At 45.2% G+C, this 125106-nt stretch overlaps 1 protein-coding gene across 1 annotated transcript; it reads right to left on the bottom strand.

Annotated features, from left to right (window-relative positions):
- Window positions 1–953: 953 nt before the first annotated feature.
- LOC115399841 (rap1 GTPase-GDP dissociation stimulator 1) lies at window positions 954–64593 on the bottom strand. The gene is made up of 13 exons (XM_030107423.1): window positions 64434–64593; window positions 61157–61279; window positions 59853–59978; window positions 53797–53925; window positions 50074–50199; window positions 26747–26890; window positions 23590–23721; window positions 10564–10698; window positions 10238–10363; window positions 9833–9969; window positions 9599–9725; window positions 5135–5263; window positions 954–1081 (listed from the first exon to the last, which is right to left on the bottom strand). Exons 1-13 carry the CDS (start codon window positions 64591–64593, stop codon window positions 954–956), a joined length of 1722 nt encoding a protein of 573 aa, XP_029963283.1.
- Window positions 64594–125106: the final 60513 nt, after the last annotated feature.

Consider the following 125106-nt stretch of genomic DNA (forward strand, 5'->3'; position numbering starts at 1 on the left):
CCAGAACATGGAGTATGTCAATCGCATGGTAAATGTAGGTAGCTTTTCAGTTATAATGCAAATATTAAAATGCCACTGCATATAAAAGGGGAACATTCTCAAATACTGTTGTGAGATTCAATACAATTCATTGAGCCTGCTGAGGTAACATGTGAAATAGAAAAGGGGAACCTGAAGCGGTTACACATTTTATTTCTTATTTTTCTGAAGCAAACACTTTCATTTGAACATGCAATTGTTCACTTTATTTTCTCATATTCTGTTCATGGCATGACAGTATACATATTGGCAGTCCTACATTTTTGCTTATGTTCTGTAACTTATGATTGTAAATACAGTCAGGTATTTATTATTATATGGAGGTGTGTGTGTGTGTGTGTGTGTGTGTGTGTGTGTGTGTGTGTGTGTGTGTGTGTGTGTGTGTGTGTGTGTGTTCTCGTATTTCTATCCTTGTTGGGGCCAAATGTCCCCACAAGGATAGCAAAACGTGAAACGACGTGCCTTGTGGGGACCTTTTTCCGGTCCTAAGTAGGAGAAACAGTGTTTTCTTGACCATGTTGTTGTTACTGAAAAAAGTAAAAGTGCAAAAACATTTCTTTAGGGTTAGGCTTTGTTTTAGTGTGGGTTAGGGTTAGGGTAAGGGTCAGGGTTAGGGGCTAGACATGAATGGGAGTCAATGGACGGTCCCCACAAGGATAGAAATACAAGACTGTGTGTGTGTGTGTGTGTGTGTGTGTGTGTGTGTGTGTGTGTGTGTGTGTGTGTTTAAAATCTCTGCTTTAGCTAATACAAGAACAATGATAATCATCACTCAGCTTGACTAATTAGCTCTCCCTGGATGTGAGACTGTCTAATGTGAGGCTGAAAACACCAAAAACCTGTCACACCACTGAGAAGGACAGTGTTGGTTTAGCAGCATTAAATCCATAATGTGGTGTCTGCTGGTCCCCGGTTTAGCTGCTGTCACAGAGACTGGGCAGTAAAGAGCTTGCTTGTGAGGCCAGTTCACTGTTGCTGTGATTGGTCAGTTTATTGAGGCTTTCCTGTAAATCCACCAAGTCAAACTCGTGTTTCCCCACACCTAAAACAAGAAGAAAAAAAATTAAAAGGATTGATTTCATTCATGTAACAGTCTCCATCCATCCATCCATCCATTTTCAACCGCTTATCGGGGGCCGGGTCATAGAGGCAGCAGTCTAAGCAAGGATCTCCAGACTTCCTGTTCCTCCAGGCCTGAGAAGGAGTTCCAGGGATGTCCTACCGGGAGGAGACCCCGGGGAAGACCCAGGACATGCTGGAGAGACTATGTCTTTCGTCTGACCTGGGAATGCCTTGGGATTCTCCCAGAAGAGCTGGAGGAAGTTTCTGGGCACAGGGAACTCAACTCAACTCAACTCAACTCAACTCAGCTTTATTTATATAGCACTTTAAAAACAAATACTGCCAGCACAAAGTGCTATACAGAGTCATAAATACAAGTACAAGTGCAAGATAGAATGTAGTAAGAACAAAGAAAACATAAGCAAACTAGAAATTTGCACTCAGAGAGGCAGACCTCCGCCACAGGTCAAATCAGTCACCAACAACCAGAAGAACACCAGATATAATCACACAACATTGTGATCGGGGAGCGATCGGAGCCGAGCGCTGCAGCGTGCGGTGCCTCTCTCTCTCACCCTCTCTCCCTGTGTGTGAGTGTGTGTTTATCTGAAAAGGAAAACCGAAAAGCAACATTATTTATGTTATTTTACTTCATTTTAATTTGAAAATTGACCGGATTCTCTCGTATTTTCCGTTCCCGACTTCCTGTGTGGTGCGATCTGCTCTGTCCAGCTTTACAGCTGGCGGTCCACGGCGCGAGCCGCTACGCCTCCTGTATGAACCGTCAGAGAGGTTAACAGGGGCGCCGATCTGACAGTCGGTGCGCAGCGTGTCCTGTGTGAACCAGGCGTTTGTCCCCCCCGTCGGCGGGCCTGCCCAACCATGTGAAAGACTCCCTACCTGTCAGTGATAAAGAATCCTTTAAAAATTCCTGGATCCAGACAGTGATCCGGATCATCACCAAAATTTAATGGATTCTAAGTTAGCCCAAGACCCCCCTTTCCAGAAAGTTTCATTGCAATCCGTCCATTAATTTTTCCAGAATCTTGCTAACAGACGAACCAACCAACCAACAAACCAACAGGCGGACGTGATTCCATAACCTCCTGGCGGAGGTAACAATAGAAAAAGAGACATTTGAAAAAACATTAAAAAACCAGGGGAGTTAAAAGCTAGTGAATACAAATGTGTTTTCAGATCTTTCTTAAAAATGGACAGTGAAGGGGCCTGTCTGATGCACAGTGGCAGCTCATTCCACAGCTTAGGGGCTACAACAGAACAAGCTCTGTTCCCTCTGAGCTTATACTTACGTGAAGTCTAGGCGTCCCTACTTAGACTGCTGCCCCCGCGACCCGGACCCGGAGTCCCGGTAGAAATGAATGAATGGATGTATGTCTCAGAAAGTGAGCAGTGTAAGAGCCAGTAGAGCTGGGATTTCTGGCTCTTTGAAGGGAACCGGCTCGTGAGGAGCTGTTCATTTGAATGAGCCATTCAAAAGACTGGCTCTTTTTTTTTTTTTTTTTTGTAATTCAAATATTATTAAGTTCTCATTTTACAATAGCAACTAATCAGAACTAAGAAACAGAGGTTTTTGAAGGAAAAATTAGAAAAAGAAAAAGAACCAAAAGAAAATGTTCAGGTCAGCAGGCGATTAAACATATTTCTATATATGTCATCACACATACGAAATATGAAAGGCAGTCCATGATCCGGGTACAGCTCAGACATTGACATTTTTATCAAATCAGTATTGTCTTTATACATTCTAGCTTTCTGTCTCTAATATAAATCTGCCAAAACTTTCCCATTGTTTATTGATTACATCAGTTTGATTGTTCAGTCTCCCAGATGTTGCTGCTCCCATCATCTGAGTCTTCCATATATTCAATGTGGGGATTTGGGGATCTCTCCAACACTCCAGAATTGTCCTTGCACATAGGCCAGTTTTTAATATTCTGAAGATATATTTGTTTAAATGAGGTACTATAGTTTCGTCCCCCAACAGACAATCTTGGTGATCTGGGAAGTTCACAGTTCAGCCATTTATCAAAACAATCTAAAACAGTTTCCCAAAAGACTGGCTTCTTCATGAATGTCACGTGACTCTATTAGAGAGAGACATCAGAGACATCAGTCTCATTAGTATGGAGTAGTGCTGGGCAACGATGAAATTTCTTAATCGTGATTAATCGCATAATTTTTATGCGATTAATCGCATGATGCGCATAATACAATAATGAATTCAAAAGTACTCTGTAATGATCATCCTGCCCCAGCCAGGGACAGGGACTTTGGGTTTTTTTTTGGCAAGAATTTTGCAAAAAGCATAAATTTTCAATAATAATTTTACAATTCATCATATCTGATTTATAATAACTTAAAAACATAAAGGTATAATGGACGATTTTCTCAAAAAAGTCGAAGCCAAACGTCTCTTACTCGCTTTTGAAAACGTGCATGCGCCAGACCATCCTACCTGCTCTGCTGCTCCTACGAGCCGCTTGACGGCGTGACACAAGCATTTCTCCAGCGTGACTGACATGCCGGAGGACCAATAGTTGACACTCGCATCACGCCATTCATTGGCTAAAACATTGTCCATTATACCTTTAAAATACCAAGTCTTTACCAAGATTGCCACGCCTGACCCCCCAACACACACACACACACACACACACACACACACACACACACACACACACACACCAGCAAGAGCAGAGTAGATGAAAAACGAAGTTTGTTATGAGGCACACTTCCTCAAACTTCATTCTATCTCTGACCTTCAGACAGAGAAGACAGGATACATTCAGTGGCGCCGAATTGTGCCTCATTAAGCCAGATTGTGTGTTGAAGGGAAATTTACTTTATTTTTAGTGTTTTCAGCGCCTGAAGACTGCCCAGAGGGCCGAAAATCTGCACCGGCTAAAGACGCGATTTAAGTTTCACTTTCGTTTTTGTCATATCTGCGCTCCTCATTTCAGTTTGTGCCTCATACCAGCCTTTTCCTCCTGATTTTTCTGATAATTCGGCTGAGTTCATTATGGCAAATAATGAAGAATGGACCGAGTTTCACCGCAGAAAGCGCCGCAGCTGTGTGTGCTTTTTTGTACACACAGCCAGTACAGCCTGAATCCCGTTCTGCAAACTCTAAAATGACTAAATATACCAATTCTATGTAGCTGGGACCATGGTTATGCCTGCCACAAGAGCCGTGAAGTTAAATTGTTGGTGTATTGGCAAAATCGCCTTAAAACAGAGCACATGTGGTTCTATTTTTCTTAAAAACGACGCAGTTATTAATGTTATGCCGTAAAACGTGGTACCAACTGAAAGTTTATAAAATTTCCTTTCACATGACACCAACTAACTTCATGGCTCTTGTGGCAGGCATAACCATGGTCTCAGCAACATGTTATTGGTATATTTAGTAATTTCAGAGCTTGGAGAATGGGAATCAGGCTGTCCTGAATAAAAATCTGAGATGAGGATTTTTTTGAACAGGTCTACTGGAGCATGCTGCAGAAAACTAAAACTGGGAGATATGATCAGTCGCTCACACGAAGGCAGCGGTGACAGCTCGGACTCATCAGGTTCACAGAAGATACATGAAGGAAGCGTGGATAATCTGCACGTAGGAACAGCTCTCAGACAGCTGTGAAATGGCTCTCGTCCTTCATTTAAAAGAGCCATTAAAACGAACGACTTGTTCATTGAACGTCACAACTCTAGGAGTCTGAGATCAACCTGTAATCTCCTGGAACAACAGTGATGAATAGAGGTGTTCACATGACGACCCAGACCTGTTAGCAATTTCTGCTCATTGAGCTTTAGTTCTTTAAGCAGTGCCAATCTTTTAATAGAGCATTGATCATTTATAGGCTTGTTGATTGTGTTTGATCCCTCTATCAGAGAACCAACAATCAGAAAGGTAGTCTTCTTCTTATGCTTTCTCTAAATGGATGAACACCAACTGACACAATCAAATTTTTAACAAACCTTATGGATTTTTTGTGCTTAATTATTAGTTACTTACCAGAGTTAGCCAAGTTGCAGATGACACCTAATGCATTGACCTTAACCGCAACTGTGCTTTCAGGGTCCTCCAACAGCTTTTTAAGTATGGAAACCAACTCTGCCTCCTTAAACGGACCCTTCACAGACTCTGTAGCCAACACAAACACACACACACACACACACACACACACACACACACACACACAAAAAAAAGGATTAACATTAATGTAGGCCTCAGGGGATTGTGGGGCTGAACAAGAGTAATTGGTTGTTGTAGTAATATCAGGACTTTGGTTTTGAATATTTGCTCGCCACCCACCAAGTTCATTCACCTGGTTTCAGAAAATAATCTAACCAGCCACATATTGAAGTAACTTTAGGCGTAGTGTGGGACTGGTCACCGAGCTGTAACATATAATTTGTGTATAGATGTATCCACAAATGTCACTTCCATCAACATCTTCACCAACAACCCCTGTCCCCAAATACATGCAAAACATTTCAATACATTTGAGTAAATGTAAACAAGAGAGCTACCACACAATAAAACAGTGACGTATAGTTATGGACATTTCTGTAAAACAGCTGTAAGAATCTGTCTGCAGGACATCATGGTTTATGTCTTATCCTTTGTGGTTTGTCTCTGGTTTCAGTGTCTGTGGCTGCCTCTCCTCCAGTTTGATTGCTGCACTCTCCCTGCTTCAGCACATCTGATGTTGTCTTCTTCAAGCTTCTAAAAACATCTTTAATTAGAGTTAACAAGATGATGCCGTGCGAGGTGCCAGCCTGTTGCAGTTGCTCCTGTGTGTTCTCTTATTTTTATGTTTTTAATGATGCTGCTGTAACACAGGAATTTCCCAGGTTGTGATCGATAAAGTATCAATCTTTAGTCAGGTGTGCTGCAACTGGGAGAGACCTACAACATGCAGGATTGTGTCTCACAAGGACCAGGGTTACGTAGCCCTGGGAGATCTCTATACCTGCGTCTCTGCCCTCCGCTGGAGCAGATCTGTATTATTGGGCTTGGCTCCCATGGTGGGCTCCTCCTTTTGTTGATTTTTGGACATTAAAGTTAGTTTTACTTTTTGACTCTAGCGGTGCCTGGCTCTTTGGGCCCTCCTCTCCTCTCATTTACATATATGCTGTGTCTCAATGGCCACGTTTACATGGGCCCAAAAATCCTTCATATAGTCAGATTGTAAATGTATCATATAAACACCTTAGTGGATCCACTTCACTCGGAGCGGATTGTATTTCTGATCCGATTGTACGAAGTCGTCTACACCGATCAATAATCTGCTCTGTGTCTCATATGAACAGAGCCTGACAGTGGAGCAGATCAAATGGGGGATTATTGGTTCCGCGCATGCGTTTCCTTGTACGTAATGACAGGAAACAGGAAGTAGGAAAGTCAAAAACAAGCAGAAGAACTGGACGGTGGTTGAGAAACGCTTTTTAATAAAAACCCTGACAGAACAAACACTGGAGAGGAGAGATGGAGGCAGATCGCCCAGTAGCCAGTTGATGAAAGAGCTCGGTGGTAGACAACCAGTGGACCACCGCCCGGTGTTTTGGGTTAACTTTCCATGTTAACGAGTGACAGATTTCTGTAAACACATGCTGTAAACAGCAGATGTCAAAGTGAGACTCAGAAAACCGACGTTCACTAGATCGGCTACAAGTTTCAGTTGGTTTTCAATATCTGTTGGTCACAAGTTAACACGGACACCAGTCAATTCATAACATCGGCAGACGGAGCGGAGCGCCGGTGCTCAACACCGGGACGTGGCACTGGGTGGGGTGGGACTCCGGCCGGGGTAGCGCCCGCTCCTTGAGCAGCCTATCATGGAGATGTTGGAACATTATTTGATCAGATATCCAGCAGATGGAAACACTCTGCTTGGCGCTGAGGACTGCTGCTGTAGCGATAAAGGCCTGAAAAGTCCGTGAGAGACTTATGTCACAGTACACCGTATAACCCGCTTCACCCAGGCTTCTGGTGAACCAGGATTGATCATTGATAACTTTGTATGCCGTTCATGTATACAAATGCGTTGAACAAGATTGCTTTCAATCGGATTAAAAAAAAAAAAAAACACCCACGTAAACTGGGCCAAGGTCTCCCCGAACAAATTCTGACCCAGAGTTAGGACTCAGCCATATATGGCAAAATGTCCTATCATAAAAATTTTTTTTGCATTAGTTGATATTGATCTGCTTGTCTTTCATGACACTATCCACTATTTTTTTTGTCAATTTTAAATGTTCCCTGTCACTCCTAAGTGAGATTTGAAGATATGTGTTTTTTTTTCCTGCAAAATTGAACATGAATGACATGTGACGTTACACCTGGGTGCAAATTTATCCCATGCATGTCATATTACTGCCAGTAGATGGTGGAAGTTGACAAATAACAGATTGAACTGTTAAATCAGTTAAATCAAATTAGCAGTGGTAACACAGACTGGAACACAAAATTATTTTCCACCCAGTATCAGGTTTTCTGTCATTAAACAACCAACTTAGTAATTATTAGCATTAATAATTATCATTAAAGTTTGCAAGCAGCAACAAAATGAAACAGCAACAGAGCATTACCTCGTTTTTCCTAAAGTAACTGGAAATTTTACAAATGGATTCCAATACTGTCACGGCCCCCTCTCCTCCTCCCTGATCCTCCTGTCCCTGTCTCCCCTCTTCCCCCCTGCCTGTTGCACCTCAGGTTCTCTCTCAGTCTTGTTAACCTATCCCTTGCCAATGCCTCCTCCCCCTGTGTGTATTTACTGTATGTCAATCCTTCCTGTCCACCTGAGCCACATGGTTGAGCTTGCTTGCACGCAGACGTCCCACGATTCCTTGTCTTTCCCTTGTGTTTCCTGATTTTACTAGTATCAATTCTCAGCCTGTTCTTGGGATTACTTGCTCCCTGCTGGATTTTTTAACAAACTCTTTCAGCCCATTCCGCTCTGCTCCAGACTGCCTCGTACTTGTATGCAAAGCACAACACCTACTGCATACAGTCAGTATGCCACTGAGCCACTGAACCCAGAGGGGAGCATGAACAAGATGTTTGAGATCTCTCGATAGCGCTATGTTTTTATGACGTTCCAAGGTTCCAAAGGAGACTTTCTGTAGAACCAGGCCAGCCGGGTATTGTGCTCTTGGTTGGTGCTGGGGCATCGCTGGGCGGGGCGTGGTCTCAGCTTCCTGGACAGTGGAGGGCAGATTGGGGCGCTGTGGGTTCCAAGATGGGTGGTCACCCTTCTGCACAGCTGAAGCTGTACAAACATTAACATATGCTTTGAGTAACTGCTACTCTGCTGTGTGGTAACTTGGCACGGCTCCGTTCCAGCCATATGATTGGTTCAGCGCAGAGCGGTTCTCATCATCATTGGCTACGGGGGCGTCCCTAAATGAAACCGGAATTTGGTTGTAACTTTTAATTTCTTACATTTCAAAATAAAACACCACTGTCGCCTTCAAAATAATCTCCATTCACATTAATGCAATGCTCCAGCCGTGTCTCCCACTTCACAATTGCATCGAAAAACTCGCGCGTAATTATACCTTTAAAGGGCCGGATGCAATTTTTTTTTGCACCTTCTCTACGTTTGCAAACCACTGTCCCTTCAGCTGCTTCTTCAACTTGGGGAACAAGAAAAAGTCACATGGGGCCAGATCCAGCAAATAATTCGGATCGGGGAGGAGAGTCATCCCATTCTCCGTCAGAAACTGCGTGACGCGCAGGGCTGTGTGCACCATTTTGGCAGAGCCCCAAATCCTGGCTTATGATCCTCTGGCAGGGACCCCAGGAGACCCCCGTCAGATCAGCCACCTCTCCAATGCCCCGGCGTCGATCTGCCATCACAGCCGCTTCAATTTTCCCAACAATGTCGACTGTGCGGGAGGTGGAGGGTCGTCCTGATGTGGGCTGATCCTCAATGGACATCTGGCCCTTCTAAAACCGCCTGAACCACTCATGGACCTGAGTCTTCCCCAGAGCATCATCCTTGTAGGCTTACTGCAACAAGGTGAGTGTTTCTGCTGCTGTTTTTCCAAGCAAAAAGCAGAATTTAATTTTCGCCCGGCTCTGGCTTCCCAGTTAATGTTGCCATTGTGGAGAAATCACAGAGGGGGGCGGCACTCTGTTACTATAAATAGCAAGTGACAGGCGTCAGTGTCACTCTGGGATCTCAGATTTTTCACAGATATGCACGAGGCTTACCTATAACACATCTGACGGCCAAAAGTCGAAACTCATTATTATTAGTATTTTATGACCAAATTCCGGTTTCATTTGGGTCCACCCTCGTATTTGTATTATCTGTCTGTCTTATCTATCTATCATGGGTGAATGCAATCGAAAGCCCTCTCAAGTCTAGACCATGTTTCAAATGTTTATCAAGGAAAAGTGATATTGCTATTTTATCACCCAGCTCAACCTGGAGCTGAGCATTTGCATTTCTTGTGAATATTATTTTACCAATGTCAGCTGCAGATGTGATCGAAAGCGCAACCAGGGCCTCATTCTGCATAATGACATGCTGACTTGTTGCCATTGAGATAATGTGCCGAATCCCGTCTGCTTTGGCCACGGCACAGACTACTTCCTATAGCAAACAGAGAAGAAAATGGAATTAATGTGTAGTAAACTGAATCAGATATAAATTCAGTGCAAATACTGTAAAAGAAAACCTTAAGCTGAAAAGAAACTCACAGGATTGTGGCTGTTTGTGATGAAGGCAGCCAGGAGCCGAATGGCCTCTCCTTGAACTCCTGTATCTTTGGCTTGACACAAGTTCATGAGCTGAATGAGCAGCTCTTCGTCTGTACCGAGAACATATGCAGCTGGCTCTGACAGAGAGAACAGAGAGACAGGACAGCAAAGAAAAGTACAGTAATCAAAATTACCACATCCAAGAAATATATGCAATGGTGTGTAGAAAACATTTGCCAGACAACCTGAGAAGGGACTTCTAGCGTCTCATCCCTAACTCCTTCCCATTAGTTGATCTCTCTGAATTGCAATAAAACACTGAGCAACAGCATAGACCTCCACACACCTACAAAAGTCAAAACCATCAACTTCACTCGCTAAAATGTGGGGTAAAGTCCTTTGTACCTTGCCCATCCACAATCATGCGCAGTGTACCCAGAAGTTTGAACTGAAGTAGAGGCATGGTAGTCTGCAGCAGGCGTTTTACTCTTTCAGTCACTCCATCCCCAAACATCCGCACTTTGTTGACAGCTGAAAGACACACATCTTCATTAACACAATTCTAAGACCAATTTGGATTTAACTGCCATTGAATTCCGACAATCATATTGAAATAATTATTTATCTTGCACACTCAACCATATTTAGTATTTCTAGTATTCATTCAGATGTTAGATGCTCTCTAAAATTTTTAAAGGTCCAGATACAAAATGAATCATTTTGTAGATTACCGGGTATGGCGAGGTTTCTGAGTGCACTTAGTCCAGCATTTTGGACAGACAGGTCCCCTTCATCAACATGCTGTTCCAGCAAATTGAGGAGGTGAGGAACCACACCAAGGTCCAACATCTTCACACAATTAGTATCTGACAAAAACAAAGTATACAAACAAGGACATATAAGAGGCAGTTCTGACTTTTAACTGAAGCAGGATTGTCCAGCAGTGTCTATTTTTAGTTTCTTGTTGTTTTAACTGTCTTTCTTTAATCTTTTTTTTTTTTGACAGATTCTGTTCTACATAACTGTCAGCATATAATCAATTACATCACGTCCATGTGTTGCTTGCTTTGCAAGTCTTGTCTTCCAGTTTTCATTTGTTTTGCCCATTTTGTCCAGTTGTTGGGGAATTTATACTTTTGGAAATTAAGCATGAAAGTTATCCTTTCTGCTGCACAGTGGTGCAACGATTGGCACTCTTCCTTACAGCAAGAAGATTCTGGGTCCAAATACCAGCTGGGGTTTGGGGCATTTGTGTGTGGAGTTTGCATGTTCTTCTTGTATGTGTGAGTGGGTTCCCTCAAAGTACTCCGGCTTCCCCCCATTGTTGAAAAACATGCATGTCAGGTGTGCATGGTTGTTGGCGAAATGTCCAGGGTGGACTTTGCCCATAAGCAGCTGGGGTTGGTTCCAGCACCCGCAACCCTGAAAAGGACAAATTGGCTAAGGTAATTAATGAATGAGTTCTAGTACTTCTTGCAATGCTTAGCCCACCTACGGGCTTCGCTATTGGTACTCTCCCTGGCACCAGCCAGTCATTGAGACAGATCCGAAAACTGATGCGCCAATCCCGCACGCGTGCTGGCACACTGCCACACTGCCACTTCTTTCTCAGCCTTGAGACTGATCTGAAGCTCCTCAAGATTTCAAGACTTCAAGAAAAGAAGACATGTATAAGACAGCCTATGAAGAGTCACCATCCGGCGTTGGGCCATTCTCCTGCCGGGGCTGCGGCACGCCGCTTCACGAGCAAGAACGCCATGAGCGGAGCTTCACCTGCCTGGGCTGGCAGCATCAGCACCAGCGGGCTTCCTACCCTGCCTGCCTCGCCCTCCCGCTCGAAGAATCTGAGTGTTGAGTGGCGTTCATGGGTGCCGTTTCACTGGCTTCCGTTCCAGAAGAGACCGGCGAGGACCTCGCCGCCGTCCCTGCCCCTTTCACCGACTGGGCCGAGTCGGGCGGAGTTCTCCTAAGCTGTCGTGAATCCTCCGGCTCGGAGAAGTCTGCACGGCATGATGATTCCCTCTCCACGTTCTCCAGAGCCAGCCGTCTGAGTGCCCCCCGCGAGCCTGTGGAGCACCTCGCAGGGCTCTTCACCATCGCTGTGGACCGCACTGGCCTGGCACTCCCGCCGCAACCTCCGGAGCTGGTGCAGCGCGATTTCACACTCAGGCTGGCAACCCAATCGTGGGCTCGGTCCCGGCCTGCAGTGCTGTGTCCTGCCGTGCCATCATTCCAGGCCAACGTACAGAGGTGTACGCCGCTCACCGCCAAGGGCGCGGTGAAAGGCTACTGTGAGTACTGCTGTGGAAGGCTGGCCCCCTGTCTCCGGAGTCCTAGTGATAGAGGACTCCGTGAGGCTTTGCCTGTTACCCAACTCCACACCCTGGCGCAGTGGAAAGCCTTTGCTGCCGTCTGAAAGAGACAGGCACATGGCTGCCTCTCTGGACCGTGGTTATGCCAATGGCAATCAGGTGTTCACCTTAGCTAACAATATGACCTTTCTCTTAGGCTCCAATGATAAGCTCTGCCACGAACGGTCAGAGCTAGGGATGGGTACCTTTCACATCTGAATCGATACGATACCGATACTCGGTACCTGCGAATCGATACCGGTATTTTTCGGTACCTGTTTTCGATACTTTTTTTTGGGGGGGGGCGGGGGTATGCATTTGGTAATTAAAGTTATTTTGTATATTTAAAAAAATAGTCAAAACTTCAGAATTTTAAACATTTATGCTTCAATAACATCAACTGAAATAACTCCAACATAGAACTTGAGAAAAATGTGTGTGGGGATAAAGTAAATAGTTTAAATAAATAACAATAATAAATAACATAATAAGAATAGACTCAAAATAAATAGCTGTAAGAAATGTTTCACATTTGCACCTGCTGCCCATACAGTAACAAACAACTTTCAAAATAAATAACTGTATAAAATGTTTCACATTAGCAGCACCAGGCCCCTCTACAGTAAACAAACACTGAAAGGTATACCGGAGGATCAGAATTGTATGGTTCCAACTCGTGATTGGGCAGTCATAACGCCAATCAAAAGCCACGTGGGACCGCTTTTGCGTGATGACATATCATGTCGAGTCGCCGCCTCGATGCGCGCTCTTGTTTCGAGCCGCGCATGCGCAGAGCATTGTTTAGGAAGTGACATGCAGCGGGAGCGACCATCGCAGAAGCAGAAGCCGCAGAAGCGGCTTGTTCCTCCCGCGAACAACTCCGAACAGGGGCAGGGTGGCCCATATGTCTATGGGGTGGCCATCGGGAGGTTTCCCGAACGGCCGGTGTGTTCCAGGCCAGTGGGGTCTATTCCGGCCGGCAGCCACGAGCGTTCCCCCCCCCCCCCCCCCACCCCCCCGCTCTCACGGCCCGTGTGTGTGTCCGCTCTCCCAGTATGTTATATATTTGATCCCGGTCTGCGAGTCAAAATACTCCGAAGATTTTGGACCCACGTAACCATGTCACCGTGTCCTCCGCTCTTGCCGATGCATAATGTCAAGGTGCGTTCAGGGTCAAAAAAAAAAAGAAAAAGGTGCGTTCAGGTACCGAAATGTGGTACCGACGGATTTCACGTGAATCGATACTCGGTACTTAAGCGGGAATTCGGTCGGTACCAAAAAATTACCGAAATTCGGTACCCATCCCTAGTCAGAGCTATCACCGGAAGATGCCAAGGAGATCCAGAACATGGCCGAGGTCCTGATGCGGATGTGCTGCGCCACCGCCATCAACGGAGGTCGTGCCATGGCCAGCGCCCAGCTTGGTATGAGACATCTGTAACTTGGTCTCTCCTCCCTCGTGGAACGGGACTAGAGGGGTATCTTGGGGCTCCCCCTTTCTACCTCTTCCCTCTTCGGTCCAGACATTCAGGTGATCATCGAGCGCCTTGAGGCGGTGGCCCGAGGCTCACAGCAGCTCGCCCCCCACCTCCGGCCCCACCGCCTGCTGAATCTACTGCGCCGGCATCCTGTAGAGCGGAGGAGGTCTGCCCCCTGGGATCGCGCGGCACCTGGCCACAGTCACCCAGCTACCCGCTGTTCATCATCCTCCCGGGGCTCCAACCAGCCGAGACGGTCCCAGGCTACCAAGACACGGAGCACTCCGTCTACTCGCCCCTCTGCATCTGTTGTTAAAAGTGCTGTCATTAAAGCTCGTGTCCGGAGTTTCCGTTCGTCTCCAACGTATGTATCATTTTTCAACAGAGCTTAAATGTGTCAGTCTGGTTCGATACTATAATATAATATTAGCATAAAGAAATATAAAAATTTATTTATGAGCTCCGCCTTCGTCTCATAGACCCCCATGTTATCCGAAAAAGCGCCGGTCAGCGTCAGCCAATAGACTTCGAGCTTCCGCATTCTCATGTTGTCAATCAAAGTGTGGAGCAGCCAGAAAGCACGGCCGCTCGCCCAGCAGAGTTGAGTTAGCAACGCAGCAGCCGCCCCGCTTACCTCGGATATATCCATTATCTGCTGAACATCCACCGTAAACAGCTAAACATGTAGGATGCTGTAGGACTCAGAGGTTCTCATTTTCACCCGACAAATAATTCGCGTGCACAATTAAAGGGGCGTGGCTTGGTCGCTCATGAAAGCAGAGGGAGGGCGGAACCTCGAGACATTGGATTAAAAGAAAAACTCTCTCTTTCAAAACTCCGGACACGAGCTTTAAAGGCCGCCAGGCCTGTTGCATCATTAAGAGCATCAATCCTCCTTTTCTCACCGCGCTCGCATGACAGACACATGTCGAGCCCGGCAGAGTTTTCTCCCTCCCTCCCTCCCTCCCTCCACTGTCACATAAAGTGGAGTGTCAAGGTAAGTGATGGGCTGGCGGCAGCACCCTGAGATCCTGGCAAACAGCAGCCCCTCACCGCGGCCTCTTCTCCGCTGGCGCGCTCACTCCCGGCCGTTGCCGGACGCAGCGCTCCTGGGCCGCTCGTGCCGCTGTGACGGCAGTCAGGCCCCCCACTATGCCTAAAGAGCGTAAATGTTTGCTCAGCTCCTGCCTGCACGCCGCTTCCTCTCGAGAGGGCTGCGTTGCGCTCAGTGCCTGCGCCCCCACCCCCGCTTATATGCCGGCCCTCCCTCCTGCGGGGGCCCCTCGCCATGCGCCGCGGAGCATCAGGGCAGCCGGTGCAGCGGTGTTCGCAACCAGGCGCCCTGATGTTGACAATCTCCTGCGGGTTCAACGAGTTGTGCCCACGTCGCTGGGGCAAGCGGATCGCGGCAGCGAGCTGGGCCCACTCGCCCTCACGCTGGCCGGCCCTGTTTTGATGCACAAGAGGAGTGCCTCCGGTGATATGCCGTCGGCCCCTAAGCACCCCAGGCTGTCCTGCTGTGCAGGGCCTGATGTCTCTCTGCTCGCGCTGTCAGCCCACCACTCGGTGGGGAGCGCGAAACGTGCCCTTCCCATGCCCTCTTCTTCTTCTCCAGCCTCGCTTCCCGGAGGGAGTGCAGGGGCGCCGAGGTCATGCTGACTGGCGTCCCCCTCTGTCGAGCGCTCAGACGCCAGCACCATTGGCGGAGCTAGCGGCCTGAGGTGTCTCGGGACTGCGCTGACTTCGGCGGCAACAAAGTGCCGGTGCGCAGCCCCGAGGCGGCCCCCCCTCACCGCCCGATCCACAGCCCTTTCGTCAGGGGCCACCGGCCTCCCGGTGCCGGGAGGGAGGGCGGGCCTTCCTCAACCATGATCGTGGTACAGCCGCTGACGCTCCACTTCCAGACATGGTGTGTCATCACACTGGGTCCACTCTCACCCTGGCTGTCCAGGACGCTGAGATGTGGTTATGCTCTACAGTTCACGTGTCGCCCACCTCCTTTCAACGGGATCCTCTGCACGCGGCTCTCATGCCCCTCGGGGGCACCCGCTCTCGAGAAAGAGGTGTCCTCACTCCTACGCAAGGACGCGATAACGGAGTTGAGTGCGGAGGAGGCGCACTCGGGCTTCTACTGCCCTTATTTCTTGGTCCCCAAGAAGAAAGGTGGAATGAGACCCATTCTGGACCAGCGGGTCCTAAACGCTCATGTGGCCACCAGGAGGTTCCGCATGCTAATGGTCAGACACCTCCTGGAGAGCGTTCGCCCCGGGGACTGGATGACGTCAGTCGATTTCACTGATGCCTACTTTCACATCCCCATTCTGAGGAGGCACAGGAGCTTCCTCAGATTCGCCGTGGGAGATCGGTGTTTTCAAAACAACCGACTCCCCTTCGGCTACTCCCTCTCTCCACCTTCACCAAGTGTAACGAGGCGGCACTGGAGCCTCTCCGTCATCGTGGTCGGAGGGTCCTCACCTACATCAATGACTGGCTGATACTGGCGCCCTCTTACAAGGAGGCCGTGGAGCACACGGCCCTGGTCCTGCACCAAATAGAGCTTCTGGGGTTCGTGGTGAACTGGGACAAGAGCACACTCGTCCCAGCTCAACAGATGGCTTATCTAGGCTTGGAGCTGGACGCTCTCACCATGACGGCTTGCCTTTCCGAGGAGAGGCGAGCCTCTCTCCTGTCACTCCTGAGTTCCCTGATCGCGGTACCTGCGGTTCAGGTCCACCTGATCAGGACCGTCCTGGGGATGATGGCTGCAGCCCACCCTGTGGTTTGTTTGGGTCTTCTTCACATGCGTAGGCTCGAACGGTGGTTCAGTCGCCTCCGCCTTTCAGGGAAGCGGGACAGACTCAGGAAGGTCTTGGTCCCGCCCCAGGCATGAGAGGATCTCCTCTTCTGGCTGGATCCTGTTCTTCTCCAGAAAGGAGTTCCCATGTGCTGCGTGTTGCATCACGTTGAGCTGTTCACGGATGCGTCTCTCGAAGGATGGGGAGGCACCCTAGGTCTCGCGGTGGGCGGTGCCTGGGACTCCACGACCATTCACATCAATGTGCTGGAAATGAGCAGCGGATGCTGCTCCATTTCCAAGCCAGGCTGCGGGGCAGCCATGTGCTGGTCAGGTCAGACAACACCACGGTGGTGGCGTACCTGAACAAGCAGGGAGGGACGAGGTCTCCCTCCCTACATCACAAAGAGGCGAAGATCCTGTTGTGGGCGGAGTGGCACCTGTCCTCTCTGAGAGCTCGACACGTGCCCGGGGTTCTCAACGTCGGCGTGGACAGAATGTCCTGGGGAGGCCCACTCTGTGATGAGTGGAGCCTGTCGCCCCAAGTGGCAGCCCGACTCTGGCACAGGCCCCCCGCGGCAGACCTTTTCACCAGTGCAGAGAACGCACAGTGCCCACTTTGGTTCTTGCTCAGGTTGTCAGACGGACCCCCTCTCAGGGTAGATGCCTTCGCGCACAGGGTCTGGCCTTTGGGCCTCCTGTATGCATTTCCTCCGACCCGCTTCTTGACCCCTTTGATGGATGAGGGTGTAGGGCCTCCACGTGATAATGGTGGCCCCGGACACCCCGAGCGCCAGGTGGTTCCAGGACCTGGTTCAGTTGGCAGTCGGGGATCCTTGGCCGATCGCAAACGAGCCCAACTCCCTACTACAGGCAAGGGGCACCCTTCGGTCCCGCCCCCTCCTGGGCATGAGACTCTTGGCCTGGAGGCTGAGAGGGTGAGACTAGTTGGACTAGATATTCCCCCGGCTGTGGTGTCCACCATCCAAAGCGCCAGGGACCCCTCCACTGTCAAGGCTTACAGGTCTCGGTGGCACCTCTTCATGTTGTGGTGCTCGGAGAAGGGCTGAGACCTGGTCTCCTTCGCTATCGGCGGGGTGCTGGAATTTCTGCAGGCTTTGCTGGACAGCGGTCGTGCTACATCCACTGTCGCGGTGTTTGCATCGGCAATCTCGGCTTCGGCCATTTCTCGGCGGCTGGCTTTCGCACTACGGACCAGCTGTTTGTGCGGTTCGGGACCAGGGGGTGTAGAGCCTCGCTGTCCTCCCAGCGTCTCACCCACTGGGTTGGGGGCGCTATTGCGGCTGCCTATGAGGCACGGAACCGCCCACCGCCAGCGGTGATTCGCGCTCATTCTACACAGAGCTTTGCCGCTTCTGCGGCTCTGTGCAGATTTGTCACGGTGGGTGACATCTGCCAGGCTGCCTCTTGGGCCTCTGCGTCCACCTTTGTGCGATCATATCTGATGGATATGTGCACAGACTCTGTGGCCACGTCAGTTTTCAGCGAGAACAGGAGTTCTGTCGCTTAACTGCGTTGGTTCTTATCCAGACCGGCTACTGCTTCCCTGGGCGGATTCAGACCATGTGTGGTTCTGCTGCCTGCCGTAGTGACTCTGGTGTCCTGGCCGGTGTATGTGTGCCATTGTTACGGTGCTTATCGGACATGTCTGCGGTCGGCGCCTCAGTGCAAGGCTGCCTGCCGCCAGTGTCTTGGAGGTTTGGTGTGGCGGTACTGGGCATACAGCCTGCCTACTTCCTTTTCCGCACCAATCCTGTCAGCATTCCAGCTGGGAGTACATTTATCCCTACGGCCTCCGCCTTGGTTGTGCGCCAATAGCGAAGCCCGTAGGTGGGCTAAACATCACACGAAGTAGAATTAATAGTTACCTAACGTAACTTCAATTCTACGAGTGTATGCGTGCCCACCTACCTGCAAGCCCAGCTGTCCTGCTTCCGTTTCTCCTGGGCTGTTCAGAAGAAGGAAGTGGAGCGGGCGCACACTGATTATTTCCCCTTGGTGAGGGGCGTGGCAGTGTGCCAGTGCACGTGCGGGATTGGCGTGTCAGTTTTCAGATGTCTCAGTGATTGGCTGGCGCCAGGGAGTACCAATAGCGAAGCCTGTAGGTGGGCACGCGCACACACGTAGAACTGGAGTTATGTTAAGTAACCATTAATTATCATTTCCATCCTGCCCATGTCATTAGCAACATTCGTCAATGAATGAATGTATGGTTGAGTTCTCGGGAAGCAACCAACACCTCGTGACAGCCTTTTTAGATGCGCTCAAAAGGATACAAAATAAATAATTGTCTGATTTACTCATATCACAGGGGCTACAGATAGTGAGGATTTGTAGAGGCAAATCAATATTTAATACAATCTTGAGAGTCTTTTGAATTTTAATCCAGAGAGGCAGATGATGCAAAATGTGTTTTCAGCCTTGGTGTCATGAAAAAAATGCACTACACAAACATTTACAACCAAACAATCTCCTGATATTTGATTTTACAAAGGTCCAGGGAAAGTTACATGCTTCAGTCTGGTCTTCGCTTGACATTTTAATTTCCTTTTCCCACTTATTTTAAACATACTGCTCCTGATCATTAGCTGTTGGAAAGCAGGATGGTACCTGAGTGTGGACATGCCACTGCTCTTTCTACTGGCCATTGTAATTTTTATTATTAATTGTATGTTTTCTTGTGATAAACTTGTTTTTTCTGCTCATTTCTATAATTGGTACGCATCATTAAACATTAATGACAAGAGTAACTGTAAGAGAACTGGGACGGTTACTTGTCTTTCAGGACATGGTGAAGGACCCACTGCTGTCTTTCAGGCCATGGTGGAGGACTGGGTGCTGTGTTTCAGGACGTGGTGGACTGGTCGCTCTCTCTTCAGGACGTGATGGAGGACTAACTCCTGTGTGGAGAACTGGCTGGTGTCTCTAAAGATGTGGTGGAAGACAGCTGCTGTTCATAAAGACATGGTAGAGGAGTGGTTGCTGTCTCTCAAAACATGGTGAAGGACCCACTGCTGCTGTTTAAGCCATGGTGGAGGACTGCTGTTTTTCAGGATGTGGTGGAGGACTGACTCCTGTCTCTGATTATGTGTTGGAGGACTGCTGCTGTGTTTCAGGACGTGGTTCAGGACTGGCTGCTGTCTTTCAGGATGCGATGGAGGATAGACTTCTGTCTCTGAGGATGCGGTGCAGGACTGGCTGTTGTCTTCCAGGATGTGATGGAGGACTATCTCCTGTCTCTGAAGATGTGGTGGAGGACTGCTGCTGTGTTTCAGGATGTGATGGAGGACTGACTTCTGTCTCTGAGGATGCGGTGCAGGACTGGCTGCTGTCTTCCAGGATGTGATGGAGGACTATCTCCTGTCTCTGAAGATGTGGTGGAGGACTGCTGCTGTGTTTCAGGATGTGATGGAGGACAGACTGCTGCCCTTCAGGACAGAATCACATGCAGTCTGATGAACTTGCAGTCTTTTTCTTCTTTTGATATACAGATGATGATGTTTGATTATCCGAAATCAAGGAGACTGCTGACAAGAGCATAATGTCAACTCTTGTGGGGCCTGTGAATAAAATCCAGTTGTTCTAGATTTTGTAAAATGTATCCATTTGGAAAATGCTGGCAGGCCACTTTTCCCATCCTGAATATCTGCAGAATAATTTCAATCAAGTCATCTTGGGTAGGCTGAATTGGAGTTAATCATCTTCTTATAATTGATTTTCTTTCTTGCCAACAAAAGCATTTGCAGTAGTTTTATCTCTCCAAAAAAGGAGCATGACCCATGAACAAAAAAATCAAAGCTCAGGGGTATTTAAATGTTAAAAATTGTGCTCAATGAAGGCTGGATCCCCATTCAGAAAACTTACAACTTGGGACAGTCAAAGAAGATATGGTAATGGTTAGCAGTGGTCGAACCACATAGCCTTCAACATTGCATTGTTGCTAATTAACACTTTGCATGATATGGTGTCTTGAAGTAGTATCTAATAATATTCTTCCAGTGTGCTCTCTTCAGTCCATGGAGATGGATGTTGACCACTAGAACGACCATAGGCTGTTAGGTAATTTGGAATTACTTTAATTCAATTCTGAATTAGGTAATTCTGAATCAAACGGTTGTGTGAACGGTTCTGACTGGATAGCAGGCGGAAGTGGTGTATTTATATGGACCGGAAGTAAACAATCTCTGGTTCCTGCATTTTTTTTCCCTTTGTTTCTAGATTAACTTTAAAGTTACAGGTTTTAAAAGATCTGCATTTGTATGTTTCACTCCATTCATTCAATATCAGATTCAGATTCAGTTTCAGATTCAGAATATTTATTGTCATTGTCATAAAACAACGAAATTGCGTTTGGAGCATCCTTACCAAAGAAAAGAATTGGTGACATGCAAACTCCACAGTAATAAATATAAATGGCCCTGTGCAAAACCCCACAATAATAAAAATAAATAAATAAATACCATAAACAACCCAGTGCAAACAAAGACATAACCGCTGGGGACGGAGGTCACGGGAGAAGGAGTGGTGAACAGTGACATTCTGCAGCTATGCAACCAGTTCAGATTTATGAGTAAATGGTGGATGTGGTTATTGTCCGTAAGTGTGTGTGTGTGTGTGTGTGTGTGTGTGGGGGGGGGGGGGGGGGGGCAGAGAGGGGAGGGAGGCGGAGTTGAGCAGCCTCACAGCCTGTGGATACAGACTGTTGGCCAGTCTTGTGGTTCTGGCCTGTCTGGACCTGAACCTTCTCCCTGAGGGCAGCAGGTGGAGGAGGTGGTGAGCAGGATGGTGCTGGTCCACCATGATGTTGCTCGCTCTCCTCAAGCAGTGGGTGGAGTAGATGGTGCTGATCTCAGGGAGTGTGGTTCCAATGATTTTCTCTGCAGCATTCACCACCCACTGGAGAACATGTTGGTCGGCCTTAGTGCAGCTGGAAATCCACACCAAGAGCCCATCGGTCAGAACACTGTTGGTGGCACAGTTGTAAAAGTTCACCATCAAAGGTCTGGGGATACGAGTGCTCCTCAGCTTCCTCAGGTCATAGAGGCGTTGTTGTGCCTTGCCCACCACAGTGGCACCGTGGTCACTCCAGCACAGGTCCTCAGTCAGCGTCACTCCCAGGAATTTAAAACTTCTCACCCTCTCCACCACGTCGTTGCCTATGAAGAGCGGTTGGTGGTTGATACCTCTTTTCCTGCAGAAATCCACCACAATGTCCTTGGTCTTCTTGGTATTTAGAACCAGGTTATTGTTGAGACACCATGACTCCAGATGTTGCACCTCTCTCCTGTAGTTAGTCTCATCGTTGTTGGAAATAAGTCCGAGCACCGAGCATCATCGGCAAACTTGACGATGAGATTAGTCACTGAGGAGGCGGAGCAGTCGTGGGTGTATCGGGTGTAGAGCAGAGGGCTCAGAACACACCCTTGAGGGGCCCCGGTGTTAATGACAAGGGTGGAGGAGGAGTTTTTACCCATTCTGACCCTCTGTGTGTGGTTTGTTAGAAAGTCCACAATCCAGTTGCACAAAGTGGTATTTAGTCCCAGTTGGAGGAGTTTAGACCTAAGTTTGTACGGCTGGATGGTATTAAAGGCCGAACTGTAGTCTACAAAAAGGAGCCGTGCATAGGTGTTTTTATGCTCGAGGTGCTCCAGAAGTGCGTGCAGCACCGTGGCAATGGCGTCCTCTGTTGACCGGTTCTCTTTATATGCGAATTGGTGTGGGTCCAGTGATGGCGGCAAAGAGTTTTTAATGCGTTTGATAACCAGTCTCTCCAGGCATTTGGCAGGGATGGAGGTGAGAGCCACGGGTCTGTAGTCATTCAGACAGGTGACGTTGGACTATTTTGGGAGAGGGATGACTGTAGAGGACTTGAAACAGGCGGGAACCAATGAGCAGGACAGCGAGATGTTGAAGATGGAAGTGAAGATGTCGGCCAGCTCAGCAGCACAGTCTTTCAGCACCCGGCCCAGGACTCTGTCTGGACCGGCCGCCTTCCTGGTGTTGATATGGCGGAAGACACATCTCATCTCATACGTGCTCAGGACTGGAGTGGGGTCGGTCGAGGTGAGGAGGGGCGGGACAGGATCGGAGTTGTCCCTGTCAAAACGGGCATAGAAGAGGTTTAGGTCCTCAGTCAAAGCAGGACTGTCAACTGAGGGTGGTGGTGGTTTCCTTTTATAGTCCGTAATGGCCCCGATGCCCTCCCAGACCTGTCTCGGGCTCGTGGTGTTTTCGAACCTGGCCTCAATACGCCTCCGGTGGTGACGTTTGGCTGTATTGATGCCTCTCCTGAGATCAGCCCTGGCAGCCGTGTATGCCTCCTGGTCCCCAGAGTGGAATGCGACATCCCTAGCTCGAATAAGTTGTTTCACGTCGTGTGTCATCCAAGGTGGTGTATTTGGGAACACACGGAACTGACTCCAACGTGTAACATTATCCACACAGAAGCAGATGTAATCCAGAACAGTGGAGGTGTAACTGTCCAGTGCAACACGATTGTCGGTGCCCTGCCCTTTAAATGCATCCCAGTCTGTGTGGTGAAAACAGTCCTGGAGCATAGAGACAGCGTCCTCTGGCCATGTTCTCACTGTTTTCTCTGAGATCCCAGCGCTCTTGATCTTAGGTGTGTACCTTGGGTGTAGCAGAAGCGAGAGGTGGTCTGACAGACCCAGGTGGGGATAAACCTGGGTTCTGTATGCATCTGCTACATTAGTGTACACCTGGTCCAAAGTTCTATCTCCTCTGGTAGCACACTTCACATTTCGATGGAATTTGTGAAGCACTGATTTTAAGTCCGCGTGATTAAAGTCCCCTGCTGCAACAACAACACTGTCCGGATGAGCTGCCAGGCTGTTATTGATGCTGCTGCTCACTTGAGCTAACGCTAGCTTAGCATTAGAGTCCGGGGCGATGTATACAGCGCAGATGTAAACACAGGAGATTTCACGTGGAAGATAGAATGGACGACACTTTGACAGTAGCAGTTCTGATTTTTGATTCAGATTCAAAATGAAAATAAACCAGACACTATATTCGGAATTATAATACCGAATTGAGTTTTATTCGGAATAAAAGAAGAATTTAATTCTCATGAAAATGTGGCCAATGTCTCACCAGTTCTGGCGAAGGTGGCTATGGCGAGGGCTCCTGACAGCTGCAGCTGTGTGTTTGGGCTCTCCAACCAGGATAGGACGCCTTGATACACTACACCTGATCCTTCCCCAAAACAGCTCTGCATGGACTCATCTGATACACAAATACAAGTAGGAACATGCAATTGTAACATACATCACAGTAATTTGTCCTGTAAGCAGCGAGTGGAATTTTTCACATACAAGATTCTTTTCAGCTCCCATACTTTCCCGTTTGAATCTCTACCTCTTATCTGCTCAGTAAATGACACTAGTAAAAATTAGTAATCCAAGCCAGATATTTACCTAATGGAAAAATATAGCTCTGTTAATACTGTGAGGGATGATTTTCTGGTATTGGTTGATCTTATACCCCTTTCACACTGATGGACTGAGTCTGGCAAGGTCCATTGATTATTATCACGGTGGAAAGCAAAGTACAATGGCGTGAGATTTATGAACTCAGTTTGAAATGTCAGCCTGTGTGAAGACGTATGTACTTCGTACATATTTATACAAGATCACATGTAATACTACGTATTCATTGATGACGATCTGATGTGGCATTCAGGATGACTGTAACGACCACGGAGGACCCTACATGTTTCACCCAGCAGGGGTGATAAAATGTGTTCCTGTGCTGTCATTCTCATATGTAAAACTTGGGTCACTGTGGCTATTTTATCTGGGGCACGGGTTTGTGTTTGGAAACCATGACAGATGTAATTATCAGGACATTGGTACCGGGGCGGGGCAACTATTTAAGGTGAAGCAGCACACCTGCTAGAGGGGAATAACGTCACACGCCGTCCTGGAACTCACCTGCCGGAGGAGCGAGGCCGTGGGGCGTTTACCAGGGGGGATCGGCGCCACTGTGGAATATATAAGTTGGTGTTTTGGGATCTACTGGATTAAACCGTCATTTTTTCCAAGGAGCTACCGGGCTGGAGAGGAGGAGCTGTGGAGACCAGCGGACTGAGGTCTTGCCGGGGCGTGAGTAATTACCAGCAGCGGGCCACTCAGTCGGTCCCCACGAAAGGACGTGCGACCCGGATTTTGCGGGATGTTTGGGCTATAAAAGACAGGACTTTCTTGAGCCCTTTGTGTTTGTTTCTGGACTTTCCGCGTTGTGCGGCATTAGCTGTTGGGTTTATAGGAGGAGCGCTCGAGCTACGAGTACGAGTTTGCTTGTTTTCTGTTTGGGAGAGGTTTTTTTCTAGAATAAATGCTGCTTCATGTTACCAATCTTAAGTTTCTCTCCTGCCTGTTAATCACCCCTGCTGGTTGGTGTCTTCCGCCCGTGACCTCTTAATGCGTAGTGGCAAGATCGCCTTGGAAATAATCGGTGAATTGTTACATGACCTCTTTTTAGTTTTGCAGGAGGCAGCAACTCCAAAAACACACATCTTCTCCTGGGTACCTGCAGTCTGAGGGCAGCATGTAGTTGAGTTGTTAGCGCTCTTGCCTCAAAGCAATAAGGTCCGGGGTTCAATCCCCAGACCGTGCGGGCCTTTCAGTTTGCATCTCCCTCCCAGTGTCTGGATGGGTTTCCTCCATCAACTGATAACATGCACGATAGGTCAATCCTCCAGTCAGGTGTTTCTGACCATTAGCCTGGCTCTACATCTGGAGATGGGTCCCCGGGCGCTGCCCACTGCTCCTTACGGAATGCTTCAGCGGCATTGAAGGATGGGTTAAATGCAGAGAAAGAATTTTGTTTTACATTCACTGTATAATGACAAATAAAGTAACACTTCTTCTAAAACAGAAGTGCCCAGTCAGCGCAGTCTTTTTTCTTCTGGCAGAGCTTCCGCCTGCCAGCCGCACGTCAGTGAGACCACCCCATCTGCAAGGAACGACTCCTTTTGAGCACCAGCTGCCACTGTGCTTCTCTTCTCTCCTGCCACCTTCCCAAACCAGCTCCACAACCTCTACCCTGCATCTGAGCCTTAACCATGGCCCCCTACCACAGTCCGCCTGTTTGATTAAAAATTTATTGAAATAATTTCAGACAGTCTTGGAAAGCTTCAGTCTGTGGCCCATTGATTTCCCATCATTTTGCAATGCATTTCATGAAACCACGCACTAATCAATTTGCCTTTCGCAACAGTGTGTAGTCCATAGTGAAAGGGGGTACCACTGCACGTACAACCCCACAATATTGTGCAGATCAAGTGTAGTCAGAGGACCTTGGTGGATTCATTACTTTGGTGTGAGAGGCGTATTAGGTGATCCTAATTGGTGATCCTAATACTGAGTGAGACACTATGATCATTGTCTCACTGTGAAGACCACGATTACTCCCTGAATACTTTAATGAATGTTGACCTGCACTGTCAACTTAACTGATCTGAGCAACTGTTTTAAACTATATGTTGAAATGATTTTCCGGGATTATGGTCCGCACACATACATGCATACACAGATTCACAGACCGACAGACAGACAGACAGACACACAGACACACACACACACACGCACAGTCTCGTATTTCTATCCTCGTGGGGACCGTCCATTGACTCCCATTCATGTCTAGCCCCTAACCCTAACCCTAACCCACACCACAACAAAGCCTAACCCTAAAGAAATGTTTTTGCACTTTTACTTTTTTCAGTAACAACAACATGGTCAAGAAAACACTGTTTCTCCTACTGAGGACCGGAAAAAGGTCCCACAAGGCACGTCGTTCCACGTTTTGCTATCCTTGTGGGGACATTTGGCCCCGACAAGGATAGAAATACGAGAACACACACACACACACACACACACACACACACACACACACACACACACACACAGGTTGGGTATGGCTATTCTTGTGGGGACCTTCCATTGACTCCCATTCATGTCTAACTCCTGACCCTGACCCTAACCCAGACCAAAACACAGCCTAACCCCAAAGAAATGTTTTTGCACTTTTGCTTTTTTTCAGCAACAACAACATGGCCAAGAAAACACTGTTTCCCCTCATGGGGACCCAAGAAATGTCCCCACAAATGACATTGTGCCTGGTTTTCCTGTGGTTGTGGGGACATTTTGTCCCCACAACCATAGGAAAACCCGGACCACGCACACGCACACACACACACACACACACACACACACACACACACACACACACACACACATAGGTCACCTACCTCCTGAAAGCAGCGACACTATGAGGTTGGAGGCAATCTTGATGCTGCAGAGATCATGAGGATCACAGCTTTTATCCAGGTCTTGAATCATCTCTGACAAAGCCTTGGGGACTCGAGACTCTGAAATCTGCAGTTTCAGAGTTTCTGGTGATGAAGAAAAGTTAGTCCCATGTTATGTGCTCAATATTAATCCTTAAATATTTGCAGCTGTAAATTAATGTTTCCAGATAATTTCAGTTTGTATTTGTAAATCAAATTTTGACATCACACAAAAAATCTGTACAAAATATCCAAGATTGTGAATGCACTGCATATAAAATGATCTGTGTGGTTGTAAAAAAGATTTGCATTTGTGGAAAGAAAAAATTAATTTGCAAACATCCTCTTCACAGACATAAAGCGGACTCAAAACTCAAATGCAGGCTGCACCAGTGAGAGTAGAAACTCCTTTATGGAAAAAGCAGGACGCATGCAGAAGCAGGGCTTCAATGCACCAGGAAGGGGGAGGAGAAGAAAAATGATTGGGTAATGTGATGGTTGAATTATTGAAGGATTGAGGTTAGAGATCCAGGGACAAGGGCTGTTTCTCAATTCTTAGTATGCAAGTGTGTACCTGTGAACTTGGTGAGACCATACTTGTCAGTGATACTTCCGAGTACAGACTTGCTGCTAGACGAGAACGCATTGAGTTGTACACTTGGAACACTAGCATACTTGATGACGGCATTGCATACTTGATGACATTGTGTATTTACAACACCAATACATCTATTTGTTTTCATATAATCCAAATATTAATACAGAGCAACATCAGATAAGTGTGTATAGCGGGGCCAGTGATCAGGAAGTATTTGTGGAAGAGCGTAATTGTCTTGGAATGATTTCACATTACAAGTAACAAACATTTTCCAAAACCTTGAAAAAAGGTTTACATAACAATACAGGATGATCAAGACTGTAGAAAAATGTGGCAAAATTGCTTGTACCTGTTCTGTCGCATAAATGCCAGTTTTACTGTTACTTCTCGCTTGCCTGCCCTATACAGGCAGTCAGTGCTTAAAGCTGGTGTCCGGAGTTTCCGTTCGTTTCCAATGTATGTATAATTTTTTAACAGAGCTTAAATGTGTCAGTCTGGTTCGATACTACAATATAATATTAGCACAAAGCAATATAAAAATTTATTTTTGAGCCCCGCCTTCGTCTCATAGACCCCCATGTTATCCGAAAAAGCGCCGGTCAGCCAATAGAGTTCGAGCTTCCACTTTGTCATGCTGTCAATCAATGTGTGGAGCAGCCAGAGAGCACGGCCGCTCGCCCAGCAGAGGAGAGTTAGCTCTGCAGCAGCCGCCGCGCTCACCTCGGATATATCCACTGTCTGCTGAACATCCACCGTAAACAGCTCAACATGGAGGATGCTGGAGGACCAGAGGCTCTCATTTTCACCCTACGGATAACAGCGTGCACAATTAAAGGGGCGTGGCTTGGTCGCTCATGAAAGCAGAGGGAGGGCGGAACCTGAGATGTTGGATTAAAAAAACCTCTCTCTTTCAAAACTCCGGACACGAGCTTTAACTTTCTTAAGCCCTCCTAATTAATTTGGGGCTATTTGAAAAAAAAATTAAAAAAGATAGGCCGCACGGTGGGACAGTGATTCACGCTCTCGTAACAAGGTCCTGGGTTCAAGTCCCTGCCTGGGCTCAGGGACTTTCTGTGTAAAGTCTGCATGATGTTCTCCCCCTGTGTGAGTGTGTGTGTGTGTGTGTGTGTGTGTGTGTGTGTGGATTCCCTCTGGGCACTCCAGTTTAAATCCCATGGTCCAAAAAAACATGTATGCCAGGTCATTTTATATACATACATATATATATGTGTATATATATATATATATATATATATATATATATATATATATATATATATATATATATATATATATATGACCTAAATGTTCTCCCTCAGAACCCCATACTCTCAGACCATTTTTTAATTACTTTTCAGGTTTTGATTGAAGACTACTCTGCTCAAAATGATAAAATTCAGCTGATACGGACATTATCTGAAAAATCTGTGGCTCGGTACAAAGAATTGATCCAGCCTGCATTTGCTGCATTATCTTGTGAACTCAGAGAAATGAGCTTATTGACCAGTGGTGATAATAGTGATCAGTTTGTTGACAGTGCTATGCACTCACTAAAATCTGCCCTTGACGTAGTGGCTCCGTTGCAGCTGAAAACCAATCGACCCAGGCGCGTTGCTCCATGGTTTAATTCTGCAACCCGTGTTCTCAAACAAAAAACTCAGCAATTAAAAAGACTGTGGCGTAAATCTAAATCGGAACAATCTCTGAAGGCTTGGAAATGTAGCTTGCTAAGCTATAAACAAACTCTTTTTAAAGCCAAGACATTATATTACTCATGTTTAATAGAAATAAACAAAAATAACCCTCGGTTTCTGTTCAACACTGTAGCCAGACTGACAAACAGTCATACTGTAGTGGAACCAATAATCCCAGAATCTTTAAACTGCCATGACTTTCTTAAATTCTTTAAAGGAGCACAGCGCAGTTTGCTCGTTTTATGCGAAACACCGACCCCTGCAGGCCTTAGGCGTAACTGCAGCTTAGTGAAAAGCTCGTGTCTGTGGCTTGTGCCCATGTACGTGCACAGAAGAGGGAACTCCTTCCTCGCTCTTTTAGCAGCGCTCGAGTAAAATCTAAGTTTCTTCTGCCTGGTGGGTCTGTGTGGAGTTGTGGCAGTGCTAGAAGCCGGTCTGTTCTTACTTTCTGGAAGCTCCATCCTCAGTACTGCTCAGTTGTTGCTGCTAAGCGTCTGGCGGAGTAATGGCGGACAAATCGAAACTTAGGATTACCAGGCCAGCGGGAGGCGCATTACGTCAGGCTCAGAGCGATTCGTACCCGAATCACTCATATTGCTGTGCCTTCAGTGCCCTGCACAGGAAAATAGGAGCGACTGCGATCTTGCAAAAATAGCTCTTGCTGCCCATCAGGCAAAGGTGAAAACGTGTGTGGGTGTGAATAATTGATAATTTAATATTTAAAACTGCGCTGTGCCCCTTTAATGATAAAATCATAACCATCAAAGGTAAAATCAGTGAAGCGCTTTCCTCAGATCAAGCTCAGGGAATCCAGCCACTGCCTCTACCTGAAATACCTGAAATACTAGATAGTTTCTCATCAGTAGATGGGGCTGAGATTACTTCGATTGTAATGTCTTCTAAAACTTCGACCTGTCTCCTAGATCCAATTCCAACTAAGCTTTTCAAAGATATTCTTCCAGTTATTTTAAAGCAGAACTTTGCAACTTTTTTACCTCAATAAATGTGTTTCAGAATCCCTGTGGGGGTAAACAAAGACTTGTCACGGTGTTTCGCCGGTCCCTCCACTCCCCCCGGGGTCTGGGTCCTGAAAACAGCGCTTGCAACTTCAGAGGAGCGACCCGACTACATCTCGCGAGAACAAACCTGCTTTACGGCGCTCATACGGGATTACAAGTATAAAAGCTGTTGGAGTGCGATATCTGTCATTGTGTTGCAATAGACGATCTTTGCATGATGTGTTGATTGGTTCTAATTTCCGTTTGGTAACTGAAAAATAAAGAGGAGTGGCATCTCCTCTCATAGAAGTGCGCGCGAGTGAGTTCGCCACACTGAGCTGAAAGCATCTCCGAGTGTGTTTGTTTTCCAATAAGTTTGAGTGTGCGAGGCAGGCATGTCTGCGACAGAGGGAGCAACCGGAGGAGGCAGCGCGAGGAACTGCTGCTGCAGAAGATTTAACAAAAGTGCGTAAAACAAACATGAAACTCTCGCTAGTGTTAGCAACGCCACCCTGAGGTGCTCACGGATAGCAGAACCAAAAAGACAGAAAAAAACTTTTTCTAACAAGTGGAAAAAAAGGACACGGGAGTGGGACGCTCTCTGCACGGGGGGCGGGGGGGGGGGGGGGGGGGGGGGGGGGGGCTGGGGGGGGGGGGATGCTGAGGACGTTTACGGCAGTGAGCTTTCACAGGAGACCCGTAGGGGGAGCGCTAAAGCAAATCTTGCAAAGTTCTGCTTTAACTAATGCAGTTTCAGTGCTATGATAAGCTCTATATCCTGACTAAAATTTCTCAAATAAACTATTGTCCTGTAGGTGGCGGCAAAGCTGTTTAACCACGACTTTTTCCAGGACTTTTGATATAAAAGGCAGATTTGATATCGGTCTGTAGTTGGCTAGAATATCAGGATCAAGATTAGTTTTTTTCAGCAGTGGTTTGATTACTGCAAATTTAAATGACTGTGGCACATAGCCAATTTCTAGAGCTGTATTTATTATAGTTAAGATCGTATTTAAAGCAGCACTTTGCAAGATTTGCTGTAGCGCTCCCCCTACTGGTCTCCTGTGAAAGCTCACCGCCGTAAACGTCCTCCGCATCACCCCCCACCCCCCCTTCCCCCGTATGCAGAGAGCGTCCCACTCCCGTTTCATTTTTTCCCACTCCTTAGACAAAGTTTTTTCTGTCTTTTTGGTTCTGCCCTCCGTGAGCACCTCAGGGTGGCGTTGCTAACGCTAGCGAGAGTTTCATGTTTGTTTTACGCGCTTTTGTTAAATCTTCTGCAGCAGCAGTTCCTCGCGCTGCCTCCTCCGGTTGCTCCCTCTGTCGCAGACATGCCTGCCTCGCACACTCAAACTTATTGGAAAACAAACACACTTGGAGATATGCTGCTTTCCCTCAGTGCAGCGAACTCACTCACGCTCACTTCTACAAGAGGACGTGCCACTCCTCTTTATTTTTCAGTTACCAAACGGAAATTAGAACCAATCAACACATCATGCAAAGATCGTCTATTGCAACACAATGACAGATATCGCACTCCAACAACTTTTATACTTGTCCTCACGTCTGAGCGCCATAAAGCAGGTTTGTCCTCGCGAGATGTTGTCGGGTCGCTCCTCTGAAATTGCAAGCGCTGTTTTCAGGACACAGACCCCGGGGGGAGTGGAGGGACCGGCCAATCACCGTGACAAGTCTTTGTTTACCTCCACAGGGATCGTGAAACACATTTATTGAGGTAAAAAAGTTGCAAAGTTCTGCTTTAAAGTCACTAATGACTTGCTATTGGCGGCTGACGCAGGTCTAGTCTCAATCCTGGTTCTCCTAGACCTCAGTGCAGCTTTTGATACAATCGACCACAATATTCTCCTGCAGAGGTTAGAATGTGAGGTCGGCATCAGAGGAAAAGCCCTCTGCTGGTTCAAATCCTATTTATCTAACAGGTACCAATTTGTGCATGTTAACCAACAGTCCTCACCGTGCTCCCAGGTCAGTTATGGGGTTCCTCAAGGGTCCGTGCTCGGGCCAATTTTATTTCTGTTATATATGCTTCCTTTAGGGAACATAATTAGAAGTCACGATATCAATTTTCATTGCTATGCAGATGACACACAATTGTATTTATCTATGAAACCTGATCAAACTAATCAAATAGACAGACTCTGACTGTATCAGAGAAATTAAATCCTGGATGACTACGAACTATCTCTGTCTTAATCCTGGCAAAACAGAGGTCATTATACTAGGCCCCCATAAACTGAGAGAGTGTCTATCCAAACAGATTATCACCTTAGATAATGCCAGTGTATCCTCCTCCTCTACTTTCAGGAACCTCGGGGTCTTATTTGATCAGGATATCTCCTTTAAAGCACACATCAACCTGGCTTGTAAAACAGCATAGTATTTCCACTTGCGCAACATAGCTACAATAAGAAACATTCTACCGAGAAGCGATGCAGAAAAACTCATCCATGCATTTGTTTCTACTAGACTGGACTACTGCAACTCCCTTCTCGCAGCCTGCCCAAAAAGTGCGTTAAAAAACTTTCAGTTGGTTCAAAATGCAGCCACCAGATTATTAACCGGAACTAGAAGACGTGAACACATTACTCCCGTTCTAAAATCTCTTCACTGGCTTCCTGTCGAGTTTAGAGTTAGATTTAAAATCCTTCTCCTGACTTACAAAATCCTAAATGGGATGGCTCCGACCTGTCTCCAAGATGCTTTAACGCCTTATCAACCAATCAGAGCACTTCGCTCTCAAAATGCAGGGTTACTGGTGACTCCTAGAGTCTCTAAATGGACACTAGGTGGAAGAGCCTTTAGCTATCAGGCACCGTTTTTATGGAACCAGCTTCCAAGTGGTGTCAAAGAGGCAGACACAGTCTCCACATTTAAGGTTAGGCTCAAGACGTTTCTCTTTGATGCAGCCTATGATCAGGTCAGCTAGGGATTCTAAACTAAACTAAACTTAACTAAACTAAACTAAACTAAACTAAACTAAACTAAACTAAACTAAACCAAACTAAACTAAATTAAACTAAACCAAACTAAACCAAACTAAATTAAACTAAACTAAACTATCTGAACTATACTAACTAAATACTAGTTTAAATACTAAACTATTCACAAAGCTGCCCTAGGAGCTACAATGCTGTGGGAAGTACGGTGCACTGAGCCCTGTCCTCTAATGTCTGAATGTTATTCCCTTTAGTCCGTTCATTGCTTTTCACGTGCTGTCCCCCCCTTCGAGGGGGAGTCTTCTCCAGTTTCAGTTGCTGACTCCACTATATATGTATATATATATATATATATATATATATATCTGGATGCTGCGGCTTCATACTGAACCATTTCACTGTGAATCTGGACGACCCGCGGCGTCTGGAGATAAAAAGTAATATTCAATGTAACGCCGGTTTTGTGCCACATGCATCAATGCGCACAAAGACACACACCCTCCCCGACTGTACAGCATGAAGGCACCTGGAATTAATCAGTGAATTAAGGAGTCATCTGCAGCGCCGTCATTGATATCTGTAATATAATGCCAGCTGCATGAAGACGCACGGCTCTGTGGAGAGCTCCTCCAGCTGGGGCTTAAAAAAAAATAACCCATAGTATTAACCGGTCAAAGTTCCTGTTATCGGTTAACGGTTAAACGGTTAACCATGTGCATCCCTAGCGCTAACGTAGCCGCGCTGCGTCGACGTCATCACGTAAGTTACCACGTCGACTCGCGTCTGCCTTTCACACTCCCTTTCGCCCCTCCCACTAAAAAGCCGATAGTAGCGACCCGCTAAAAACACACGTCGATTGCAGGGTTGAAAAACCCGGGTCTAATGCCGAGTGAACACTTTCACACTGCCATGAGGACCCGGTTAATTAGCGGGTTGAAACGGGTTTTTTGGCCAGTGTGAAAGGGGTTTTACTCATACAGGTACAGGTTTACTCATTGTAGGAAATTCAAACGACAAGAAATTGCACAAATCAAAGCTCCATGACCGGAGCGGCTGTGTTGCCAGATTGGACGGGTTTCTGCACAATCAAGCTTCTCTTGAACCCGAGGTGGGTTGATGGAATGCTATATGTTTGTGATGTGTGTTTTTTTTAAATGCAAATCCGGTTTTTACGGTTTTAACATGCATTTTCTTCAGAGATGGAGGTTTGGACTGCTTTCTATTGTTGGATGGAATTAACATTATATTTGGGACAGATCTGGCAACCTCCATCAGCTGACAGCACACACACTGAGACTGTGTGAGTGACAGAGCTGCAGAGCTGGACCAGACAGGGGCATCCAGTGTGAGGCCGGTGTCATTTGTTTTGAGCTTTCCAACCTGGGGTCAGGAAGAAGCTCCAGAGTTTGGCTGGATTTCACACCAAAAGATGAAACTGGGGCGACTGCAGCTTGCATAGTTTTCATGACATGGACATGTTTTCTTCTGTTCAGGATGAAGATATTAAAGAGTTAATGCAATTGTTTCATATCTCAATCAATGAGAATCAATAAGAGAATTGATGAGGAATCGTACCCCCCCCCCCCCCCCGCTCAGACGATATGAGTAAGTGGGTAAAGGGGGGCCACCATGCTTTTGACTTCCATTTGGGGAGGCTCACTATTCCGCACTTTGAAAACCCCTGATCTAGACAAATCCTTGCATGGAGAAAAAAATAACATAAATGATGCCGATGTAAAGCATAGATCTGCCGGTAAGTAGTATTTGAAATGAAATGTGTTTACGGTGTGGTTTTTACAAGATTAGTCAGCATGCATGACTGTCTGCCGCTCGTTTAGGAACTAGTCCACGCCGGTGTTGTTGGCACCGTTGTCAACGAGGGACAATATATTATTGCGCCCACGAAAAGTCTCGTCTCAAAATGATACACCGGTTCAAGAGTAGGCTACAATATAAAGAAACAATTTACAATCATCTGGTCATCAGTTGGTCGGAAAAAACACCAACATGTTGCCAACATCTGAGATGCCCTCTACATTCAATTGAAGCAGTTGAAGCTGTTAGCTTAATAAGTTAGAAAACGGGTTCATTCCTTGAAAAGTTGTGTGAAGATGTTGCATTACACTTTATTCTGTGTTTTTGGATTATTTGGTGGATCATTGCTACATGTAAACCAAGCAGTTCCATTATTTGTTGTATGGAAGCAGCTGGACTGCAGATTTGATCAGTCACTGTTGTGTAAAGCGGAAGAGTTTGGATACAAGAAAATCATGTGATCGGTCATTCCTGGAAGCTCTTCCCTTCTCTCCCCACTTTTCTTCTCTCTGATGTCCTAACCATTCCTTTTTGTTATCCAGCAATCTTGGTGTCCAAAAACTGGGAGATATGTTTTATTGTCTAGAAGCAGCTTTTGAAGCCGATAGTTTCGTGAGTTAGAAAACATGTTCATTACTTCAAATGTGTGAATCTGTTGTTTTGCACTTCACTCTGTGGTTTTAATGATTGTATGGATTAAAAACATTGAGACGATGACCATCTGAATGTCTTTTTTGGGGGGTAAATCTTACCTTATCTGAATAAGTAATGGTTGCTAACTGATAGTAATGAGTTTTTATTAAAAATGATCAGGTATTACCTATTAACATTTAAGAGATAATTTTACCCAATTTTATTGAGTAAGTAGCTGTTGAAAATATGCATAAATGTGGGGTAATTTTAACCCAATAAACTTAAGTATTTCATAGCTTTTTATTTCAGTTATTTTTTACTCAATATATAGAATTAAATCTACCCGAAAAAAAAAGTAGATGCAAATTGTTACCTCAGATTTATTGGTTAAATTCTATAGGTTGCATTTTACAGTACACCATGCGTGGCAGTGTGCCGCACATCGGAACTCCAAAACTCCAAAATCAAGTAAACTATCCCAAACAGGCAACCTGCGCGGCGCTCTGAGGGGGAGGAACGTTATGAGGAATATTACTCATTAGACTCTGTGTAATCTCTCTGAGAGAGCCAAGAGTCAAACGGCATCACCCGATTCACCAATGACCTCCGTCCTGCTCAGTGATCAGAGAGCAGAGTGTTGCCAGGCAGGGCGTCACTGGGTTTACCAGACGGGGGGCTTAGAACCCAGGAGGTGCAAAGGATGGCAGAGAACGTATCGCATGAGCTTAAAAAACAGTGAACGCTGACTGCGACATTATTCATTACTACTTCAAGTTTTTTGTTTTTTTCATACAGTACAGCCAGAAAACTAGGTTTGCACAGTAACTGTGTATTTATAGCAGCAGTTCTCAAACTGGACCCCCATGGTGCTTGCTCGGCGGCGTGACATGCATCAGACACACCATCAAAAATCATTACAACCCAAGGGTTTTGTTTTTTGTATCCCTACTTATTCAATTTTTGCCTAAATCTGTGACACATGGTGATATGAGGCAATATATTTCATGAGTTGCATCATAACTCGCCCACAACCAGCCTCATTGACCATCGCCCTGTTGCCCTCACACCTGATATAATGAAGTCCGTCCGCCCCCCCCATGAGCCTGCATCAAGGACTTCTTCACCAACACACCCCAGACGGTGAGACTTGCCCCACCCACCTTTCCTCCACTCGCACTCTGAGCACGGGCACACCAAAGGGCTGTGTGCTGAGCCCCCTCCTATACCGTCTCTACACCTACAACTGCAGACCGGCCCACAGCAGTAATATCATCATCAAATGCGCCGACGACAACACAGTGGTCAGCCTGATCTCAAAAGAAGAGGACACCGCCTCGGTCAAGAAACTCAACACAATCTGCTGTGAAGAAGGCAATAACCTGTCAATGAAAACCTCAAAGACAAAAGAGATCACCAAAGGGCCTGCTCACACTGGACAGGAATGTGTATTTGGTGAAATGTGATCACAGCACCAATGCCTCTTCCCAGCTCCTAATGCGTCTGTACTCAGACCACTTCAGGAGGGGGTCTGGAATGCAATGGCTCCAATGCTTTGAGGTGTGAATGTGTTGAATGGGTGGCGGACGGCGGCGCAGCTGGAAAACACGTCCTCCCCGGTGGAGCAGGTGCTAGGTTCCTTAAGGCCTCAGTATGCTTCCCTGTCACTGCGACATCATTCCTACGTGGTCTACGCCGCGCCCTACGCCGGGGCTACGCTAGGGCTTGACCACATCTCCTGAAAATCGTGACTTCGCGCCGAGGCGTCGCATAGTGACGTGAACGTTGAGGGCTGTGATTGGTCCGCTTTTGCATTGTTTATAGAATGAAGTAGAACTCACCCCAAATGCTTTTCTGATCCGAGCAGTGCTTCGGGAGAAATTTAAATCCAAACTTGACCGGCGCACATCCGTATACTGTTAGCAGACGGGGCTATGTGTATAGCCGCTCCTAAAACGGCTTTAATCGTCCAAAAACTCATTAATTTCACCAATATTTCATCACGGTCCGCTCAGCCTCTCCTCCACCACAGCCCGGTGTCGCCAGATATGTCATATATCCAGATATATGTTCGGTAAGTGCAGCGTGTCTAGATATCTATGTCTATAGATCTATGTCTAGGTAAAGCTGGAGCTGCCGCATTGTTGTTGTGACTGCCGATTGCAAAACAAAGACACGCTGCCACGCCCCCTAGCAGCTTGGTGGTGAAATTGCAGAGGAGGGCGTTCCCTTGACGCAGAAGCAGGATATGTTCAGTGGCGGCGTAGGGCTGCCGGCGTAGGAACGGCGTCGCTGCGACGGGGAAGCATACTGACGCCATTAGGCTTCCTCATTCTTGAGTTTCAGTTCATATTCTCCGTGTTAGCTTAGAGTGAGTTGATAAACCAGACAGCGTTGGACGATATAAACTTCTCCCTGAGCAGCAGCCGTTAACCGGCGCTGGTTGGTTTAATTTCATGTGAGTCATTTGTTTTCTACTGTGATTGGTGGAATGGCTCCAACAGCCCGCCTCCCGGAGCAAGTTTTCCTGTGCTTCATGCTGTTTTTTCTGCGCTTTTATTGCTATTTATTCACAGAAAATGAAGTACATGCATTGTTACTTTACAGTCATGTAGTAGTACAGTTTATTTTACTTTTTTTTTTTCAGTTTCTGAGTGGTGTGGGTCGGGGGGGTGGAGCCAGGTGTCACTTCACTCACTGCTCAGCTGTGCAGCAGCAGGTAACGGAGAACGATCCGGTCTCAACCCACTGGTCCGGCACACATATCACTGCGATGTAAAGACGTGAAGAATATGAGGGTCCTCAGGAGAACCTGAGAGTCCCCAGGAAGAACCTGAGAGTCCCCAGGAAGAACCTGAGAGTCCTCAGGAGAACCTGAGAGTCCCCAGGAAGAACCTGAGAGTCCCCAGGAGAACCTGAGAGTCCCCAGGAAGAACATGAGAGTCCTCAGGAGAACCTGAGAGTCCTCAGAGTGGCGTTACAGATACATAAAAGCGAGAACAAACAGACTAAAAAACGGCTTTGTTCCAAGAGCTGGCACATCACCTGTTCCAGCTGTGACCTTCAGGAGGCGCTACGAGACACTAAAGTTAAACAGACTGGAGCACTTGGAGACACTTCAGGGCCAGGAAATACTACAGGTGTCATCCTTTTTCTTTTTTTTCACAACAGATCCTTTATTTTGTAAAGTATTTATTTTCATATACGAGTTATTGATTGACTCATCTTTTTCCTTCTCTTTTGTTTGCACTGAATAGGATAGCAGGACTGCAAGCAAACTGTGTTAGAAATTTTCTAAGATTATACTCCATGCTGTATTGTCTGTGAGTATGACTCTTAACTCCTCATCAGCAGGGGCGGCTGGTGGTGAAATTTGTTGGGTGGGCTTCAAATGCTTGCATAATACTGATTAAATAGTTAACAGAGCTGCAAAAATAACATCACCGGTACATCACCCATACACAGTTACATCAATTACAGGTACACTATACTTTTTTAGTGCGATCTCTCTCTCTCTCTCCCTCTCTCTCTCTCACGCACACACACACATATACATTTACGTACTACAAACGTGTTCTAATCCAACTTCAACGACAGCCCACAGATAGCCTGCTGCAGCTGTTTGGTGACATGTAGTGAAACACGCCGTTACTCAGCTAAAACAAGGCTCCTCAGTCCTTCAACAGGTCGACATGGGCCGACCTTATTAGAAAAGAAGCTCACATCGACGCCTTTCTGGGATGCAAACAGGTTAACCACCATGTCGTTGAAGTCGGGTAACTTTTGGATGAAGTCCGTCTCGATAGACAGCGTGGAAAGAGCATCAATCACAGCAAATAATCCACCTGGTTCATGCTGACGCCGCCATAGCTGAACTTTTTCTCCCTCCTTCCCAACCCTGGCACCAGTAGCAGCCCCGCTGCGTTAACTCGCTGCTGTTGGTCAGAAGTCAGCGGCTGTGGGCTAACTGAAGCAAGCCCCCTCAGCCAGATCATTACCAAGAGTGGCTTTGGATACTGGTTCAAGAGCGGAACAACTGTCAGCCACCTCCTCTACATGGATGACATCAAACTGTATGCCAAGAATGAGCGTGGCATCGACTCCCTGATTCACCTCACCAGGATATACAGCAATGACATCGGGATGTCGTTCGGACTGGATAAGTGTGGACGAACGGTATCTAGAAGAGGGAAGGTGATCACAACTGAAGCAGTTGAATTACCTGAAGGGAACACAACAGATGTGCAGAACAGCTACAAGTACGAGGGGGTACCGGAAAGTTCCCGGACTGTGTCATAAAATAATAATAATAATGAGTTTCGAATTCTGGCCGTCAGATGTGCTGTAGGTAAGCCTCGTGCATATCTGTGGAAAAGCTGAGCCTCCAGAGTTACGTTGACGCCTGTCAGGCGCTATTTATAGCAACAGAGTGCAGCTGCGTCTTCGATTTTTTCCAAAATGGCGACATTGACTGGGAAGCCAGAGCAGCGTGCAAACATTAAATTCTGCTTTTTGCTGGAAAAAAAACAGCAGCAGAAACACTCAGCTTGTTGCAGCAAGCCTACAAGGATGCTGCTCTGGGGAAGACTCAGGTCCATGAGTGGTCCGGGGGTTTGAGAAGGGCCAGATGTCGGCGCGTCAGGTCCGCTCAGCCGTGAAAACAATGCTGAGCTGCTTCTTGGCTGTCCAGGGTGTCGTCCACAGCGAGTCTGTCCCTCCAGGTCAGACTGTAAACCAGGACTACTACAGGAAGTCCTCAGACGCTCCGTGAGGATGTGAGGAGGAAGCAGAGCGTCGTGGCGGAGTGGAGCAAGTTGATCCACCACCACAGAGCGCCAGCGGACACGGCGCTGCGCCTCACGCAGTTTCTGGAGAAGAATGAGATGAATCTCCTCTCCCATCCGCCTGATTCTCCAGATGAAGCCTCCAGTGACTTTTTCTTGTTCCCCAAGTTGAAGAAGCAGCTGAAGGGACAGCGGTTTGCAGATGTGGAGGAGGTGACAGAAAAATCGCAGCCGGCAAAAAAATGGCACAATTACGCACGGGTCTGACGACGCATTGGTGAAGTGGGAGACACGGCTGGAGCGCTGCATTAATGCGGATGGAGATTATTTTGAAGGTGACGGTGATGTTTTATTTTGAAATGTCAGAAATAAAAAGTTACAATCAAAGTCCGGGAATTTTCCGGTACCCCCTCGTACCTGGGGATCCCACAGGTAAATGGTAACCATGAGGAGGCAGCTCGAAAGTCAGCCACAGCAAAATACCTACAGAGAGTTAGACAGGTCCTGAAGAGCCAGCTGAATGGCAAAAATAAGCTCCAGGCTATAAACACCTCCGCCCGACCAGTAATCAGATACCCTGCTGGCATAATTTCCTGGCCACTGGAAGAAATGCAAGCCACTGATATCAAGACCAGAAAGCTCCTTACAATGCACGGAGGGTTCCACCCTAAGTCCAGCATACTGAGGCTGTACACCAAGAGAAAGGAGGGAGGCCGAGGACTAGTGAGTGTCAGAGCCACTATCCAGGAGGAAACCAAGAGCCTCCATGAGTATACCAAGAAGATGGCCCCCAGTGATGATCTGCTGGGTGAATGCCTCAGACATCAAAAGCCCAGTAAGGAGGAGCCAGAGGAGCCATCATGGACAGACAAAGCCCTGCGTGGCATGGACCACCGACACATTGAAGAAGTGGCTGACAGTGGAAAAACATACCAGAGGCTGGAAAAGGCTGGACTGAAGGACAGCACAGAGGAACTAATCATGGCTGCACAAGAACAGGCCCTGAACACAAGATCAACAGAGGCCGGGATCTACCACACCAAACAAGACCCCAGGTGCAGACTGTGCAAAGAAGCCCCAGAGACAGTACAGACCATCACAGCAGGGGGTCAGATGCTGGCAGGCAAGGCATACATGGAACTGCACAACCAGGTAGCGGGCATCGTGTACAGGAACATATGTACCGAGTATGGACTGGAGGTCCCAGGGTCCAGATGGGAGACACCTCCAAAGGTGGTCCAGAACAATCGAGCCAAGATCCTGTGGGACTTCCAGATCCAGACTGACCAGCAGGTGATGGCCAATCAACCTGACATAGTGGTGGTGGATGAACAGCAGAAGACAGCTGTGGTGATAGATGTAGCAATCCCAAGTGATGGAACATCAGGAAAAAGGAGCAGAGAAGCTGGAGAAGTACCAAGGGCTGAGGGAAGAGACAGAGAGAGTGTGGGGCGTGAAGGCAACAGTGATACCAGTAGTGATCGGGACACTGGGAGCAGGAACCCCCAAGCTGGGAGGATGGCTCCAGCAGAGACCAGGAACAACATCTGAGAGCTCTGTTCAGAAGAGCGCAGTCCTAGGACCAGCTAAGATCCTGTGCAGCTAGCGGATTTGATTTTAAACACTGACTTGGGTTGTTTTCAGACAGTGATGTATGTTGTGATACATCTTGTGCATTTGTTCACTTCTATGTTTATCTGGTTTGTTTCAGTTTTACAGCCTTCAGGAGAAAGTAATAAAAGCTCAGACCAGCTGAAACCTGCTGCTTTCTTTCTGAAGAACTGTTCTCTACAGGCCAAACTGAACCCAACATTCAGGAGGGCTGAATTATTAATGTTCATGAAGCTGAATAGAACTTGAATTTGATGTTTATAAAGTTATTTACATCATTAATGCAGTTATTGAACCTTTGAGGCTCTTAATTGTTGCCTATGGTTGCATATTTTGAGAAAGAGAATATATTTTTTATTTAATACTGCAGTAATATTTGGTAACACTTTACTTGAAGCCCCCCTGTATAACACATTATAAGTACATTCATAAAGTATTATAATGCCATTATAACACGTGTAGCTATAGTTATAAACATTCATAGATGATCACAATGCCAGGACCTAACCCTAACCCTAACCCTAACCCTATGCTGTATAGTGCTGTATAGTGAGTTATAAAGCATTGTGATCATGTATGAGTGTTTATAACTACTTATAATGTGTTATACAGGGGGGCTCCAAGTAAAGTGTTACCTAATATTTTTTTTTTCATCTTAAATCAGGTAAAATGTATCTCTGTTGTGAGTTTTTGAATTTAAATAATTATACAATAAAAAGTTCTCTTATGAGCAGTGTTGGGAATAACAGCGTTAGAATAAACGGCGTTAGTAAAGGCGTTATTTTTTCAGTAACGAATAATCTAATTAGTTACTTTTCCCATCGTTGCAACACCGTTACCGTTGCTAAGAATATGAAGTGGCGCGTTACTACAATTAGATTGAATGAAGCGCGAGTGTCCCTTCTGCCGCACATCAGCTGCAGGAGAGAGCAGGGAGGAGGGGGGAGGGGGGAGGGGGGAGGGGGGAATGGGGGGGTGATGAAGACGCGATGATGATTGGCTGGTGGGCGGGCATGCCCTGCTCACGTGTCTCACTCGCTGCACGCTCTGACCAGTAAACACAACAAGACGGAGACAATGGCGTGAAGCTCGAGCCCAGGACATAGAAAGGTAGCGTTCTGAAACTGGAAGTCTCACTGGAGACTTTATCCACGTCTGCCACATGCTAGCATGACACCTGCTGCTGCTGCTGCTGCTGCTGCTGCTGCTGCTGCTAACCCCATGCTAACCCGACCCCGAGCCCAAACGCAGCAGGAGGGAGACGAGCCGCTCAGTTAAAACAAGCAGCCAGCAGGCGACCAGAGCCGAGCTGAACACTGACTGCAGGTCCTCTGGCACACAGCAGGCTGAATGTACAGTTACAGAGATTTCACTACTTAATGGCCTGAAGTTTACATTTGTGTTTTCTTAACAGGCTGCAGTTTAGTTCAAATAAATACTAAATGTTCTAAAATACTGTGTGAAGTGTTTTTATTCTTCAATCAGTTGATATAAACATCTGTGATGTTATAGATGTTATAGAATGTGGTGATGTGTAGAACATGAAAAATAACGTCAGTTACATTGCTGAGTAACTAATTACTTTTTCAATGAGGTAACTGAGTTACTAACTCAATTACTTTTTGGGAGAAGTAATTTGTAATTCTAACTAATTACTTTTTTAAAGTAACTTGCCCAACACTGCTTATGAGTAACCTTATTGTCTTCAACATATTTTTATTTTCACAAAATATTTGAAAAATAGAGGTCGTGTTATAATCATGTGGATTTACTGCGTTAAACATTTTAACGCAAGAAGTCTGTGACACAGCCATGGTTCTATCACGCTCCTGAAATGCATTCACCAAGAGATACAGTAGGTGGCGGTATGCAACTAAGTTGTTGGTTGCCGTCCGCCATTAGACTAAAGAAGAAGAATTCATACACACATAGCCGGGATGCGAGCATGAGCAGGGAAGCAGCTAATGGTGTGCTCGGTGGTAAATTTCTCTTCAAAAAACATCCGGATGGGACTCTCATTAAAGACAAGGTACAGTGCACATACTGCCACGAAGCGTTTTCCCTCTCTAGTTTTGATATTCATTAATCTAATTATTGTATGTTTTTGTGTGTATGTTCCAAAGGTACATCACAGAGCTCCTAGGAGGGGAAAAATATGTGTCCTGCTCGGTTGTACTTCCTGCACTCTGTCATCTCCTCCGTACCATGGATGTCTCAGATGTGGATCCAGCGTACATAGTCTGCTTCAAGAACGCATTTACCAAAGACATCAACAAAAGAAAAGAGAACTTGAATGTGGACTGGTTAAAGATGGCATCAGCTCTCGATCCACGGTTTAAGGACCTCAAGTGCCTGCCATCAGCAGACAGGGCAGAGGTATGGGAAAGGCTCAGTGAAATGCTAAAAGAAGCAGCACCTGAACCACAGAGGTCCATGAATGAAGAAGATGAACCACCACAGAAGAAGATCTCTCTTCTACTCATTGAGTCAGAGTCAGACTCAGAGGATGAGGGATCAGGCACAGACAATACACTAGAGAGGTACAAGACAGAGCCCAATGTGAGCGTGTCCATTAGAGTGGTGGTCAACTTACTGTGGTGCCTACAGTAAGCTTGCCCATTTTGCAAAAAAGTACCTGGGTGCACCTGCTTCCACAGTGCCATGTGAAAGGCTTTTTTTCTCTGGCAGCTCACATTGTGCAAAAGAAAAAAAAAAGATCCGCTCTGTCATCAGACAATGTCAATAAGCTTGTTTGCTTAAGCAACTGGTTGAAGGAAGAGTAACTTAAATGTGTTATGGCACATTCTAAGTGTTTGTTCTGTTGGCTTAAAAGTACATAATTACAATGTTTGCACTCAGTCAACATGTTTACAGTGCTTATCTATACTAAATGCAACAACACTGCAGTAGGGGTATAATCATTCTGCCATTATTGAATATGTCTGTTTAGCACTTATGCTTTAATGCGTGTTCACAGTGTTTATCTGCACTTTGTTACTGAAACGCAACAACATTGCAAAACTGTTTAAGGCGGGCGGTGTTGAAGAAACCAGTTTATTGAAAATAATCGTCTATCTGTCGTGTTTGGAATGCACCTGGAATGCGCGGGTGTGGAAACGAGCGCTCCCGCCAATGTGGAAGTGAACTAACCTAGCCCGCCACTGACGGTGTAGGCTGACGAAACAAGCGCCCCTCGCCACCGGCCGCCTCTGGATCATACCCCTCCGTTTGGAGTGTGCCTCGGGAGAATCTCCGTTTGGAGGGGTGATTGGCCCTCCCCCTTGGCCCTACCCCTCCATCATAATGACAATCGGGACACCCTACCCTCCACGTGAACGCGCAAGACGGAGGGGTGGGGCCAAGCGGGAGGGCTAAGAGGTGAATGGGATTCAGCCTTAGAAACTCACAGAGCTGAATAAAACTGGATCAGGGGGAGAACGTGGATGGATAGATGAAAGATGGATATAAGATAGTTTTTCATGAAAGTGAATATTGATCACTGCTGGTAGTTACAGCTAGTTAGCTCCAGCTAACAGCAGAAAGTCCCATGTTATTACTTAACCAAATTCTCTCTGTCTGACAAATAAAAACCTGGCTTTAACATTATCGACCAGGGTTTTTAAACTTTTGGGATCAAGGGTCCTCTTACAGGGGAGAACATTTTTCAAGGACTCCTCATAATCCTCCACAATTTCTATAATTTTAAGCACAGGTGAAGCTATAGTTTCACTTCACAGCACTCAGAATTTTAAATTTGCAGCTTTCACAGCTTTCAGAACATGAACAGTGTTGCAATTTGAATGTTATGTTCTCGTCAGGCAGGTCAAAGGTCAGCTCACTTGTTCCAGTTGCTGGAACAAGTGAGTAGTTATATGTAGTAACTAGTGTAACTTATCACACAGAACTCACTCACAGACATCATTAACAGGTTAAAGTAATTAGAAAGATGACCCTGGGCAGGTCGCCAGTCTGCCGCAGGGCTAACACACATAGACATACATATATTCACACCTGGGGGCAATTTAGGGTTACCAATTAACTTGACATGCATGTTTTTGGACCGTGCGAGGAAGACGGAGTACCCACAGTGAACCCACGCACACATGGGGAGAACATACAAATTCCACACATCCAGTACTTGAACCCAGGACATTCCTGCTGTGAGGCAAGAGCACTAACCACTGCGCCACTATGCGACTTTCTTGTAAATGTTATGTATATATATCTACGGGCATAGAATTATGGTTGTACTTTATTTACCAATTTGGATTAAATAAACACAGAGATACCCCAAGAGATTCTGTGAATCCCCGAGAGACCAAAACTCCAAAACTATTCCTCTCATCTGAAGCAGTGCAGACAATGGTGAGATAGAAAACAGAAGCAGCGTAAGAAGGCAAGACTAGGGGCAAAGCTAAAAGCTATCCCCTTCAAACCAGCCATCCCCGATCTCTTTGTGGCCAGCTCCTGGTTGAGAAACAATTAAACGGACAATTTCCAACTGCAGATTATTTCACCATAAACTGGATTATGCATGACAATCATCTCAGATGCTTGGTTGGACATAAACCCTCCAAATGCTTGCATCGAGCAAGCAGGACATGACGTTTTTTGTACGGGTAGGAAGGTGGAATCCAGTAAAGCCACGTTCAGACCGAATGCATTTTTGCGTCAAAAAACGCAAAAACGCAAGAAGTTCGTCAATTTTGAGGTCTGATGCTGAACAACGCCGGGCCCCCAAGGACAGCGCGTCGCGTCCGTGGTGGAAAAGTGGGGCGTCAGGCCTTATTTCTTGTTATTATTTCCTTATTTCCTAACCCTGTTGAGCGAGTGGCTTGGCTTTATTTGCTTAATAAAGCCAGACAACAGCGCCGTCGGTGGACAGTACGCCTTGCCTGGCTGCACGATGTTATCCAGAGACGGTCGGAGTTTGGTGAGTTTCACCATTTGCTTCAGGAGCTGCACCAGGATGAGTGTCGCTTTCACCGGTCCCCACCTTCTGCCCACCATAGAGATGCTCACTGATTGCTTTGCTGCAAAAACACCGCGTCAAAAGTTCAGATTTCCCAACTTTAGCGTCACCGCCACCGACACCAGAACGGACTAATGCGCCGAAAAAACGCATCTAACGCGCCGCCGGGATTATCGCCACCGGTGAATACTCGTTCCCCATTGTTTTTCAATTACATTTGGACATAAAAACGCGGAAATCATTCGGCGGTGTGAATGGGCATTAAGAGCAGAAGAGCCAGAGTTTGTGTTGACACTAACAACAGACGGTGCACAAACGTGACCACTAAAGACACCCACTGCTCCCGTGGACTGTTCTGTTTAAACAGGAAGTGTAGATTGGTGCTCATTATAACTGCTTACATGATTTTGCAGGCATTAGCAAATGTAGCAGAACAAGCTTTGTTTCCTCCTTCCTGCTCTGTCTCTTCTGCACAGCTGATTGGTTGGCGGTACCAGGGGAAGGCTGCACATATTTACATACCTGCAGATCTCTTCTTTGATACTGCTGCAGTGGCGTGGTTCAGTGTGGTGTGATGTGTGGTTTTGACATTTTGGGACCCACTGTGAGCTCTTGCACTGTGTAAAGAGGTGCGTCACATGTTTGACTGACGGTGGATGGTGCTGCTTGATCACTGCTGGGGCCCACTTGTTGCAGGGAGACAACGTCAGTGCAGCTGCAGCCATCCTTGTCACAAGATCAATCATTCATCTCACCTCCTGCTCAGAACCTGCCTGCCTGGATGCCTGTTAAAGCCGGCTGCCACCCCTGACAGACCTGCTGTGTGTACCTGCTGTTTTGACTGGTCGATTCTAATCCTGCTGTTGCATGCCGGTGGCTATGCTCCTCTCGTTTACACTTCTTTCTGCTCTCGCTCCTCAAGGAGGCAGTTGCATCTTTTCCTTCTCTCCTATCTTTCTCTCCCTCCGTCGTGTTTTACCTGATTGCTGCCTCGTTCATCGTCTCTCTTAGAGCTCTGCTCTGCTTCATCTTTGAAAACTCCAATTCAGAATGGAAACGATCAACTGGACTCTCATTCACTAAGTTTACATGCAGCCAATAACCCTTTTCAAACCCTTTTCAAACTCGAATATTGGCAATAACCCAGTAGCACGTGGCCATGTAAAGACCCGCAAAAACCCGAAAAAGCTCATATTCGAGATTTTAAAAACCCGAAAAAGATCGCTGGGTTACTCCTTTTCAAACTCCAAAGTGCCGCCATGTATACAGATATCGAGTAACGGTACATTGTTTTTGGTTCTGCGCATGCTCCATCTGCAATGAATCATGGTCTTTTGAGTCCAGCAACGAGTAGGTGCGAAACTCACTGGAAATATGCAGCTCAACCACACTTTTGTCCGTGTGAGGCTTCCGTAACACCCCATACGAACTGTTACTCTGAGCGCGCACACAGCACATGCTTACCTCTGAAAGTTGGCGATTTGTATGGCCTGCAGAAAAATCATGTACAACAGAACAACCGTTCTGTCTGCCTCTGCAGGCCAGTGGAGGAGGTTGCCAGATCTGTCGATCTAGCCCGTAAAAACATCTGAAACTCGTAGAAAGCAGCCCAAACATCCATCTCGGTTGAAAATGCACGTTAAAACCGTATTTGTATGACAAAAAACACGTCATAAACACATAATCATTTAATCAACCCATCCAACGTGTTCAAAAAAGAAACTTGCTTTGGCGGAAACCCCACCCAATCTGGACACATGAAAGCTATTCTGGTCAGAGCTGTTTTGTTTTGAGAACACGATGACATGCACCGTGGTTTGGAAAGGGATATCCTGATTGAATGCGCTGACTTGTAAATGGGGTAACTCTCTGTCTGTTAAAGCATGTAAACGGGGTGTTCCTAATGTTTCAGAAACCCAGATATTGACCTGAACCCGAATATTAGCTGCATGTAAACGTAGTGAATGCTATTGACAAGACAAACTCAACAAGGAGCAACAATGGGAGTGAACCTCGACATATTGGGATTTATGATGATGGGTCTGATGCTGATTGGATTGATTATTATTTCCATGCTTCTAAAAACTGAAGACCACAACCAATAATGTCGCCCTTCAGCTGGTGGCCTTGATCAACAAGTGGCTCAAAGGAGTGAATAACCACAAGACCCAAGTCAGTCGCAAGATGGAAAAGTTTGTTTGACTTTTTTGAATTACTGTTGAACTGAACCATAATGTGGATTTCATCTGAGAATTGGTCAATTCTCCTCAAATGTTTACGCAGATGTGCAAAGGCGAGCTCAGGGAGGACAGAAACCTCCCATAGAGCAGAAGGTCAAAAGGTCGCTTGATCTTGATTTTCACTACGAGTACAGACCGTGAAAGTGGGGCCTAACTATCCTTCTGACTTTTTGGGTTTTCAGCAGGAGGTGTCAGAAAAGTTGCCACAGGGAGAACTGGCTTGTGGCGGCCAAGCGTTCATAGCTACGTCACTTTTTGATCCTTCAATGTCAGCTCTTCCTATCATTGTGAAGCAGAATTCACCAAGCATTGGATAGTTCACCCAATAATAGAGAACGTGAGCTGGGTCGGTCACTGTAGGTTGTTCCCTTCTCTCAGCGGCTGGGCCATTTGGACTGCCAGGCGTTCATGGAGGGCAGTTAGCTTTTTCAGCTAGTACGTGTGAATCCTGTCAGGGCCTGGAACTGTCCAGTTCTTCATTATTGCCACTCTTTTCTGGATGTCTGCTGTTGTGATGACTACTGGTTCTTGTTCTTGGAGATTGCAGTGTTCTGCTTGCAGGTCTGCCAGCCACTGTGCATTACGGTTTGTTTCCACCGGACCCGATGCAAATTTTTCGTGCGATGAGATTACGTACAAAGTAAATGTAATTACGTGATTGTTGCTCAATCTAGACCGGCGAGCATTTCCAGCAAAAATTCACTGGCCGCTGGCCGCTTGCCACTTGCCGCTCGAGCTGAAATAATTGAACTCTTCAAGCAAATTTGCTTGTTGACGCGCCAGGACAGCCTATCAGCGTGGAGGTCCCCACAGACGTGCTGACGTAGGGCACGCAGAGCACTTTTTGAGAGAGCCCGAAGATGGAGGAGAGGCTGATTGTTGAAGTGACTGCTCACCCAGAGCTCTATGATGTAAAATTTGAACAATAGTAGTTGCACTTGAATAAACACTTTCAACTGTTCACAAGTGTTGAGAAGTGGTGGTCTTACCGTTCTCACCTACTGAGCCCAGTATTTCCAGGATGATGTGTCTGCGCTCAGCATTCGGAGCACGTTTCAGTTGAATGGTCAGAACTTCAGTGAAGTCTATCCCCACCAAGGCCTCCCTGGTAGAGTCTGCAAAACAGTGAACAATTGGGAGTGAGTGGGGAGTTTGTTCATACAGTCTTTTTCTATTAACTAAACGTTTATACTAGTTAAAAGTTAAAAGGAAAGTTCAGGCCTTTGTTCTGGATGTAATGCATCCTCTTAATCAGGAGTATTAGTAGTAGTAGTAGTAGTAGTAGTAGTAGTAGTAGCAGTTTTCAGTGGTGGGCGCAGTACGCTAATCAGCTAACCGCTAATTAGAGAAGCTAACATTTTCATTAGTGGATTATCTGTTCAGCTAACTTTGAAAAACATTAGCGGAATAATTAGCTTCCACTGAATTTACATATTAGCGGTAGCTCTGGGAACCAATGTAGGCTGACTACTTCAACATGAAACTGAAACTCTAGTTTCCGAGGGTACTTGAACGTCTCTCGTACGTGCTTCCGTTACTGTGCAAAGTAATGAAAAGTCTCTTCTCTGCGGTTAAAAAACGCCGAAAATTGTTTCGAAAAAACATGGATTTTGTAATGCATATAACTCCCGATCCGTTTGTCTGATTGAAACGATTCAAAAACTGTTAGAAAGCCCCTGAACTCAAAATTCCAGGGTTTTTCGAACAACTCGCGTACGTGTTTATGTCATGGCGCGACATCAACAAATGTCGCACATGCGCATTTGACGCGCCGGCTCGTAAATGGAGTCCTGAGTGCTAACTTGTCAGTTTACTATAGACAGAGTCTACAAGTCACTCATATAATAAAAGTTAGCGGTTCGCGGTTATTGTTAGCTTTCAGCTAAATCTTTTAGCAGTTTATCGGTTCGGCGTTATCGAAGCTAACTTTTCAGTTAGCGGAAGAACAGTTATCGAAGCTAACTTTTTGGTTAGCTGTACCCAGCTAACCAAAAGGTAGTTTCATTTGCGCAGTTTCTTATGTACAAACAGTATACATTGTAATCACAACAAGAGAATGTGCTCAAAAGGAGTAGGCTGAAGCAAAATGCTTGTTGCGCCCACCCCCATATAACGTGACATTCATAACAATGTTCTCATATCCGGTTTCTCAAGACAAGACCATATCAGTTAATATATACATATATAGAGGAGAGTGGGGTAAGTAGTGCCAAATTTACTTAAAGTGCCTTTTACACAAGGGGATAACAGGAATGCCTGCAACTAAAATATGTTCATACAGTTTAGGATGTTGTGCATCCCTGGGAGCAGTCACTTTGGATCTTAAATAAACTGTGTGAGAAATATAGCTCTGGAAAAAAAAGTGGTTTTGTGGCACAACTTACCCCAAGTGCGGGGTAAATTGTGCCATTAGTCAGAATACACTGGGGTAAATTGTGCCACTGACAACTGAAGTAAAAAAGATAATTTTAATATAAAAAATTTAGTGTTTTGTAATGTTTTTGGTATTTTTCATATGGACCAACTGTGTCTGAAATAAAGTTTATATAAAAATGATAATGCTAGATAAAAACAAGACAAATTAAATACAAAAGTACTTGTTTAATTATTATTTAAAGTTTTAACATAATCAAAGGCCAATTTGCTTCAACAAGGCCCAGTGCCACATGAACACATGCCAAGAACAAAATCAAAAATCAAAAAATGAGCACCTAACTGCATCTGCATTTGAATATCTTCACAGATTCGACCTACTGGACGTTCCACTTGTCAATGCTGCAGTGGAATATGAACTTGCGCTCCCTTCTGGCTCTATCACCACGCTTTTATGGTGTGGGAAATTTTTTAAGCACATCACCTCGAGGGATGACTCCTTCATCATTCTCTCTAAATGTGAAGATGGACTTTCCATCAACAGGCCTCATAACTTTGCTTCAGAAACTTTGAAAAGTTGGAGCCCTGTCTGTCTTCCTTTTGTATCTGCATGACATGATGGATTTTGATCTGAAATTAAGAATGACACATAGTTTTAGTGATCAAATGGAAGAATAAAATGTACAATAACAATAAATAAATATAATTAATATTATATTATAATAATTATATTAATATTATAGTATAATAAATGCAATATGGACCTGATTCTTCCCCAGAGCATCATCCTTGTAGACTTGCTGCAACAAGCTGAGTGTTTCTGCTGCTGTTTTTTCCCAGCAAAAAGCAGAATTTAATGTTTGCACGCTGCTCTGGCTTCCCAGTCAATGTCACCATTTTGTAAAAAATCGTAGACCGCTGCTGCACTCTGTTGCTATAAATAGCGCCTGACAGGCGTCAGTGTAACTCTCGGAGCTCAGATTTCTCACAGATGTGCATGAGGCTTACCTGTAGCACATCTGACGGCCAGAAGTCGGAACTCATTATTATTATTGTTTTCTGACCAAATTCCGGTTTCTTTTGGGTACCCCCTCGTATGCAAACATGAAGGACGCTTACACCTCCTCACCGCTGCCTCCTTTGGGGAAAGGAAATCACAACCGTTGGCCGCCCCCTCTCCCGAGCATGGCTCTGGCAGGGGTTTACGGCTCTGTGGTACAGCTTCCACCTTCGGTGGGTTTTGCCACCACTAAGGCAGAAGGACGCCACCGTGCTCTTCCTTCTGTTTGTAGCTGAGCTGCTCGCCAGTGTCTTTGCGGTGCAGGAGGCGTAACCTCTTCAAAATCAGCCTCTACATTTGTTTTATCTGATCTGTTTTGTGCACCTCCACTCCCGGTGTAACCTCTTTAAAATCAGCCTCTGCATTTGTTTTATCTGATCTGTTTCATGCACCTCCACTCCCGGTGCTGTTGAGCAGCCTTTTCCCTGTCATGGGCGTGTCCTTAGCTGAGCTTCTAGCGTCTGTGTTTGCTGTGCAGATGATGTGTGCATCACTGTTTTTTCTGATTGGCTGCATACTATGAAGCCATGACTGACGGGTAGCACTGTGGTGACGGCAGAAGAACCACCCTCTACCATCAGGTGTGCTGCCACTCAACCAGAGCGGTGACCATACCTTGGGCCACTCTAAGGGGAGTCCCCTGGACAACATTCATGCCACTGCCTCCTGGGCGACACCGGCACCTTTTTCTAGGTGGTACAGCATGAACGCCACTGTTCTCCATTGTGGGTGTGGTCTTTGGCTCTGCAGAGGTTTCTCAGTGAAATTGGTCTCTGGGATCCGTTGTGACTAAGTTGGTATGCATCATTCCAGTGCTTTCAGCACCATCTCTGGCGGTCAGTAGGGATGAAATGGAACGAAAGTTACGAATGCAACTATGGTTCTTTTGCCTGTATTCAGGCAATACAATAATGTATCCTCAGTTTTTTTGGGTTGTTTGGGCAATGATCATATCATAATGTATCTTCCAAATGATTTGAGTTTACCAGATCTGATTCTCACTGACCTAGGGTCAATTGAAAAGGAAATTCCAAAATATACATTTCGGCCAATACATTTGCATCAACTGCATGAAACAACATATGCCACTCAGAAACTTTCTTATTGTTTAATTTTTTCCTTTGCTTTGTTCCGTATTTTAATTTATATAAATTAAAATTAAAAAGGTTTGATATCCTACGGTTTGACAATGTAACTCTTTGCACCTCTTTTGGTATGTGGAAGTTTGGAAGCCATTGGCATGGGCATTTTTCAATGTGTGAATGTGAATTCCACTCACCCATGTCAGCCAAGTTACAGAGGGCCAGCAGGCAAACATTCACCAGTGGATCATTCTCTGGAAACTCCCTCATTATGGACACCAATCTGGGGATGACGCCGGCCTGGACAAGCTGGTCCTGTTGGTATACTAAGAATTCAGAGAGACAGGAAGAGTTCCATTTATAATCTATTAGTTTTGCCAAGAACACTGTTTTTTTTCTCATCTTCTATTTTTTCCATTTTTATTGCTTATTTGGAAGAGAAACAAACATACAACTTTTGTCTTTTGGGTGCTTCACTGTGTACACATCTCTAACATGAGTACCAGAATGTTCATTGCTAATCCAGTTTTTAGTCAAAAAACAAGAACAAAACTAGAACTGCAAGCAGTGCTGATAGGGGGCCAAGCCCCCGGCGCAACTCTGACCCCAGACTCAGCGGAGCCCACAGAAGCTTGCCACGAGGGACTCCGGGTTCAGGGGGACCGTCGGGACATGAGCTGACGTCTAACCCTTCCCAGCAAGGTCCACGTCACGCTCACCATGTGTAGTGCAACTCTGATCAACTTTCATGTCACTTCATATCTCTGTTTACTGCGCCCCCCTTTGGCCAATTTTGACCAAAGTTAACACACAGCCTCTGGTTGACTACAGACAGAAGTGAATTGAGTTCAATGTTGATAACTCTGTTGTTTTAACCATACCTAAACTAATATGAAAAGAGTAAAATATTTAGAGATCATGCTATTTCCCATCCCCCTTTCAGACACCAGGTTCCTACCATGAGTTGCTGCTTGGTTTTTAGTCATGTCAGGTCACTGAGCAGAGAAACACTGCTCCACAGATGATGCTCACAAGCAGTAACTCCATCGTGTGGCGACATTTGGGTACTACACCTAACATGAACTATGCCTGTTTATTCCCCTTGGGTGCAAGCGTGCAGCCTTCCTGGATCTCCTGCTCAAAAATAAACCTGTGCAAATATCTATCCTGTCTCCGTCTCTCTGCGTTTGGGTCTAATGGCACACCGCTCAAGACAGAACGATCCGACCAAACCCCAGACTCAGCAGAGAGGCGCCCCGCCTCAGCCATTGAATGCTTGGATGCAGTTGAGGGTTATCTGTATCAGCTGGGACAGCTGATGACCGAGTGAGCCAATTAGCGGGAGCGAAATCAGCCCAGGATGCGTCTGCTCCACCACCAGACCTCACACCCTCGGGGAAGGATTACTATTGCAACAACACATAATCAGTAGGGTAAAACTAACCTGTCTCTCAAAGGTCTCAACCCAGCTCACATTCCCTATTAGTGGGTGAACAATCTAATGCTTGGTGAATTCTGCTTCACAATGATAGGAAGAGCCGACATCGAAGGATCAAAAAGTGACGTTGCTATGAATGCTTGGCTGCCACAAGCCAGCACCACCTGGTCCGCATCCGTGAGGGGGTCTCACGTGAATCCGTGAGACGAGTCTCACAGATTCATGACACCTGATGGGATTCAATACTCCAGTGGCGCATTTTGAGTACCTGGTCATGCCCTTCGGCCTCACCAATGCCCCAGCAGTGTTCCAACATCTCGTCAATGATGTGCTGAGGAATTTCCTGAATAAATTTGTTTTTGTGTATATTGATGACGTTGTGGTGTTCTCTAAGTCCAAAGAGGAGCATGTCAACCATGTCCGGCATGTGCTACAGCGGCCCCTAGACAACCGATTGTATGTCAAGGCGGAGTAATGTGAATTCTTCTCTGTGTCCACATCATTCCTGGGGTTCGTCATCGCAGAGGGTTTGATCCAGGCAGATCCGGCTAAGGTCAAGGCGGTGTTGGACTGGCCCATTCCCCGCAACCGCAAACAAAGGCAACGCCTACTGGGTTTTTCTAATTTCTAGTTTTTCTACAGGTGCTTCATCAGAGGCTACAGTCAGGTGGCATGTCCCCTCAGCCTGCTCACATCCACCAAGTCGTGCTTTGCCTAGTCTGAGGAGGCTGGGAGGGTGTTCGCTCATCTCAAGGAGTGCTTCAGCAGCACCCCATCCTGAGGCAGGTGGACCCAGCCCAGCAGCTAATCGTGGAGGTGGATGCATCTGACTCTGGGGTCGGTGCTGTTCTCTCGAGACCTCTCCAGAGGTTGTCTGAGGATGGTAAGGTCCACCCCGTGCCACCTCCTCGAAACGCCTGTGTCCCGCAGTGAGGAATTACAGCATGGGGGACCGGGAGCTTCTGGTGGTCAAGTTGGCCCTGGAGGAATGGCGGCACTGGCTGAAGGGGGCCAGGCAGCCATTTGTGGTTTGGATTGACCACAACAACCTGAAGTACCTCAGATCAGCGAGGCGGTTGAACTCTCAGCAGGCCAGGTGGGCCTTGTTTTTTGACCGTTTGTCATTTTCCATCACTTACTGTCACGGCTGCCAGAATACCAACCCTGATGCCCTCTCTCAACAATTCACCGGTGAGGGAGAGGAGAGCAAGGAGGCGACCATCGTCCGGGGGGATTGTGTGGTGCGAGTGTTATCCTGGCCCATTATGGAGCAGGTGTGGGAGGCCTTGGTCACGGAGTCAGATCCTGGGGGGGGGGGGGGGGGGGGGGGGGGGGGGGGGGGGAGTATGTTCGTTCCATCCAAGGTCCGTGGTGAGGTGTTACACTGGCTACATTCTTCCAAACTCACCTGTCATCCCGGGATCAGACGAATGTTGTTCAACCTGCAATGTGGATTTTGTTGGCCTGGTATGTGGAGGGAGTGCTCCAGCCCCGGATTATTAGGTGGAACATTAGGTCATGCTGTCCACTCGCAATATCCCTATCAAATCTGATTCCAGGAAGCTGATGCCTCGGTTCATCGGTCAATTTTCCATCTCCTGGGTCATCATCAAGTCTGCGGTCAGACTGTCCCTGCCCCCATCGCTGCGGATTCATCCTACGTTTCACGTGTCCCAGGTGAAGCCCCATCACTCCAGTAACCTGTCCCTCTCCTGCTAAACCTCCTCCACGTTGGTGGATTGATGGAGGGCTCACCTACACGGTGCGCCGTATCCTAGATGCCCGACGTTGGGGTAGGGGCTTTCAGTACCTGACCAATTGGGAGTGTCACAGGCCAGACAGGCCAGAGGAACACCAGTGGGCTCCACATTCCCGCATCCGCAGGAGATGGTGGCTCAGTTCCATCGGGACCATCCTGAGAAGCCTGGTGGTCCACCAGGGGGCGTCCCTTGATGGAGGGGTACTGTCAGGATTCTGTTCTGGCAGGCAGCGGCCAGTCCCAGTCTCCCTGAGTCCTGGTCATTACTCATTGCATTCACCTGGGGACTGCCACTCAGCCTGCCTATTTAAACATCTCCCTGCCACCTGGTTTGTGCCGGATCGTTATCCTCACCAGACTGCTGTGCTACTGCAGAAGATTTTCCCTGCTCTGCCATTCTCTGTGAGGGATATCGCCATGACCTCGCCTCAAGCTAACTTGCGGCGCTGCTGTCAGGATGTAGCCTTCCTGGATCTCCTGCTCAAAAATAAACTTGTGCAAATGTCAATCCTGTGCTAATGTCAATCCTGTCTCCGTCTTTCTGCGTGGGTCTAACGGCACACCGCTCAAGACACTCTCTTAAAGTCTTTCATGCTTCAGACTTTGTGGGATTGTGGGAAGATGGCGGCGCCCTACAGACCGCCGGCAGCAGCGACAAACAATAACAGAAACTAACTTTTTGTTGATAACACAGTGAGTAAAATGAGTGAGGCGCAAGGCAAGAAAACTCGCGCAAACCCGATGATGGAAAAAGAAATCGAAGAGCTCCGTAAGTCGGTAGGCGCCCTGACAACTGATATGGCCAAGGTACTAAAACAACTGAAGATGCTAACTGATCTCGTTAGTGAAGTAAAACAACTCAAAGAAATTATCCAAGAAAAGGACAAAACTATCGTACAGCTTGAAAGAAGGCTACATGACCTGGAGCAATACTCAAGGATGGACGATGTTGTTATTTTGGGACTAAAAGTCCAACCTCGCTCTTATGCAAAAGCTGTGGAGAGAGGAGGGGAAGAAGCAGCAGACGCTCCAGCCGAAGACCTGAGGACGCTCGAGAAGCAAGTTTTGGATTTTTTTAAAAGTAAAAACATCGACCTCGATGCAACCAGCATCTCAGCTTGTCACACGCTACCGCGGAGGGACAGGAAGACCAACCCTGCCATCATTTTGCGATTTGTGAACCGAATGCACAAGACGGCTTTATTGATGCAGGGGAAGAAGCTGAAAGGAACCCAGGTATATGTTAATGAGCATCTAACGAAGAAGAACGCCGAAATTGCAATTGGCAAGATCAAATCAACATGGACCAGGAACTGCAAAGTGCTAATTCGGCTAAATGGATCTACGCCTGAGGAAGCCAAGACAGTAACGGTAAGAGAACTTAAAGACCTTGAAGTTAACAGATAATGTTACCGTTACGGTCCCCGCGAAGAGTGATGTGGCCTGGAGGGCTACAGATAAGCTGCAATGGAAAATAGCGGAATGGTTTATGTACTCTTTTTTTTTGATATTTCTTTCATTTTTAATTTTTGGTGCTCTCCTCTGCCCAAAATACAATGCATTTTGCATGTACGAGGGGGTACCCAAAAAAAAAACGGAATTTGGTCAGAAAACAATAATAATAATGAGTTCCGACTTCTGGCCGTGAGATGTGCTGCAGGTAAGCCTCATGCACATCTGTGAGAAATTTGAGCTCCGAGAGTTACACTGACGCCTGTCAGGAGCTATTTAAAGCAACAGAGTGCAGAGACTGCGATTTTTTCCAAAATGGCGACATTGACTGGGAAGCCAGAGCAGCACGCAAACATTAAATTCTGCTTTTTGCTGGGAAAAAAACAGCAGCAGAAACACTCACCTTGTTGCAGCAAGCCTACAAGGATGATGCTCTGGGGAAGAATCAGGTCCATGAGTGGTCCGGGTGGTTTAAAAAGGACCAGATGTCAGCGCGTCAGGTCCGCTCAGCCGTGAAAACAATGCTGAGCTGCTTCTTGGCTGTCCAGGGTCTCGTCCACAGCGAGTCTGTCCCTCCAGGTCAGACTGTAAATCAGGACTACTACATGGAAGTCCTCAGACGCTCCGTGAGGATGTGAGGAGGAAGCAGAGCGTAGTGGCGGAGTGGAGCCGGTTGATCCACCACCACAGAGCGCCAGCGGACACGGCGCTGCGCCTCACGCAGTTTCTGGAGAAGAATGAGATGAATCTCCTCTCCCATCCGCCTTATTCGCCAGATGTAGCCTCGAGTGACTTTTTCTTGTTCCCCAAGTTGAAGAAAGAGCTGAAGGAACAGCGGTTTGCAGATGTGGAGGAGGTGACAGAAAAATCGCAGCCGGCAAAAAACGGCACTTTTACGCGCGGGTCTGATGACGCATTGGTGAAGTGGGAGACACGGCTGGAACGCTACATTAATGCAGATGGGAATTATTTTGAAGGCGACGGTGGTGTTTTATTTTGAAATGTCATAAATAAAAAGTTATAATCAAATTCCGGTTTTTTGTGGGTACACCCGCGTATATCCCTTTTTTGTGTGGATGTGGACTTCTCCTTATTTCTATTTGCTACTATTTGCATGGATCAGTGTCGTGGGTCATATCCGGGAAGTCGTTTTGTTTGTTTTATTTATTATTATTATTTTTATTTTTTAAATTTTTTTCCAAGCAGATTATTGGACTTTTCAACAGCTGGTTGTTCAATTGGCCACAAAGTTTACAGAGGAGCTGGGGGATTTTGCAGGAAACTTGACCTTGCTTGCTATTCTGACTCCAAGACAGTTTGAGTCTGAGTTTACAGATGAGGCAGGAAAGAAGATGACGGATGGATGGATGGATGGATGGATGGACACATGGATGGCTGGATGTATAGATGGATTGATGCAACACCATGGAGCAGAAGAGTAGTGGAAAACCAACATTTGATGGAAACCATTGAACGACAACCTAAAACTTTTGTAGGCACTCACATTACAATGGAATTAAATTTTTTTTTTCATCTATTCCATTCCATATTGATAGTTTGTGTAATATTTATTCTCTGCATAATAGTAAATCAGTCTAACTCACAGTCATCGAAGCAGATGCGTCCAATGGCCCTGCCAGTATTCAGCAGCATGTCTTGATCATTGCTGTTCAGATGGGGAACCAGGACATTCACCAAACCTGCCTGGATGCACTGCTGTCTGACATCACCTACAGCACACAAGGACAGAACAAGATATTTGTGGGCAACATTAAGCACCTGAAGCTGCCATCATTTTACACTACAGGACAAGATGTGTTAAGTCAACCACAGTCATTTTTTTTCAGTAAAAGTTTCCAGTGAGGATCAGGCAGAAGTCCATACAAAGACATTTTATATGTGCTTTAGAGACAAATTTACGATTCACTCAATTGGTTGTACTCAATTTCTTATATAAGAAATATAAGACAATCCATTGATACTTTTTAAAGGATTTTTTTTCTTCTTTTCTGGAGAATTCAAAAAGGGTTTGCAGACTGAAACACAACTCTAAGACAATTTTAGCTTGCTGTTGAACAGTTTTTCCCTTCCACAATCTCCTATTGTTCATGTGGAATTGTTGGATTTTTCTCTGTAAAAGTGCCTTGAAATGACTATTGAATTTGGCACGATGAATAAAGCTGAATAGAATAAAAACAGTTAAATTCAACATTTTTAAACATCCATAATAGGCGATGGCACTCTTGGCACTCGAGGAGGGATGTTGGAGCTTGGAACTGAACCCTAGTGACACAGGGGAAAAGTTGGAGTTCAGCCTGGCTGGAGGCTGGATGTCAGCTATCTGACTTGTTGACTGCCCTGTGGCAGCTGAGTGTTGATTGTAAAATCAGTCCACCTTCAAAACAAGTGTGACATTTCAGTGGTGATTGCTATTCACACATTGAGTGATTGTATGTGTTTGAAATTGTGGTTCTCAATGGAATCCCCTGTGTGTGAATTCTAGATGAAACCCTTTGAGCATGAAAGAGTTCTGAGTTGAACCCTCAGTAAGCGTTATCAGTGAAATGACTACACCATTGCGACGTTCTTTTTAGGACCTCTCATAGGGGGTTCAGGGTGGAAGCTTTCAGAGATAGTTCTGCATACAACCCTCTGGAAGGGTTCCAGGCATATAAAGGGTTCTAAATGGCACCAACAAAGAATGCTTTTTGGTTCAAGTCAGTTCTTTTACTTGTAAGAGTGCATGTCTTTATAGTCATGAGAAACCTATTTAATCTTGACAGTGCTCATTTAATGAAATTCTATTCACAGGCAAGTGTCCATGTTCTATTAATCAAAAACAAACAAACAAACAACAACAACAACACCAACAACAAAAACAGCTATTGCAACTATAGCAGTATTGTACCTTCTCGAGCCATCTCTGCCACCACCAAAGCCACCTGGCAGCTCAGGACATTTTTACACCGCAAGGTCTCGGCCAGTGTTGGTAGGATCCCACTTCTGGCAATTTCAACTGCTGCATATTTCTCTGTGAAAAAAATTTAACCAGAACAAGTTGACCAACCTTCAACCAACTCTCGCTTCAATGTTTGATAAAACACAGAGTTTCAGGGAATTAACAGAACAACACATTCACTTAGTTTATTTGTCCATGTCCATGTGTCTAAAACCAAACACACGCACACACACACACACACACACACACACACACACACACACACACACACACACACACACACACACACACAGGCACATTCATACAAACACGACTTGTATAGCCAAAATTGTGTGTTTGGTTTTGCTTTATTATTAATAAACATAATTTTTGGAATCATTTGTGTCTTCAATGTTTCGTTAATGCTTGTTAATGTGTCATTAATGTTTCACAATTATGAATGAAATGTCAATCTCTTCTGTCCAAGAACTCCAGAATCCTTCAGGTTTTACTGTTAAAATTTGGTATTTGTTAATAATCTAATTATTAATCCAAATTACAAATTAATAGTTTAACCAAGTTTAAGAAAATGATTACAACAAATTGCCTATCTTTTCCTACCAAACGTAGGTGATGCCCTAAGGCAGTGCTCCTCAATTATTTTCTGTTACGCCCCCCTAGCAAGAGGAAAACAATTCGCGCCCCCCCCCACCCCCCCCACCCCACCCACTCTCCACCGCAACTATAAATAATAACATTTGTCTATAAAATTGTTCTACGTTCACCTCTGCATAACATCCTTGTTAACATTGAAGAAAACAAAAAAGAAAGAGATATAGTTCAACTTACAAGAGTGACTTTATTAACAGTGTTTATTAGTCTGTAAAAGAAAAGATTTTAAGTGCATCAATTTTCCTGAAATTCAAAAAATAATAATATCCTTGTTTAAAGGTGCATTAAGGAGTTTTTCAACTTTAAAAATACTTATTTTCCACCATAAATATGCTACACATTTTTAATGATGTGTACAATGTGCCCTGACATATTCATTACTAGTACCTCTAACAGCGCTAAATTGTCACTTGAAAGTTGCAATGCCGGTCTGGCACCAGAATTTTTTTTGGGGAGAATTTGAAAGGAATGACGTAATGCGCGCTCTGGCTGGCCTGATTTAGTTAAGTTTCGTTTTTTCCGCCATTACTCCGCCAGATGCTTAGTGAGCAACAACTGAGCAGGATCTTCCAGAAAGTAAGAACAGACTGGCTTCTAGCACTGCCACAGCTCCACACAGACTCCACCAGGTAAAAGAAACTTAAATTTTACTCGAGCGATACTAAAAGAGTGAGGAAGGAGTTCCCCTCTTCCGTGCGCGCGAGCCACAGGCACGAGTTTTTCACTAAGCTGCATTACGCCCAAGGCCTGCAGGGGGCGCTGTTTTGCATAAAAAGTGCAAACTCCTTAAGGGTTGTATAGAAGATCTTTATTACTTAAAAAAAATGAATTAAAGCTAAAAAATGGCGTTATTAAGCTGTAGCAGCCTTGTTTTTATCATGATCAAAAAAAAAATCATAAACATTAATCAACTCTGGACGTTGTAAAACCAACATTACTTTAGCCAATCAATAATAACGAAGTAGCCTCGCTATCTATTGGTTTTCTAACGTGTCAATCAACCTCTCTACATTTGTAGCGTAGCTGTCATGCTCCTACGCATTTTTCGTCCCCCCTCCCCCATGCGCTCCACCCATGCTAGGCTCTGCTGCCGCAATCAACACCTTTTCACCTGTAGACTTGAGACAATTTTTCTTAATCATAACTGCAACGTGCTGCCATTTGGCAAAAATGTATGTTTTTTTAATCTTAAAACAAGACTTGTATGAAAAAGTCCGGAGAGTGAGAGGTGGAGGGGGGGGTGTTTGTTTATGCCTGCAGGCTGCAGCCACACACAGATCAGCTGTGAGCTCCGAGCGTCTGCTCCAGTCCTGCAGCTCCACACAAACCTCCCTGTCCTCCTCCGATCCACCGAGACCAGGGACGGCTCAGGTACAGGATTTGGCGCAAGTGCAGGATTTTACTCATATTCACTGTGTTTTGTGTTGTTCAAAAGGACACGTTGATAGCTATGTGTTAGCGCTCTGATGCTAAGTTGCTACATGCTACTTTCTGTGTAAGGAGGAGGCGGTCCTCCGGAGAGAGCAGGGGAGGAGGGGTGTGGGTCACGCATGCGCAGCATTTCAAAAAGGACTAACAGTCACTGAATTTCTCTCTCCATGGAAAATCCTCTATACAACCTTTAATGCACCTTTAAACTGTGAACATTTTGACAGACTTATTGCACCATTTGCTGCTGGAAAATAAAATTAAACAAAATCAATAAATAATAACAAATTCAAATTCACTTCAGCAACATTAACTCAGGAGCACAATATATAAAACACTTTAACCTACAAAACAAAAACCAATAAAACAATTTGTGCTGATTTTTTTTCCTTTTTTTCATCAAAATGAGGAAGCCAGGATTAATGGCTACAACGAGCAGGTTCTGCAGTGCACAGCTTCTCAGAGGAGGTTTGAAGCATGATACTGCAGCTCTCAGCTCCTGCTCAATGTTCAGCTGGGACCTGGACCTGGTCTTCAGTGCAGCAGCAGCAGAGAAGCCAGACTCACAAAGGTCAGATGCTGCTAAAGGAAGCAGAATGCCCACAGCCCTCTGCCCTGAGAGTGCATCCTGCCTCTCTACACTCAGAATTCTCTTTTGACTCACTGTCTTCGTCTCTCTCCACCTTTCTTTTCATCCCTGTTAAAAATGTCTTCATGTTGTCTCAGGGTTTGTTTACTGTGCTTCACATCGCAGCTCATTGCAAAAAAACCTACACGTAGAGACTCTGACAGTGAGAGCGCCACTGCCAACTGCTGGAGTGGATATGCAATTACACTTTATTTTAGTACGGAGGAAAAAAAAAAGCATGTTCCCCGGCATCGCACTGCGCCCCCCCAGTTTGAGAAGCACTGCCCTAAGGTGACCAGATGAAAATCAGATCCCAAATTCTTTGATTAATAGTTATCTTTGGTAATTATTACTGATAGCCAAATTCATTAAGTTGAAATCACAACATTATTGGTGTGGCCGATGTGAGCCAGATGAGCATTAATGGTGTTAACCCCAGCAGGTAATAGGGCTAAAAAACTGCAATGATTAAACAGATCCATATGAGATTGGAAAGACAAAAGGAAGCTGATGACTTACGGTTTTCCAACAGTGCATTCAAAACTGTATCCAAATGTGGCTTGAGCTCCTCATCAACCAGTTCCGTACTCACAGTGATAGCCTTTAAAGCCTCGCTTAAAGAGTCTGCAAAAGAAACAATAATGTTGCTGTTGACCTCCTCACACCAAGTTCCAATCATACATGGTGGGAAAACCATTTAATGCGGTGTCTTCCTTTCTGTCTCTCTTTCATCCTTATGTCAAGGGTGACATTATTCTGAAAATCCACAAAGAGGATACCATACCCACACTGTTAGAAGTAAGGACTCTAATGCCTTGGTTCCACCTTCCCTACTCTACTCGGCTCAACTCCATCCCCCATACTCAACTCGACTTGACTCGGTTTGGTTGCATCCCTACTGCCTTGTTTGTCTCCATGGAAACCCGTCAGTGGGTGGGGAAATCAGACGGTAAACATTCAGCTGCTCCGCGGATGTCAACAAGCTAAACAACACAGAGGCTGCCATGTTTCTTTTTGCGGTTTTGTCGCTTTTTGTTGAAATAAGAGAGTCATAAAATGTTACAAACACCGAGAAATAAAGTGAAAGAAAAGTATTGAAGAGTCTGGGAGGCCCTGCAGCGGAATCAAACCAAAGTCCAGTCATTAAGACCTGTGAGGAGATGACGGCTCTGGGTGAGTTTCCAATCTGTAACTGCAGTTATTAAGAGAAGTTTGTGCTTTAAATTATATTTCTCCTTCAAGCAGTACAGTCAGTGATTAGCATTAGCTTCAGTAATTAAAGAGCATTTCTGTTGTCTGTTGTCAGCAGCTCAGAGGAGTTTTAAATGCCGAGATCAAATTTCAGATGCACGGTTGAATATCTATTTAGTGCACACAACAAATCCAGGAAAAGTAATAAAAATTGAACAAATTAATAGCCCATTTTCAATGATTAGCATTGCTGTTACATTAGAGGGATCCAGGTTCTCAATACCTTTCCCTGCATCAACTAGTCATTAAGCTATACGCAGGCCGGAACAAACAAAGATAACTATTGATATTTTACAAGAATGAGAAACACTAACCATTAGGGGACTGTTCATGTCTTGCCTGGTGACATTTTAAGGAGATTATCATTTTAAATGTCATTATTTTAGATATTTGTGGACGCTAGTTGTATTATCAATAGTACCAGTAGCAGTCCTGTTAACTCATATTAATATCTATTGAAAAGTCCTAATGGCATCTTTGTTTTTATGTAAATTCATTGCATATACTCTGTTTCTTTCAGAGGTTCTGTCCTATCAGGACCGGCTGGACCAGGCCTGTCGTCTGGACCCACATCTGAGCTGCAGTGGTGGATGAAACGGTTCCAGCTTCCCAGCTGAGCGGTGGAGGGATGTTCCTGGTTCAGCAGCGCCGGAGCCCACAGGTGGAGTGGTAAAGATGTAGAAGCAGGACATGAGGTCCAGGATGTTCTGATGCTTCATCTGATCAGTCACTATTAAGCACGACTGAGTTTTTAACAGATTGTCACTGTAATCAGTTAAACCAGAGTTGATCGATAGTTAAGATGTAAAAACTGTTTTGTACTGCAGCATTAAAGTATGTTGAAAATTGCTGATTTAAGTTTACTCAATATTGCCCTTTTTTTTCCAATCCGTCATTCAATAAATTTGTTGTGCTTCTGCAGATCTGTTGTTTCCATACATGATCCAAAATATTTCACGTAACAATTTTGTCATATTGTTTAAAACAGCAGAGAGTAAACAGAGCTTAAAAACTTTATTGATAATGAATATCAATTACAACTCCACAACAACAACAAATCCAGTTGTTTTATTAATGGTTCTCATGGTTCCCGGCCTCCTCCGTGTTAAGCAGGTTCTGTCAGAACCCAAAACAGCTGGATTGAAAGCAGCATGGCATCACTCTTCCCTCCTGCTCCCTGGATTCTCCAACATCGCTGAGAAGCAGTTCAGATGTTCGTCTCGCTGGATCCGGTTCTGCCTCTGCTGTTCAGGATCCTCAGAAAGGATTTGTGGCAGGACAGCAGAGACGTCTGGCTGGAACAGGGTCCTGGTTCTCTGGCCTAAACAAACAGAGTGATGGGAACTGATATTAAATGTTGTTCAATCCCACAACATCTTCTAGTTTTGATGGTTTTGTGTAACTACTTAAAATTACACACTCTTTTACAAATCCCATTACTGCATTCATACCTGTGTGTGACTTTAAAAAACGTTTAAATATGCAGAGAGATTCAGATGAGCCGTCACATTGTGATTGAGGCTTTTGTCTTGATATCAGTGTTTGTTAAGGAATAACAACTCGATTCCCCCCTGTGCAATTTAGAAAATATATGTCTATGTATTTATAAAGCTGTATGTAGAAACAGTTGGAAGGAAACCTAAGATGCAGAGCAGCTGGTGGAGGAGACGGTCCCTGTGCAGGTGGAGAAGATGGTGCTGGTGTTGATGCTCCGGCTGGCTCAGAGGCTGGAGCTGCTGTCATGGCAGGGAGTCTGGGAGTTCAGATGGGGAGACCAAGCTGTCCTCACTGAATGAAACAGAATACACACACATAAAAAAAATGAAATCAAGTCATTGTGGTTCAAACTCAGTGCTGACATGTTCTATACATTTCGAAATTCCAACGTGATCCTTAGGAGGGACTTTAAAACATGCTTGATAACTTTAGTAGAGCAATGCTGTTGAAGGCTTTAATATTGACTATCTCAAGTCCTTTTTTAACATAATACTAAAGGAAAAAACATTTCATTTCACTACGTGGAGGACAAGAATCAGATACAGGACATGCATATGCTTAAAGAGCAACTAACCCCCTTGACAGAGATTTACTCCGCCCCCCTCAGGATTTGAAAAGAGGCGGGCTCGGCTCATGTGGGCTCAGCGCACGCTGGCACCTAGCAAGTCCGAGCGGTGACGGGCGGTGCGGTGCTCGCACGGAACACGGCGCGCCTGTGGGTTTTCATAACCCACCGACCCTACGTAAATTACACCTGTGAACTATGCAAAATGATCTAACCAACTAACTCTAATGCTAAAATAATGCTAATGCTAAAACAATGCTAATCTGATAATCGCTAAGAAAAAGATCGCTTGCTCTGGTCCGACTCAAACTTGTAGGGGAGGCATCTGCTTATATAGGGCTGTACTTGATGACGTATGATGGATGCAGGGGCGTGGGCGATACGTACGTGGGATGCCATCATCCAGCCCATCACGAAATTCAAATGTAGTAAAGCTGTTGAACTACTTGGGGCGGTAGTAAGACGGTTTTTGTCACAAAAATAGGATTTTAAAAAAGTTTGCACTAAATTGTAAAAGTAATGTCAGAAACGAGTAGACAACAATATAAGTCATGCATTTATACAGTTTATCAGCAAAAAAATGTGATTTGGGGGTTAGTTGCTCTTTAAATTAAAAGTGCTTGAGAAGCTGAAACTTCGCCCGTGGTTCTATTTCATCCCTACTGACCACCAGCGGTCATCCGGGATTCATAGAACCATAGTTACATACATAACTCTCGTTTTATTAAATATCAGGCGTCACATTTGCCATCAGCAGCGTTTACTGCTGGCTTTCTGAGTGTGATTACGTTTCTCCGAGGACAATGACTGCAAACTCCTGAGAGTAGCAGCATCTAAATACATTCTTACACAAACTCTCAATCCAGATAATATATTTTTCTACCTTATAACAAACTCTGTTCAGTAAAATCTCACCATCATCTTCCATCGGTGGCTCCAGCAGCTCCGTAGCTGCGTCCCTTCCGGTGTTTACGAGTAAGTAGCCGTAGATCGCATCCATCTGTTGGAACCGTCTCCAGCCCCGCGCTTTCAGTTCTGGTCCTTGCTATTTCAGTTTTTCTCCGCATTGGGCTGAGGTCCAGTGTGATCCATGGTCTGCCACCGACTTGGGGAGGTCTTGAAAAACTTCTGGCGGCACCGTCAGCTCCCGCTGGATCTTTTCATCCCCCACTGAACAAATGAGCTCCTGAACCTTCCCAGCAGACCATGGAGTTACTGTCCGCTTTGCTGAAATTGTTTTTATTGCTATTTACCATCCAAGCTCTTCTGTTTCTCCTCCGTATCAGCGCATTAATCATGGCGGAGTTTTAGGTTTCACTTTAGCCGCAGCTGGTCGCTGATTGGTTAAAATCACTGACCAATCAGCGACCAGTATGTGTTTGACGTCACCTTTCCAGCCCAACTCAACTCGATTCAGCCAGTGGCCAGAGCAGGGCCGGAAAACTTACCCGGGTTACAGCAAAGCGGGTGGATGGAACCGCCCTCAAGCGGGGTAGAGCCAAGTCGAGTAGAGAGACAGTATGGGAGGTGGAACCAAGGCAAAAAATGGTTCTTCTTGAAGGACAGAGGTTCTTCTAAGGTCCATTTGCTTCTGAATAACCCTCTCTTGACAAAAGGGTTGTTTGTAAGACAAAGGGTTTCTGTAAGAATCGTTTCAATACGGAAAGCCCTCAATGGAAGGAATTCTTAGATACGGTACAATCAAAACTGTCATAATAAAAAAGAAATACAGAAATATAAAATTGGCTCAATAAACGAACTGATATGCCAATAAATCATATAAATCTACCTTTTTGGCATGCTTGCCCGGCAAGATGGCGGTGCCCATGTCAGCTGCGGCTGCTTTGGCTCCCGGTAACACTGTTTTATTTCGGCAACTCATCATACCGGCGAATACACAGGATGCAACCATAAGACTTCATTGAATCTGCAGAAGCGCAGTATCTATGGAGCAGTATGTTTGGACACTCAGACAACTCTGCGCAGCCTCGGGCTGCTACGCTGGTCAGACCCAGTGGCCTGCACAGCAGCTCAAGCCGCCCCCAAGACCATCGTCACACGGGCCAATCAAAAACCTTGGATGAACCAGGAGGTGGGGGCGAGACTTCGGGAGCTTAATGGTGCATTCAAGTCAGGTGACACAGTGGCACTGAGATCAGCGAGGGCCGATCTGAACCGGGCCATCAGGGTAGCAAAGCGCACCCACAGCCAGAAGATCCAGGGCTTCTTCCATGACCCCAGCAACACCAGACAGCTGTGGCAGGGCATCGGGACTGTCTCTGACTACAAAACAGCATCTCCTCCTCTACAAGGGGACATTGCCTTGCTCAATGAGCTCAATAACTTCTTCGGAAGGTTTGAAGCCTTCAACCACACCCCTGTGAGGAAAGCCACCGTCCTCCCCAATGAGCAGGCACTGAGACTGAATCCACGGCTATGTTGAGAACCCTGAGGAAAGTGAATGTGCAGAAAGCTGCAGGCTCTGATAAGATCCCTGGACGAGTTGTCAGGGAATGTGCTGATCAGCTGGCCAGCGTGCTCACTGACATCTTCAACTCCTCCCTGGACCAGGCTGTGGTCCCCCCCTGGACCAGGCTGTTGTCCCCCCAGGCTTCAAGTCTTCCACCATCATCCCAGTGCTAAAGAAACCTGCTGTCTCCTGTCTGAATGACTTTCGCCCCGTTGCACTCACCCCCATCTTCATGAAGTGCTTCGAAAGGGTGATTAAGGACTTCATGATTTCTAAACTCCCTCCATCATTTGACCTGTTTCAGTCTGCATCCCGGCCTAACCGCTCCACAGAGGATGCCATCTCCTCTGCCCTCCACGTCAGCCTGGAGCACCTGGAGAAGAGAAACACTCATGTGCGAATGCTGTTCCTGGACTTTAGTTCAGGAACAGCATTGGCAAGCAACCGTCACCAGCAGAGAACCACCCCAGCTTTGTCAAGGAAGGGGGAGGGAAATATGTCAGGCCAAAAGAGACCCCAAGGCCTTTCTCCCCTGACCAGGAGTGGGATATGAGAGTGGACCTGAACACACAGCTCCAGTTTCCCACCGAGATCACAACCACATCGCTGCGCCCTGACATTGTTGTGTGGTCCACAGAAGCAAGGGTTGTGCACCTCATCGAATTAACAGTACCATCAGAAGAAGAGATCGAGGCCGCCTTTGAGCGTAAGAGAGCCAAGTATTCTGAGCTGGCTGCTGAACGCCAGGAAGCTGGATGGAAGACCACCATCTACCCTGTGGAGGTTGGATGTCGAGGCTTCGTGGGGACGTCAATGACACGCCTCCTGAGAGACGCTGGAGTAACTGGAGCGAAACTGAGGAAGGCGGTCAAAGACCTGACGGAGGAGGCTGAAAAAGGCAGTGTTTGGCTCTGGCTGAGGAGGAGAGACAAGAGCTGGGGAAAGAACACCTAACCCTAACAGCAGCTGCCGGGGATACCATCTGTCAGCTGCAGGGGGTGGCAGGGAGACGTCCCTGTCACCGCCCCGCCACCAGGAGATGTTCCAGGTTTAAAGGGGTGAAACGTTGGTGAATGGTGGTCCCTGGCTGATGACCCTGCAGCTGACCCGGCAGCTGTCCCATGGGCACTGGAGGAGGTGCGACAAGCAGCAATGCTCAGCAGGAAGCTCCATCTACCTGTATACTTAACAGCATTCAATACCATCATGGGAATCCTTTTCACTCTGAAGCTGCTCTGCGTTCAGGTGAGCGTGGACTTGGAGCGCAGGTCTGATGGCCTGACGTCACTCCGGTGAGTGTTTTCCGTGTTGGTGAAGCTTGCTGAAGCTTGCGAGCGACTGAAGTGCTTGCTCGAATTCACGAAGCAATCAAAAAATCGGGGTTATTTACGCCCCCGGGGTTACTTTCGCCCCCGATTGACCAGCGATCTCTCGTGAATTACATTTCTTCTCCGCCGTCAGCACCACCGGCGAGCTAACTAGCTTAGCGTGCTAACTAGCTTGGTCCGCCGGGACCGCTATGGTGTCTTCCCCTCTGTCTTCTTTTCTTTCCTGCTCAGTATGCCGTATGTTGAGTCAGAACCCTGCCTCCCTTGACGATAGGGGTATTTGCGTAAAGTGCAGTGTATTGACAGCGCTGGAGGCCAGGGTAACCGAGTTAGAGGAGCGGCTGCGCAGATGTGAGGGGCAGGGCAGCGCTAGCTACAGCGAGGTAGCGGCAGGGCTCTCAGCTCGCTCCTGCAGTGAGAGGAGTGTTAGCAAACCTAGCAGCGCAGCATGTCCCGAGCAGCCGGGGCAAGACCAGGACCGGTTTGTGACAGTCCGGAGGAAGGCTAGTGCTAAGCACCGCCACGTAGCACTCCAAGAACTGCTTCACGTCCGCAATAGGTTCTCTCCCCTCAGCGACGACACACCGGCTGAACTGGACACGCTGGTGATTGGCAGCTCTATAGTTAGAGACATGAAGCTGCCAGCGGTGAAGGTTAGGTGTTACCCGGGGGCCAGAGTGGGTGACATCAAGGGGAACCTTAGCCTTTTAAAACAGGAAGGTAGGAGATTCCGTCGAGTCGTGATTCACGCAGGCGGTAATGATGCCCGGTGGAGACAATCAGAGGTGCTCAAATTACAAGTAGCCTCGGTGTGTGAATTGGCTAAGTCGATGTCTGATGCTGTAATATTCTCTGGTCCCCTGCCCAATTTGGTCAATGATGAAATGTATAGCCAACTTTCATCATTCAATCGCTGGTTGTCTAGATGGAGTGAGGAAAACGGAGTTATTTTTCTAAGCAACTGGTGCACCTTCTGGGGAAAGCCTGGGCTCATCCGAAGGGACGGCATCCACCCAACTTTGGATGGTGCAGCCCTTTTAGCTCACAATATGGCTTATCGGCTTAGTACGCTAAATTGACAAACCAGCTATGAGCCCCGGGCGCAGAGCAGTCGTGTAGAACGCTCCTCTGTCAATCTTGTTGATCCCGTCACTAATCCTGCTCCCGGATTTTTACAAGTCAAGCATGGAGTTTTACCTAGGCTAACAGAGACTGTGTCTGTCCATAGTGCTCAAAGCATTAGAAAAAAGTAAATGGGTAAAAAGCTTAACACCTGTACGAGACAGAATAACTTTTCTAGTAGGAAATACATAAAATGTGGTCTACTAAACATTAGAGCAATCTCCACTAAATCTCTGTTAGTTAATGACCTTATCGGTGACAATAACATTGATCTCCTTGCTCTAACAGAAACTTGGCTTCAGCAAGATGACTATGTGAGGCTCAATGAATGTACCCCTCCAACCTATGTTAATTTCCAAACAGCTAGATCAACAGGTCGAGGTGGAGGAGTGGCAGTGATATCGCACTCCAGTCTTCTTCTTAAACCCAAAACTAATGTTAAATTCAACTCTTTTGAAAGCTTAATACTAACGCTTACTTGTCCAAATTGGAAGAATCAAAAAGCTGTGCTATTAATTATTGTGTATCGACCTCCTGGTCCTTACTCTGACTTTTTAACTGAGTTCTCCGAGTTTTTAAGCAATATAGTATTGACTCATAACAAGATCCTTATAATAGGTGACTTTAACATCCATGTGGATGATTCTGGTGACAGTTTGAGTAATGCGTTTATTGCAGTATTAGATAGTATCGGTTTCACTCAAAATGTTGATGAATCCACTCATAGTCACAAGCACACCCTGGATCTGGTCTTAACATATGGGATAGAGGTCAGTGACCTAAATGTTCTCCCTCAGAACCCCATACTCTCAGACCATTTTTTAATTACTTTTCAGGTTTTGATTGAAGACTACTCTGCTCAAAAAGAATCTGATCTGAAAAATCTGTGGCTCGGTACAAAGAATTGATCCAGCCTGCATTTGCTGCATTATCTTGTGAACTCACAGAAATGAGCTTATTGACCAGTGGTGATAATAGTGATCAGTTTGTTGACAGTGCTATGCACTCACTAAAATCTGCCCTTGACGTAGTGGCTCCGTTGCAGCTGAAAACCAATCGACCCAGGCGCGTTGCTCCATGGTTTAATTCTGAAACCCGTGTTCTCAAACAAAAACCTCGGCAATTAGAAAGACTGTGGCATAAATCTAAATCAGAACAATCTCTGAAGGCTTGGAAATGTAGCTTGCTAAGCTATAAACAAACTCTTTTTAAAGCCAAGACATTATATTACTGTTGTTTAATAGAAATAAACAAAAATAACCCTTGGTTTCTGTTCAACACTGTAGCCAGATTGACAAACAGTCATACTGTAGTGGAACCAGTAATCCCAGAATCTTTAAACTGTCATGACTTTCTTAAATTATTTAATGATAAAATCATAACCATCAGAGGTAAAATCAGTGAAGCGCTTTCCTCAGATCAAGCTCAGGGAATCCAGCCACTGCCGCCACCTGAAATAACTGAAATACTAGATAGTTTCTCATTAGTAAATGGGGCTGAGATTACTTCGATTGTAATGTCTTCTAAAACTTCAACCTGTCTCCTAGATCCAATTCCAACTAAGCTTTTCAAAGATATTCTTCCAGTTATCTTAAATACAATCATAACAATAATAAATATGTCTCTAGAAATTGGTTATGTGCCACAGTCTTTTAAATTCGCAGTAATCAAACCACTGCTGAAAAAACCTAATCTTGATCCTGATATTCTAGCCAACTACAGACCAATATCAAATCTGCCTTTTATTTCAAAAGTCCTGGAAAAAGTTGTGGTTAAACAGCTTTGCCGCCACCTACAGGACAATAGTTTATTTGAGAAATTTCAGTCAGAATATAGAGCTTATCACAGCACTGAGACTGCGTTAGTTAAAGTCACTAATGACTTGCTATTGGCGGCTGACGCAGGTCTAGTCTCAATCCTGGTTCTCTGAGACCTCAGTGCAGCTTTTGATACAATCGACCACAATATTCTCCTGCAGAGGTTAGAATGTGAGGTTGGCATCAGAGCAAAAGCCCTCTGCTGGTTCAAATCCTATTTATCTAATAGGTACCAATTTGTGCACGTTACCCAACAGTCCTCACCGTGCTCCCAGGTCAGTTATGGGGTTCCTCAAGGGTCCGTGCTCGGGCCAATTTTATTTCTGTTATATATGCTTCCTTTAGGGAACATAATTAGAAGTCATGATATCAATTTTCATTGCTATGCAGATGACACACAATTTATTTATCTATTCTGATAGCCAGGGGGAAGCTTATCGCCCTGGCCCCGTCTTGTGCTACCGAGCCGCACTCCTGGTGTCGGCCTGGAGCCTCTAGCAGGTGACGGCCGTGCGTCGCCTTTTCCCGGGCTTGTACTGTTTCCCTGCTTGTGGTGTTACGTGGCCAGCTTAGGGCGGTGGCCGCGGTGCCCGCCGGGGGGTCCATTCCCCTACTGGGCGTAGCATCAGCCAGGCTTCGTGGGCAGGCCCGTCTGGTGATGGCAGGCCTCCCAGTGGCGTTGTGGCCGGTTGGCGTCCTGTCTGGCCGGCCTGCAGGTCATGTGCCTGCAGGGGCCTTAACGCGCTGACGGACTCCCTCTCCTGTTGGAATCCTCCACCAAGGGGGTGGTGCCTCCATGGGGGATATGTGCACTGGAGGGTGCTTAGGAGGTGGCCATTTTCCTCCTCACCCCCCGAGAGCCGCTGGCCTCTGGGTCACGAGGCGCTCGTGCACTCTTGGCTGCAAGTCCTTCGGTGGACGTTCCTGCCGACCCCTCTCCTTGGTCGACGCCCATCAGGGGGCTTCAGAGGGGCACACACACACAGGGCTGCTGGTGGCCCCCTACTGGCCGGCGCGGGCTTAGTTTCCTCTGCTCCGCCGGTTGTTCTGCGGCAGCCCATGGCGCCATCTCAGCAGGAGGGTTCTGCTGTCGCCGGGCGCGGTGGCCAGGTGGGACACCCCCGTCTTCACCGTCTCTGTCTCGCGCCTAGCGATTGAGGGGCCCGACTCGCTGCTGAGCAGCTGTTCGGAGCCTGTTGGGCAAGCCGCCTCGTATGCTCGGGTGCCCTCTACCGGCGGCTGTATGATAGTGGTGGAGGTTGAAGGCACGGTGGTGCAACAGCCATTGGGAAGGACCCGGTGCCCTGCCCAGTCCCCGTGGTCCTGGACTTTGGCAGTGTTTGGATGTAGCCCAGTCCCTGTTTCACCCTGGGGGTGTAAGTGGCGGTGGGCCAGCCCGATGGTTGCAGGCAGCGCGATTGGGGACCACACTCTGGTGTGGGCTTTCCTCAGGGGGGCTCTGAGGCCTACCCCCCCCTGAAGGCCGCGGGCACCCACCTCGGATCTACATCTGGTGCTGGAGGGCTTGTCAGCCTCCCTTTGCACCTCTGGCAGCAGCAGAGCTGCAGTATGTGTTGAGCGTAAGACGGCGTTTATGCTGGCCGTTACCACGGTGTAGCATTTGACTGCGCGCTCTGTCTATTCGCCCGGCATGCCTCCGATGGCGCCCGGATGGGGCGGGCGGCGCACTGGCCAGGGCTCTTGTGTCCAGTCGGAGCTCTGAGAGGCCACATGGATGCTGCGGCAGATGTGCGGACATCTGATCAGCTTGTTGTCCACTACGGAGACCCTCGTCGGGGCTCGGCTCTTTCCAGGCAGTGCCTGTCCCACTGGGTTGTGGACGCCGTTTGCCATTCCTATCAGGCCACAGGGCGGCCTCTGTCCAAGGGCGTGCATTGCCACTCCACCAGGGCGGTGTCCACGTCTTGGGTTGCCCTGAAGGGGGTGCCCCTGGACGAGCTATGTGCTGTCGCCATCTGGACGACGCCTGGCACCTTTACCAGGTTCTCCAAGCTGGCCGTTGTGCCTCCGCATGCACTGCGGGTGGTACTGGGCCCTGCAGAGGCTTCTCAGTGAGGTTGGTCTCTGTGATTCCTCGTGACTGAGTTGGCATTCGTCATTCCAGTGCTTTAAGCACCGCCTCTGGCAGTCAGTAGGGATGAAATAGAAGAGAGTTACGAATGTAACTACGGTTCTATGAATCCCGGATGACCGCCAGAGCGCTCTGCCATTCGGAATCCTCGTGGTTACGCGAGAAGATTCCGTAGGAGCCGATTCCGGGTCAGGGAACCGGTATTTATACGGTTCCGGGGTTACCCGGGGAGTCACGAGTGACGTTTGTTGGTATACATACTTGAACTGCGCATGCGCGAAGGGAACATTCCAGTGCTTTAAGCACCGCCTCTGGCGGTCATCCGGGATTCATAGAACCGTAGTTACATTCGTAACTCTCGTTTATTTTGAAAATGTACATCTAGATTTCTGCTAGTCTGCACTGAATTTTATTTTGAAAAACATATTACTTCCGTCAGTTCTATGTGGGCTTTTTTTTTTTTTTTTTTGGTCATACGCAAACGACAACCTCCGCTGGTAAAAAATGCAGCCAGTTGCGAAGTACAGAAAAGCTGTAATACTGAAATTCTGAAAGCTGAAATTCCAGCAGGGAGCAGTGATGTTGGTTTCAAAAGAGTCCGGGCATTCAAAAATGCTGATTTTCAGAGTACAAATAAACATATAAAGCTCCTGGTTTCAGAACATGTTCTGGTCTCTGTAACTAGTTTCTAGTTAACCATATTGGTTTCACCAGTCTCTGATTTTTACAAAAATCCTCTGCTGACTTTATTTTATGAGTTTTGCATAAATTGGCCTATCACAGCTCCTTCTCTGTCCACGTGATGCAGTCACATGACAGGTTAGGTATTAACATTTCTCCCAGATATCAGAACTTACAAAACTGAATTATGTTCAGTTAGTGAAAACGATGGAAGGTCGCCACTCTTACAGTGGTGACACTTACCTATATCACTCATGGGGAGGGTTGCCACCATTAAAATGATAATTTTTCCTAAGGCTAACTATTTGATTGTGACAGACCCATCTTGAACATCCTTTGTGCTGCACACCAGTGCACAGGTTTTGGCTTCAGGTGTTTGAAGACCTGTCGATATGGTTTACATGCAATATTGCTTCAACCCCCACACTGTGCCTTTTTGGTGATGTGGGTGAAATTAATATGTCAATAAACTTTGTTTTCTTTGCATGTGCATTGCAAAGAAAACTATCCATATAGACTGGAAATCCAGAAATAATCTAGCAATAGGCAGTTCAAGAATCTTTTAATAGATCACATTAGATGGAGACAATGTCTGTCTGCTCAAAGGATCAATCAGCTGAATCTGGCTCCCTCTGGTACCCTGTGATCAGCTCCATCATTTAATGTAAGGGGAAAATGAGGGCCTCGCCACTTTGGGGGCCGGATGTTGGGGGGGGGGGGGGGGGGGGGGGGGGGGGGGGGGGCTTATTTTTACAGGTTCAATATGTAAAAAACATACAATTTTACTGTATTTTTTTTCAAAGAATTGTAAAATGAATGAGGAAATACCGTAAAGTCAAAATTAGGTAATAACCCTAAAATTTACAGTATTATTCATTATAAATCACAGATTTCACTTATGTATACATTTAAATTTACAGTAGAAAACTTATAACCATTTAGCAAAATATATACCGTCATTTCTACAGAAACAAGATGTTAAAAATATGGTCCATATATTGCTGATTTAAAGAAAACTGATATATTTACAATGACATGATATTCGTTATTGTTATGTTATGATAATGTCCTTGTAAGGATGAATCTATTTTTGCAATAGAAAACTAGCTTATAGATTGTCTTTCAGGCTATTGTCTTACTGGGTTCACTTTACTGGCCAGTCTACCAGGAACCGCTTCCCTGTGTTTCTGATAGTTTGTATCTCACTGCAAGGTACTTTGGTCAACATCATTATTAGGGACCAAGCCCGGAGGGCATGGTGGCCGGAGGGCAAGGTCTCTCTTGTTCTTCGTTCGTTTATTGACGTCGTCGTTCTCTATTATTATACTAACGCCCAAATAAACGCGAATTTGACCCCCTAAACATGCACGAAAACTCACCAAATTTGGCACGCACATCGTGACCGGCGAAAAATTTATAAAATACAAAAATGAAAACCATCGGCTCTCTAGCGCCACCTATATCCCAAAAAACGTCTAAAACAGTCGCTACGGCCCGCAGGAATGTCGTAGGGAGATCAAACCAACACTCACGCGTTCGTCTCATCAAGATCTAAATTTCACGCACTGACACCCCTGACCTAAATTCAACAGGAAGTCCGCTATTTCCCTTTCAAAGTAAAATTTTGCTCAAAATCACTCCTCACGAAAAAATTATCTCCTCCGAGACCGTTTGTCGTACAGACATAAGAGTCACGTGACGTGATAGAGGACAAGATTCTCTACAAAAGTTTTGAACAACTTTGTCAAAAGTCTTACAGTGTGGATTTTATTAGCGCTCAAAGTTGGAAATCTGAAATCCTGCCTTGCTCTGGCCGTCATCCGTTATAATGGGGAAAAAAAGAAACAAGTCGCCTTTTTCAGCACCTCGAACAACTGGAGATTGTGGCTATACCGTGACTCCTATCAACAAACCGAGCACATGTAAAGCCTCACCAGGTTCTCCCAAACAAGATGATGTTACATAAGTGGGGATAATTTCATGTTATATGTACCTCTGATCCTCAGACACAGAGACTAGCTCTAGGGACATGGAATGTCACCTCGTTGGGGGGGAAGGAGCCCGAGCTTGTAAGGGATGTTGAGAGATACCGGCTAGATATAGTCGGGCTCACCTCCACACATAGCCTGGGCTCTGGAACCCAACCTCTCGAGAAGGGCTGGACTATCCACTTCTCTGGCGTTGCCCGCGGTGAGAGGCGGCAGGCTGGTGTGGGTTTGCTTATAGCCCCGCAGCTCAGCCGTCATGTGTTGGAGTTCACCCCAGTGAACGAGAGGGTCGCATCCCTGCGCCTTCGGGTCAGGGATAGGTGCCTCACTGTTGTTTCGGCTTATGGGCCGAACAGCAGTGCAGAGTACCCGGCCTTCTTGGAGTCCCTGGGAGGGGTGCTAGACAGTGCTCCGACTGGGGACTCCATTGTTCTACTGGGGGACTTCAACGCCCACGTGGGCAGCGACAGTGAGACCTGGAAGGGGGTGATTGGACTGCATGGCCTCTCTGATCTGAACCCGAGTGGTGTTCTGTTATTGGACTTCTGTGCTAGTCACAGTTTGTCCATAACGAACACCATGTTCGAGCACAGGGGTGTCCATAAGTGCACTTGGCACCAGGACACCCTAGGTCGGAGGTCGATGATCGACTTTGTTGTCGTGTCATCTGACCTTCGGCTGCGTGTTTTGGACACTCGGGGGAAGAGAGGAGCAGAGCTGTCGACCGATCACCACCTGGTGGTGAGTTGGATTCGCTGGCGGAGGAGAAAACCGGACAGACTTGGCAGACCCAAACGCATTGTGAGGGTTTGTTGGGAACGTCTGGTGGAACCCTCTGTCAGCATGGTTTTCAACTCCCACCTCCGGGAGAGCTTCTCTCATGTCCCGAGGGAGGTTGGAGACATTGAGTCCGAGTGGACCATGTTCTCCACCTCCATTGTCGAAGCAGCTGCCCGGAGCTGTGGTTGTAAGGTCTCTGGTGCCTGTCGTGGTGGCAACCCCCGAACCCGGTGGTGGACACCGGAGGTGAGGGCTGCCGTCAAGCTGAAGAAGGAGTCCTATCGAGCCTTGCTGGCTCATGGGACTCCCGAAGCAGCTGACGGGTACCAGCAGGCCAAGCGAACTGCAGCCCGAGCGGTTGTGGAGGCAAAAACTCGGGTCTGGGAGGAGTTTGGGGAGGCCATGGAGGAGGACTATCGGTCAGCCTCGAAGAAATTCTGGCAAACCATCCGGCGCCTCAGGAGGGGAAAGCAGGTCTCCGCCAACTCTGTTTACAGTGGAGATGGGGAGTTGCTGACCTCAACTGGGGATATCACAGGACGGTGGAAGGAATACTTCGAGGACCTCCTCAATCCCGTCGCCACGTCTTCCGTGGAGGAAGCAGAGGCTGAGGTCTCAGAGGTGGACTCGTCCATCACCCAAGCTGAAGTCACCGAAGTGGTTGGTAAGCTCCTCAGTGGCAAGGCACCGGGGGTGGATGAGATTCGCCCTGAGTACCTCAAGTCTCTGGATGTGCAGGGACTGTCTTGGTTGACACGTCTCTGCAACATCGCGTGGCAGTCGGGGACGGTGCCTCTGGATTGGCAGACCGGGGTGGTGGTCCCCCTGTTTAAAAAGGGGGACCGGAGGGGGTCCGGTTCGGGGACCACAGGATTTCATCTCTGCTTTTTGCAGATGATGTTGTCCTGTTGGCTTCATCGAACCAGGACCTACAGCATGCACTGGGGCGGTTCGCAGCCGAGTGTGAAGCGACAGGAATGAGGATCAGCACCTCCAAATCTGAGGCCATGGTCCTCGACCGGAACAAGGTGGCTTGCCCTCTCCAGGTAGGTAGAGAGACCCTAGCCCAGGTGGAGGAGTTTAAGTATCTTGGGGTCTTGTTCACAGTGGGGGACGGATGGAGCGTGAGATTGACAGGCGGATCGGTGCAGCGTCTGCAGTGATGCAGTCGTTGTATCGGTCCGTTGTGGTGAAGAGGGAGCTGAGCCGAAAGGCGAAGCTCTCGATTTACCAGTCAATCTACGTTCCCACCCTCACCTATGGTCATGAACTTTGGGTCATGACCGAAAGGACAAGATCCCGGATACAAGCGGCCGAAATTAGCTTCCTCCGTAGGGTGGCTGGGCGCTCCCTTAGAGATAGGGTGAGGAGCTCAGTCACCAGGGAGGAGCTCAGAGTAGAGCCGCTTCTCCTCCACATCGAGAGGGGCCAGCTGAGGTGGCTCGGGCATCTGTTCAGGATGCCTCCTGGACGCCTCCCTGGGGAGGTTTTCCGGGCATGTCCCTCCCGGTGGGAGGAGACCCCGGGGAAGACCCAGGACACGCTGGAGAGACTATGTCTCTCGGCTGGCCTGGGAACGCCTTGGGATCCTCCCGGAAGAGCTGGAGGAAGTGCCTGGGGACAGGGAAGTCTGGGCATCCCTGCTGAGACTGCTGCCCCCGCGACCCGGCCCTGGATCAGCGGCTGAAGATGGATGGATGGATGGATGGATTATTATTATTATTATTATTATTATTATTATTATTATTGTCATAATAATAATAATAATAATAATAATAATAATAATAATAATAATTATTATTATTATTATTATTATTATTATTGTTATTATTATTTCATTTGAGGTATTTTTTTCTCCTTCTTTCTTTTTTTCCACATTTCTGCTTTATCAGCCTTTAAAACGTGCTAACCTGACTAGTGTGACCGCTTTAAGTCCAATTGTGAAAAATACATTGATGGAACTCTGTCAAGTTAGAAAAGGGGACTGCATTGCAGCTACATCTCTTTTAAAAAAACAGCAGCCTTTAAAAAAAAACAAAAAAAAACAAAAGGAGGTCTTTCATGTTGTTTTGTGGCTAACTTAAGAATTGTTAGGCTGTTAGGGAATCTACATGGTAAATTAAGAGGAAGAAGATGAAGAAGATACAATGCATTCTGGTTGTTTTTCATTTTGGTTGTAGAAATCTCATAACAGAACCTTTCTCAGGGAACAGAGTTCAGTGAAACTACTGCAATCTGTAGAGTAAGTTCGTTTTGCTCTCTGTATACTTTTTTTTGTTTTTTGTTTTATTAATGGCAGACATTACTTGAGTTTTTTTTTAATTATTGCATCTACCACGTTGAACGTCACAATGTCCGTTCTATTAGTCGTCTTCTGTGATTTTTGGACTACAATTTAAAGGTGCTGTAGGCAGGATTTGGCATCTCCGCCATCTTGCTTAGGTTTACCTAAGCAAGATGGCGATTTGACCCATCTAAGATGGCGATTTGAAACCCAGCACAGCCAATCCTGTCCTGTTTTCTCTGACATCACGCCCTTACGCAAGTTAAGCCCCTCCCACAAGAACGTGCGACGAACGCCCCTTGACCAATCATGGTTAGAGCCTCAGGGGCTCTTCTGATTGGTCAAAGATACCTGGAGCTGTTGAGATTCCTTTTCAGCTCAGACCAGAGACAGATGAAAAGGCTGCGTCCTCACGGTAGTGCAATTATGCTACACTCCTAAAAGATTATCAATGGATACTCTAACTTTTAATCCAAAGAAAACACAGAAAAATTAGCACTGACTAGCAAAATCCTATCTACAGCACCTTTAAGAGAGTGCGCGAGACAGCGTGTGTTGACTTTTGAATTTGAATCCTATTTGACCGACAGTTAGGCGCCATTGCTGCGAGGAGCACCTGTGGAATTTACACCCGCACTGAACTCGGGAGATATAACCCCGTTCTTAAGGTAAGCACCTCTACAGAATTTTCTAGTTAATATCAGCTCTATCTTGAATGTTCATTCGGGTTTATGTACTGTTAAAGTTACGTCAATTTGGTCGGTTGTTTCGTTTTTCCCTTGCGAAAATCAGAGTTTAACAACAGCTAAGCTTGGTTAGCTGACCGTTAGCTAAGGAAATGTATAGCTGCATTTTCTGTGGCAAGTCGGTTAAGACACTGAGAGGCTAAGTGCTTCATTGCAAACTGCATCTTAACGAGCCACGTTGTTTATTTAATTGCATCGAAGCTGGTTGCAAGCATATATGGAGCATTTAAGGCTCATTTTTACTGCAGACATGATGTACCTGTTACAGCCAGGATGGTTATCATTAATGTTAACGTTACTGCATTTAAATGCATGGTGGCGTTGTGTACACGACAATGTTCCGATGGGAGAGCTCTAATAGCTCACCTGAAGGATCATATTATGGAAGGGCATGCTGTGAGTTGTCCAGTGACAGGAAATATATTATTGCTGCTTTTATTAATAGTGTTGTCATTATTATTGCTGCCATTAGTAGTAGTAGCAGTGGTTGTAGTGGTAATGTTTATTTGCAGTTTTTTTTTCTTTTTCTGACAACGGAGAGGTTCTTGCCTGTCCTCAGTGGACACTGATGACAACTCTTCAGGCAGAAGTTTCAACACTCAAAGTTCCAGTTGCCCAAAACATCGTACCATGTCTGAGACTCTCCTAAATGTCTTCAGTCAAGTTTGGACCCTGTGACTTGGACACCAGTCTTGTAAACCCTAATTAGAGGTAAGCAGTGGTGCAGCTCCAACGGTTGGGCAGAATCCAGTTTTTTATTACAGTTTAACCCTCCCCAAATGTTCCCGGGCTATATGGTTTTACCAGCCATGTAGTTACTGCTGTACACTTCTCTGCCACAAGGTGTCAGTGCTCTATGATTCAACTTAGAATTTAGATGTAATGGCTGGTGCTCCAACTGTCTTGCTATGTTAATTTTAATGGGGATATCCATCCTCGTCATCAAATTTGTATGCTCCAAGTGCAGGCTGCCATCTTAGGAAACAGAAACTTGCCCAGGTGCCAAAGAGCATGTGTGCTATGGCAGTAAATTAATATTTCACACAGACTGATTTTTTTGGTATTCACACTGTAGAGGCTTCTCTGGCGTCAATCAGCCAAAGAGAATATAGAATAATAACAAGTTGTCTATGGGTGTTTACCACATCAGTACAGGATTGTCACCTCACAGTTTCTTTTTTTTTTTTTTTTTTTTTTTTTTTTTAATATTTCCAACAATGTATTAGTTATTAATGTTGGTTGTATAGACGTAGTGATGGTCCTGCTTGGGTAAACAACATCAGCAGCATAACTTCTGCTTTGTTTCTGTTTTCTGGCTGCAGAAATGATCATACCAAGTCTACAAAGACCTGATGCACAACATGAGACTACAATCAGAGCTGGTGACTGGTGAATGCTGAGTGACTCTTTACCATAGATCAACCCAGGTCAAGTGCCTCATTTTTTTATCTTTATTCATGGACTATCCCTCATATGGACACATGGTGCTTTTTGAGTATACTTGACATGTTGGATCAGTTCCATCTTTTTTCAGAGAATGTGTTTATGCAACAACAGTTTCTTCAGGTCTGTCAGTGTTAGTGAGCACAATGGGCTTTATTTGTTATTTTGTTTACAATCACTATAGGGTTTTAGACCGTTGCCGACTGAAAAATCTGTCAGGCAGCTGTAATCCCTCATGTGTTATACTGTATCTTTTACAGTGAAATTCTGGCAACCACAGCTGCCAGTAATTTACCGTAAATTTGACCTAGCTGCAATAAAGTACCGTAATATGTCATACAGTTTCTGTTGTATTTATTACTAAGATAGACTGTAATTTTGACAGGAGATTATTGTAAACGGATTTATGTTTTACCTGTAATTTTTACAGCAAAATACCATAAACACATTTATGTTTTACCTGTTATTTTTACAGCAAAATACCGTAAACAAATAACAGTTAAGTCCTGCAAAATTTACAGTTGCCAAAACAGCATACCGTAAAGTCCTCTACATTGTCACTGTAATTTTTACGGTGAATTTCTGGCAACCACAGCTGCCAGTATTTCACTGTAAATTGTACAGATTTTTTCTTACAGTGTGGAGGTGGGTGATTGTTGTGGGTGGGTGGGTGGGTGGGGTAAGGGGTTGGTAGTGGGGGCGGGGGGGGGGGGGGGGGGTGGACAGTTGTTTCTCGACAGGCCTGGGGTTTGGGCTGGCTTTGGGTTGGGGAGCTGCTAGCTCCGGAGGATGCATATCTGTCTGCAGCTGCAGGGGGTGGGGGTCAGGCAGTGGCTGTGGGTGGTGGTGGGGCCTGGATGTGGGGTTCGGTGTTCCCTTGCATTCCAGGCGGGTCTTCCACATCACTTGACGGACTAATGACGCAGGAATGTGAGAGTGTTTGAGTCATGCCAGGCTTACACTGTAATGTGTATAATGACTACATCACGTTGTTTGTTCTGTATTCTACTAGAAAAATTAAGAAAATAGAATATTATGGCAAAAACACGACACAGATTTTATTTTGAAATCACTTGTTTTGGAACACGTATCACCTTTCCTTCCAGCACCCGACTTGCTTGTGTCGAGATTGACATGGTAGGGCTCCGGCGTCCGGAAAAATAGGATCCCTACAGAAAGTTTCTGGACCGCCGGACGAGCTCCAGAGCCGGTGTGAGCCACAGCATTGAATTTAATGACTACTGATCAGTTGTGGTATCCGGATCGCAGCCACAACGCATACAAGAATTAACGGTTTTGTTCTTCGTCACTGCAGGAAAGTCAAACAACACCAAAATGGCACACGCTGGAGACCCGGAACAGCTCTGTGTTGCCAGATTGGACAGGCTTCTGCACAATTAGGCTTCTTTGAACACGTCGGGCGGGTTGATGAAATGGTTATGTGCTTTTGATGTGTTTGTATTATGCAAATACGTTTTTTATGGTTTTAATGTGCATTTTCAACAGAGATGGAGGTTTGGGCTGCTTTGAGTTAAATGGGTCTCAGATTGTTTGGGCTGAGAGAGTGACATGTCTGGCAACCTCCTTCAGCAGACTGCAGACACACTGGAGGCGGTGTGAGTGACAGTGCTGTGGCAATTTCGTACCGGAGACAGAATGGAGCCAGACCCGAGCCAGTGAGCCCCGCATTAAGTGACTGGTGGTATGATGTAGGGGAGGGTGGAAATTGGTGGTGGGGGAGGAAGGTGGAGGTGGGATGGGGGGAGGGGTCAGGGAGAGGGGGGCGGGCTGGGGGCTGGGGGACTGGAGAGTTTTGGGGTGTTGTGATACCCTGGATTACAGTTGGTATCAGGTAGGCAGCTGGAATGCTGGGGGGAGGGGAGGGGAGGGGGGCCTGGGGCGAGTTCTAACCACAGATCTAAACTCCATTTTAGGTCTCGCCTGATGCTCTTGTGTTTGGAACCTCAGTTTGCAAAGTGTCCAAGTCCCTTCTGCGCCATCTGCCCCTCCGACCACCATCATTCTCACACTGCATTCACACAGGCTTACACTAACGATCCCATCCATGTCTTGACAAGGCCCTACCCAGCTTAGCTTTCCAGATCTGATGGGATCGGGCATAATCAAAGTGGTATGATCTGACAAACAGTTTCCTCTAATGCCTGTGTGGCAGAATTAGACGATTGAACTTTACAACTTTATGAGATGACAGCTCCATTCAAGTCAAATTAAGATTATTTTAACAACTAAAAAGATTTAGTGTCACATTCTTTTGACACTCCATCAAACATTCAAAGAACCGACTAAAGCAACAATATAGACACTACAGGCATGGTGCGTGAATCTTTAAGAGATCACATCATGTAAACCCGGGAGACAGGGAAATTTCCTTGGAGAATGAGTTATTAAGAGGATAGACAGAGAGAGAGAAAGAGAGACAAACAGACCTCTCATAGAGACTACACACGTGTCTATAAGTGAATAAGCATGTGATCAGTGTCACTGTTAAGCCAGGGATTCTCTAAGCTGATTACCACATCTATTTTAAATAGGTTGCTTGGATATATATAAACTAACATAAAACCATAGACAACTGAACATTCATAGCCAATACCAGCAGTTAAACAAGAAATGTGTTTCATAGGAATCTTAAGAGGATTATGGGCATTAAGACAGTGTTGTAGAGCAGATATTCAATCACTGGTGTCTAAAAAGCTGAGTTTAACTTGGTGTTGTCCTCTACATAGTTTTTGAAAACTACATGGTAGTACAAATCAGAGGTTCATGAGTAAGGTTTTGCTTGTAAAGTCACATGAAAAGAGGCTCACAATGGAATCACGAGGTGTGTTATTACATGTTTTCTCTCTCTGTCTCTCTCTGTCTCTCTCTGTCTCTCTCTCTCTCTCTCTCACACACACACACACACACACACACACACACACACGGGAGGGGAGTGGGGGTTAGGTACTCACCAGAGTCTGCCATGCTTGTTGCTGGTCGACACTCTCTGCTGACTGACAACCTCTGTCTGTGTATTTGAATGTATCAACTTACAGAACAGTGATTCTCCCCATTCTTACAATCAGGCATATCCCTCTTGTGGCCGTCACCACGTCTTTTCTACTCTGTGTGGACGCTACCCCAATCCAATTAGTGAAATCTCTTTTGCCCTGTCATTCACTTTGTCTGTTGCCATTCTATCTCTAATACCTGGTTTTACTTGTCCTTTAACTCATTGCTCAACATCTATTTTCTCAAGTTTTTTTTCTACATAAAGTCAACTGAAATTCAAACAATAAAAGAAAAGTCATGGCAAACACAAGTTCAACATATTGAGAACAATATGAAAATTTGAAATAAACAGTATTCCAAAATAAACAATTTTCCCAGCCCATGGAACAAACCTTCATATAACCTAACAGGAATATTCCACAGGAAAATTTAGTTTGTGCCTGCCACTTGCTACCAAGAGTAATGGAACATTCCAGGGCCTGTGTGTGTATGTGTGTGTGTGTGTGTGTGTGTGTGTGTGTGTGAGTAGAAAAATGCTTAAAAAGTTGAAATAGTTGGGAAAAAAAGCTAAAAAAGTTTAAAAAAGCTTCAAAAGAATATTAGTTGAAAGAAGCTGAAGAAATCTTATAAAGTTAAAAAAGTTTAGAAAGTACAAAAATGTTGAAAAAAGGTTGAAACGTGTTCTGCAAGTTGATATATAGACATTTGTGTGTATTAATTTGTTATGAATTGTATTTCATGTTGTACGATATCTTTCATGTTCAGAAAGATAAAAAATGTCACCGTTTTCTGCACTAACTTTATTTTGCTATGTGGGCTTTTACAATCAAAGGATGCTAGAGATGGGCAGTGCATTAACAGCTGGAAATCCTGATCGTAATAGGATCTATACACATCTTTTAAACCTTTTTTAACACCCTTGAAAGCAATGCCTGTAATTTTGATGTTTTAATATATAAGTTGTTATGATGAGTGGCTTAAATTTATTCATATGGGCAGGTCAAATATGTTAATGATTAATTCTAATGCTGTCAGAAATGCCACATTTATCTGTGACAGTGTTGGCAGTTATTCAAAGAAACACCTCATGGATGCACTGGGACGCATCATCAGTGATGTTTCTTGGGGTCATTGGGTGTTTCGGGTCTCTCAACATCATACACCCTCACCCGGGCGACCCAGCCGGGGGTGATCAAGCCCTGACTTTCGTCCCAGTAGCAGCCCATAGATCTGCCCTCTTCATCCAAAGCCACCAGGTGGCCTTTTCGCCGGCTTCGCTTGCGAACTTGATGGCCCTTTTCTTTGCCGCTCCTGCGATGCCCAGGCGGCTCAGGACCTTGCACAAGGGCCGTCCTGCAAATCCCCTGCAGCCTACCTTTATGGGCTCGTAGAAGGTCCTCCAGCCTCCCCCCTGCACTCCTCCGCCAGTTCCTGGTACTTGGCCCTCTTCCTCTCATTTGCTTCCTCCATGTTTTCTTCCCAGGGCACTGTCAACTCCAGTATGATCAGCTGTTTTGTGGACTGAGAGGTCATGATCATATCTGGGTGGAGGGTAGTTGTTGCAATGTGCTGGAGGAACCTCAGCTGCTTCCCCAGGTCGACCTGCAGCTGCCAGTCGAATGCTGTGTGGAGTAGGCCAGTTGTCTTCTGGTGGTTTGATTTGGGTTTTTCTCCAGCTTTGACAAAGGAGATTGCCTTCTTTGGAGCTTGATGGTTCTTGCTGGAGCTAATGGCTGAGGCTACGCTCTCCGCGACTGCCTTAAGCACCTGGTCATGGCGCCAGCAATAGCGCCCATCGGCCAGGGCCTTCGGGCAGCCACTGAGGATGGGTTCTAAAGAGCCTCTGCCAGAATACAGCGGGCAGGAGGGCGTCTCACTTTTCCCCTACACATGGAGGGTCGCTGGGCTTGGCAGGGCATCATCGACCGTTTGCACCAGGAAGCGGACCCGCTGGAAATCTGGCTGCAAGATGTTTGTCCAGGTGATTCTGCACTGTCGTGCGCTCTCCCACCTTATCCACGCTCCCTGTTGCTGTAGTCCTACTGCCCTGCTCACTCGTCCTTCCTCCACCCCTGCTCTGACTTCCTCCTGGATCAGGTGGTGCCTTTCCATCCCTTGTCTGGCTAATGGGGATCTTTGGGAAGTTACCCAAGCCTGCTCTGCCTGTTGCCACAGTGCCCACCAACGCCTTCTATCTTAGGCGTGACTCCACCAGCTCCACTGCTTCCCATGCCTTCCACTTCCTTCCTGTCCTCACCTCGATCCTGGCTGCTGAAACCTTGCAGTCCTTTGAGTCCCTGTATATTCAAAAATATTCAAAATAATATCAAATTAAGCAATAATTACTACAAGTTCCTCCTTACTCCACTAAGCAGGGACTGACCCCAGGGTCAAGGGGTCATGTTGCCGCTTTTTTGTGTCCAGTTAAAGGAATTCGGAAGTGTTGGAGGAAAGTCTTGTTTAAAATATTCTAATACTGGTGAACTGGCACTTCCTCGTTTCTTGTTATTTTAAATTTATTCAGAGTAGCGACAAAATCTTTTCTTGTGGTCTGTCATATTTCTTTTCTTGTTTTCTGACTGATGCTAAGATTAATCAGTTGAAGAATCTTTTAATATTCTCTTCATTTTGTTGTTGTAGCTAAGTTTAATAGAGGTTTATAATAATTCTGAAATGCTGCATTAATCTCTTTCCATATAATGTAAGTTTATCTTGTTTTTGGTACTGTTATTCTATATTTTGATCGTATAGTTTGTCTTTTCCATATTTTTCTTTAACAATCATTTTGCAGCTTTAGGTCTTACCTGACAAATGTTTTGAAACCTCAACCTTTATTTTATCCTTTTTTTCTTTTCTTTATACATGTCCACATTTTGATTTGTAGCTTCTTTCATTCTAATCATTACTTGAGGATCTTATTTCTTGCTGTTTTTTCCCCAGGCCTTTTGGATAATTTTTAAGTTCTTTAAGTTTTTTTTGTTTTTTTTTTTTTTTTTTTTTTTTTTTAATTACTGTCCCAAGAGAGATCCGTTTACCTCTGATAACTTCTTGTAATGTATCCAGAGTATATTTGGTTAACTTCTCTTCAGACATTAATCTGGAGAAAGGTCTGTATTTCAGGTTTTATTTGTAGTATTGCTGTTTTAATGTAAGCTCGAATTCAGTTTCCAAAATAGTTTTCTTTGCTCTGTTGTCTAAATGCAGAACCAGGCAAGCTGGTGAATGATCAGGGAAGTTTCTGCTTTCTAAATTCCATCTTATAATCTTGTGTCCTTCATGCTGACAGAATAAAATAAATATCCTGCAGTCTGCTCTGTGGGGAGCAGAGTGTAAAGGTTACTAGTTGTCTAATAGATCCAAGTTTTTCTATGAGTGTTTGTTTGTTGTTCAGCGGAGAGCAGTGACTGTGTCCATCATTAATACTGTCAGATCAGGTTTGATCATTTCTTCTGTGGTCAGAGTAGTATGTGTTTGATATTCTTGCTGTGATTCGCTGGCAGTCATGTGGTTCATTCTGTTTTATCCCCGAGGCCATGTTATCAGCTGCCTCAAAGCGAGTGTCAGTCTGATGGAGAATGAGAACGCTCTTCAGCCTCCTTGTCTGGTAAAACTGAAAATCTCTAGCTTGTAATAAAACTTGTTACTGCATGGTTCATGTGTGCGTAAGTTTCATGTCCCGTCGTTATGCGAGTTGTTTTCTGAATGGAGTTTGCGATGGCATCACCCCCCTTACACAGCTCGGTTGTCCTGCTTCAATTGGCGTCCACTGTTTAATTTTGATGAAGGTGTTTTCTCCCTCCACAGTCCATTCCAGTGGGTGGGAGTAATTGCTGCTTCCTTCAGTTTTAATCATTTGGCGGAAAGGGTGAATTGTTTCTGTATATTCGCTCACAAAGTTTTTGCTGTAGTTAGTTAAGCCCAGAAAGCTCATTAGTTCTTTCACCGTGGCTTCGGATGTGACCATATTGTGTCTTTGTGGTCTCCTGTGACTGATATGCCCTTGTGGCTCACCCTTCTGCCCAGGAAGGTTACTCTAGGTCGGCAGAGCTGCAGCTTCTGTTTAGAAACTTTAAATCCTTTCTCTGCCAACCATTTGAGGAGATAAATTGTTGCTTCGGCTGTGGTTTGTTCTGATGGGCTAGAGATCAATATGTCATCAACATATTGGATGAAGGTCACGTCAGGTGGGATAGTCAGTTCTTTCATTAGATTTCTCACTGCAGCATTGAAAAGGGAGGGGCTGTCATTCAGTCCTTGGGGCAGCCTGGTGTAGGTATATTGTTTTCCTTCATAAGAGAACGCAAAGTTACTTCTGTGAGTTCTCAGTTATTTGGATGCAGAAGAATGCATTAGAGAGATCCATGACTGTAAAAAATTTGTTCTTTTGCTCTATTCCTGCCAGCATGGTGTGGGGGTTCGGTGTGTCATAATTTGATGTTTCCAGATTAGCGTTTATTTTTCTTAGATCGTGCACCAGCCGATAGTCGGGCTTCCCCGGTTTCTCAACCGGGTTCAACGGTGTGTTATATTTTGATCGACATTCAATCAGTACTCCTGTTTTCAGTAACCCCGTATGGTATTTCTTACACCATTGAATTTAGCTTCAGGGAGGGGGTACTGTGACTGATAGATAGGGATCCCATTTTTAATTTTAAAGCATGCTGGTGTAATGCTGGTACAGTGTCCTAGATCTGTGGGTCCCTGGGACCACTCCTGCAGGGTCCCTGCTCCAGCAGTTTTTCTGCGATTGGAGAGTCTGTGTTTTCTTGGCCGTGTGTTCTCTCTAATGTGGTTTTTTTCTAGTGTTTGTGCTGCATGTGATCTGTGGACAATGCGGTAGATGTTATTTTGTTTACAGTACTGCAGTAGTGGGTTAACAGCGGGGCTCCAGATGTTTGATTTGTCCAGGGCTTGCTTCACCACGGGGCCAAGATTCTTGGCTTGTCGTCCTGCAACAGCCAGGGTGGTGTGTGGCGCTGAGTCTTGATCGAGTGTTTATAACGCCGTCAGTGTGTCCTGTAGATTCACTGCAGCGGCCACGCCTTCAGGTCCAACGTAGATGTTCTCCACTGTTAACCCCGGTGTGCCGTCTTGGGTGAACAGATCTTCTTTTGCTTCCCAGAGGGCGGCATATCCTGGATCAGGGTTCAGTGAGTAGTTGTAGGTACAGTGTGGGGTGTCGACGGGGGGCATGTACGTCCTGAGGCTTCTAATTCACGGCTCCCATTTCTTCTAAGCCTCGTGGAGAGGAGTCTCACCAGGATGTCTCAGCCTGTCCCACCATGTCTCTGACCTCTGAACTCTGACCTCTGCCTGTGTGAGCTGAGCTGCTGTTTGTATCAGCTGATGGGATGTTTTGTCTCAGAGACGCCGCCTGATTCTACCATCAGGGAAAATAATGTCAGTGTGTTTTTCTTCAACAGATTATTTGTGTATTCATGGTCACTGCCATGACCTTCACCAGCAGATTTACAGGACAGTCAGATCAGAGTAGAAACGTCTGCTCCAGTTCATAGCCTTCCCCATTTGTGTTTTAATTTCTTTCTAAAGTGGTCATAGCTCAGTTTTTTGCTGGAAAATATTACAGCTGGTGTGTGTGTTGAGGGTGTGTGTGACTGGTTTGTTGTGCTGTATGGTGTTCCAGAGTGAGGGTCAGGATTAGTGAGGAGTCCAGTATTTTTCCAGTTTATGTTCAGTTCTACAGCAGGGAATTATTTTGGGTTGGACACAGTCAGCTACTTCTCCCCCCTTGTAGGACCTCGGCACCCCAGGGCATCATGGGATGGTTTGGGGGCTGGTTGTTGTGGAGCTTTCTGAGGTTGATACCCCCCTTGTGTCGGTGGGGGGGTCAGGGGTCAGTTAATACTGTTGCGGCCTGTATTTGCAGGAAAAATAATCTATAAGTAAAATTTGGTTTGATTTGACCTTTTCACTCCTTTGATGCAGTGGATCTTTGTGGTCTGGGTCTATTTTGATTTTCACTGCAGTTTGAGTTTGGCAGCAGATTTATCTGATCGGTGTAAAAACTTTTTCTACGGTTTTGGAAAGAGAAAGACCTTAATTATTGACCTGGTGTCTGTTTGTAGATTTACATATTGCGATGACATTTGCAGTGTTTCATTTCTCTTTATTTATTTATTTATTTATTTATTTATTTATTTATATTATACTTAGTTAGATTATTTCTATTTTAAAATTTTCTAAAATGACTTCTATGTGACCACCAACTCTGTGAGGTCTGATTAGAAATTTTGTTTTTATCACCTGTCGCTAATTATACAAATATTTAATCTTTGGCTTTTAAACAATCATGGCCCGGTTTGCTCTCAGGACAGTTTTGTGTTCTTGTTCATTCATTCTTAATTATTGTCACTCAAGGCCTGATGTCTAGTTTTAGAGTCTCCTTACTAAACAGTTAACCTATTGCAAGGTTTAAGCGAGTCATTTTAAATATTGGATCAATGGTCTCAAATCTGAAAACTTTAAAGTTATAGAATTTCACTGCCAACGTGAAAATTAAAATTACTTGATCTTCTCGAGGTGAGATCCTGTCCAAGCTTCCTGTATGAGTCAGTGTGAATGTTTAAATGTTCCCACTTGGATGGCCACCACCTGTGTGTGTGTGTGTGTGTGTGTGTGTGTGTGTGTGTGAGTGTGTGTGTGTGTGTGTGTGTGTGTGTGTGTGTGTGTGTGAGTGTGTGTGTGTGTGTGTGTGTGTGTGTTCCTCTCTGAATGGAGAGGAGAGAGAAATGCTGTGTGTTCGCTCTCTCAAGGTCGGCTCGAGCATGTGTACTGCCAGCCGTCCTGTCTTCTCTCTCTCTTTCTCTTTCCTCTTTCTTTCTGTCCTCTGAAAAGAAAAGTCCCTTCTCTCTTTTTTCCTTTTTTGATTTTCATCAGGTTTTGTATATTCAGCGGTTCTGGACGCGGCCCTCCTCATGTTCCCAGCTCTCCCTCTGTCTGAGGCTGTTCTGCCCATTCAGTCAAACGTTCTAACGCCGGTCCCTGATCTTTCTTGGTCAGTCTGGTGTTTTGTTTAAGATTCATTTTGAACATCAGACCTCCCAGGCTGTCTGGCTGCTGCTCCTGCCAACATTTAAGAATTTTGTTTTTCATTCTGTCGCTCTTCTACACCTGTACGAGGTGAAGTAAATTACCAAGTTACACAATTTACGGGTTCTTTTGGTCTAGTTTTAATAGTAGCTTGACTCAAAACTCCGTTTTAATTTGTTCGATTGTAGTTATTTTAACCAGAATTTTACACTTTATCATCAACTTCTCTTTTACCTAAGCACCCTGTGTTAGAGCCGCATATATCTACAGGTTTTTCAGTTAGTTTGCACTCCGTCAGTAACCTTTAAACCTAAGTTTTACACAAAAATATATTTAGGCAAGGATTGCCACACACACACTGAACTGCTTCCAGCAGTGGTTTTCGATTCAGAGGAGGTGAGAGACTCAAAAGCCAAGAGGTCACACGCCTTTCTGCGGCCGAGTGAATGTCAAGGTATGAGGATCGGTTCTCTCAATGTCCTCTTTGTCTAGGGAGGTGATAGACTCGCTACTAAGAGGGCAAACGGTACTGCGATCAAGTGAGTGTCAAGGAGTGAGGGTCCGACTACCGATGTCCCCACGTCTGGGGAGGCGATAGACTCACGCCAAGAGGTCAAGCGCCATACAGCAACCGAGTGAGTGTCAAAATAGGAGGATCTGCTCTACCAGTGTCCCCTGGGCCTACTGCCACAGATTCAGTGAAAATACACACCACGCCGAAAAGGGTTCCACACACACTGCTCGTGTTGTCTGATGTGGTCTACAGTGGGGGACATGGGGTCCCGCTGTCCACCGCGCCGGGGAGGCAGAGGGCCCTGTTTCTACCCGGGTGTGACCCAGGCCCGAGTCGACGGTTTGAGAGTATTTCCACTTTTAGTCCCGTAGAACTGGGAAATCTTGCTAACCTTCTCTCAACCCCTCTGGTCTCCCTTTTACAACAGACTCAGAGTCAGTGTCCCATGGTAGCCGATTCAAATTATGCCCGTATTTATTGTTTTGCACTATCACCAACCACAATGTCCCCACAGAACTGTGCCTGGAGACCCCCGTGCAATGGGCATGAGCCCCGAGGGTTTAATTCACTTCAGAGCACAGGAACCACCCCACAGCTGATGTGAAAAACAATAAAGATGAAAATATGTCCCTGTGTCCTTATTTCCTCTTCACTTATTCTCTTAAAGCAGCACTTTGCAAGATTTGCTTTAGCGCTCCCCCTACTGGTCTCCTGTGAAAGCTCACTGTCGTAAACGTCCTCCGCATCACCCCCCCCCCCCCCTCCCCCTTGCAGAGAGCGTCCAACTCCCGTGTCCTTTTTTTTCGCTTGTTAGACAAAGTTTTTTTCTGTCTTTTTGGTTCTGCCATCCGTGAGCACCTCAGGGTGGCGTTGCTAACGCTAGCGAGAGTTTCATGTTTGTTTTACGCACTTTTGTTAAATCTTCTGCAGCAGCAGTTCCTCGCGCTGCCTCCTCCGGTTGCTCCCTCTGTCGCAGACATGCCTGCCTCGCACACTCAAACTTATTGGAAAACAAACACACTCGGAGATGCTTTCAGCTCAATGCAGCAAAGTCACTCCCGCGCACTTCTACGAGAGGAGGTGCCACTCCTCTTTATTTTTCAGTTACCAAACGGTAATTAGAACCAATCAACAAATCATGCAAAGATCGTCTATTGCAACACAATGACAGATATCGCACTACAACAGCTTTTATACTTGTAATCTCGTATGAGTGCCGTAAAGCAGGTTTGTCCTCGCGAGATGTAGTCGGGTCCGCTCCTCTGAAATTGCAAGCGCTGTTTTCAGGACCCAGACCCCGGGGGGAGTGAAGGGACAGGCGAATCACCATGACAAGTCTTTGTTTACCCCACAGGGATTCTGAAACACATTTATTGAGGTAAAAAAGTTGCAAAGTTCTGCTTTAACTTCTTCTTTATTCATCTTCTTTATTCTTCTTTATTCATCTTCTTTATTCTTCTTCTCTATAGGCGAGTCCCTGACTCCCTTGGGTCCCTGACCCCACGTCCCAGGCCAGACGTCTTCGGTGATACGCACCGGCGGTCTCAGACCGACCTAGTCCTAGACTAGGGCTTTTCTAAAATTTACAGGCGTGTAAAGTCCCTGGTCTACCTTGTCCCAGACTAGGATTTTTCCAAAAATTTTCTGACACCCGTCGTTTTTACAGAGGGCCGATTCCCAGAGTCATTTGAGTCCTTATGTTTTCCAATTAGAATTTTGAGTAGGACACTTATTAACTTTCCCTTTGTGTGTTTTATGTGATTTATACATTACATGTGGCTATATAGAGAAAAAAGACTTAAGAGTCATCGCTTACGAATATTAGGATTTTTCTTCCGGACCTCTGATCTCCGCCCAAACGACAAACAGACCGAAGTCCGGCAGAAACTTTAGAAAAGGCTTTCTGCTTACCTCTTTTGTTGGAGCGCCCCTTTGTCGTTGGGTGGTGAAGACAGGCCCGTCTGGAAAGATCGTGGTTCCGAATGACCTAATACCAAGAAGAATCCAGGTCACGACACCAATTGTTGGAGCCCAGGACTTCTGTCCGGCTGACTCCTCCCGGTTCTTTGATTCTATGCTTGGTATAAAGAATGCCAAAACAACTGACTTCAGATTATTACCATTTATTTAAGTATAGCCAGATGTAATGCTCAGCGCTGGACCTTACAGGGAAAGATACAAAGTATTTTGCCCCGAAAGGATCCTGATTGTTGATGAGACAGAGTTTTTATTCCATGTTCTTCTGGGCTGGGCCTGCCCCGACAGATAGGCTGGACTTTGTTCGCAATTGGACAATTTGATATTGATGTCAGCTGCCAACCAAGAGCTGACATCCTTATCCAGTATGTTTTGGAACACTAGTGAGTGTGTGTTGGTTTCTCCGGAACGTGTGGGTATGTTTACACCTTAGCAGAACATCTTATAACCTTGGTGTACTTCTCTCAGGAATGGCCTAATGTGCAGTTAATACAATTATTCCATAGTAGTAGTGCTAATTAAAGTATATCCCTAACACATGCAACCTGGCACTGCACACCTGTCCACCACTTCTGGAAAAACTTTACAGACATCCTGTCACAAATCATGGGCTTCCACATCCCACTTTCCCCCACCCTCTGTTTATTTGGAGACCTATCTGCATCAAAACTTGATCATACACAAAACCGTTTACTTCTCGTGGCGCTAGCTGCTAGCTGCCAAGAAAACTATCCTCATGAACTGGAAATCACGGAACTCCATACATATTATACACTGGAAAAACCTCCTCATTGACTACATCTCTCTAGAAAATACAAACTCCTCTGATAACCGTTGTTGTGGAAATTCTATTAATAAATGCACCAACGATGAGTTCCTTATTGGTTCCTTTATTTCCAGTTGCAACAGGAGAGAAGTCATCACTGCTCAGTCAGTGTGAGTTCTGAAGTTCTGAGATACAGACTGATATTTATACCCTGTCCTGAACCCCTGGGGCCAGGGGCAGACATATTAATGTCATTAACATGTCTTAGAGGCTGCCTTCAGTCAAGAAGGGACACATATTTAACATATGAAGTGACAAAGGAACAGAAAACCCCAACAACCCAACCCACTTCAACCCCTGTGGCTGATAACGCATCTTAGAAGAACAGCATACAAACCATAGATACTTTTTGGAGATTACACCCGGTTAGGGGGAGACACATCTGTTTAGCATATAACAGGACAGATAGGAAAGAAACCCCCATTTGGGTTGGTTTGGTGTCAGGAGTCCAGGGGGGCCGTCTGCTAAGGAAGTCTATTTAAAGTTGATAACCATCACATGCATCAAATACATAAAATTTCCATTACACCGTCACAACCCCATCTGGCGAACATTCATTAACTCTCTGTAATCATGACCCACAGCAAACCACTCTCACACAACATACGTATTGTTGTTGTTGTTATTGTTGTTGTTGTTGTTGTCATCATTATTACTGGGGGTGGCGGAGGGTGCAGTGGTGTCGGTGTTGTGGTAGCAGTGATGGTGATTGATTGTTGCTGTCATTATTGTTGTTATTGTTGTTCCTATTGTTGTTATTATTGTTGTTGTTATTATTGTGATTGTTGTAATATTGTTGATTTTTTTTTGCTGCAGCTGTCACTGATGGTCATGATGCTTGAGTTTGTTGCCTCCACCACCACTGTTGATATCCTTGCTGTTGCTATTCATTTGTTTTTGCTTTGAATAATTTACTTGTTGATTTACTTTTTGCATTTTTATTATTTATTTATTTTTATTTATTTATTTTTGTTTGTTTGTTGGTTTCCTTGGTGGCAGAGCTCTGTTGCTGTTATTATTGTTGTTTTGATTATTTGGCTGTTGCTTTCCTTACAATTGTTTGTATATGTATTTACTTCTATGTATTGTGCACATGTGTGAATGTATGTATGTATGCGGGTATGGATGTGTATGTATATCTTTATGTATATTTATATGTGAAAAAAAGGGGTGGACCGTATATGTTTTTCAGGTTATGCACACACACACACACACACACACACACACACACATACACACACACACACACACACACATACACACACACACACACACACACTCACACACACACACACACACACACACACACACACACACACACACACACACACTTATCGTACACACCAAATAGCTTACTCATTAGTTTAGTTTCTTTTTGTGTTTTGTTGTTTTGCTTCCTCTCTATTTTCTGTTGTGTGGCTTGTCGTGTTGCATGTCTCTGTCTGTCTGTATTATTTGTTCACTTTTGCAATTAAAATAAATAAATAAATTAATAAATAAATAAATAAAAAGGGAAAAAAAAGTCCAGCACCTAGCGTCTAGAGCCCAGCGAACAACGTTTAGAGTCCAGCGCTTAGCACCTATTGTCTACATTCCAGCGCCTAGCGTTAAGAGTCAAGCTCATAGCGTCTAGAGTCAATCGCCTAGCGTCAAGTGTCTAGAGTCAAGCGCCTAGCATCTAGAGTATGGAGTCCAGCGCCTTGCGTGTAAAGTCCAGTGCCTAGCGTCTAGAGTCCAACACCCAGCGTTTAGAGGCCAGCACCTCGCAGCGCCTAGCTTCAACAGTCCAGCGCCCAGCATCTAAAGTCTAGCACTTAGCGTCAATTGTCTTGAGCACAGCCCCTACAGTCTACCGTCTAGAGCCCAGCTCCTATCGCCTACAGTCTAGATTCTAGGGCCTAGCGTCAAGTGTGTGGAGATAAGCGCCTAGCGTCTATAGTCCAGCCTCTAGAGTACAGCCCCAACTGTCTAGAGTCTAGAGTCTGGCGCCTTGTGCCTAGCGTCAAGTGTCTAGAGTCCAGCTCCTAGCGACGAGTGTTTGGAGTCCAGCGCCTAGAGTCTAGTGTCTAGAGTCCAGCGCCTAATGCCTGGCGCCTGGCGTCCAGTGTCCATCGCCCAGGGTCTAAAGTCTGGCACCTAGCTTCAATTGTCTAAAGTACAGCCCCGACCGTCTCGTGTCTAGAGTCCAGCGCCTAGCGTCTAGAGTCGATCGCCTGGCGTCAAGTGTCTAGAGTTCAGCGCCTTGCCTCCAGTGTCTAGAGTCCAGCGCCTTGCCCCCAGTGTCCAGAGTCCAGCGCATAGCCTCAGGTGTCTGGAGGCCACCGCCGAGCGTGTAAAGTCCATCGCCGAGCATCTAGAGTCTAGAGTCCGGTCTTTGAATGTCGACATGTTTGGGTTGCTATAGCTAGTTAAGTCAATGAGCTCGAGAAGTGGGATTTGGGCTAAATGGACTTCTCTGGCAATTTCGAGACAGTGCAAGGTTGGTATGACCCTTTGAAGACATTTTAACCCAATGCTGTAGAAGTTGGTTCAAGCCTCTCAGTTGATTTTTGAAGATTTTCCAGGCCCGGCGCAGAATGTGTCAGTGGATGACAGATTCCGACATTTGCTGACTGATTCTGCAAAGTGAGCTCTAACTCTGCATTGGAAAGTCCCAAGGTGCTGGGGATGGGCTCAAATTAAAGCATGAGACAGACTGAACAATACAAAATCCTGTTTGAGTCAGTGTGACCTTGGGTTGCCAAGTTATAGGTCTTTGATCGTCGACATGTTTGGGTTGCTATAGCTCGTTAAGTCAATGAGCCAGAGAAGTGGGATTTGGACTAAATGGACTTCTCTGGCTGTTTCTGGACAGTGCAAGGTTAGTATGAGCCTTTGAAGACATTTTAACCCGATGCTGTAGAAGTTGGTTCAAGCCTCTGAGTTGATTTTTGAAGATTTTCCAGGCCCAGTGCAGAATGTGTCAGTGGATGACAGTTTCTGACATTCGCTGACAGACTGTGCAAAGTGAGCTCTAACTCTGCATTGGAAAGTCCCAAGGTGCTGGGGATGGGCTGAAATTAAAGCATGGGACGGACTGAACAATACAAAACCCTGTTTGAGTCAGTGTGACCTTGGTTTGCCAAGCTATAGGTCTTTGAATGTTGACATGTTTGGGTTGCTATAGCTCGTTAAGTCACTGAGCTCGAGAAGTGGGATTTGGACTAAATGGACTTCTCTGGCTGTTTCTGGACAGTGCAAGGTTGGTATGACGCTTGGAACACATTTTAACCCTATGCTGTAGAAGTTGATTCAAGCCTCTAAGTTGATTTTTGAAGATTTTCCAGGCCCAGTGCAGAATGTGTCAGTGGATGACAGATTCCGACATTTGCTGACTGATTCTGCAAAGTGAGCTCTAACTCTGCATTGGAAAGTCCCAAGGTGCTGGGGATGGGCTCAAATTAAAGCATGAGACGGACTGAACAGTACGAAACCCTGTTTGAGTCGATGTGACCTTGGGTTGCCAAGTCATAGGTCTTTGAAGGTTGACATGTTTGGGTTGCTATAGCTAGTTAAGTCAATGAGCTAGAGAAGTGGGATTTGGACTAAATGGACTTCTCTGGCTGTTTCTAGACAGTGCAAGGTTAGTATGAGCCTTTGAAGACATTTTAACCCGATGCTGTAGAAGTTGGTTCAAGCCTCTGAGTTGATTTTTGAAGATTTTCCAGGCCCAGTGCAGAATGTGTCAGTGGATGACAGTTTCTGACATTCGCTGACAGACTGTGCAAAGTGAGCTCTAACTCTGCATTGGAAAGTCCCAAGGTGCTGGGGATGGGCTGAAATTAAAGCATGGGATGGACTGAACAATACAAAACCCTGTTTGAGTCAGTGTGACCTTGGTTTGCCAAGCTATAGGTCTTTGAATGTTGACATGTTTGGGTTGCTATAGCTCGTTAAGTCACTGAGCTCGAGAAGTGGGATTTGGACTAAATGGACTTCTCTGGCTGTTTCTGGACAGTGCAAGGTTGGTATGACGCTTGGAACACATTTTAACCCTATGCTGTAGAAGTTGGTTCAAGCCTCTAAGTTGATTTTTGAAGATTTTCCAGGCCCAGTGCAGAATGTGTCAGTGGATGACAGATTCCGACATTTGCTGACTGATTCTGCAAAGTGAGCTCTAACTCTGCATTGGAAAGTCCCAAGGTGCTGGGGATGGGCTCAAATTAAAGCATGAGACGAACTGAACAGTACGAAACCCTGTTTGAGTCGATGTGACCTTGGGTTGCCAAGTCATAGGTCTTTGAAGGTTGACATGTTTGGGTTGCTATAGCTAGTTAAGTCAATGAGCTAGAGAAGTGGGATTTGGACTAAATGGACTTCTCTGGCTGTTTCTAGACAGTGCAAGGTTAGTATGAGCCTTTGAAGACATTTTAACCCGATGCTGTAGAAGTTGGTTCAAGCCTGTCAGTTGATTTTTGAAGATTTTAGAGGCCCAGTGCAGAATGTGTCAGTGGATGACAGATTCTGACATTCGCTGACAGACTGTGCAAAGTGAGCTCGAACTCTGCATTGGAAAGTCCCAAGGTGCTGGGGATGGGCTCAAATTAAAGCATGAGACGGACTGAACAATACGAAACCCTGTTTGAGTCGATGTGACCTTGGGTTGCCAAGCCATAGGTCTTTGAATGTTGACATGTTTGGGTTGCTATAGCTAGTTAAGTCACTGAGCTCGAGAAGTGGGATTTGGACTAAATGGACTTCTCTGGCTGTTTCTGGACAGTGCAAGGTTGGTATGACGCTTGGAACACATTTTAACCCGATGCTGTAGAAGTTGGCATTGGGTTAAAATGTCTTCAAAGGGTCATACCAACCTTGCACTGTCCAGAAATAGCCAGAGAAGTCCATTTAGTCCAAATCCCACTTCTCTAGCTCATTGACTTAACTAGCTATAGCAACCCAAACATGTCAACCTTCAAAGACCTATGACTTGGCAACCCAAGGTCACATCGACTCAAACAGGGTTTCGTACTGTTCAGTCCGTCTCATGCTTTAATTTGAGCCCATCCCCAGCACCTTGGGACTTTCCAATGCAGAGTTAGAGCTCACTTTGCAGAATCAGTCAGCAAATGTCGGAATCTGTCATCCACTGACACATTCTGCACTGGGCCTGGAAAATCTTCAAAAATCAACTGAGAGGCTTGAACCAACTTCTACAGCATTGGGTTAAAATGTCTTCAAAGGGTCATACCAACCTTGCACTGTCCAGAAATAGCCAGAGAAGTCCATTTAGTCCAAATCCCACTTCTCGAGCTCAGTGACTTAACTAGCTATAGCAACCCAAACATGTCGACATTCAAAGACCTATGGCTTGGCAACCCAAGGTCACACTGACTCAAACAGGGTTTCGTATTGTTCAGTCCATCTCATGCTTTAATTTGAGCCCATCCCCAGCACCTTGGGACTTTCCAATGCAGAGTTAGAGCTCACTTTGCACAGTCTGTCAGCGAATGTCAGAAACTGTCATCCACTGACACATTCTGCACTGGGCCTGGAAAATCTTCAAAAATCAACTTAGAGGCTTGAACCAACTTCTATAGCATCGGGTTAAAATGTCTTCAAAGGCTCATACTAACCTTGCACTGTCTAGAAACAGCCAGAGAAGTCCATTTAGTCCAAATCCCACTTCTCTAGCTCATTGACTTAACTAGCTATAGCAACCCAAACATGTCAACCTTCAAAGACCTATGACTTGGCAACCCAAGGTCACATCGACTCAAACAGGGTTTCGTACTGTTCAGTCCGTCTCATGCTTTAACTTGAGCCCATCCCCAGCACCTTGGGACTTTCCAATGCAGAGTTAGAGCTCACTTTGCACAGTCTGTCAGCGAATGTCAGAAACTGTCATCCACTGACACATTCTGCACTGGGCCTGGAAAATCTTCAAAAATCAACTTAGAGGCTTGAACCAACTTCTATAGCATCGGGTTAAAATGTCTTCAAAGGCTCATACTAACCTTGCACTGTCTAGAAACAGCCAGAGAAGTCCATTTAGTCCAAATCCCACTTCTCTAGCTCATTGACTTAACTAGCTATAGCAACCCAAACATGTCGACATTCAAAGACCTATGGCTTGGCAACCCAAGGTCACACTGACTCAAACAGGGTTTCGTATTGTTCAGTCCATCTCATGCTTTAATTTGAGCCCATCCCCAGCACCTTGGGACTTTCCAATACAGAGTTAGAGCTCGCTTTTTGCAGAATCTGTCAGCGAATGTCAGAATCTGTCATCCACTGACACATTCTGCGCCGGGCCTCTAAAATCTTCAAAAATCAACTGACAGGCTTGAACCAACTTCTGCAGCATAGGGTTAAAATGTCTTCAAAGGGTCATACTAACCTTGCACTGTCCAGAAATAGCCAGAGAAGTCCATTTAGTCCAAATCCCACTTCTCTGGCTCATTGACTTAACGAGCTATAGCAACCCAAACATGTCGACGATCAAAGACCTATAACTTGGCAACCCAAGGTCACATCGACTCAAACAGGGTTTCGTACTGTTCAGTCCGTCTCATGCTTTAATTTGAGCCCATCCCCAGCACCTTGGGACTTTCCAATGCAGAGTTAGAGCTCACTTTGCAGAATCTGTCAGCGAATGTCAGAATCTGTCATCCACTGACAGATTCTGCACTGGGCCTCTAAAATCTTCAAAAATCAACTTAGAGTCTTGAACCAACTTCTACAGCATTGGGTTAAAATGTCTTCAAAGGCTCATACTAACCTTGCACTGTCTAGAAACAGCCAGAGAAGTCCATTTAGTCCAAATCCCACTTCTCTAGCTCATTGACTTAACTAGCTATAGCAACCCAAACATGTTGACATTCAAAGACCTATGACTTGGCAACCCAAGGTCACATCGACTCAAACAGGGTTTTGTCTTGTTCAGTCCGTCTAATGCTTTAATTTGAGCCCATCCCCAGCACCTTGGGACTTTCCAATGCAGAGTTAGAGCTCACTTTGCACAGTCTGTCAGCGAATGTCAGAATCTGTCATCCACTGACACATTCTGCACTGGGCCTCTAAAATCTTCAAAAATCAACTGACAGGCTTGAATCAACTGCTAATCATTGATTAGTAACAATTGGGTTGTAATAATAATTTTATCCTAATTCGGAACTGTGGCTGAGAGAGCTTAGGATGAGTTTCTAGACTTGGAGTCTGGACGGCCCTGGGGGCCACTGGCGTGGAAGGGCTGAGCCCCTGAAGTGACTTTGTTTTCACTCGGATTGGATCCGAGATTGGCGTGGAAGGGCTGAGCCCCTGAAGCGGCCTGGTTTTCACTGGGGTTAGATCCGAGACGGGTGTGGAAGGGCTGAGCCCCTGAAGCGGCGTCGCCTGAGGAGATTTCTGCTGGTGAAGCTTGTTGAAAACTGGGTGAGTGTGATTCTGCAGGTCACACCTCACGACTCTGACTCTCTCTTTCACGTTAAAAAAAGGGGGTAAATAAAGAAGAAGGTCATGATGCTGGGAGGTTGTTTAGGTTTGTAGAGGACATGTGTTGCTGTTTGTGTTGCTGTTTTGTGTGCAGTTATTGTTTGTGCTAACTGTTTGGTAAACACCAAAGTGTTAAACATAGGAAAAGAAGAGACAGGAAGTAGAACAGCACGGCGTGGTCTAATCCCGTTGAAAGTTTTCAGCAACTATTCGATAAGTTCACACCGGTCGGGGTGGTCGGCAGGACCAAGATATTGGAATGTTTAGAAGAGTCACAATCTACGGCCCGAGCGATGATTTCTGGCTGGTTACGCAGACAACCGAGTGATCTGAGAACACCGAGAGAGTTAAAGTTTACTTTGATGCATGGTGGTTTTGATTTGCTGGTTCTGTGTAAAACACGGATTGCGACTCCTCACTCGTGCCACAAAACCGGTTGTTGAAGAGAAGTGTGAGGATAGAAATGCTGAAGAGAGAGAGACAGGCAGAGAGAGAGAGAAAGAGGTAGAGAGAGAGAGAGGGAGACAGGCAGGGTGAGAGAGACAGAGAGAGAGAGAGAGAGACAGAATAGAGAGACAGAGAGAGAGACAGAACAGAGAGACAGATAGAGAGACAGGCAGGGTGAGAGAGACAGAGAGAGAGAGAGACAGAACAGAGAGACAGAGACAGAGAGAGAGACAGAACAGAGAGACAGATAGAGAGACAGGCAGGGTGAGAGAGACAGAGAGAGAGAGAGACAGAACAGAGAGACAGAACAGAGAGAGAGAGAGAGAGAGGCAGAGCAGGTAGAGAGAGACAGAGAGAGAGACAGAGAGAGAGACAGGGCAGAGAGAAAGACAGGCAGAGAGAGAGAGAGAGGCAGAGAGAGAGCGGCAGTGAAGTGAAGAGATGAAGAGTTTGATGAACAGGGAGGAAGAACAGGAAGTTAAGAAAAATAAGCAGGGTTTTAACCAAAGGGAAAGGTTTTCAACCTGTTTGTTTTGTTTCCTGTTTTTTACATGTTTAAGATAAGGAATCCATCAACGAGTCAACAAATTTGCTTGTTGAACATGTAATCTACTCCACTATTTTTAACCTGAAGTCTGCTGAGGACACCCAAAATTTGAATTATTATTCAAATCATTGAATCTAATAGCCTGTCTGATCACGATGGGTTGATTAATCTATGATGTGATTGATGATTGGTTCTCTGAGAGAGATTCACTCTGCAATCTTAAAAATTTGATTAATCTAAAAATTGAATTCATCTGCAGCTTAAACCAAAATAAAGAAAAACAGTAACTGTTTTCTAATGAGAGGGAATTCATTTAATAGAAATAAATTCCTGCTTATATCTACACAGAAGACAAGCTGTCTTGGCATAGTTTTTCATTATTCCTCTGAGGAATAAACTTTGAATGCAGTATTTTATCAGATGGCATTGGCAGTGCGTCTGACGTCACTCCGGTGAGTGTTTTCCGTGTTGGTGAAGCTTGCTGAAGCCTGCGAGCGACTGAAGTGCTTGCTGTCTCTCTCTTGCTATTACTGTTAATTCACGAAGCAATCAAAAATCGGGGTTATTTACGCCCCCGGGGTTACTTCGCCCCCGATTGACCAAGCGATCTCTCGTGAATTACATTTCTTCTCCGCCGTTAGCGCCACCGGCGTGCTAACTAGCTTAGCGTGCTAACTAGCTTGGTCCGCCGGGACCGCTATGGCGTCCTCCCCTCTGTCTTCTTTTCTTTCCTACTCAGTGTGCCGTATGTTGAGTCAGAACCCTGCCTCCCTTGACGATAGGGGTATTTGCGTAAAGTGCAGTGTATTGACAGCGCTGGAGGCCAGGGTAACCGAGTTAGAGGAGCGGCTGCGCAGATGTGAGGGGCAGGGCAGCGCTAGCTATAGCGAGGTAGCGGCAGGGCTCGCAGCCCGTTCCCGCAGTGAGAGGAGTGTTAGCAAGCCTAGCCCCGCAGCGTGTCCCGAGCAGCTGGGACAAGACCAGGACCGGTTTGTGACAGTCCGGAGGAAGGCTAGTGCTAAGCACCGCCACGTAGCACTCCAAGAACCGCTTCACGTCTGCAATAGGTTCTCTCCCCTCAGCGACGACACGCCGGCTGAACTGGACACGCTGGTGATTGGCAGCTCTATAGTTAGAGACGTGAAGCTGCCAGCGGTGAAGGTTAGGTGTTACCCGGGGGCCAGAGTGGGGGACATCGAGGGGAACCTTAGGCTTTTAAAACAGGAAGGTAGGAGATTCCGTCGAGTCGTGATTCACGCAGGCGGTAATGATGCCCGGCGGAGACAATCAGAGGTGCTCAAATTACAAGTAGCCTCGGTGTGTGAATTGGCTAAGTCGATGTCTGATGCTGTAATATTCTCTGGTCCCCTGCCCAATTTGGTCAATGATGAAATGTATAGCCGACTTTCATCATTCAATCGCTGGTTGTCTAGATGGAGTGAGGAAAACGGAGTTATTTTTCTAAACAACTGGTGCACCTTCTGGGGAAAGCCTGGGCTCATCCGCAGGGACGGCATCCACCCAACTTTGGATGGTGCAGCCCTTTTAGCTCACAATATGGCTGATCGGCTTCGAACTCTAAATTGACAATCCAGCTATGAGCCCCGGGCGCAGAGCAGTCGTGTAGAACACTCCTCTGTTGATCTTGTTGATCCCGTCACTAATCCTGCTCCCGGATTTTTACAAGTCAAGCATGGAGGTTTACCCAGGCTAACAGAGACTGAGTCTGTCCAAAGTGCTCAAAGCATTAAAAAAAAGTCAATGGGTAAAAAGCTTAACATCTGTACAAGACAGAATAACTTTTCCAGTAGGAAATACATAAAATGTGGTCTACTAAACATTAGAGCAATCTCCACTAAATCTCTGTTAGTTAATGACCTTATCGGTGACAATAACATTGATCTCCTTGCTCTAACAGAAACCTGGCTCCAGCAAGATGATTATGTGAGGCTCAATGAATGTACCCCTCCAACCTATGTTAATTTCCAAACAGCTAGATCAACAGGTCGAGGTGGAGGTGTGGCAGTGATTTCCCACTCCAGTCTTCTTCTTAAACCCAAAACTAATGTTAAATTCAACTCTTTTGAAAGCTTAATACTAACGCTTACTTGTCCAAATTGGAAGAATCAAAAAGCTGTGCTATTAATTATTGTGTATCGACCTCCTGGTCCTTACTCTGACTTTTTAACTGAGTTCTCAGAGTTTTTAAGCAATATAGTATTGACTCATAACAAGATCCTTATAATAGGTGACTTTAACATCCATGTGGATGATTCTGGTGATAGTTTGAGTAATGCGTTTATTGCAGTATTAGATAGTATCGGTTTCACTCAAAATGTTGATGAATCCACTCATAGTCACAAGCACACCCTGGATCTGGTCTTAACATATGGGATAGAAGTCAGTGACCTAAATGTTCTCCCTCAGAACCCTATTCTCTCAGACCATTTTTTAATTACTTTTCAGGATTTGATTGAAGACTACTGTGCTCAAAAAGATAAAATTCAGCTGATACGGACATTATCTGAAAAATCTGTGGCTCGGTACAAAGAATTGATCCAGCCTGCATTTGCTGCATTATCTTGTGAACTCACAGAAATGAGCTTATTGACCAGTGGTGATAATAGTGATCAGTTTGTTGACAGTGCTATGCACTCACTAAAATCTGCCCTTGACGTAGTGGCCCCGTTGCAGCTGAAAACCAATCGACCCAGGCGCGTTGCTCCATGGTTTAATTCTGAAACCCGTGTTCTCAAACAAAAAACTCGGCAATTAGAAAGACTGTGGCGTAAATCTAAATCAGAACAATCTCTGAAGGCCTGGAAATGTAGCTTGCTAAGCTATAAACAAATTCTCTTTAAAGCCAAGACATTATATTACTCTCGTTTAATAGAAATAAACAAAAATAACCCTCGGTTTCTATTCAACACTGTAGCCAGACTGACAACCAGTCATACTGTAGTGGAACCAGTAATCCCAGAATCTTTAAACTGCCATGACTTTCTTAAATTCTTTAATGATAAAATCATAACCATTAGAGGTAAAATCAGTGAAGCGCTTTCCTCAGATCAAGCTCAGGGAATCCAGCCACTGCCTCCACCTGAAATACCTGAAATACTAGATAGTTTCTCATTAGTAAATGGGGCTGAGATTACTTCAATTGTAATGTCTTCTAAAACCTCAACCTGTCTCCTAGATCCAATTCCAACTAAGCTTTTCAAAGATATCCTTCCAGTTATCTTAAATACGATCATAACTATAATAAATACCTCTCTAGAAAATGGCTATGTGCCACAGTCATTTAAATTCGCAGTAATCAAACCACTGCTGAAAAAACCTAATCTCGATCCTGATATTCTAGCTAACTACAGACCGATATCAAATCTGCCTTTTATTTCAAAAGTCCTGGAAAAAGTTGTGGTTAAACAGCTTTACCGCCACCTACAGGACAATAGTTTATTTGAGAAATTTCAGTCAGGATATAGAGCTTATCACAGCACTGAGACTGCGTTAGTTAAAGTCACTAATGACTTGCTATTGGCGGCTGACGCAGGTCTAGTCTCAATCCTGGTTCTCCTAGACCTCAGTGCAGCTTTTGATACAATCGACCACAATATTCTCCTGCAGAGGTTAGAATGTGAGGTTGGCATCAGAGGAAAAGCCCTCTGCTGGTTCAAATCCTATTTATCTAATAGGTACCAATTTGTTCACGTTAACCAACAGTCCTCACCGTGCTCCCAGGTCAGTTATGGGGTTCCTCAAGGGTCCGTGCTCGGGCCAATTTTATTTCTGTTATATATGCTTCCTTTAGGGAACATAATTAGAAGTCACGATATCAATTTTCATTGCTATGCAGATGACACACAACTGTATTTATCTATGAAACCTGATCAAACTAATCAAATAGACAGACTCAGTGACTGTATCAGAGAAATTAAAACCTGGATGACTACGAACTATCTCCGTCTGAATCCTGGCAAAACAGAGGTCATTATACTAGGCCCCCATAAACTGAGAGAGTGTCTATCCAAACAGATTATTACCTTAGATAACGTCAGTGTATCCTCCTCCTCTACTGTGAGGAACCTCGGGGTCTTATTTGATCAGGATATCTCATTTAAAGCACACATCAACCTGGCTTGTAAAACAGCATATTTCCACTTGCGCAACATAGCTAAAATAAGAAACATTCTACCTAGAAGCGATGCAGAAAAACTCATCCATGCATTTGTTTCTGCGAGATTGGACTACTGCAACTCCCTTCTCGCAGCCTGCCCAAAAAGTGTATTAAAAAACTTTCAGTTGGTTCAAAATGCAGCCGCCAGATTATTAACTGGAACTAGAAGACGTGAACACATTACTCCCGTTCTAAAATCTCTTCACTGGCTTCCAGTCGAGTTTAGAGTTAGATTTAAAATCCTTCTCCTCACTTACAAAATCCTAAATGGGATGGCTCCAACCTATCTCCAAGATGCTTTAACGCCTTATCAACCAATCAGAGCACTTCGCTCTCAAAATGCAGGGTTACTGGTGACTCCTAGAGTCTCTAAATGGACACTAGGTGGAAGAGCCTTTAGCTATCAGGCACCATTTTTATGGAACCAGCTTCCAAGTGGTGTCAAAGAGGCAGACACAGTCTCCACATTTAAGGTTAGGCTCAAGACGTTTCTCTTCGATGCAGCCTATGATCAGGTCAGCTAGGGATTCTAAACTAAACTAAACTAAACTAAACTAAAACAAACCAAACCAAACTAAAGTAAACCAAACTAAACTAAACTAAACTAAACTAAAACAAACCAAACCAAACTACAGTAAACCAAACTAAACTAAACTAAACTAAAACAAACCAAACCAAACTACAGTAAACCAAACTAAACTAAACTAAACTAAAACAAACCAAACCAAACTACAGTAAACCAAACTAAACTAAACTAAACTAAACTAAACTAAACTAAACTAAACTAAACTAAACTAAATTAAATTAAATTAAATTAAATTAAACTAAACCAAACCAAATTACACTAAACAAAATTAAACTAAACCAAACTAAATTAAACTAAACTAAACTATACTAACTAAATACTAGTTTAAACAGTTAAGTATCCACAAAGCTGCCCCAGGAGCTAGAATGCTGTGGGAAGTACGGTGCACTGAGCCCTGTCCTCTAATGTCTGAATGTTATTCCCTTTAGTCCCTTCATTGCTTTTCACCTGCTGTCCCCCCCTTCGAGGGGGAGTCTTCTCCAGTTTCAGTTGCTGACTCCACTATTACGAAGGCCTATGAACAAGCTCCGTCCGGACCGGGAGGACACCCCTGTCGGTCCTGCCCGTGGACTGGCTTCGGTTCTACTGCTGGGATCCGTGGTTCTTGTGCTGGACCGTCCAACGGACTGTCCTCAACATTGTCCTAGGCTTTACTTCTTATTGTCTCATGCTAGCTGTTGCCAAAGCTGTCCGTCCCTGGGAGAGGGATCCCTCCATACTGTGGTTCTCCCCAAGATTTCTTCTTTTCCCACTGGGTTTTTGGAGTTTTTTCTTGCCGGATGTGAGGGTCGAAGGCGGTGGTTGCTTTGTTTTGTCTCGTTACTGTAAATATTGACATATTACCATTATGCTTATTCACTGTTTTTACTTTTACCGACAAATGTAACATCTTGAAGCCCTCTGAGGCAACTGTTGTTGTGATACTGGGCTATACAAAAATAAATTGATTGATTGATTGATTGAGATGAATCAAATAAAATGTCTGCTACTGACAACACAAAACATCCATTGGTTAAAAGTAACAATACTTTGAGCAGTTTGTCTAGAGACATGCTTTGCACTCATAAGTATTTTCTGACACTGGTACTTTTACGGGTCATTGAGCATTAATCAATGTAGCAGTATTTGTACTTCAGTACTAAATTTTCAGAAACCTCTGCCTCTGGAAATTTGTCAAAATAAATTTCTTTTTTCCATCTTCAGTAGGTGGGCAGAGGCCAGGAGAGCCACCTGTGAACCGTTTCCTGGATAATGCTGTAAAGCAGTGATTCAGGCCTGTTCGAGAGAAAACTGCTTTCTCCAAGACTGCCAGCTGCATGCAGGGTCAGAGGTCGTTGACAGGTTTGAGGATGGTTCCCTGAGGACAAACTCTCAGGATGATTATTCATGATTTTCTATTGAATTCACTATTTTAAACCCTCCAAAGTGAGCTGAAGAAAGCAGTTTCTTTCAGTGGTTCCTCCTTATCAGACTGCTGAGGAGCCGAGGACCCTGAACAGAAAACAATCCAGAGATAATATCAGCACTAGTGAGAGAATGGAGACGAAGGTCCACCAGTCACATTGTTTGATAGACAAATATGATAATATACTAATATGTTTTTCTCTTTTGAGTGTTTGTTTTGTTATAAAGTCCTGTACAGGCACTCGCCGCTCCGATCCACAGCCCCGATCCTCACGGCCAACCACGTTGCGCCAGCCAACCGGGAGGGAGAAGCTCTGTCAGCAGCGGGAAGTACAGACACACGCACACAGGAGTGATGAAACTCAGATTTTAGCGAGAAAATTGGTTTTTCTATGATGATGACATGTGTGGCGATTCTCTGTTCTTCTGTTCTGCTGAGACTTTCCGTACAGGAGAGGAGATGTTGTGACTGCAGGAGCAGTGGACGCATTCTTGGAGAGGGCTGCTCCTGGTGGCTGGGTGGCTGGCTGGGAGGAGGCTGTGGAGGCGGTGGGTTTGATTACGACGTGAAAACATCGGACGTGAAAACATCGGACGTGATAACGGCGTACCGCAACGTGATGGAAAATATGAGGCAGCATGACCGCGACAAGGTCAGGCCATGAACACACACACTGGGGGGAAGAGAGATTAGACTTTAAAAAGTTTTAAATTCCTTACTTTTTTAGCTTTTGTATGAATTATGTGTTTTGTTTGTTTTATAAGTCACTAGGAAGATATCAGTGGGTCGTCGGGCTGAACAGTCCTGATCAGACTGAACCAGAGGCAGCAGGAAGCCTCCATGATGGTCACTTCTTTCCCCACATCACTGTAGCCTGAAGACAGGGTGCGGGGCTTCTAGTTTTAGTGAAATGGTTTTAATTATCAACCAATTGCTCAGTTGGGTGAAGAATTGAAGTGAATTAATTAAATGAATTTGTTTCAATACAGTCTCAATGAAATAACTTGGAGGTCACATTCCGGGTTTTCAAACTGAGTGGAGGGGGAGACAGAAGCAACAGGTTTATCTCGACCTTCTCCTTCGACATAACAAAACTAGCATGACAATGTTTTTACATGACTGTGCTACAAGAATTTGTTACTCTCTATGAATCTACATTCTTAATTTTGAAATCTACTGAAATGAATTACATTTTCACCTTTATTTGATTTAGTTGGAGTATTTGTGGGCTAACTAAGAGATTAATCAGATTTAGCACTGACCACACCTCACAGAATCACACGGGAGCTAAATGTCTAACTGATACAGACAGACAATAGAATGTTTGTCCAGAAGTCATGGGAGGTATTGAATGTCTTATGAAGTCATTGAATGATTCAATGATGTTTAGTACCGACTCTTTTTACACCAAGATGAAGAGGACCTGATGGGTGGACATTTTTTCCAAGATTTTATGGAAATCAACTGAACTGTACTATCTTCTACTTCAAAATCTGCTGATGTTAAAATCATTTTGTCTTTTGGACCTCTGACTCATGCTACTGTCCAGTCGTTGACCTGTCTGACCTGTCTGCTGCATTATTTTCACTCAGATTGGATCCTGAAAGGCAATATTTACCTGCATTCACCTAAAAAGGTAAATACTGCTTCACATTTGGCCCAGGACTTTGTCTCTGGTCTGGGAGTTCGTGCATCGGCAGTGAGGGGATCTGGATCTGGACCTGTCAGGTGAAACTCTGATACAGTATGAGGATGATGTTTTCGGATTAAAAGGTTGAAGGAAGCTTGAAGAGCCTGACACTGTTCTACTCCTGAACCGTCTTCCTGAGGGAGGCCGCCGAGCATCCTGAGCCCAGCTGCAGCTGAAAAGTGACGTTCCTTGAACATGTTCTGGAGGAGAGGATCTGGAGGAGAAGAACCGGTCCTGGTCTTCGGGAAGACCTGAACTGTGGTCTAATCTGCCGCTACAGACTAAGGGAAGAGACGTTGTCTTTTCTGGGTCTGGCAGAATGCTGTCGTCACTGGATGTTTGGTTTGCAGCTGTAGACTCTGTGTTCGAAACAACCACACAAGGATGTTTCTGCAGGACTGGAGTGAACAGAGACCAGGTCACAGGAGGGTCAACATCTGGAGGAAGACTAAACATCAGCCTCTGGTCTGGGATTACCTGGCTACAGACTGCCCTGTCATCTCTATTCCAAGAGAAAGGACGGTTCTCTACAGGTATTCTGGTTTGGACACATGGATCACGGTTTCACCCTGATGCTTATTTCTCTTGCAGACTCCTGACTGGGTTCCTGGGCTCCTAAATAGTCTGTGAGCAGCTGATGCTCCAGCAGAGATTATCATTGCAGCAGGTTTTGGTGCAGGATGGCGGATGCATGGTACATGTGTCACATTCTGCTGCTGGTGAATAAAGCACAGAGTGCCTGTCAGCAGGGAGGTCGGGTTATGAAGCCATGTTCTGTGGTTTTAATTTTACCTTGGAAATATCTGCTCAATTGAATATGGGTGAATGTGACTATGACTGTGTTACGGCTGACAAACTGACTTACTAACAAACTAACATTGACATTGATGACTGACTTTGAGAACTACCAGATGTTCAGTGTTTTATTGTTGTTCAATGTTTTTGCTGATTTTAAGGGTTTTCTTTCTTTTCTTAGTTTAGCTTGATTGGACACATCGCGGCCACTGATTGTCTTTTGCCTTCCTGGTTGATCGGCCTGGACCAGGATTGATTGTTTGGCATGAAGGTATTTCCAGCTGTCACTGTCCCATGGGTTGCTGATTTGTTTAAATTGTGCATCCATGACTGAGTGCTGCTTGGTGTTTCTGTGACAGTGGATCAGTTGGAAATGGTCATTGAAACATAGGTAACTTAGGACATATAAAATAAAAATGACGATGCACTTGGAGGAACTGATCTTATTGATGTTTATGGGAAACATTAATATTGACGTGTGACACAAATGAAAAGTGGTTTTACTTTGTCTGGCTTTACTGTTTCCGATAGTGAGTTAGATTATTGTTAAAATTCGAATTTATTTTGTGTCTGGTTTTGTTTAAATTGAAATTTAACAACAGGAGGGATTGATGTGGAATAATGCTTTGTTTTCAAAGTTCTCAGGAACACAGTGTGAAGGCCGCTCTGTTTTGTCTGAAGTCACTTGGAAACAGCATCTGCTAGTCTCGTGAGATCTAGCTATATGAGATGGCGTGGCCGGAAGTCATGCCAGAGTTGGGTTGGATTCTCCTCGGAGCAACAGCCTTGCTCTCAATCAGCTGATTTGTGTGTGCTTCCTCTGCAATCCTCAATAAATCCTCCTTGTGCAGCGTCAACACCTTGACTCGTCATCTTTGGCTCTGATTCACCAAAAATTCCACAACACCAAGGTGCTGGGAATGGGCTCAAATTAAAGCATTAGACGGACTGAACAGTACGAAACCCTGTTTGAGTCGATGTGACCTTGGGTTGCCAAGTCATAGGTCTTTGAATGTTGACATGTTTGGGTTGCTATAGCTAGTTAAGTCAATGAGCTAGAGAAGTGGGATTTGGACTAAATGGACTTCTATGGCTGTTTCTAGACAGTGCAAGGTTAGTATGAGCCTTTGAAGACATTTTAACCCGATGCTGTAGAAGTTGGTTCAAGCCTCTCAGTTGATTTTTGAAGATTTTAGAGGCCCAGTGCAGAATCTGTCAGTGGATGACAGTTTCTGACATTCGCTGACAGACTGTGCAAAGTGAGCTCTAACTCTGCATTGGAAAGTCCCAAGGTGCTGGGGATGGGCTCAAATTAAAGCATGAGACGGACTGAACAATACGAAACCCTGTTTGAGTCAATGTGACCTTGGGTTGCCACGTTATAGACTAACCTATAGGGTTTTCTGTTTCTTTGTCACTTCAAATGTTAAATATGTTTACCTTCTTGACTGAAGGCAGCCTCAAAGACATGTTAATGACATTAACATGTCTCCCCCTGGCCCCAGGCGTTCAGGGCGGGGTATAAATATCAGTCTGTATCACATAACTTTAGAACTCACACTGACTGAGCAGCTGTGACTTCTCTCCTGTTGCAACTGGAAATAAATTAACCAATAAGGAACTCATCGTGGGTGCATTTATTAATAGAATTTCCACAACACATACATGTAATTATGCTGTAACACGCATGTCATTACACTAACACGCATGTCATTACTCTAACACTCATGCCATTATGCTGTAACACACATGTAATTATGCTGTAACACGCATGTGATTACACTGTAACACACGTCATTACACTAACGCATGTCATTATGCTGTAACATACATGACATTGCACTAACACACATGTTATAACGCTGTAACACACATGTCATTACTCTGACACGCGTGTCATCACGCTGTAACACACGTCATTACACTAACACGCATGTCATTACACAGTAACACGCATGTGTTTACGCTGTAAAACGCATGTGGTTACACTAACACGCATGTCATTATGCTGTAACACACATGTCATTACTCAAACACGCATGCCATAACGCTGTAACACGCATGTGATTGCTCAAACACACATGCCATAATGCTACAACACACATGTGATTACTCTAACACGCATGTCATTGCGCTGAAATATGCATGTGATTACTCTAACACGCATGCCATTGCGCTGTAACACGCATGTGTTTACGCTGTAAAACGCATTTGGTTACACTAACACGCATGTCATTATGCTGTAACACACATGTCATTACACTAACACGCATGTCATTACTCTAACACTCATGCCATTATGCTGTAACACACATGTCATTACACTAACACGCATGTCATTACTCTAACACTCATGCCATTATGCTGTAACACACATGTAATTATGCTGTAACACGTATCTGATTACACTGTAACACGCATGTGATTACACTGTAACACACGTCATTACACAAACGCATGTCATTATGCTGTAACATACATGACATTGCACTAACACGCATGTTATAACGCTGTAACACACATGTCATTACTCTGACACGCATGTCATTACGCTGTAGCACGCATGTTATTACGCTAACACGCTGTAACACATGTCATTACACTAACACACGTCATTACGCTGTAACATGCATGTGCTTACTCTAACATACATTCCATTATGCTATAACACGCATGTCATTACACTGTAACACACATATCATTACACTAACACGCATGTCATCACACTTTAACACACGTCATTACACTAACACGCATGTGATTACGCTGTAACACGCATGTGATTACACTAACACGCATGTCATCACGCTGTAACACACGTCATTACACTAACACGCATGTCATTACACAGTAACACGCATGTGTTTACGCTGTAAAACGCATGTGGTTACACTAACGCATGTCATTATGCTGTAACATACATGACATTGCACTAACACGCATGTTATAACGCTGTAACACACATGTCATTACTCTGACACGCATGTCATTACGCTGTAGCACGCATGTTATTACGCTAACACGCTGTAACACATGTCATTACACTAACACACGTCATTACGCTGTAACATGCATGTGCTTACTCTAACATACATTCCATTATGCTATAACACGCATGTCATTACACTGTAACACACATATCATTACACTAACACGCATGTCATCACACTTTAACACACGTCATTACACTAACACGCATGTGATTACGCTGTAACACGCATGTGATTACACTAACACATGTCATTACACTAACACGCATGTCATCACGCTGTAACACACGTCATTACACTAACACGCATGTCATTACACAGTAACACGCATGTGTTTACGCTGTAAAACGCATGTGGTTACACTAACGCATGTCATTATGCTGTAACATACATGACATTGCACTAACACGCATGTTATAACGCTGTAACACACATGTCATTACTCTGACACGCATGTCATTATGCTGTAGCACGCATGTTATTACGCTAACACGCTGTAACACACATGTCATTACACTAACACACGTCATTATGCTGTAACATGCATGTCCTTACTCTAACATCATTCCATTATGCTATAACACGCATGTCATTACACTGTAACACACATATCATTACACTAACACGCATGTCATTACACTTTAACACACGTCATTACACTAACACGCATGTGATTACGCTGTAACACGCATGTGATTACACTAACACATGTCATTACACTAACACGCATGTCATCACGCTGTAACACACGTCATTACACTAACACGCATGTCATTATGCTGTAACACACATGTCATTACACTAACACGCATGTCATTACTCTAACACTCATGCCATTATGCTGTAACACACATGTAATTATGCTGTAACACGTATCTGATTACACTGTAACACGCATGTGATTACACTGTAACACACGTCATTACACAAACGCATGTCATTATGCTGTAACATACATGACATTGCACTAACACGCATGTTATAACGCTGTAACACACATGTCATTACTCTGACACGCATGTCATTACGCTGTAGCACGCATGTTATTACGCTAACACGCTGTAACACATGTCATTACACTAACACACGTCATTACGCTGTAACATGCATGTGCTTACTCTAACATACATTCCATTATGCTATAACACGCATGTCATTACACTGTAACACACATATCATTACACTAACACGCATGTCATTACACTTTAACACACGTCATTACACTAACACGCATGTGATTACGCTGTAACACGCATGTGATTACACTAACACATGTCATTACACTAACACGCATGTCATCACGCTGTAACACACGTCATTACACTAACACGCATGTCATTACACAGTAACACGCATGTGTTTACGTTGTAAAACGCATGTGGTTACACTAACGCATGTCATTATGCTGTAACATACATGACATTGCACTAACACGCATGTTATAACGCTGTAACACACATGTCATTACTCTGACACGCATGTCATTATGCTGTAGCACGCATGTTATTACGCTAACACGCTGTAACACACATGTCATTACACTAACACACGTCATTACGCTGTAACATGCATGTGCTTACTCTAACATCATTCCATTATGCTATAACACGCATGTCATTACACTGTAACACACATATCATTACACTAACACGCATGTCATTACACTTTAACACACGTCATTACAATAACACGCATGTGATTACACTAACACATGTCATTACACTAACACGCATGTCATCACGCTGTAACACACGTCATTACACGAACACGCATGTCATTACACAGTAACACGCATGTGTTTACGCTGTAAAACGCATGTGGTTACACTAACACGCATGTCATTATGCTGTAACACACATGTCATTACACTGACACGCATGACATTACTCTAACACTCATGCCATTATGCTGTAACACACGTGTCATTACACTAACACGCATGTCATTACTCTAACACTCATGCCATTATGCGGTAACACACATGTAATTATGCTGTAACACGTATCTGATTACACTGTAACACACGTCATTACACTAACGCATGTCATTATGCTGTAACATACATGACATTGCACTAACATGCATGTTATAACGCTGTAACACAAATGTCATTACTCTGACACGCATGTCATTATGCTGTAGCACGCATGTTATTACGCTAACACACGTCATTATGCTGTAACATGCATGTGCTTACTCTAACATCATTCCATTATGCTATAACACGCATGTCATTACACTGTAACACACATATCATTACACTAACACGCATGTCATCACACTTTAACACACGTCATTACACTAACACGCATGTGATTACACTGTAACACGCATGTGATTACCCTAACACATGTCATTACACTAACACGTATGTCATCACGCTGTAACACACGTCATTACAATAACACGCATGTCATTACACAGTAACACGCATGTGTTTACGCTGTAAAACGCATGTGGTTACACTAACACGCATGTCATTATGCTGTAACACACATGTCATTACTCAAACACGCATGCCATAACGCTGTAACACGCATGTGATTACTCAAACACGCATGCCATAACGCTGTAACACGCATGTGATTACTCTAACACGCATGTCATTACGCTGAAATATGCATGTGATTACTCTAACACGCATGCCATTGCGCTGTAACGCGCATGTGTTTACGCTGTAAAACACATGTGGTTACACTAACATGCATGCCATTATGCTGTAACACACATGTCATTACACTAACACGCATGTCATTACTCTAACACTCATGCCATTATGCTGTAACACACATGTAATTATGCTGTAACACGTATCTGATTACACTGTAACACACGTCATTACACTAACGCATGTCCTTATGCTGTAACATACATGACATTGCACTAACACGCATGTTATAACGCTGTAACACACATGTCATTACTCTGACACGCATGTCATTATGCTGTAGCACGCATGTTATTACGCTAACACACGTCATTACGCTGTAACATGCATGTGCTTACTCTAACATCATTCCATTATGCTATAACACGCATGTCATTACACTGTAACACACATATCATTACACTAACACGCATGTCATCACACTTTAACACACGTCATTACACTAACACGCATGTGATTACGCTGTAACACGCATGTGATTACCCTAACACATGTCATTACACTAACACGTATGTCATCACGCTGTAACACACGTCATTACAATAACACGCATGTCATTACACAGTAACACGCATGTGTTTACGCTGTAAAACGCATGTGGTTACACTAACACGCATGTCATTATGCTGTAACACACATGTCATTACTCAAACACGCATGCCATAACGCTGTAACACGCATGTGATTACTCAAACATGCATGCCATAACGCTGTAACACGCATGTGATTACTCTAACACGCATGCCATAATGCTATAACACGCATGTGATTACTCTAACACGCATGTCATTACGCTGAAATATGCATGTGATTACTCTAACACGCATGCCATTGCGCTGTAACACGCATGTGTTTACGCTGTAAAACGCATGTGGTTACACTAACACGCATGTCATTATGCTGTAACACACATGTCATTACACTAACACGCATGTCATTACTCCAACACTCATGCCATTATGCTGTAACACACATGTAATTATGCTGTAACACGCATGTGATTACACTGTAACATGCATGTGATTACACTGTAACACACGTCATTACACTAATGCATGTCATTATGCTGTAACATACATGACATTACACTGACACGCATGTCATTACACTTTAACACACATGTCATTACACTAACACACATGTGATTACGCTGTAACACACATGACATTACACTGACACGCATGTCATTACACTTTAAGACACATGTCATTACACTAACACGCATGTGATTACGCTGTAACACACATGTCATTACACTGACACGCATGTCATTACGTTGTAGCACGCATGTCATTACGCTAACACGCATGTCATTACACTGTAACACACATGTCATTATACTAACACGCTGTAACACATGTCATTACACTAACACGTATGTCATCACGCTGTAACACACGTCATTACAATAACACGCATGTCATTACACAGTAACACGCATGTGTTTACGCTGTAAAACGCATGTGGTTACACTAACACGCATGTCATTATGCTGTAACACACATGTCATTACTCAAACACACATGCCATAACGCTGTAACACGCATGTGATTACTCAAACATGCATGCCATAACGCTGTAACACGCATGTGATTACTCTAACACGCATGCCATAATGCTATAACACGCATGTGATTACTCTAACACGCATGTCATTACGCTGAAATATGCATGTGATTACTCTAACACGCATGCCATTGCGCTGTAACACGCATGTGTTTACGCTGTAAAACGCATGTGGTTACACTAACACGCATGTCATTATGCTGTAACACACATGTCATTACACTAACACGCATGTCATTACTCCAACACTCATGCCATTATGCTGTAACACACATGTAATTATGCTGTAACACGCATGTGATTACACTGTAACATGCATGTGATTACACTGTAACACACGTCATTACACTAATGCATGTCATTATGCTGTAACATACATGACATTACACTGACACGCATGTCATTACACTTTAACACACATGTCATTACACTAACACACATGTGATTACGCTGTAACACACATGACATTACACTGACACGCATGTCATTACACTTTAAGACACATGTCATTACACTAACACGCATGTGATTACGCTGTAACACACATGTCATTACACTGACACGCATGTCATTACGTTGTAGCACGCATGTCATTACGCTAACACGCATGTCATTACACTGTAACACACATGTCATTATACTAACACGCTGTAACAAATGTCATTACACTAACACGTATGTCATCACGCTGTAACACACGTCATTACAATAACACGCATGTCATTACACAGTAACACGCATGTGTTTACGCTGTAAAACGCATGTGGTTACACTAACACGCATGTCATTATGCTGTAACACACATGTCATTACTCAAACACGCATGCCATAACGCTGTAACACGCATGTGATTACTCAAACACGCATGCCATAACGCTGTAACACGCATGTGATTACTCTAACACGCATGCCATAATGCTATAACATGCATGTCATTACACTTTAAGACACATGTCATTACACTAACACGCATGTGATTACGCTGTAACACACATGCATACACTGACACGCATGTCATTACGTTGTAGCACGCATGTCATTACGCTAACACGCATGTCATTACACTGTAATACACATGTCATTACACTAACACGCTGTAACACATGTCATTACACTAACACGCGTCATTACGCTGTAACATGCATGTGCTTACTCTAACATACATGCCATTATGCTATAACACTCATGTCATTACACTGTAACACACATCATTGCACTAACACGCATGTCATTAGTCTGTAACACACATGACATTACTCTAACACGCATGTCGTTATGCTGTAGCACGCATGTTATTACGCTAACACGCTGTAACACGCATGTCATTACACAGTAACACGCATGTGTTTACGCTGTAAAACGCATGTGGTTACACTAACACGCATGTCGTTATGCTGTAACACACATGTAATTATGCTGGAACACGCATGTGATTACACTAACACATGTCATTACACTAACACACATGTCATTAAACGATAACACACATGACATTACTCTAACACGCATGTCGTTATGCTGTAACACACATGTGATTATGCTGGAACACGCATGTGATTACACTAACACATGTCATTACACTAACACACATGTCATTAAACTGTAACACACATGACATTACTCTAACACGCATGTCGTTATACTGTAACACACATGTGATTATGCTGGAACACGCATGTGATTACACTAACACGCATGTCATTACACTTTAACACACATGTCATTACACTAACACGCATGTCATCACACTGTAACACACGTCATTACACTAACACGCATGTCATTACATTGTAACACGCATGTGTTTACGCTGTAAAACACATGGGGTTACACTAACACGCATGTCATTATGCTGTAACACACATGTCATTACTCAAACACGCATGCCATAACGCTGTAACACGCATGTGATTACTCTAACACGCATGTCATTACGCTGAAATATGCATGTGATTACTCTAACAGGCATGCCATTGCGCTATAACACGCATGTGTTTACGCTGTAAAACGCATGTGGTTACACTAACACTCATGTCATTACTCTAACACTCATACCATTATGCTGTAACATACATGTAATTATGCTGTAACACGCATGTGATTACACTGTAACACACGTCATTACACTAACACACATGTCATAACGCTGTAACAAACATGTCATTACACTGACACGCATGTCATTACACTGTAACACACATGTCATTACACTAACACGCTGTAACACACATGTCATTACACTAACACACGTCATTACGCTGTAACATGCATGTGCTTACTCGAACATGCATGCCAACTTTCAAGTAGTTTCCACTTGATTCATTCACGGGAAGTCACAGTTTTTCAAGTTTCATCGCTCTGTGCCGAAACCTACTTTTTCTCGGGCTGGGAAGCGCGTTTTTGGAAATCTTTGGAAATTTCATGAAAAACTGCTCAAACTGGGACTGTTGAAGCTTAAATATGATGCATTTATCACTTTCAAGCAGTTTCCACTTGATTCATTCACGGGAACTCACAGTTTTTTGACTTTCATCGCTCTGTGCCGAAACCTGCTTTCTCTCGGGCTGGGAAGCGCGTTTTTGAAACTTTTGGATATTTCATGAAAAACTGCTCAAACTGGGACTGTTGAAGCTTAAACATGATGGATTGATCACTTTCAAGCAGTTTCCACTTGATTCATTCACGGGAACTCACAGTTTTTCAACTTTCATCGCTCTGTGCCGAAACCTACTTTTTCTCCGGCTGGGAAGCGCGTTTTTGGAAATCTTTGGATATTTCATGAAAAACTGCTCAAACTGGGACTGTTGAAGCTTAAATATGATGCATTTATCACTTTCAAGCAGTTTCCACTTGATTCATTCACGGGAACTCTCAGTTTTTCAACTTTCATCGCTCTGTGCCGAAACCTGCTTTCTCTCGGGCTGGGAAGCGCGTTTTTGAAACTTTTGATATTTCATGAAAAACTGCTCAAACTGGGACTGTTGAAGCTTAAATATGCTGGATTTATCAATTACATGCAGTTCCCACTTGATTCATTCAAGGGAACTGACAGTTTTTCAACTTTCATCCCTCTGTGCCGAAACCTGCTTTCTCTCGGGCTGGGAAGCGCGTTTTGGAAACTTTTGGGTATTTCATGAAAAACTGCTCAAACTGGGACTGTTGAAGCTTAAACATGATGGATTTATCACTTTCAAGCAGTTTCCACTTGATTCATTCACGGGAACTGACAGTTTTTCAACTTTCATCGCTCTGTGCCGAAACCTGCTTTCTCTCGGGCTGGGAAGCGCGTTTTTGAAACTTTTGGATATTTCATGAAAAACTGCTCAAACTGGGACTGTTGAAGCTTAAACATGATGGATTTATCACTTTCAAGCAGTTTCCACTTGATTCATTGACGGGAACTCACAA

The sequence above is a fragment of the Salarias fasciatus genome, chromosome 13, assembly GCF_902148845.1.
Source record: "Salarias fasciatus chromosome 13, fSalaFa1.1, whole genome shotgun sequence".
Taxonomy (NCBI): domain Eukaryota; kingdom Metazoa; phylum Chordata; class Actinopteri; order Blenniiformes; family Blenniidae; genus Salarias; species Salarias fasciatus.

Excerpts from the sequence above, each read along its gene's own strand:
- LOC115399841 (XM_030107423.1), bottom strand. The coding sequence starts at position 64,593 with ATGATTGGAACTTGGTGTGAGGAGGTCAACAGCAACATTATTGTTTCT. Across the intron at positions 23,722-26,746 it reads AGTGTCGCTGCTTTCAGGAG|ATGAGTCCATGCAGAGCTGT; the intron begins GTAGGTGACCTA and ends TTTGTGTATCAG. Across the intron at positions 10,364-10,563 it reads CAGAAACCTCGCCATACCCG|CTGTCAACAAAGTGCGGATG; the intron begins GTAATCTACAAA and ends TGTGTCTTTCAG.